A 144,179-nucleotide genomic window follows, 5' to 3' on the forward strand; every position below is an offset into this window, starting at 1 on the left:
CAAACTTGTTTCGTATTTCTTAGGAAGGATTTGGAGCTCTTTGGACTGGCCTTGGGCCCAATGTAGCACGAAACGCAATTATAAATGCTGCTGAACTAGCCAGCTACGATCAAATGAAGCAAGTGAGTTAAATAAACAAAAACTCATTGCAGATAGACTTTTTCCTGTCTTTTGATATAAAACTATTTGTGATGTTCCTAACTAACAAATCTTATATAATTTAATGTAGACCATTCTTAAAATTCCAGGGTTCACAGATAACATTCTCACTCATCTCCTTTCTGGTCTGGGGGCAGGGCTTTTTGCTGTCTGTATTGGCTCCCCAGTTGATGTGGTACTTTATCTACCATAGATGCACAGTTTTTGACTTTTTGTATATTAGTGCATGGTTTTTTTGTCTCAACTTGCTAAAAAAAAACTAGCTACATGGCGCTTTGCCTACAATCTCCTTATGATCAACTTTTTTATTTTTTATTTTTATATTGTGGTGCCTGTAGTTTATGTAGTTTATATTATGATCTCATCCTGTATGGAGAATTAAATGATCTTGTTGAATGAAGATCAGACTATGGCAGTCTGTACATTGTTGCATGAGAATCCCTTCGTATTGTCAAAGACAAAGTAGTATGTCGACAGTGATTCCATGCTGGCCCATACTTTTGATGTTGCCATTGTTACCATAGCTATATGATGATTTAAAACTTATGTTCAAGCTGTGATTATAGAAGTTGTAAATTAGTATTGGCATCTACATAGGAGGTCGGTAAGATGGTCCATTCTGCCCAGGGTTATAGTATGTTTGGATCAAGAGATGCAAGACTTGATTCTCACTTATTTTAGGGGGCCATTGGTTTCTTGCCTGTTTGCTTGTCGCCTTATTCTGTACCATGGTTCCTCTTTCTCATTTGTTTCCTTCTCTTTTTGTTGGAGCAAGGGAGTTTCTTCCTCCTATTGACGTTTTAATTAAGACCAATCTAATTCCTTTAACACTTATTCTGTTGGCAGGTTAAGTCCAGAATGAGGGGAGATTCTGCTTACAAAAGCACTCTTGACTGTTTTCTCAGAACTTTGAAGAACGATGTATGTTCATCTTACAACTCTATTTGAAACTCGGTAGCGTATATCTTTTTGTTGGTATGGGCGTATCTGGGGGGTTTTAACATTTGTCGACTTTGATGTGCAAGATGGTCTAGTTGAATGATTTCTAACACATTCTAATTGTACATTGATTTAAGATGTGATATCTGTTTATTCATGATGATATTGCATTCTCGAATCTTAAATATTTGTATTCTCTGATTACATTGTGCCTTTACTTTTTATTTATTTACGTTAATAGTATGAAAATAAAAGAAAATATCTCCTCTATTCCCCCTTTCCCTTCTGTTTTAATGAACTGTAGCATGCATTGAAGTTTAAAGGTCTATGAGTTATGTTGTCTTTCTCAGCAAGATCATTCTTCACTACTGAGAGATTTTGACACCTTAGTTACATATGGTTTTAATTTAGTTGTATCTTAATTTCTGGAGTCTTCATTACTCTAGAAATTACTGTGTACATCAGAGGGCCCCAATAATATAAATTCACATTTAAACTCACAGCATTTAGCATTATTCAGGGACCTTTGGCCTTTTACAAGGGCTTCATCCCAAATTTTGGACGTCTGGGATCGTGGAATCACAAAACAATCGTCGATTTTGTTACTCTCATTCCCTCCCTTTTGAGTTTCTGGCCTTCTCTTGCATTTGTTCTGTACCCCAGTTTTCAGCTTGCACTTCTATAGCGAGATAGTACGTTTTATGCTAGGATCAGAAAACCCATATCAGCAATTGGGGGATGAGATTGAGATTCTTTCATATTGCATAGAATAATCTGAGGCCACTAAAAGACCTGCTGCTCTAGCCTAACTGCTGCCCCCTGGATCAAGTGGGAACTAAAAGACCTCCATGAAAGCCTGGTCATCTTTTTTTGTGTTTTTTTGTTTTTCTCCACCTTGACAGGTGAAGAAGTTTGTCAAAAGTATAGAATCATCTTGAGAACAACCAAATACACTCAAAGATAGAGTGCTGGATCTCGCAAGTGAATTGGATCAGCAGCCAGTTGAAGTTGTCTAGAAAATAATGAAGTTCTCACTGTTCACTTTCTTCTTATTTTGCAATTTGAGATGGGAGGATTCAGCAAGAGGAACAGTCCTGAGGATATCATTTTTTCGTGGAGAACATGTTGCTTCCGTGTCATTCCCATTGATGAGCATTGTAATCGTTGAGTCACCTTTTTATTGCTTTCTATGCCTCCTGCTTCCTTTCCAATTTATCCCTAAGCTGCCATCCAACTCAGACTCGAGTTAACATAAGCTCTATAGGTATGAGAAACAAGGGAAGAGCAGGTGTTCCTGAAAAGAGAAATTATAGTTACAATCGTGAGGGTGCAAGTACTGCGCAATCATTTTGAAAAAAATGAATAAATATGGGATCCATATGAGAAAAATTAATTTTTTAATAGTGGATCACACTTTTTTTTAAAGTGACTACATGACGCTTGTGCACAGCACAACTATACATAGCATTACTGGGTGGGTGAATGATGTTCTGAACTTGTTCAAAAACTGTTAATCTGGAAAAATATTTTGAGTTAATAGAAAGCTGTAGTTATGGGAAGGTCTGTCGACTTGTTGATTCCCTTACCTCTACTGGAACACAGTTATCTGATAAGGAGATGCTCACCTACTTACTCAATGGACTTGGTCCATCCTATGAATCTTTCGCTACCTCAATCACTACTCGGGCTGATCCTATTTCATCTCATGAACTCTATCAACTACTTCTCATTCATGAAACCCGCATGACTCATAATAATCGTTCTACTTTTTCTGTTGAGCCATCTGTGCATTTTAGCTCTGCAAGCAAGAATCAACGTGGACGCAATCCTTTTCGAAGGGGACGTCAAAGCCGTAGTCGAGGTCGTTTTAATCCAAATAACCGTGGTGGATGCACTTCCTCTCCTTCAAACTTTTCGCAGCAATACAACTCACAGCGTCCTACTTGTCAAGTGTGCCAAAAGGTAGGGCACGTTGCACTCCAGTATCGACATCACTTCAATCACTCTTACCAACATAAAGCTCCAAGCTCCTTCTCAGCAAACTATATTGCCCATAGCCCATCTTCTGAATTGGTTTGGTACCCCGATTCCGCAGCAACTCACCATCTTACGAATAATATGTCTAACTTGAATTTATCTTCTAAGCCTTATGCAGATGGTGAGACCATTAGAGTGGGAGATAGGGCTGGTATTTCTGTAGAGAATTTCGGTAACTCTTCTATACACTACAACTCTTCTTCTTCTCTTCTTCATAACTTGCTTCGTGTTCCTTCAATAACCAAAAATCTTGTCTTTGTTTTGAAGTTTTGTACTGATAACAACTGCTACTTTGAATTTCACTCCACAGATTTTTCTGTGAAGGATAGGAGACACAGAAGATCCTCCTCACAGGGCCAACCCGTGACAGTCTCTACACTTTTCCCACCAATATGTCTTCATCACCTTCTTCATCTGCTCACATTGGTGAACACACTTCTTTTCATTAGTGGCATAGAAGACTTGGGCATCCTTTGTTGGCTTTAAGTATCGTTTGGATTCGAAGATGAGTTGAGATGGGTTGTGAATAATAGTGAGATGAGTTGTGAATAGTAATGAGATGAGTTGTGAATAGTAGTGAGATTTGTGAGTTAAAGTTGATGAATAATAATGAATAGTAGTAAGATGAGTCGAGATAAGTTGAAATAAGTTGAGATGACTTGCGAATACAAACCAGGCCTTAGTCTCTCATAAGTTGAGATGACTTGCGAATACAAACCAGGCCTTAGTCTCTCATGTACTGCACTCTAAGTGTAACAGAGTCGATTTTTCAGTGTTCTTCATGTCTCCTTGCAAAATGTCATCAACTTCCCTTTCCTACTAGTCAAGCCCATTATACTAGGCCTATAGAATTAATGTGTGCTGATGTATGGACCCAACCTATTATGTTTCCCACAATGGTTATAAATATTACATTTCCTTTGTTGATTATTATACTCGTTTCACTTAGCTTTTTCCAATTAAACTCAAATCTGATGTACATCAAATTTTCTCCTCATTTTTACCATTTGTAGAACGATTGTTTAATACCAAGTTAATCACGCTTCAAACTAATGGCGGCAGTGAGTTTAAACCACTCACAACTATATGCAAACAACTTGGTATAACTCATCGTTTCTCGTGTCCTCATACACATCAACAAAATGGGCTAGTAGAATGCAAGCACCGTCACATTGTTGAGACTGGACTTGCCCTTCTAGCCCGTTCTTCCCTTCCTTTTTCTTATTGGGCCGAAGCCTTTGAACAGCAGTTTATCTAATAAATTTACTCCCTACTCCAACACTTAAAAATAAATCTCCTTACTCCATGGTCTACAATTCAGAACCGGATTACAAATTCTTAAAAGTTTTTTACTGTGAATACTGACCCAATTTAAGGCCCTATATTCACCATAAACTCAACTTTCAGTCCACATCGTGTGTCTTCTTGGGGTACAACTTATCTCACAAGAGATATAAAGGCATGGATTTTCAAACAAAAAGAATCTATATCTCCCGTGATGTACTCTTCAATGAAAACTCATTTCTCTTCTCAAAATCACAACCCATAAAGATCTCTTCCAAATATGACCCTGCCCAAACCCAACTACCCATTCTCTACCCTTCGGTACTGAAACCAACTACACTTCCAAGCTCAACTGATTCATCACTCAGCCCATCCATCCTTGGCCCAGGTCCATCACCCCTATCACAGAACCCATCCACTTCTTCCACTCATTCTTCTTTTTCGTCTTCAAGTTTACCCAGCGCCGAAAACCTCTCTATCCTAAATTCTCCCTCACCGCTATTCCAACATCTTTTCCTTCATTTCCTACAACTCTAGTCCCACCAAGATCACCCATAATTACACGAGCCCAAACCAATTCTTCACGTCCCCGAAAATTCACCGATGGAACTATCCCTATCCAACTTGACATTATCTCACTATTTCTGCACAAGTTCCAGATGAACCTTCAAGTTTCTCTCAAGCTTCAAAGTTCTCTAAATGGAAACAAGCCATGAAGCAGGAGTATGATGCGCTTCTTCAAAATGGCACGTGGACTCTTATACCCCTGCCTCTCAAACAAATGTTCTTGGCTGCCGATGGATATTTCGCACCAAGACCCACGCTGATGGTTCATTTGAGAGGAGAAAGACTCGTTTGGTTGCTAAAGGGTATCATCAACAACCTGGTATAGATTTTCATGATACTTTCAGCTCGGTGGTTAAGCCCTTCACAATTCGTCTTGTGCTTTCAATTGATGTTTCCCGTGGGTGGCCCTTGGGCCAAATTGATATCCAAAATGCTTTTTTGCATGGATTATTGACTGATGATGTTTACATGCAGCAACCTCAAGGTTTTGTTGATTCCACTCGGCCACATCATGTTTGTAAGCTTCAAAAAGCTATATATGACCTCAAGCAAGCTCCACGAGCTTGGTTCGCTCAGTTAAGTACTTGGTTACTAGATTATGGTTTGTTGCCTCTAGAGCTGATCCATCCCTCTTTATTCTTACACATCATGATACTCAGATTTATTTGCTAGTATATGTGGATGACATAGTCATCACATCCTCAAAACAATCTGTTATTACATCATTGATTCATGATTTGGGTCGTGTATTTCCTGTAAAAGACCTTGGCAGACTTGCATTTTTCCTAGGCATAGAGGTTGATTATACTCATGAAGGCATTATGCTATCTCAGCGCAAATACCTCAAAAATTTGCTTACCCGAAGTAAAATGATGCAAGTAAAACCTATGTCTTCACCCATGGCTGCATCTCTTAAATTGTCTAGACATGATACACCTGATTTTGAGAATGCCACCTTATATAGAAGTATTGTGGGTGGTTTACAATATCTATCCATCACAAGACCTGACATCTCTCTTGCAGTAAACAAAGTCTGTCAGTTCTTGCATACACCTAAACTTTCCCACTAGAGTGTAGTCAAACGGATTTTAAGATATTTAAAATCCACAATCAATCATGGTTTATTTTTTGTATCAAGATCTAGTCTCACACTCCAAGCTTACTCTGATGCCAATTGGGGTGGATGTCCCGATGATCGTAGATCAACTGGGGGTTATTGCATATTCTTAGAAAAACACTTGATATCATGGAGCTCTAAGAAACAATCTACTGTGGCTAGATCTTCCACCGAGACAGAGTATAAATCAGTTGCATCATCTGCTGTTGAACTTATTTGGTTACAAACTGTTATATGTGAACTTGGCATCCATTTATCTCAAGCTCCAATCCTATGGTGTGATAACCTTGGTGTCACCTACTTCTCAGTAAATCCAGTGTATCATTCAAGGACAAAACATATGGATATTGACTATCACTTTGTAAGAGATAGAGTGGCTGCCAACACCTTAAAAGTCTCCTACATCAGTTCACAAGATCAAGTTGTTGATGTGCTTACAAAGCCGCTTGTAGCTGATAAGTTTCTTCGTTTCAAGTCGAGCCTCAATGTTGTAGACACATCCTTGAACTTGAAGGGGCATATTAGAATAAATATCATTGATGTACCATGAGCTGAGCAATACCTCAAACAGTTGATAGTCCTTTTCTGCATTTCCCTGTAAATACCGTAGGGACTTTAGGTTGTTGTTGTCTACGATTACATGTAACAAATTATATTCCTTTATTATCTTTTATTCCCTTTTCACAATGTATAAATACACACACAATAGTACACATCAATACAAGATGACAATCACATTCTATGAAATGCTTTCTCTCATCTCTATACTCTAACAGAGATAACAAAGGAAGATTGGTTGCTCTGTCGTTACTCAACCTTTAGGTAAATTTGTGGCGATTTAGGTTAGATTCGGGGCTCGTTTAAATTCAAAAATCACCTCACCTCAACTCATCTCATCTTATCATTATAATTTTCTCAAATTTTCATACAAAATATAATAAACAATTCAACTTTTTCAAATCTCAAAACAACTTTCCCAAATTCTCATCAAAATATAATAAACAATTCAACTTTTATTCTGTTATTCACAAACCATCTCAATTCATCTCTGCATCCAAACCACTCCGTTGAAATGAGATGAGTTGAGATGAAAGTTGAATAAAATATTGTTAGAATATTATTTTTTAATATTATGTTTTGAGATTTGAAAAAATTGAATTATTTATTATATTTTTTGTATAAGAATTTGTGAAAGTTATAATGATAAGATGAGATAAGATGGATTAAAATCACCTCTCAACCCAAACCGAGCCTTAATTAGTCCATATATGTGGCATGAATCTCAGAATCAATCAATATCAGAAAGGCAAACTTCTGGGATCTCTCCTCGTGAATTCATCCCCAAGACATACGGTGCTGTGGATAAATGTGAGAACCAACGCGCATTTGGCAAAGTCAAAATAAATAGTTGGAATTTTGTCCTGTCTGGGGGACGAGAGGATCAAAGTCACCCACCCAATATGGTTATGATGAGTTACGATTCAAAAAGATCATTTTCACATTGATGCATGCATTAGAAAATGGCAGAAAGTGGCCTTTTTTTCTTGCTGTGATCGAGAAAAACTTGACTTCATGCAGAAAAAGAGGAATAGACCATCAATACAGCTAGCCTGTGCCACCGTCCCAAAATCAGCTATATATATTCTCCTACTTAATGAGGAACCCCCCAACACACCTCGTTAATTCAGCACAAGGTAGGTAGCAATGATCAAGGCTCACTCGTATATGCTTGTTGCAGTGTTTCTCCTCGAAATTGTTCTACTTCCTTTTGCTCCAGCTTGCCATGGCAGGGAGATTTTCGTGCATTTTGTTGAATCAAAGCAAGCAAGAATGGATTTGCATGTTGTGTCACACGAGTCACGACAAAATGGTTGGGTTAAACCTAAACTGCCTAGACCTGGCAAGAATTTTTAGGGTCATTAATCATCCATATATTTATATACACACATATATATATATATGCATGTATGTATGTTCATATGAACCTCTTCAAGGTAGGACTCTTTGGACTTATCCTTGTAGAGTAAACTCAAGTCTTGTGCACCTCATCTTCAGAAGTTTTCTTACACGGAACTAGTTAAATCGTTGATTTTTCATCGAAAGGTGTGATCCTAAATGATTGTTTGCACCCATGAGATATTGAATTTTGGACCTAGAAGAGAGTGATACATCAAGACTAAAACCTTCACCACTTGGGCCAACCCCTTGAAGTTATCATCCATATATATAAGAACTCTCCCACAAAAGCGCTTGTGCAAGAGAGGGTGCCTCTCTCAATATAAAGCCACTAGCAGGATCACTACTAGCCGATGTGGGACTAGCCCGTCACGCACCACCTGACACCCTTGCCAGGAGCGGCCCTGCATGCCACACGGGCATCGGTTCTGGCTCTGATACCAATTAAGGTAGAACTCTCCCACAAAAGCGCTTGTGCAAGAGAGGGTGCCTCTCTCAATATAAAGCCACTAGCAGGATCACTACTAGCCGATGTGGGACTAGCCCGTCACGCACCACCCGACCCTCCCCTCGGGGGTCCTAGCAGCGGCCCACTCGCCTTCCTTCTAGAACCCTTGCCAGGAGCGGCCCTGCATGCCACACGGGCATCGGTTCTGGCTCTGATACCAATTAAGGTAGAACTCTCCCACAAAAGCGCTTGTGCAAGAGAGGGTGCCTCTCTCAATATAAAGCCACTAGCAGGATCACTACTAGCCGATGTGGGACTAGCCCGTCACGCACCACCCGACCCTCCCCTCGGGGTCCTAGCAGCGGCCCACTCGCCTTCCTTCTAGAACCCTTGCCAGGAGCGGCCCTGCATGCCACACGGGCATCGGTTCTGGCTCTGATACCAATTAAGGTAGAACTCTCCCACAAAAGCGCTTGTGCAAGAGAGGGTGCCTCTCTCAATATATATATATATATATATATATATATATATATATATATATATTGCTGTCAAATAAGTTGAATTATGGGAAATTTAATTGTTCGTCTTGATCCATACAAATAAATTCTAATGATGTTTGTTTTTCCTGTTTTATTTTCTTAATGTTTTTTTGGGTATGTACTGTCGAAAGATGCTGCTTGAAGAGAGAGAGAGAGAGAGAGGGGATGCTGATTTTCCTCTCTATTAAGTTCTTTTTCTCTTTTGAACTCATTGAATGGATCAAACTACTCATAGTTCTATTATTTGTTGTAAGGGCGAGTCATTCTACTTGCAAACCAGCATGGGAGATAATATCATTAACGGAGTAAGATTTAATTTATAAGATTTAAATTTTTAAAATTTTCTTGCAAATTAAATCATGACATGTGCGTAAAAAATGTATCATTCACATTGACTTTCAAATATGATTTTTCATTCTTGTGCAAGTGTAATATACACGAAAATAGTTAGTATGAACGTCCGTCATTGGCCTTACAACCCGATGGCAGTTGCCCTCCTCCTCTCTCTTATATTTTGAGACTAAATTCATTTTTCTAAATTTTCACATATTTTGAGACATTCCTTGAACAGCTGGAGGCCTAAAGCCCATAAAACAAAAGAAAAGCTGGAGGTATTTAGAGGAATTCACTCCTCGAAGAAAGAAAAGTAAACACATGATAGCATTAATGAGATATTAGAGGGAAAAAGAAATGAGGGAACAAATTGGAAGATATTAGAGAGGAGAGAATACAAATAATTAATAAAAAGATGTAGCATGATCAAGTACTTTGGGCATTTTTCCAGTGGAGAAAGAGCATCATGACTAGCTTGAACAAGAAACAACTCTGAAGTCTGAACTACTGATGTTGCCCAAATTACCCTAACTTTACTCTAAAAGGTACCTCCATAACTGAATGAGAATGCAGATAGATGAGGTTTACCTTATATTTGAGCACGATAGAATTTTTATTTGGGTTTGTATAAAATAATTTTCGGTTTTTATTGGTTTGATGCTTGGGTTTGGTGCTTTTGTCTATATGTAGCCCTCAAGTGTTTGGTTTGTTACCATGGTTTTCCTCCGCCACAAGTAAGAGACTTTTTAATAAAATTGTAATACTGTCCTCTTCTCTACAAAAAAAAAAAAAAAAACTGAATGAGAATGCAGATATTACAGAGCACCTTTTGTGCAAGGCTAATCACTAATCCATAGAGCCCTGCATAAATTGTTTCATAATGGTTAGGACTATGCACAAATGTTGCATAAAATGTTTCTCAAAGATAAGACTGCATAATGTAACGTTCTTGCAAATTCAAGAACACTACCACACTTCCTTTCCCCTCTAGCAATACAATTTCACTCAGTCACACAACTAAAGAAGAAGATAGAATGACACACAAAATGATCATCAAATGCCAGATTCCATAGTGAATCTTGACAAGGAATTTTCGAGGAATTCCCAACCTTCCTAATTCAAAACTGTATTAATCCAAGATGATTTACATGTGAGTCTCATATGCTTTTATAGATGCAGAATGAAAAGAAGACTAAAATGCAAACTTTACATCATAAAACGCAATGCAATTCTTAACAGCTCAAAACTCACCGTTTCATTAAACGACTTCTAACACTACAAAACATAAAACGCACCGTATTACTAACTCTATTTATCAAAACTCCCCGTATCGATAACTACCCCCGATTCCTTCTGTTATTTCAGTTTCCTTCTTGCTGTTAATGCAGTTACTTCTTCCTTCAACTTCCTTCTTTACTCTTCTTGCTTCGCTTACAACCTTGCCCCCAACACCCGTGACACATAACTTGTGAGAGTTAAATAGGTCTAGCAGGAAATGAATATGCAGTAAGATGATATTTTCCTCCTCTGAAGAAAGTTTTACTCTGTAAATTTAACTATACTCGCAAAAAGAAATAGCAACTGTATGGAAAACCATAATTACTTCAAAATTATGGAAACAACACAATTTGCCATGACCCTTCCAAATAAAGTTACCAAGAAAATGGGAAAAAAGGATGAAAAAATAATCGCTACATAAACCCGAGCATAACGGCGAAAACGCTATTGCTTTACAAAATGAAAAATACCCCAATGGCAAAGTATTCCTAATATATATAGTGCACAGTTCAATAATCTCATGCCATGGATTTTAATTGCACCGTCTACCCCTACATGGATTATTGCACTCAACACCTGAATATTAGTCTGAAAGTGTATTTCTTCTTATTGAATTTCTGCTTTCCTATTCTGATTTTCATTTTCTGCAAGGCCGGTTTCAGAACTGGCTGTGGCTGGGAAAGAATCAACCAAGCTAGCAGCTATTGCTGCTTTCAAGTCCTCATCTTCAATTTCTAAAATCATTTCTGCCTCCCTAGATGGAAGAGCCTGATCTGAATGTTCTTGACTCAGAGTGATCCTCTCAGGAGCCAGTGTTGGGTTGCAGGATTTGATTATCCTCTCAGCATCTTCATGTGACAGCCACTACCCATATCCATTTGAAGACTCTGAGGATGAGATGGGAAATTCTTTAGGGAAGTTTCCTCTCACCAGAAAAATGCTCCAGCCGCAGCCCTTTAGCGAGTCCAGATAGGCTGAAAGGTAAAATTTGGAAAGGTGCTACGGTGCTGCATAGAGACTGTCAAAGTTATACCATTCTCCATTCACTTTCCTGATACAGAACCAGTGATCCTGCAAGTGATAGATAAATGCACTTTCCAACTCAGGGTCAACCTGGGCATGCTCGGCAACTGGAGAATCAAGGGGTATGACTTGCAAATCCCACACCTCTAAAGCATTTTGTAACACCTGCAAGAATGACTTTCTAATCAGTCAAGTCAATAACTATTGGTTATCAGCCAAAAATAAGCTTAATAATATAGATCTCGGCCTAAGACTAACTAATTCGATCAAGAATTATTTCCAGCCCAACTGTAAGAGAGGACACCAATCTTTTTGTTATCACTTCAGATGGACACCTGGAGGCCTTTCTGAGGATTCCTAAATTAGACCAACTAATTTCTTGTACATTTTCCCTAGATTTCTAGTCCTTTCTTTTTCCCCAAAATGAAATGTATTTTCAGCAGTCCGTTTTCTTATTGATTTTCATATAAATAAAAAGAAACTATCTCTGTCAGATATATTCCAATGCTTTCCAAAGATTTAAAAATAAGACCAAAAATAAAAATAAAATAAACCTGCATGACAATGTTACACTCGTTTAAGTGGTCTAGAGACTATAGGTAGAGATAACTAAAATTTGAATTTAGTAAAATATTTTTTAACATTAAAAACCCGATAATGCTAGTTGGTGTAGCTCCAATCACCATCGCTTTCGCCCAAAAACTGAAAAATGCTGAAATAGGCTTAATTTGAATGGCTAATATTGAACACACATTTTGTACAGAGTCAAAACACAGATGGTCTCAATCTAGCTTTTGCTCAACTCATACCCCAAACCCAACCCTAGAACAATGGAACCTTTTGTAATTGCAAGTCCATTACCAAAGCACAGTTTTTCACCCTCTGGCATATGACATCAAAACCGAATATGTACAGCAAAGATTTAGTTCTACAGACAGAATATCGAAAGAAGTAAATGAGTAATTAGGTTTGTCTAGAACCTCCAAATGCATCCAAGAAATGAGCTAAGTCAGGGCAAGGGACCTACGGCTTAGTGTCTTACGACCCAACCATCTTCCCTCTCTTTTTTTCATGACTCAACCGTCCTCTGTTGTCATCATAATATGAATTCGTGAAGTACCTTATGGCAACCATTTTTCAAAAAAATATCATATTGGTAAACACCCCCCCCCCCCCCCCGGGCTTTTTCTCTTCCCCCTGAAAAAAGGGAAAAAACCCATTTGGTGACCGATTCTCCTTAGAGTTACTCCTTTGTTCTCTCTTCATGAAAAACTTAGAAAAGTTAATAATTTTACTTCCCTTCCCTATAACCACTTCATCAAGCTAGGTCTAAACCACTGAAAAAAACAAGCTAGGTCTAAAGCATATAGTATACACATGGTTTTTCTTAAAGAATATAGTTTAAATGATTAACTTCACATTTTCCTATAAGCTATTTAAGAAGTATACTTTACTTACCAAAAAAAAGGTATTTAAGAACTATACTTCTACCACTGAAACCAATAAAGGTGACACATCAGAATTTCAAACCCCATTTTAACACTTTTTAGCTTCATCCTGCTAATAAATATTAGCGGTTCATTTAGTGTCTCAAGGGATGATGATAATTCCTTATAATCCAGTTTTCGTTATCATCTATCTGGAATTACTTTAAACTAGTTTCAACAACATCCGCTCTTGTCTGTAGTTGTCACACCCTAAATTCATTTTTTTTTTTTTTTTTGGCACGGGTGTTCGGAAAAAATTTCCTAACTAATCCAGGAGTGCATAGGCCCTCGGCAAGGAGTTTCCAGCAACTGTACCTTGGGTAATTCAAGGAAAAATCCTCCAGTCCAATGGCCCCTAGAGATTGTTTGCACCTAAGGGGATTTGAACGTTAGACCTAAGGGAACATACGCCCAAGCCCAAGGCCTTTACCACTTGAGCCAACCCCTAGGGGTTGTCACACACTAAATTCTAGAGTTTCTATTTTAGAAAACTAGGGTTTCCTTTTAAATCTAAATCTAGGTATTTTTTATATGGATCCCAAAAGATTCATTGTAACTTGTTTGTTAATTTTCATACAAATCTTTTGTGTTGGAAAAATAAAGGATGTTGGTTTAAAAGGGATTAAAGACTACCTAAAGGAAGTATAAAGAAAACAGAAATTCTTTGATAGATAATACCAGTCTACTTAGGGAAGAATTGAGCCTCTCCTATGGCTCTTAGCTGTTAGGAGTCCTAGAGTCCTATTTCTTAAGCAGTTAGGAAGCTAGGTATCACAACATACCAATTTTCAAGCACCCTTTTTGTCCAGACTTGAAAAAAAAAAGGACCGTAGGACCTGAAAAAATTCGAACTGCCAAAATAGTCCTCAAAGCTTTGGCAACAAAACCTACGCTAGTTTCTTCAAGAAAATCAAACCTTAGCCTCTCCAGAAACCTTACACTCTCTCTACCAGATCTGCCACCCTACAGCATCCTATTTCTCCAAGCTTTTACCCGAAAATGAAGCCAAAGATTTACTTAAAGTGCTGCCAAGCCTGATGTCCCTCTCAAGCATCAAAACCCTAAGCCAAAACACAAGTGACGTCAATTCCAGATCTGTCATGCCTCTAAGGTAAGAGATTCCATGGTTTTTCCATAACTTGTACTCTCCAAATCTCTTGAAAACAAATCTCTAAGGCCACTTTTATATTCTGTCCAGATTTCCTTCAAGCCCTAACTCTAAGGAGGAATTCTTGTTCTTCTACTTGCTGCCCCACTTGAACGGTAAGTTGTTTTCAAGATCTACTTGAAGAAATTACTCAACAATAAAAAATCCAAAGTTCTAGTTTGACTTGAATTATTTTTCAATTCTCTAGACACACCAAACAGCCGACATCAAACCCTAGAAGAGATCCCTAAAGGCTGCAAGTTGCTTTGCATATTCTAAACCAAGCAAAGGTCCAAGAACTTGATCCATACACTGAAGTGAAAAATGAACTTGATACATTGACCACCCTTGAATTTGGGCCAGAAATGTACAGAGGTTGAATTGGTTTCCATTTCATTTGAAAATAAACCACGTTTTTCAACAGGAATTCAAGAAAAAAATGACCACAGCACTCCTAGTGCTATCTTTTAATTACCCTTTACAGATTCAAGAAGCTTCAAATGATCCTCTAAATGCCAAAAGTTTGGGCTTTTAAATATGCATACCAATAAGATCAATCTGTAGCGAAAAGATTAGGAAATGGGAAAACCGTACTAAAAGTCTTTTCAAAGGGATAGCGTTAAATTGATACCGTGAATAGACTCTCAAGAAAAAGATCCAAAGTTTTTAGCATCAAATTTATTCATTTACTACAGCATAATAAAATGCTAAAAGGTGGGACCGTATTCACCACACCCACTAAAGTGGAACTGGCATTGGTTAATCATCCTCGAGGACCATAACTGAAATATCCACTAAATGTTAACATGATGCATGTACGCTAATTTTTAGCTAAGATTAGTTTTTCTCTAGACCGATGCATAAAGCTTAAATTTGTAGAATCTAAGGAACACCGAACGTCTAAATTTATCTCCTCCACTGTCCACTCTAGATCAAAGAATTCTGTAACATAGAGTTAATAAATCGCAAGCAGATCCTTATCATAAAATGCTAATTTTCTTTCTTTTTTTTATTAAAGTAGAAAAGAAAACTTACTTCCTTTTCTTCTTCCCAAAACTTTTCGCAGCAAAACATGCAGATTTCAGTACTTTTTCCATAAACAGAATAAACTTAAACGTACATCCTGCAACACGTACACTAAACCAATGTTTTGAATACTATACCGGACATCGTCCTAATCAAAATATTGGAATGAAATATTTCGATACTGGTACCGTTTTAAGATAGCGTTTCAGGATAACGTTTCGGAATAGTTGATATATGAATAAATTACATATATAAATATATATATATAAATTATATTCTAGAATAATAATCTATATATAAATAAATTATATATAAATACATATATATATATAAATTATAAATATTCTAATCTGAATTGAGGATTAAAAAATAAGCTTGTAGTTTGAAAAAAAAAAAAAATCAAAATATCGATCGGTACTGGCTGAAATTCAAGCCGGTACGACTAGTACGACCGGTATTTTAACTGATACGAAACAGGTATAGTATCTGTACTGGCCGGACGGCCGAAACGAAAAATTTCAGCCGTACCGGCCAGTACCATACAAAATTTAAAACACTAAACCCAATGCACCTACTCGAACTAGCCTTGTGTCGTTCTTCTAAAACCAAGAAAAGCACAAATATCCGCACTTCGATTTTTTCACAATATAGTCTTCGTCGGTTTCACAGGAAGCAAAAAAGGGATAAGGAAAGAAAAAGTCATTTTCGTCAAGAGAAACAAAGAAGTGGAACCTGGATACTGAAATCACCGTCCAAGGAGACATTGTGAGACTCGGCGGAGAGGAAATCTCCGGAGGCGGAACCTCCTCCAAGCATCATCTGGCGCTCCTTGCGATCAAGATCGGAGGCCAGTGCGGCCAAATCGAATTCCGAGAAGAAAGGTCCCTGCAGCACCGCGTTCACGCAATGCACCGCGCACAGCTTCGCCTCCTGTACCTCATGGTACAACATCCCTCCATTGCTCGCTCCCTCCATACATATATATATGTATGTATATCAATCTCTAACTCAGAGACAAAAGCAGGAAAAATACAAGAAGAAACGGAAACTCTAAAATTAAAAGCAAAATCTGAGCATCTCTCCGTTCCCCGTGTCTTTGTGTTGGGATGTCAGAGAAGCCGACGAGGGGCAAAGAGCAGGATGGTGATATACCGGTTATAGTTTACTCAGTTCGCGGCTCGGACGTTATGACTCATCACTTGCAAACAAACATCTGCCAGGTATCAAAAGGAAAATAGCTACAAACGACATGCCGTTTTCTTACAGAATTGTAGCCATTGAACGACATTTAAACATGAGTTCTGTTATTTACAAACTGGCATGCTTACGCTATTATCAAGATTCAAAAGCACATGTATAACCCTTTTTACAATTTTTTTATATAATCATATTTTAACTTAAAGATATTTATATAAAGTGATATTATTCTCATAAGTTACTTACAAAATGTCTTTAATTTAAAATATGATTGTATAAAAGGTTATAAAAAGGATTATCTCTATCATTTTCTTGGAAAAATTATACTCAGCAGTCCTACACTACACATATATTAAGAAAAAATAAATAAAAGATAAAAAATAAAAATTTACATCAATAAATATGTGATATAAGACTATTAAGTAGAAGAATTATTATCAATGACTCATGAGTGACAATTTAGCTACAAACTAGTTTTATTTTTTTATAAGTAAAAAATAATAATTTTATAAAAACCAAATTATTAATTAATGAGACTTGATGTGATATATTAAATTATAAAATTACTTTTATTATAAAATATATCAAACAGATTACATAAAATCACGTCAATTTATAAATTTATTCTTATAAAATTTATTTGTAGTTGTAATACATCTTATTACCAATTACTATAGTCTTATTATAATTATGAAAATATTAAACTTTATATTTTTAAACTAGCTGATATGATAGGGGTTTCCGCCACACTATTTTATTTAGATTAACAACAACTAAACTTCTAAATAGATTTTCTAAAAAACTAAAAAAAGGGAGTACTGTAGAGGCCGAGTGGAAGCTAGCAAACCCATGTTTGAGCTGCTCAAGAATACAATTTTTATAATATATTTTATGAAAATAAATTATATTAACTTCCAAGTATGAAACTTAAAATCATATTAATTTTTGTGAACAATGTGACCAACAGTGAAAGAATAAAATAAAGTTGTGCATCAACCCAAAAATAAATAATATATATATATATAAGAGCAATGAGTTGTACAAGTATTGCACGCTTTTTTTTTTAAAAAAAATTCTTATTAAAAATTTATTTTTTCTATGTGAATATCATATTTAATCATTTATTTTAAAAGAAAAACGCTACTCACAATCGCCTTACGTAAATGGCTCGCAAATGGCTGCTGATGTGGAAAATTAAAACCGATGTCGTTTAAATAAATAAATCTAATAAGGCTACTATAATAATGTCACTACATTCCCTCTAAAATGTAAGTAAAACCCACAACGGTTCCAAAAAAGCAAAGCTGCTGCTGCGAATACTCTGACGCCCAGAGTGTAACACCCCGTATTTTAGTATATTTTTATTGAAGTATTATTTTTATTTTATTCAAAAATTATTCTCTTGTTTTAAAATTATTGGATTTTAATTGGATTATTTTTAGGATTTTTTTTAATTGGTGAAAATTAATTTTTATGTGCTTTCTTAATATTTATTTATTGTTGTGTATTTAAATTGTTTTTCATATTTAATTAATTACTGTGGGATTTAATTATTTCAATTTGACTTTACCATTACGTTTAAATTATTTTATTTAACTTGAGGTTTTGAAATCATTTCCGTTGGATCATTTTTGTGACCCAAGTTATGAGGATTGGACCTCATTTCTTTTCCCTCCATTTTTCTTTCCTCTCCTTTTCTTTTCTTTCTTTTCTTTTTCTTCCTTATTTCCCCTTCTCTCCCGCGCGAAGTCCAGCCCGCTCTCCCTCTCTCCCGTGCGTCCGTCTCCCATACCCAACCCGTCGTCGTCCCGCCGCCGTGACCATCACCGCCCACCCCATTTAGTTCCCCAGCCGCCGGCGACCTTACCCCACCAACCTCACCTCCATTCGCGCCGCCGTTAACCACCAGTAGCCCTTCAAAGCCGCGGCGTCACTTTCGTTCCAGCGCCGCCGTCGCACCACCATTGGCCACCATCTTCACACCACTTCATCCTCGACCTCTTAGCAACCCATTGGACCCAACCCCACCTCTGATCCGCCATCGGTGAAGTTCCACCATCCACTTTTCCGATTTGGGTATTTTGGTCTTCTACCGCCCATTGCGCCGCCACCCACGGCCAACCTTCACCACCACTAGCTTCACCGACCTCCCTAGGCCCTACCCTATCATTTTTGGGTCTTCGTTTGTCTCCGTTGAAAAGTGGGTATCTGTGACCCACGGCCAGTGTATTTTACACTGTTCTGTAGCTGTTTTTCCACTTCTTGTAGCTTCGTGATCCTTCGAAAATTGCTTTATAGCGCTGTAAGTATTTCTTCAAAGAATTCTTGTGAATTTAATATATTTTTACACTAACACATTTCACTATATTTGAACTGTTGATTGGTTTTGCCGGACTGAGTCCGAGGAGTACGGGGGTCGGATGGATTGGTGATTGGAGTTGTTTGGTTGGATTTGATTGGATTGGTAATTGTTGGTTTGAATATTGTGTTGGTTCATGTACATTGCATTTAGCACGCATGATCATGTTTGTAAAGGAAAACTGGATTTTCGTGTATTGCATTCATGTTCATGTGTTTATGAAAACTGGGTTTTCATGTGAGTATGGAATTTGGGTGCGTGTGTATCACGACCCCAAGCAGAGATGAGGCATTATCTCGGTGGAGCTCCTCTGGTTACTCGGGAGCAGAATATACTGAGTAACGTCTCTTAGATTGTCGCCGGGCGACAATGGGATCGGACGAGAGATTCGTGCCGACTCCGTGGTCCTTCTGCTAGCGGGGACTAGAGGATGTTTGGCCACGTACGCGCTGGGCGCGGAACTGGGCATCGCTCGTTGCGTAGTGTGGGTGCTTGGCCATGTACGCGCCGGGCGCGGAACTAAGCACCGCTACGAAGCCAGGACGTGCGGATGGTCCATAGGGGAGGCCATGGTTCATAGGATAATAACGGATTAATTGGCTATTTTCTGGGAAAATAGTGTGTTGGATTTTGTGTAAATCATTTTCTGGGAACATGTTTTATGGATTATTTTTGGGCCAAATGGGATTTGGCGTGTGTTAGAGAAATTATCATTTTCGGGGAAAATGATGTTTTGAGGAAAATGCATATTTCATCATATGCATGCATGTTGGTTGCATTAAATGCATTTTATTTCCTGAGAATTATTTGGGTTATACTTACCTGCGATACCATTTTGTGGTAACGCAGATTTTGATACAGATGAGGAGGAGGAGGGCGAGCCTGAGGAGACGGCTCCGCCCGAGGAGTGATCTGGGATCACTCGTTTGTTTATTTGAAAACTATTGTAATATATTTTTATGGATGACTGTATAACTGCTATTTAAATTTTTACTGATGTTTGATTGTAAATAAATTCTGGTACTTAGTTGACTATCCGCTGCGTTATTTTATTTGTACATTGTTGCATGTAGACACACTGGCACTTCGTTGGGATGTGTGACCGTGTTGTCAGCATCCTGGTGTCTCGATCCCTGTGTATTTATATAAGGGGGATTGAGGGCGCCACACAGAGATCCAGTGAACTCGACTCTGCTCAAAACCGCACTGTTCTCCGCTGACTCGCTAAAGGAGCTTCCAAAGGTGTAGTAGCAATTGATGCAAGAGGGCTTGCCGAAGCCTCAGGAGAAACAGGGGAAGGCGATGGCGGAAAAGTCACCATTATTAGGGGGAGCACTCATCGGCAAAGTCTTCATAGGAGACGGCGCAGATGTGGGAGTCGTAGCTGCCAGAGACTACACAGGAGCAGGGATTTTTGTTGGTGGACTCGCTAGTGGAGATTTTGAGGGAGACGGCGCCGGATGCTGTGCCATGGTGGAGGCCACAAAAAATGCTACCAACATTGCCATTAATGAAGGAAAGCTTAAGCAAGCCATTATAAAAATTTGAGAGTGAGATGACTGACTATAAGAGTGTGAGTGAGAAGAGAACGAGTGCATATATATATATATATATATATATATATAACGCTACTTATAGTCGCCTTACATAAACAGGAAATGAAATGAGTTTAGTCTCTATTTTTGGATGGACGGTGAAATCTCGCGCAACTAAAAATGTTTTGGTCTTAGAAGCAGAAACAAAATGGGTTTGGTTTCTCTATTTTTGTATTGGTTTTTTTTTTTTTTTTCCAGCTACCGTGGCATCATGCCACGTCAGTCGATTGCACAGCATTTACATGAGACTAGTGTGCATAGAAGAACTGATTTTAAAAAGAATACGCTTAGGCAATGCAAATATTATTTCTGGAGGGTAGTTAGTATTTATGAGCAGACCACCAAACTTAACCTAACCTTACCAACAAATTCCCACGTACACAGACAAGTCTCCTGTCCGATACGAGACTCCAGACAGCACGCCAGCCAAATTCTAGATTCACATTCTCGGCATTTTTTGTCCCATTTTGGGAGAGATAAAAATAGCCTTTGAATGGTCTGTACTTGATGGACCAAACATTTTCCTAATTAAGGAGAGGTTTGTATTCGTAATTCATCTAAATTTATTTCAATTCATCTCAACTCATCTTACTACTATTTGTTACTATTTATTAATTTTAACTCACAAATATTACTACTATTCACAATCCATCTCAACTCATTTTCGAATCCAAACGATACCTAAACCCATTTTGATGGTAAGTACTATAAAGAGTAGAGTAGTACTGTTATTTAAAAGTCTTTATATTATACATTATTTATATATAATTTAATATATAAGATTTAAATTTTAAAGTTTATTGTCTTAATCAAATTGTGCCACGTGAATTAAATTGTGCCACGTGGATGATGTATTTGGTAAAAATATTTAAATAGAATAGAACAAAACTTAATTAAACAAGCAGTTAAAAGAGCCACCTACATTAACTAAACACTCGAGAGCCTCCATCTTAATTTGTAAGGCCAAAAAATAATGTATTTGACACAATAATAAATAAGTTTTTTAATTATTTAAGAAATTTTTTCTCTAATCAAAATATTATAAAAATAAGTTTATAAATTAATATGACTTATTAAATATATCATTTTTTTTAAGAAGAAGACGATATCCCGCATAGTTAAATACATTAGAATTGATATATATATATATATATATATATGATATTAAACCATGTCAATTTAAAAATTTACTCCTATAAGATATGCATATATTTATATGTATGTATGTATATGTATAAATGTATCACTTCTTATAAAATTTTCATAAAGATAGTGGTGCATTATCAATCCTCAAGCAACTTTTATATAGAACTGAATTTTTAAATGAATAATATTTTTTTGATATATTGGAGAGGCGGGTCGAACTTATGATATCTCTATTTTGAGGATGTGGGTCTTGTGCCATCAGGACACATGCCATTGGCCAAACAGATAATATTAAATATTAGTTATTGGTTATATTTATACGTGGAATTCAAACGTACAATTTTACAACAAGTCTTACATCATGCACATTCATTTAATTAATAAGTAATTTTTTATTTTTATTTTTCTATTTAAATACATATATTAAATATTAAAAATTAGTTAACATTTATATTTATACGCAGAATTCAGACAGACAGAGAAAATTAAAAAGAAATTACATCTGAGTTCGACGAGTAATACTACTTATACTCGTAGAATGTGTAAACGTCATGCAATCTTTTTGAAAAAGGGTGAAGTTTATTATTAAAAAATTAATTTTTTTTATATAAATCTCATATTTATTTATTTATTTTAAAATTATTATGTAATATTTATGTACTCATGACGGTAACTATTATTTTCAGTGTCTAATAGACAGGCACGTGTGAAGGCAAGAGCAGACACATGCCGAGCAAGCGTAGAAGAGACCGCCTGTTAACGGCCAAACCGAAAAAAGCTGGTCCCTCCCTCCCTCGGCTTCGCATAGGAAGTATCGCCACCCACACACACTCCCTCTCACGCACACAGAAGAAAAGAAATCCCCCAAAACACAAAAGGCAGAATATATTTCTCAGTTTGACGATCTTTACGATGCTCCTCCCCCTCGGGCCTCTCTCTCATTGCTTAATAATCTCCGTTCACCCCAACATTCCTCCCAACCACTTTGAAGCTTAGCCTTCTTCATTTTCCCTCTCTTACAGATCCTCTGCAGACTTTCCCGGTAAAATTTCTTTTTTGTTTCTTGTGATCTGCTCTTTTGGTTTCTCTTTGTGCCGATCCTGAACTTGGGTTCGGTGCATGTTGAATCCGTGGTTAGGATTGTCTTATTCTTAGTTGCCGAGAAAATGATGGAAGGAACATCGAGAAAATGAAAATAATTTTGTGATCCTGAGCTTTTATTTGTTTGGCTTCAGTGCTTTCTACAATTGCGGAAGCTCCGCTTAGCTAAATGGATGCCGCATATTTAAATTAGGAGTAGTTGATTGGAAACTTTTGTGAGAAATCCATTATCGAGTGCTTTCTTTTTGTTTCTCCGTTCTCTTTGTTATCCGCTTTCTTCTGTTTCCCTGTTTTGTCTAGAGCAACCAAATTTGGCACTTCCATACGTTCTTTTTAATGTCGAATAAAGCGTTACTGTGTTTTCTCTGAGATATTTTGTTCTTTTTCGACATTTATGATTTCTATAGCTGTATTTGGAATTAGGAGATCTAGTTGGGGGATTCGGCTGAGTGAGTTCGAACAAGTCGACGTTCTGATTCGGAGAATGGCTTCCATAACTCATTCTCCGGCTGCATTCTTCGGAGCTTCGGCTTCGGATCTTCTGCGGAGCTCGAGCAACGGCGTCAGTGGCGTTCCTCTTAGAACCCTAGGAAGGGGGCAATTTGGCACGAGGAGGAGAGATTTCGCGGTCGTTGCAAAGATTAGGAAGGTGAAGAAGCATGAGCATCCGTGGCCGGATAATGCGGATCCCAATGTTAAAGGTGGGGTCCTTAGCCATCTCTCGCATTTTAAGCCGTTGAAAGAGAAGCCCAAGCCCGTAACTTTGGAGTTCGAGAGACCTCTTCTTGATCTAGAGAAGAAAATCATTGATGTAAATCCCATTTACAGTTGTTATAGCTTCTTCGTTGAGCTGAAACTTTTCCAAGGTTTGGTTTAATGGTTGGCTCTCATAATTGAGTGCAGGTCCGGAAAATGGCTAACGAAACTGGTCTGGACTTCAGTGATCAGATTATTTCATTAGAGAATAAATATCAGCAGGTTTGATGAACTATATGTTGATGAGACTTGCATTCATTAGTTTCAATAAATGACCTAACAACTTTTCTTTGACTATTTTAATACAAAGCAGTGTATGGTGATAAAAAAGTGATTATGTATTAAGACCTTGGATAACCGGCGTATGTTATTTTCCCAAGCATTGATTTACAAGTATGTCAAAAATTAATTAGGTTTATGAATTCTTCGTCTTTGCAATAGAGGTTGGCTTTACAGATCCTATTTTTTGGAAGTGCCATTGGGAGTTATTGAGAATTTTATTTCTATAATGGAATTGCGCACGTTCTTTACTTATTCTGTAAACCCTAAAAAATCATTTAAGTGTGCCAGGATAAGAAGCTTGGCTCTCCTAGGAGTCTAAGGTTTAAGCCTTAATATGTTTAACCTTATAATGGATTTGTGGAAAATCTGAACACAAATTCCTGTTGATAGCCACCTATTGATACTTATGATGATGGACCTACCTCTTGCAATCTGCTTAACAAATATTCTGGGAAGTCACTTACAAAAAAATGTTTTGGGAAGTCAATGCTATACTGCAGATGATGGAATCTTATCAAAATAGTTAGTGGTTCCGAAATGCTCTCACTACTCTCCATTTTTCTTTTCAGGCATTAAAGGATTTATATACGCATCTCACTCCTATACAGCGTGTTAATATTGCACGACATCCTAACAGACCAACTTTTCTTGATCATGTGTTTAGCATTACTGAAAAGGTCTGGTACTCATATTCTCATTTGCTTTTAAAGTTTTCTTCTTTCTTAATAGTTTACTAGATTTTGCCTTTGGGCTTGTGGATGCTCAATTAGTTATATCTTAAATGTTTTTTTGGATTACCCCTTATTTACAGTTTGTGGAGCTTCATGGAGATCGGGCTGGGTACGATGATCCGGCTGTTGTTACTGGTATAGGAACCGTAGATGGTAGGAGGTACATGTTCATGGGCCACCAAAAGGGTAGAAATACAAAAGAGAACATTCAACGGAACTTTGGGATGCCTACTCCCCATGGGTGTGTGGAATGATAAAGACATGTTTTTTTTTATTAATTAGCTTTGACATGGAAGAGAATCCTTTGTTTCAACCTATTTGCCAAGTTCTTGATTACTCAACTTGTTAGTATCAGACCTTAACAGAAAATTTATTATCATACAGTTACCGGAAAGCTCTACGTATGATGTATTATGCAGATCACCATGGGTTTCCTATAGTTACTTTCATAGACACCCCCGGGGCATATGCAGACCTTAAATCCGAAGAACTAGGCCAAGTATGTGGACAACTGTAACATGAAATTTACACGATTGTCTTTTAGTGCGGGCTATTAATACTTATGTCTTATGTGCATGCAGGGTGAAGCCATTGCGCACAATTTAAGGACCATGTTTGGTTTGAAGGTACCCATTGTTTCTATTGTCATTGGGGAAGGTGGCTCTGGTGGTGCTCTTGCCATTGGCTGTGCTAACAAATTGCTCATGCTTGAAAATGCAGTTTTCTATGTTGCCAGGTGATTTGAGCTTGGATTTCTTCTCATTGCAACTCCTAAAGATAGTACAATATTCTGTCGGATATGTGCCTTCTTTTCTACCGCATATTTATAGACCTTATATGGGTGGTATGTTAGCATTATGGGTTATCAATCCAAATCATCAACGACTTGGAAGGGAGGGGTGGATTTTACCATATTTCTGGAATAATTGCATTGTCTTGATGATAATTCAGAAGTTTGTAAAGTCCTGTGTTAGAATGGATTACTAGTTGCCAATTGCCAACCGGCACCTTGTGTTTCCTGTCTACCCTCTTTGTCCATTTGATAATAAGTCACAGAAGTCTGTAATAATTGCTTGTGAGGCTGCTCGAATATTCTTTTTGATATTAATGATATATGCTGTCATTTTTAAAATGAGTCGAATCTCCTTTTAGGTGTTAGATGCTACAGCATAGTACCTGAAAAAAGAAAAGAGGGAAGTTTTTGTCTGGTTATGCAAAACCCCCTGTACTCTAATGGCACTTGGTGCCTGCCTAAGGGCATTGCCTCACATAACATACTTTTCTCTTTAGCTTTGTATGGCCACACCCTGGGCACACACACCCCACAAGCTTTTGATATGAATATTGCTATTACCATCGGGCCACCCAAAGTCATAGTCCTACCCATGAATGAATTATATGGTGTAGATTTCTTATTTCTTTCCCATTATGGATATATGTCCGTCTGGATTAGTTAATGTAAATTGTTTTGCTTTCATATCTGTATGTGCTGATTTTTCTTCTTTGGTTTGGGCTTTATTATTGTCACGGGTCAGTCCAGAAGCATGTGCAGCAATCTTGTGGAAAAGTGCCAAAGCGGCTCCTAAGGTTTTACAACTTTCACTCTTTGGCTTGTCTATCAGTGTTATTTATTGTTTTAACTATAATCAATAACAAGTTTCTTCTTTGCAGGCTGCTGAGAGGCTAAAGATTACTGCGACAGAGTTGTGCAGACTGCAGATTGCAGATGGCATTATCCCTGTAAGCATCCTTTCTTATATGTTCTATTCAGCTGTCTGTCTTCCATTCTCTTAAATGACTTCTACCGATGCTATCCATGACAATCAGCACCTTATCCAAACGGTAAATGTAGATGACACATGGGTGTTTGCATGCATACTTGACGAGATTTATCTACTGCTGTATGGGGCAAAAGAGAGCTTCTTAGAACCAACATTTTTTCCTGTTTTTCTTTTTTCTTTTATCCTTTCTCTGGATATTTCCTGTGACTAAAACATCTGTAGGTGTGATCTAGATGTGTGAATTAGGCAATCTATTTAACTATCAAAAAGTTATTTAGGCAATCTATTTCTGTGTGGTACTTGAGTAGATATCAATATTTTAAGAGTAATGGTAGAAACTTTCAAACTACCTATCAAAACAAGAGTAATGATAGACACGCAACCCTTTTTACAACTCTTTTTGCAAAATTTTGTTTTCCTTTAGGAGGGCATTTATTTAAAATTTTAAATTCAAATCAAATGAAAAATTCTAAAAGTTTGATATTTTTGATGAAGTGGCACAGTCATATTGTTTGGTTGTGAAATGGATTGTAAAATGGTTGTCCATATCATTATTCATGTTCATATTTTAATTATTTTTTCAATCGTCTTAACCTCAATAACAACTGCTATTCCAATTTGATGATCCCTTCTACATTTAACCTTTAACAGGAACCACTTGGTGGTGCACACGCAGATCCATCCTGGTCCTCAAAACAGATAAAAAAGGCAATTAATGAATCAATGGATGTAAGTGCCTTTCTCATGGGAATCTTAAAAATGATTGAAGGCATCCCGTATTAGTCTCATTTAAGATCTGTCATTTCTTTAGGAACTCATGAAGATGGACACACAAGATCTTCTGAAGCATCGCATGCTTAAGTTCCGCAAAATCGGTGGTTTTCAGGAAGGACTTCCAGTAGATCCTAAGAAGAAGGTCAACATGAAAAAGAAAGATGAGCCCATCAGGAAGACTTCCAATCAAAACATAGAGGATGAGGTCAAAAAACTCATGCAGCGCAGATTGGATGCGAAGGAGCCCTCTGTCACACCTCCACAGTTGGGTCTGACTGAGATGATGGAAAAACTGAGAAGAGAGGTTGATCGTGAATTTTCTGAGGTTGTCAAAACCATTGGGCTGAAGGACAGGCTTGCGATGTTACGTGAGGAATTCTCAAAAGTAAATTCACAGGATCAACTTGTGCATCCAGCCCTGAAGGAAAAGATCGAAAAGCTTCGGGATGAGTTGAACCAGGGCCTGTCTGTGGCTCCTAATTATGAAAGGTTGAAGCATAAGCTAGACATGTTGAAGGAATTATCTAAAACCAAAAGTCTTGCTGAAAAGAATAATAAGGCTGCCGCATTAAAGCAGGAGATCAATAGAAAATTTACAGAAGTCACGAATCGGTCTGATATAAAGGAGAAATTCAGGGCACTGAAGGCTGAAATTGAAAGATCTGGGGCATCGACAGTCATGGATTTGGACTATGGGCTAAGGGAGAAAGTTATGAAGGTGAAGAGAGATATAGAGTTAGAGTTGGTTGATGCTTTCAAAGCCTTGGATTTGGATGTTGAGGTTGTTAAGTCGAAAGCGAAGGAGCTCAGTGAACAAGAGACTTCATTCTCAGATGTCAAAGTCAAGATAGAAGAGTTGAATGAAGAAATCAAGGAAGGAATTGAAAACGTAATCAAGTCATCGGATCTAAAGGATAAAATCGAGTTACTGAAGTTGGAGGTTGCAAAGGCAGGAAAGACACCTGGTCCAGCGTCCAAAAATAGAATTGCAGCTTTGGAGCAACAGATTAAACAGAGCCTTGCAGGGGCCTTAGATTCTTCAAACTTAAAAGAGAAACATGAGAAACTCAAGGCAGAGATTTCTAAAACCATTGAATCTTCTGGAGGACTAGATGGAAGTCTGAATGGACAATATCTGAGAGAAGATGGTTCTACATATGCTGAACCAAGAGTAGAGATCGGTGCAAATAGCACCTTTGCTTGATGTGAGTTCATCTGCTTTCGTTGTGTCAAATTCGTTTTCTTTTCCCACTCTTGTCCACCTCTCTTATCGACCAGATAAGTCTTTAACTTTTTGGTCGGAATAATTGGGGGGTTATGATTTTTTATATTATTTTTTAGAAAATTGGCCAATAACTACTTATCAAAAAACAAATTGGCCAATAACCTCTTTACTTTGTCTTGATTGAGATTCTTCCTGTTTTTAGGCATTCTATAAGTGTGACATGTTGAAAATTCTTTTTGTTTTGTTTTTTGTTTTTTTTTTTTGTTTTTTTTAATTTAAAGATATACTCAAATTTGGAAAAATGTTTATCTAAATTTGAGTATAATTTTGAATTTAAAAAAAAAAATTTGAATTTCCTTGTGTCAGTTATACAGATTACTACATGTTTTCCGTTACGTCAGATGGATGGAATTAGTAACAGATGAGTCAATTTTCAAATTGGCATAACACATGGGGCTATTCTTCCAAAAACAAAATTGCACAGGGGCGAGTCTTAATCGAAGCAAAGTACATGGGGAAACTGGCCAAATTTTCCTTATGTTTTTTAAATAAGAAAACATTGGTATTTTGTTTTCAAGACTTCAGAGAATAAAATCTCAGATTACTTCTTCCTGACTCAATGATCCGGGTAAAAAGGGTTGCACCCGGAACTTTGGACAATCATATCTTATTTTCTTAACCATCCATTTGGAACTTTGGACAATCATGCTCATTAATTTATGGCATTGTGCGGTTTGATATCAGTATTTTGCTGGTTTCTTGTTAATGAAGGAGGTTTAGATAAAATTGTGGTGATTGACGAGACAATTGAAGCTGTGCGGATTCCTGGAAGAACATCAACCTTGAGCTGTCTTCACTGCCACCTGCATGCATTGCTTATATCTGGCTCCAATCCATGAGGTTTTGCATCTATAGAAACATAAAGGGACACAGCATAACTGCATATTTTCCAACCAGAATGGGGAAATTTATATAAAGTTGTTACAGCCTAGCAGCTATCCACTTCCTTTTATTTGTTATTCTCGATTGCCTAGAACATATTCCTCTCTATTTAGACACGGAAAACTTTGTATAGATTGCCGAGTGTCAATTGAGGCTATTAAAGCTTCCCAAGATTTGAAATAACGTGTTTTGGTTTATTATTCATGTCTTCTGTTTGGCACATTGTTGCCATTATTGTAACGCTCCATTCTCAGAGGTCTGGAGAGTTAGCTCTTAATACTTAAAATTAACTTAAATAACATAACTATAAACTCCAGAAAAAAATCCCATAAAATATTAATACACTTAATCAAACCAAAAATCTAAGTTCCTCCATGGTGACAATAAAGAAATCACCAATAACATAAATCAGAAATTCTCCAAAAACTCGAACACATCCTCAACTCATTAAATCAAATACTCGAACAATAAATCAGCTTACTAACTACGACTCTCAAATAAGCATTTGTACCCTCAGGCACTTATTCCACTACGATCATCACACGTTGCTAAACTTTCTACTCTTGCTCCCCAGCTGAACCATCAAAATTATCTGAAAAATATATGGAGATAAAGGGTGAGTTATCAACAACTCAGTAAGTAGAGAACATATACCAGTGTATAAACATGAGCATTTATAGAAATCAGAATGCAGAACAAAACATTTTCATTTTCAGAGTACGGAAGCAGAACATGTTATCAAAATATAAGAGCGAAGATTTAGAAATAATTTCATTCAAAATATTCTTTGGCATAATATAAAAGATCATCATCATCATCGGAACATCATATCAGAACAAAGGCCATGTATAATCCCCGTGGTAGGGTTGTGCATCTGCAGATAGCCAAGCAGAACATAAAACACTCTGTCACCAAGGTGTGCACTCAAAACAGAGACCACTACTATAACTCGTGGCAGGGCCGTATCCACTATTATTACCCGTGGTTGGGTCGTATCCACTATTATAACCCGTGGTTGGGCCGTATCCACTATTATTACCCGTGGTTGGGCCGTAACCACTATTGTAACCCGTGGTTGGGCCGTATCCACTATTATTACCCGTGGTTGGGCCGTAACCACTATTGTAACCCGTGGTTGGGCCGTATGCCACTATTATCACCCGTGGCAGGGCCGTAACTGAACAGAACGGAAACAGAATCAAATTCAGAATCAGAGAGTCATGCCAAAGGTTTTCAGAAATCACGTTTTTTCCAAACAGTGTACTGAACAAAAATCTTCGGAACAGAACAAAATCATATCACAACATAATTTATGCACAAATTTCATATTCGCTCTCATTTTCAAAGTTCAGAAATAAAATGTCAAAAATAAGCTCATGTCTATACCAATCATGACAGAAAATATTTTACTCTTAAACAGAATCTCATGAGTAATGCAGAACAAATAACTGAGGTAGTTCAAATTTCTTTTCATAGCAAAACATGCACATTTTCCAAAAATGACCTCAGCTCATTTTATTTTAATGCAAAGTCTAGCATAGGAACCCCGCTTACCTGGACTTCTTAGCTTTTCAGAATTTTCTTCAAAATGTTGAACAATTAACAATCGTCACCTATCAAATAATCAAGTAATTCCCGTAAATTTCCAATCAACCACTTATTTCGATATTTAATCCTAAATTTCTAAAATAACCTTCTTAATTCTTCAAAACCTAAAATTTCATAACCTTAAAATTTATCATCTTTTTCTAAAATCGCCACTGTCCAATTGATAACTTTGACTAAAAACATTTAAAAAATCTAACTTATTTATTAATGAAAACAACTTATAAAGTTCAATACTAGATAATATAATTATCCCAAAATATTTTAAAGTAAACCATAACTATTATTAAATAGACTAAAGCATATCTAAAAGGTAAAAACAACATTACTCCAATATTGTTTACTCTTAACATAAATCTTTACTTAATAACATAATAAAATAATTTTCTGTAATCATAATTAAATAACAGTATACTAATACATAATAAAATATAAAAGCCCATTAATATAACCTGCAGTGAAGGGCATTACAGTAATTCAATTAGCTCCTTGAAATCTAACCAAAACAAAACCTACGTAACTGAATAACATGCACGGCGGAAACTACCCAAGGAAACCGAGGCACGCGTTGAGGGTGAGGCGCGACGGGGCTGACTGGAGGGACTGCGGTGGCGCGGCAGAAGAGCAGGCGAAGCTTCCGTCGAGCAGCGCTGGGCACTAGAGAAGGAGAGGGAAAAGTGAGCGAGAGAGGGCGGAGAGAAAGGAGGGAGTAACCGAAGGAGGTACTCACTGCGAGGGACAAGGCGAGACTGAGGCGGCTCGAGGCTGACGGAAAAGTGACAACCGGCGGATTCTGTGGCTGGTCCGATAGTTTCCCCGACGTACGGTGGTGACTAACCGTATAAGTGGTGCTGCTCTGTTTTTTAGAGGAGAAACAGAGGATTTTAATTCGGTAAAAGCATGGGTTGCTGTTTCCCGTGGCTGTCGAAAGTGTTTTCCGAGGGTTGTTCTGTCGTCGGTTTTACGTGGAGATGGAGGTTGGGGGAGGACAAACCGGGCAGCAGTGGTGACGAACGTGTTTGGGCTTCCGTGAGGGTGTTGGACGGCAACGGGGATGGCTGAAAGGTGCAGAGATCGGGTTGCCGTTTGCGTGGGGAGGAGTTTCTAGCGGCGGCAGTGTTGGGTAAAATCTCAGTGCTTGGGAAAAACATAATCATCTATATATATGTGAGGTGAAACCTAGAGAGTCGAGAGAGACATGTGTGTGCATGCATGCCGTGAACGAAAGCATGTGTGTATGCATGCTGTGCGACGGAAAAAGAAAAAAAAACCGTGCAAAAAAAAAAAATATAGACGGGAAGAGAAGGAAACGAAAAAAAAATAAAACAATCGGGGAGAATAAAAATAAAAAAAAAATAACTAAATAAATAAACGGCATAGATCTCCAAATAAATAAAAAAATCCACAGTCCAACTATACCAATCTTGGATCCGGGTGTTATAATTATGGTGTGTGGGGGGAACTGTAGTGAGTAAACACTAACAGGACATGATGGTATGATGGTAAGATGCAGTTTAGATAATCAACTGACCAAGTTAAAGATAATGATAGTATGTTTGAAGATGAAAGCAGCTTTAGATTAGGGTACCTTTGGGTCTAGAATGTTGTCTTTTATGTTCTTTTTTAATTCTGTAATTTTGGTGAACCGCAAGTCTGCATGGCAAGTTTAATACCAAATAGTGGTAAAACATGTCTGGGTTTCGCTTGCTGGTTACAGAACGTGTGGGCGGTGGCCGCGGGTTTTTATGGCGATGATATTATAGGTAGCAGTGTCAAATGCAGAATAGTTTGTGGCTAAATGAATCTCTAAGAATATCGCCTCCTTCATATTACGAATAATCAAGTCGGCCGGGCTAAATAAACCTCGGCGAAACCCTGCTTTTTATGAGAAACCATTTGATGTGTAAAATTAAAATAGTCTAAAGCCTACAACTTCAACTCGAACAAGGAAAGCGGCACAGAAATTGCATACAGACCCAAGCGTGTCTGAAGGCAACCAGATATCGATCATGTACTGTCATATTCTATAGGAGCAGCACTAGTTTAAATTTTATGTCCTCGAGATAGGCTCACAAAGAAACTAGACACATGAACAAAAGCAAGAACCTTGAAGTTAATCAATTTAACTTGCGCGATATATATATAAATATATATCAACTGCTCTTCAAGTTCAAATGCTGGAAAAAGGTAAAGTGTGGCTATTAGACATCCAAAGCCTAAAAAAAGAACCCCCTAGATATACATTACAAAATGACCCATTTAGCTTTCTCACAAAGATTTATATGATCAAGCACTATATGTCTACGCCCTAGGGGTGGGCGGTGGGGTACCACCCCCCACCCCACCCCACCCCACCCCACCCTGTATCCACCGCCTTGGCCTCATTTGGGCTGCGCAGGCAACCCTGCCTGCAGGGAAAAAAAGGGTGTGGGGGTAGGGGACAGGTTGTGCCTAGACCCATTCCCCTCCGCACCCCGGGCTGGGCTTAATCCCAGCCCAAAATATATATTTATATATATATATATATAATATTAGTTACCAAACGACTTCATTTTGGTAACGAATATTTTAAAAAAAAAAAAAAAACCAAAACTGCATTGTTGCAGGGGGTAAGTTAACCCTAATTCCCCTTTCCCCTCCACCACCGCAATCTCCTCTCTCTCTCTCTCTCTCTCTCTCTCTCTCTCTATGCTGCTGCCCTCTTGCAATTGTCGCGGCGGCACGACCCGCGTCTTCTTCTTCTTCTCATCCTCCTACTCTCCCCTTCTTCTAATTTTCTCAGACCCTCTCTCCCTTTCTCCTTCTATCTTTTCGATGGACAAATTTGTTGTTTGCAATTTGTTGTGGATTTTTTTGTTGTGGATTGTTGTGGAATGTGGATTTGTATTTTGTTGTAGATTTTTTGTGAATTTGTGATTTTTTTTTTTGTTTTTTCCAGTTGTGTCACAATCGTGGGTGAGTGGTGCCACGATGGAGGGGGAGGACGGACCAGTGGTCCACCCCCACCCCTGGTGTGCGAGGGGCAAACCCCACCCTCCGCCCATGCAAGGGCAAGGTGCTGGAAGGGGGCAACCCCGCCCTGTAGGGTGCGTATAGCACCCCTACTATGCCCTACGATGTTAGGGAGAATGAATTCACTATGTAAAATATACATTTCTAAAGACCCATTTGGCTCTCTCTATTATAAGATAGATAGGAGGAAGAAGAGTATAGATGATGAAGACAAATGTTTCACGAGTTCCCTGTTTTCTTTTGGCTTCACCTCTATTTTATTCTCTTGGATTTCCCTTTGTCTTATAATTATTGCTCCTTTTTCTTTGTTGGCCTGTGTGCTATATTTCCTTTGTTGGTGTGACAATTGGTAGGCACAAGTCTAAGTGTGCACTGTAAGGTGGCTATGTTTTTTTAAACCAAACCTGTTTGTAAAAGTCTTTCAAAATCCAAACATCAATGTGAGCATCGAAAGGAAGTAACATGTTTCTTGAGCCAAGATTTGGAAGGTAAGTTTGACTCCTTTTTCATGACTCACGCCCATATATAACATCTTTAATGCAAAGTCTGCTCATATATTGATGCTTCACAATTCATTTAGCAAAAAATGGATTTATAACATCTCTCTCTCTCTCTAATATATATATATATATATATTAGTAAAGCGTGCATGTGTAAGGCATGTGCTTGATTCCTCGATATCGTATAGATTAAAAATTTTAAATGAAAAATGAAAACGTCAATTCAATAAGAATAATACTATGAAATCATGTACACGTGCATCATGCTTAATTCCTCGTTAAGCATGCACTTGGAACACTCATTTATGGATTGATGTTCACCTGGGCATTCTGCCTTTACATGATGGTAGCCAAGGGGTTAAGCATTGTTGTTATCTGTAGTGCTAGCCTAGGGACAGGAACTTGTGCCTTTCAGTGGTGCTAACCTAGGTGTGAGCGCTTTTGCCTTTTAAGTGGTGTTCGCCTAAGGGAGAGCACTTTAGCCCTCCTAGATGCTCTCCAAACTCTACAAGCAGTTTTGTTATTCACGGTGCTCACTCGGGGGGTGAGAATTTTTTACCTTTAGGTGGTGCTAGCTAAGGCGAGAATTTTTGCTCTCCATGATGCTTAGTTAGGGCGAGCACTCTTGGTCTTGCAAACACTCACCTAGGGCGAGCACTTTGCCTTCCAGTGATGTTCGGCAAGTGGCAAGCACTTTGCTCTCCCCTGAAGCTCCGCTGGGGGGGGGGGGGGGAGGGGAGGGGCGAGAACTCTTACTCTCCACCATGCTCACAAGGGTGTGAGCATTTTTGCTCTCCTTGGTGCTCTCTTGGGCCTAGCACTATGCTTTTCCAGTATGATTATCGCAGGGCGATCACTCTTGCTCTCCTTATTGCTCGCACATTAACACGAGCATTTTTCCACCATTGCGTGTTCTCAAGATGCTCACTGGGTGACGAGCACTTTGCCTTTGAGTGGGTAAACTGATCTATTTTTAAGAATATGAAAACAATTGAGAAAAATGAAACCAAATTGAACATAGGAAGCTTGAGAAAGATAACAAGCATGCCTCGATAGTGACAGAAATGATGTATTGCAAGCTTACAACAAGGTTGAGGTAGGATAAGGCAGAGACCACGGAAACGAGGTGGAAGAGAAGAAGTCCATGTGTCTAGACCGAACTAAAGAAATGAAAGAACTGTTAGACAAAATGAGTCCAATGCAAACAAAAAGGAGAATGTCATGGTGAAGATTATGTGATACTATAATCTCTTTGGAACTATGCAAGATGAGATAGGACCTGCAAGAGGGGACAAGACCAGCATGAGGGAAAGAAAAGGAAGCTCAGTTTTTCTCAACCCACAAGTTAAAGGGCAATTTGTAGCTCTATACCAACCAGAAGATGGAGAGCATTCTTGTCTGATCAAGTGACGAGAATTTTCTCCAAACTCTCTCTTTATCTATAGAGAATAGATACACACATATAGTATACTAAAAAAAACACTACATTGGAGCTTTCTTTTGTATTTAAGGACCTCTTTAGATAAAAAATATTGGTCAAATGCAAACTCGATTCCTGAATTTTTAAATTTTTATAAATTTAGATCACTGATTCCAAATTTTGCAACAATAATATTTGTGAATAAGAAAAATTCACAACCTTTTATTAAGGATTATTGCAAGGAGGCTTTTGTACCCAATCGGGTTAGGCCCGGCCCTGCCCACTTTGTCGTAACTAGGAGCCCATGACTTGAAGAGCCAAGAAGTGAAAGGAATGAGTCATGGGTCGACCCATGGAGAGATAGGCAAGCAAGATACACTCAGAAGCGCCGCATTAATGAGGGAACGGTCGATTGGGATACTATTCCTGACAAGATCAACCACATTTAATGTGACGTTGAATGGCCCGCACTAGGGGTTGAGGTCCTGTCCCTGACAAGAATGACTCCATTAAATACGACGCCATGCCGTCCGAAATAGAGAGATCATTACGGAGGCAGGGAATTTGGAGACCTTTCCAAAGAAGGGGGTATAAGGAAGAGAATGCTGGTTAGGGAAAAGGTTAATCACTATTACAAAACTCTTAGCTCTCTCTCTTTTCATATGGAAAAATATTTTTTGACTTGGACATCGGAGGTGTCACAGACAAACCAGACCACCTTATTTTACTCTTTTGCAAGCGTTTGACAATGTTCGGAGCTGGTGGTTGCAAAACACTTCTTAACAGTTGGAGTTGTCTGCGGGATCGATAGTTGTTTCAGTCCAATATCATCAGCATGCTTTTCGTATGCCAGCCATGACGCATTTCCAAGCAACCCTTGAGCATGAAGTTACATCGACAAACATGAAGGGAAGATTTGTAAAAATGGAAGAACACAAGAAGAAAATGGCCTCGGATAGAGGCCCTTCAACAGGAGAACGAGACGCTGAAAATGAGAAATGTCAAGTTTGGAGAAGGCGCCAAACCAAGTCGGACTGAACAAATGGAGAAGGAGTCACAAAATGTTGGTAGGGAGTCAAGGGAATCAAGATCTTCCCGATCGGGCATCAATGCGCCCAGATCCAATGCCCCAGGATTGTCTTGGGGATTCGCCACCATATTTCCCCTCATCTTCTCCAACCCTCGAATGTACCCGCGACTCCAGGCCTGAGTACGAAGCCACTTGGCCGCCGCTAACTGAGAAGAGAGCTTGGTAATTTTCCCATTGGCAACGACAAACTCAACCCCTTGCTCCTTCGCTCTCTCCTCACAGGACCTCAGCTCTTTCTTGAGCCACAAGTGGGATTCGCCCAACTCTACATACAGATCCTCTGCTTTGTCCTTGTCCCTTTGGAGTGCAGCGTTCTTCACTACGAACGTCTTTATCTCGAACTGAAGCTCGCCGATATGTTTCTCCAAGTTTGGCTTCTGCTAGTGAGGCAACATAGCCCAAGCAACGCTCCTAGGCCTCCTTCAACTCCTCCTCCAACTATAGTGCCTGCCTATACTTCAAGTTCATCTTCTCTTCGGCAACCCTAACTTCGGACTTGTGGCAAGATGCTTCGCACCTCAACTCCTCCATGCCCTTTCAAAGGTTGGACGCTTCCAACAGAGGTGACCAATGATCTCCAGCAAGGATGCGTTGCAGACCTCGACTTCGACAAAGGCCTTCTCAACATGCTCCTTCACAGCCTGAAGCCTGAACATTTGGAGGAAAGCCCGCTCACCGAGACTATACAAGGTATGGGCCTCGTTGTCCACCTTAGCCCAACCATCCACAACCTAAGCTACCAGAAAATCAAATCCTTACCAAATGAATCTAGTTAGAAAAAGCTACTACTATAGATCAAATAGGAAACAAAATCCCTACCAGAGAAAGAATGCTCTTGAGCTAATCGACCACCTCCTATATGACCTCACCTTTACTCCATCGGCCCCTGGCCCCGATGGGTGAGACGTGGAAGGGCCCTACCCACCCTGAGGCTCCATGGTGTGTTATTGTTGATTTTAGTGAGGTCTTAAACCATATAGAGAAGATAGGGGTAGGCTGCGATCAGAACCTCAAATGGACAAATTCAAGAAGGTCTTAGAGATAATAATCTGTTTGATTTTGGATTTCAAGGAGATATGTTTACTTGGAGCAACAAACATATGGATAGTACCTTTACCAAGAAAATTCTTGATAGGGCAATAGCTAATCCTCTATGGTAAGAACTTTTCAACGAGTTTTGGCTAGAAGGGATGGTAGCCAGATGTTCTGATTATAAGCCTATCATCTTGAATTATAAAAAAATGTGTAATGATTCAGTAAGAAAGAAAAGGATGTTTAGATATAAAGTCAATAGGACTTTAAGTGAAGATTGTGAAAAAATTGTGGAGAAGAAATGGACTCATGGGAATGAAAATCATGATCCTTTGAATAGAGTTCAATATCTACTTATTGACTGTAGTAAAGCTCTAAATAGATGGAGTTCACAAAAGGTCAGGAATATAAGGTCTGATTTAAATGCAAAATCTGATAGACTCAAAATACTACAGAACATAGAAGGGGTTCATAACTTAGAAGAAATAAAAAGTCTTCAAGAAAAGTTAGGATTGCTTCTAGAACAGGAAGATTTGAAGTAGAAACAAGGTGCAAAGAGAAATTGGTATAAATAAGGTGATAGATATACCAAATTTTTCCATGCTTGTGCATCTCAGAGAAAGTACAAAAACTTCATCAAGCATATTAATGGGGACTCTAATATGATTCTAAACAGTACAGAAGAAATAGAGAAGGTATTCAAGATTTACTTTGATATTTGCATACCCTTTTACATAGTATATTGAGTCTTGTTTATCTATTGTGGAAACAAAAGTCACTGATGATATGAACACATGTTTAACGCAAGAGTTTACAAAAGAGGAGATAGAAGCAGCACTAAAGCAGATGGCCCCTTTAAAATCTCCAAGCCTGAATGGATTTGGAGCAAGTTTTTTCCAAAGTCACTGGCATATAGTGGGAGATTATGTGCAAAGCTGTGCTCAAGATTTTGAATGGAGAGGGTTTGAATTCTGACCTAAACTATACTTATATTGCTCTTATTCCTAAAATAAAAAACCCAATACATGTGAGTGATTACAGGCTCATAAGTCTTTGCAATATGCTGCATAAAATTGTGTCTAAGTGCATTTATACCAGGCCCTTTGATTACTAATAATATTATGATAGCTTATGAGGTACTCCATTCTATGAGGACTAGACAATGCGGGAAAGTTGGGAGTATGGCAGTGAAATTAGACATATCCAAGGCCTATGATTGTGTTGAATGGATTTATTTAGAAGCTGTTATGTGGAAGCTTGGATTCAATGAGAAGGGGATAGGGTTGATGATGAATTATGTTACCTCAATTAGTTTTTCAGTTCTTGTTAATGGAAGGGCAAGAGAACAAACTGTGCCAACAAGAGGCTTTAGAAAAGGAGATCCGATATCTCCTTACATTTTTATAATGTGTGTTGAGGGCTTAAGTGCTATGATCAATTCTACAAAAACAAGAAAAGAAATAAAAGATGTCTCTGTAACCAAAGATGGGATAAGGATTAATCATCTCTAATTTGCAAATGATTGTGTGCTTTTTAGTTGAGCAAAGATGGTTGATTGGTCCAAGTGAAAGGAGATTCTATCTATTTATCTATTAAAGGGAATCTAGTCAGGGTTTAAATAAGTAGAATTCATCTATTCTGTTTAGTTCAAGAGAAAATATATTTGCAATCCTGAATTATGCAACCGCTACGTAATTGCTTTTAAAAAAAATGAATAAAACATGGAACCCACATGAAAAAAATTAATTTTTTAATAGTGGACCACACTATTTTTCAAAATGATTACGCGACTTTTATGCACTTCATGGTTGTATGTAGAATTACTCTTAATTCAAATACAAATACTTGTGATAAAAAAAAAAATGAATGATTCAAGTCACTGGAAGGGTGATAGGTGGAAGGTAAGAGATGTATTTGGGTTTGCCTTCAATGTTGGGAAAATGAAGGTATAAAACTTTCATATGTATAAAAGAAAAGATATGGAAGAGAATTAATAACTGGAAGAATACATTTCTATCACAATATGAAAGTGTAACGGCCACGATTTTTAAGTTAAGGATTTTAAATTATTTTTTTTATGTTTATATTATTAATACTATTATTATTACTAATTTTAGTTCTTAATTTATTTCCTTAAAAACCTTCAAATTTTTCAGTCGTTGTTTCTGTTTCCATTCCTCAGACGATCTCTTTGATTTTCAGACGTTACATAGTAAGAACCGAATTCTTCAATTTATATTCTATATTCTTCGTAATTTCAGTAGTGCAACAAATATCATACCTCCTTTATTCTCTATTTCCGTCCTTTTGCATCAAGAAAAATTTTTGTTGATCTCATCCATCGTGCTACAGATAAAAAAAAAATATTTTGTCCGTGCTCAACGTCTTTTTCCTTTGGTGGTAAGCTTTATTGGTTTGCTCTTTTCTCTTCATTTTTTCTAGTTTTTTTCGTCAGTCTAACAAACAAGTATTTTGCTCATCTTAGTTGTGCTCCACTGTGCCTTTGGAAGGGGTAGATCTTTGTCCAGCTGTCGTTACATCACCTGCCTTCCTCTCGCACGAAGTCGCTTTGTACACGGTGAGCCTTCCAGCTTTTCCTTGTCTCGGTTCTTTGAGAATAAAATTCTGTTTGACTTATCTCTTATAGTCAAAGTTATGCACATTTTTTATATTTAGAGAAAGTAAATTTATGTATAACTTATTCTTTCCTACTTACTTTTTCTTCTCTGTCATTAGACAAGATGTGTACGAAAAGGTGTCCATAAGGTATCATATGTACAGAGAGATAGATGGTTTTAAACTGATTTTACAAATTTGCCCTTTAAATAATACATTTTTAATTAACGTTAGAGGTCTTTAGAAGCCTCATGGGCTGACAAAACCTGTTGGTCTGCAAAATTCTTTTATGTTTTCAGCTTTTGAGGGCATATGAAAAATGTGTTTAACTTGTCCTATATACGTGAGTTTGGGCTTTCGACTGGATTTAATTTAAACTTAAGTATTTTATTATTAATTTCAGTATAAGATAATAATAGGTTAAAGCTTAACAAACCATTTTAAATTGTTTAAGTTGATGATTTTTCCACTATTTGTTTTGATAGATTTTAATATAAATTGCTACTGGGTTATGATTTAGAAAAATAGATAATTATTTGAATTTAAAATAATAATAGTATTTGTTTTAGACGTAACAAAATAGTTATTAAAGTTATTATTCACTATAGTGTGAGTTCAATTATTAAATGGAGCGTCAAAATACGATTTCTAGAATTGTTAGTGACATGTAGTATTTCTTATAGGCAATGAGATATGAGGAGATTATTCAGTATCAATGCTTCAGGGTAAATAATTTGATCACAAATTAGGATTAGCATATAGTTAGACTATTACTATTAATGTTAGTTCTTTAATAGCCGCTCTTTTTATGTACCAAGCATGTTACGATCTATATAAGCATATCAGTCATCATAGCATATGATCATGTTAATTTTCCGCATCATGTTCAGGTTCAACATCTTATAGTTATTTATATTAGTAGGAAAATGCTAGGGAGCTCGATTTGGGCTCCCGTTTGCTTTCCCCGTCTGACGTGGGAAGGCTAGTTGGCCTTCTCGTCCTTTTTTTTTTGTTTCTTTTTCTTTTTCTTTTTGTTTGTTGTATTTTTCCCTCCCTCACCCAGATCTCTCTCACGAAGACTCCCCCTGCCCAGTGAAACTCATTCGTCGTCACCCATCTCCCCCGCGTCTCCATCTCCCCTCCCTCGCATCTCCGTCTCCATCTCCCATGCCAACAAAAATATCCGCAAGAAAAATATCAACAAAAATATTAAAATATCCACAAAAATATTTCTCTCTCTCTCTCTCATATATTTTTATACAATTCTTCTCACTCTAGCTGTATTTCTTGCAGGTTAGAAGACTTAAAGCCGCTCTCCACAAAGAAAAGAAGAAACAAATGACAGGCATTGATGGTGATGCCTTGGCCAATACGAAGAGGCAGAGGGACTCTGAAAATGGGGATTCAAGTGTGCCCCGAAAAATCAAAGCCATCGAGGTATGTGCATTTAGCAATTGCGCGAACTAGCTGCTCATCGTGGTGTTTCTGAAACTGGATCCAAGAAAGAAATTCTAGAAAGGCTCTGTGAAGACTCAGACGACCAGGACTTGCAGGAAATTCCTCAAGGTATGCGGATATTTTTGTTGGCAGGGGAGATGGAGATGGAGACGCGAGGGAGATGGGAGACTGCGAATGAGTTTCACTAGGTAGGGGGAGTCTTCGTGAGAGAGATTTGGGTGAGGAAGGGAAAAAGACAAAATAAAAAAGAAAGAAAAAAAAAAGGACGGGAAGGCCAATCGGCCTTCCCACGTCAGACGAGAAAAGCAAACGGGAGCCTAAATCGGACTCCCTAGCATTTTCCATATTAGTATGAATGTTATGCATATCACGTTGTATAAGACACGTAAATTATCTTAATTTCAAGTGTAAGATAAAATAAGATAAGATCAGTTAATAAGATGACCTTTCAATTCAGTATTCAGGGTGGATGTGCAAGCCAAGGACTCAAACGTGATCCACCGTAGTATGTCAGAATACTACTCAGCGGCTCCCCTTGCTGTAGCAGGATGTGGGACCGGTGCACAACTTTGCACACATGATTAAGTGTGTGGGCCAGTCAGATTGGTCATTTAATTCAGATAAGTCAAGACAGTCATGCATAGCATGAGCATGAGCATCAACATGATATGACATGGATTTTATTCAGCATGATATGACAAGAATTTTATTCAATATGAAAATTTTATTAAAGCCTTTTAATTATTATGTTTACGTTGTGGTGAGTTCTTACTGAGTTTTCGACTCATTTTAGTTTTATTTTATTTTTTTTACCACCAGGTGAGGAGAATGAGGAATACGAGTAGGCGGACTAAGTTTAGAAGGAGTAGACTAATGAAACTTAGACTATATTTATGATTTCTTTTAATTTAGTTGGTTTGGAAACTTGGATATGACTATGTTTTTTGGAAAATAGTTTAACTTAAGTTTTCTTTTGGAATGAACAATGTTTGATTTTTTTAAAATTATGCAAGTTTCTTACCTAGCTTTAGTTACGTATGTACGTGACATTTCTTATCCTAGGGAAGGGGATGTTATAGAAAGAGAAATTATAATTAAAGCAGTGCTTTAGGCCATTCCTACTTAGGCAATGAGTGTATTTCAATTGCCTAAAGTTGGAGTAAAATGGGAGATTCAAAAGTAAGAGGTGGTATGGGAATTAGAGATATAGAAGATTTCAACCAAGCAATGTTGTAGAATTTTACATTCTCCAAATTCTCAAGTGGCTTCAATATTTAAGGAAAAATATTTCACAACAGGTCACATTATGGAAGCTAAACTAGGGTGGGCACCATCTTAGATTTGGAGAAATTTGAGAACTGCAATAGATATGGTGAAATGCGGTTCCAAGTGGAGAGTTGGCAATGGCAAGGGTATTAAAATTTGGAGAGATAAGTGGATTCCTAAGCCAACATCATTTAGTGTCCAATCAAAAGTTAAAAATCTGGGAAGTGAGTCTTTTGTTTGTTAACTAATTGATGAGAATTCTAAATGCTGGAAGGAGGATGCTGTTAAAGAAATATTTAATGAAGATGAAGCTGATATAATATGTAACATTCCCATAAGCAAGAGAGGTAGTGAAGATAAAATCATTTGGGTTATAATAAAAGTAGGCAATTTACTGTTAGAAGTGCATATTATGTTCCTTTGATGAGGAAGAGGGCAGCACAGGGTGAGACTTCAAAAAGAAATTGTGTATATGACAGATGGAAGAAGCTGTGGAAGATGAATGTACCTGGTAAGGTGAAAAACTTCATGTGGAAGGTAGGGAATAACACCTTGCCTATAATGAAAAATCTCTGTAGCAGAAAAGTTGTTGAAAATACATTATCCATTTGTTAGCTTGAAGATGAAACAGTTACACATGTTTTGTGGAGCTATTCAACTGCTAATGATGTGTGGGCAAATAAATCTAGTTAGATGGTCTAGCAATATGATGGATTTAATGCAGCTCTAGGAACAGTTACTTACAAATTTGCAAAAAGAAGAGGTGGAAGGTATAACTATCACTATGAGGGGAATTAAATTTGGTTGAAAAGGAATAACTATATGTTCAATGATCAATTTTCAAGCCCCAGTGATTCAATCAGCACAAGTAGAATTATCAGAGTATCATCAAGCCAATAACTCCCAACATCAGAATACAAGAATGGAATTCTGTTAAAGCTAATTGAGATGCATCAATTGATTCTATATCTTTGGAGATGGGGATTGGTTCTATTATCAGAGATAGTGATGGTGGTATTCTTGCTTCTCTATTTGCCTCAAACTTTTAACTCTGAACCAGTATTAGCAGAATGTTTGGCCCTTTGGAGAAACATTACAACTCTTTGCAAATTTGGGCTTTCAGTGTGTTAATTTGGAAGGGGATGCAAAATCTATTATACATGCATATAACAAAGATGAGGAATGTTGGTCTTGGTATGGGCAGATTATAGAGGATATTCGAAGTTTTCTACAATGTGGAAATTATCATTCACATACAGGGAATGCAATCAGGTGGCTCATCATCATCTTGCAAAGCTTGGATTTCACTATGAAGATGAACAGATTATGATAGAAGAATCACCTATTTCAGTTATGGAATATGTAATGAAAGACAAAGTTTGTATTTCATAATCGTTTCTGACTTTCTGTTTCAAAAAGGAGACTTGAGAACAGTTACAACACATGTGGATGTATAAAGTCATTATATTTTGATCCTGGAACTGCAATTTGAGGTCAAGATGAGTAATATATAAACAATGTAAGGTCCAGCGCTAAGGAATGTTCAAGTCAATACAACCAATCCTATCACGTCTGCACATGCAAAGGTATTATTTCTGCTCAGCGGTCAGCAAGCTAAGCGTTTGCGTTCAAACTTTGATTGATTCTGACGGCTGGTTTGATACAAAAAGTGTTTTATTTCATCTTATTTTATCGTTATAATTTTTTAAAATTTTTACACAAAATATAACAAATAATATAATTTTTTTCAAATTCTAAAATAATAATAATATTAAAAAATAAGATTTTATTTAATTTTTAATTTTTATCTTAATTTATTCTATCTTAATTCACTATCCAGTACCTTAATTTAAAGAATTTTGTTATGTACAAGTAAGTTTGTATACTAATCTACGTATTAACGTTATTGTCTTCATATTTTAAATTCAAATTAGCATTATTTTTAATAAAATTTACTTTTTAACTAATCATATTGAATTAATGTACATATTAATATATAGAATCGCTTATAATCAAATTTTTCTTAATTTAAAAACTGTAAAATTTCCTAGGAGTGTGTCCGTGCTGCGCCCCACCAACAGTGAGCATTCTATATATGTACATGTTGTCGAGCCCTATTGCAGAGCAGACAGAAGGCTATAAGCCTATACATGAATTGAAATTGGTATACTGAGCGACGCGCCATGGCAACGATGCCCGCATAGACACAAACGACTCAGCTTCCTCTTACCTTTTTCCGTAGTGACTTCCGTTGGTACTTGGCTTGAGTCGAGCGTCCCTCCCGTACCTTATGCGAGTTCGATTCTCGTGGTGGCCCCAAAGGCCCCCCAATGTTCTCACACGCTTCATTCCAGATTTTACAACTCTATTATTTAAAACGATTCTTTTATATACAGTTAATAGATATAATCGATGTGCAGTCATTCATATCACGTCAGATTTAAAATGAATAATTCTTCCTTTTTCATCAGCTTCAGCAGCTCAGTCTCTCCCTCTCCTCAACTCTCTCATCTCTCTCATTAGCTCGGTCTCTCTCATCAAGTATCTTCACGTCAGCCACATTTACATATATTTATATTAAGCGTTTGCAACAAGCATTTTTCTATTTGAAATATGTTATGATAAAAAGGATTAGTTGCAAAATTATTATCTGAATTTTTACATTTTTTAAATCGACATGTAGGTTTTTTATTTTTTCAAAATTGATATCTAATTTTTAAACAATTTGCAATTAGTTCCTTTGTCAGTTTTTTGTTTAGAAAATTAATGGAAAATTGTAACGTAGTCTTTGAATCTCACATATCAGCCAATCAAAGATTTATACCCGATGTATTATTAGTTTTTTTAATGGACATTGATAAGAGTACCTAATTGTAAGTTGTTTGAAGTTCACCTATTCATTTTGTAAAATTTAAAAACCTAGATCTTAATTCTTAAAATCGTGAAAATTTAGATACTAATTTTGTAATTAACCTAAACATCCTAAACATATTAAATATTTTTGGATTTTGGAGTTGAATTAGGTAACGTGAATGATACCGCTTAGGCTCAGTTTGGATTAACTTATTTCATCTTATCTTATTATTATAATTTTCACAAATTTTCACATAAAATATAATAAATAATTTAATATTTTTAAATTATAAAATAATAATAATGTTAAAAATAATATTCTAATAATATTTTATTTAATTTTTAACTTTAATTTCAATTCATTTTATATCAACTCAATATCCAAACCTAACCTTAGTCACCACTCCTACGAGATGACTAGCAGCATAGTGCTTGGTTTTTTTTAAAAAAATTAATAACGGAAATGATAATGATATACTTATAATTTTTTATAATAATTTTGTAATTTATTTTTAGTTAACCAATACTATTATGCCACTTTATTAAAAATAAATTTTAATTATTAGTTAACCAATACTATTATGCCACTTTATTAAAAATAAATTTTAATATTATAAAATTACCTCTAATTTTATTTAAAATTAAAATTTTTGTAAAAGTTGAGATATAACTTTTAAAAAAGTTATAAGTAATAATCTTCCTAACGGAGAGATGCTAAAGTTATTAAATTTTTTTATCTCAAAACTCTTACAAACTTTACAGCATATCACAGATAATAAATATTACTTATTTTTATTCTAACTTTTGATAAGTGAACGTCAACTTATCACCGATAATAAAGTGAGTTTGATATATAAAATATTTATCCTTTTTTTTTTTTTTTTCTAACCAAAGAAAAATTAAGCTTGATCTTTTTAAACTCTCACCTTTGTTTTAACAATATGATTACTAAATTATCAAAATTTTCATTTAATCTAAAATTTAAACGTAAAGGTAAACAGTTATAATTTTTCAATGAATAATATTAGATTTAATTATAAAATGTGCAAATCTGATACATTTATTTGAAAAAGAACATAATTTACCATTACTTTTTTTATATGAATCTTATATTTATTCACTTCTTTTAAAAAAATATACAAGACTTATACATTGTAGAATTACAAATATCCAAGGTCGGCTCAATGTTAAAGTCATTTAAGTCATTGCCCAATGCCCCCATCCCATGCAAGGTCCCCAAAAATAAACATGAGGTGTTTTTTTAAAATTTTTTTAAAAAATAAAAATCATTTCATTAAATAAAATTTTAAATAATTTTATATTTTTCAATATGTGCAAGGCCCCATAATACTAAATTTAATATTTAATACAATGAATTATTTATATTTTTAAATAACTCTTTAAGATCTTAGTAAGTTGAGGCACATAATTTACATTGAGGCCTCATTTTAAATTGTTGTATTAAACAATGTTTTGAATACTGTATCGGATGTCGTACCGATCTGGATACTGGAACGAAATATTTTGATACCAGTACCATTTCGTGTACCGTTTCGAGATAGTCGATATATGAATAAATTATATATATAAATATATATATATAAAAATTATATTTCAAAATAATAGTCTATATATAAATAAATTATATATAAATATATATATAAATTATAAATAGTCTAATTTGAATTAGAGATAAAAAAATAAGCTTGTAGTTGAAAAAATAAAAAAAATAAAATAAAGGTCGAAATACAGGCCAATACATGCCGAAATATAGGCCGGTACGAAACACCTATGATACCTGTATCGGTCACTGGGCCGGTACAGAAAATTTCGGCCATACTGGCCGGTACGGTACGAAATTAAAAACACTGATATTAAATATAAATTCAAAAAATTGAAAATCTTGAAAATATTCTATTTAATAATTTATATTTTATTATATTATAATTATAAATAATTCACTTAAGTTTGATTTTAGATCTCAATTTATATTGAGCCGGTCTGTAAATATCATTCATCTTTTCAAAATCATATGGTCAGACTCCAAGCATTTTTTGGATTCCCAAAACATTGTAGTTTTTAGAATGTTGCCTCTAATTTCTATAGAATTTCCCTTTGAATTCCTAATAAGTCACTTTTGAAAGTAAAATGCTATCCTTGATAAATAAATTCACAAATTAACTTACTAATAAATTAAATCCATTCTATAATAAAAATAATTTTATAATATAATATATCTAATCAAATTAAGTCAATTTATAAATTTATTTTTATAAATAAATTCACAAATTAATAATAATAAATTAAGTTTATTTTATAATAAAAATAATTATATAATATAATATATTTAATCACAATTTATAAATTTATTTTTATAAAATGTCAAAAGCAGTTCTCCACTTGGCCAGTAAGGGTCCGTTTTGGTTGCCCTACATCGTAAGTTTTTACTCTCTTTCACGATCTCGACGTGGAAGTGATTAATTATAAAGAATACTCCTCTCTCTTAATCCAACTAACTTCCCCAGTCCCCAGCTCTCTCTGTTTCTCTCTCTAGGGTTTGGACGACAACTTTCAGTTGTGAGCGTACTGCGATTGCAGGGTTTTCGCTTTTCCATGCCACAATTGGAGAAGCCGTCTTGGTCCTTTCTGATCGGGGAAGCCTTCCATTTCATCGACAGGCAAGATTTCTCCGAACGAGTAGGATCGTCGTTTCGGCGATAATTGGGTCGTCGATTACATGTCCCCTGCTCAGGTCTGCTGCTATTCTTGATTGTGTTGCCGGTGGTTTTTTTTTTCGTTTGAATTTCTTTACTTAGGGTTGTAAGTGAGTGTCGTTCCGGGCATGTTTGCGGGAAAATACAACAAAGCAAAGACGAAATGTAATTTTGAGATCAATTTTTTCATTGCTTGGAGTTGGGGGAAACTATAAATTTGTTGTCAAAGGGAGCGTATTATATAACTACCGGACTTAATTAACAGCTGTCTGCTTCCTGAGAAATTACTCGAGCCTGGGAAATGAGTGCTCTTTTAGTTTTACTTAGTTATTTTCTAGCCTCTCTGATTAAAATGCCGGCACTCTACTTTGTACCTGGTGCTTCAATTGAATTGAGCTCGTTGCTAAAAATATTACATAAAATTCTTATTTCTGATTAATGTATTAGAAATGTGATTAATGTATTAGAAATGCTTGTTAGTTTTCGTACTTGGGCACATTGGACTAATGCAGAGTTAGTGCTAAAATTATTCCAAAGGAAGTTGAGACTTATTGCCTTTTTGGATTTTACAGTGGCAAATGTTGCTTGGTTAATGTTGAGTGATCGTTGCCATGGATTTAAATGCCTCACCTGTACCCGAAGAAGATGAAGAAAGTTTTGAACGTCACATAGAAGAATTCCCTGCACCAGAAGAACGTATAGAGTCTGCAGTTGATATAGCCCGTCGGGTACACTTTTTGTCCTTTGAAATACCTGACCCTTTTCCTTCTACGAATGTGTTTGTTGCCACTCATGATAATTGGAATCTTCTTACTTTACTTATTCTAGCAATTTATCTGAATCTGGAAAATTTTCTGAAGTTCGATTCATTGTCCCTGGTGTATGAAGTCAATTAAATGGAGGTTTGCATATATAGCTTCAAAATGAGGCATTTTTCAGTGGGGACCAAATTTGTTTCTAGTTACTTTATCGTTACCACAGAAGTTATCGAGCATTGTCATTAGCTATGCTGTAGAAACAATCATTAACTTTGGTGACATTCCTGCTTCTTTTTCTCTTTTGTTTTCTTGTTTATATGTACTACTCATTTAGATAGTCTCCACATGTTATTGGAGGTTCGATTTTTAGGGAATTACACGGATAATCCATCTTTCCTTTTTGGTGAGTAGGGAAACGCTGTCGTTCTATGGTGTTTTTAAAAGTTTCTCTCAGTTGTTTCCTGGAATTTATTACAGTTAATTGCTTGTAACTGTGAAAAGTAGATTAAAAGGCTTGGTTTTGCTATTATATATTTGCATGTTTCATAATGGTATTTTTTTGTAGGTAAAATAAAATTTTATTAATAGAAAAGAAGTCATAGCTCAAGTATACAAGAAGTATACAAAGAGTGGTTGTAACAACTAGGAACTAGAAGCGGATACAAGAAAATTATGAAGACTAGTCCTGTTACAATCAATGATAAAAGCCCAAGATTGTATATGTCCTGTATTCCTGGACTATGCCTAGTTCTCATCGATAAAATTCTTATTTAAGAATAAAAAAGAATGACAGAAGCCTAAGATAATGGAGTGTCGAAAAAGTTTCTTAAGGTCATCTTAGGAATGCTCCTAATCTTCAAAACACCAACCATTGCTCTCCATCCAAAGACACCATATAATACAAAGATGAATAATTTTCCACACAACAACAATATGATTGTTACCCCTAAGACCTCTCTTAACACTAAAAAGATATTCACCACCGTTCTAGGAATAAATAGTATTATTCTTTCTAAACATTCTAGTAAAGTTACTATTCAATCCTAAGGGGTGGCGTAATGGTCTTGGGGCGAGCCATATAAATTAGTTGTCTTGGGTTTGAAACTTTGTATTCACACTCTTGAGGCCATCGGAACGGGGTAATTTTCCCTTGAATTACATGAGGTGCAGTTTTGGGAAACTCCTTACCGAAAGCCTGTGCACTCCCAGGATTAGTCGGGACTTTGTCTTGGACACCCGGTGCCAATGAAAAAAAACTCTTTTTGAGAGTGGAAAGGTTCTTGTGGTTATTACTACATTGAATTAGGACTTGGAGTATTCTATTTGTTATGAGCTTGAGGCTTCTACTTGGTGACTATCGTCAGCACCTCACCTCCTAATTATTTATCAACAGAAAAAAATTAGCTTTCTATCTTTGGCTTTTTGTTATTTTATTTTTAGAATATCAATCTTTCAATTGACTTACATACCTATCTACCTATCGATCCATCCATCCATTCAGCTATCCATATGTATATTCTATCTCTATGTATGTACTTATGTACATAATAGCACATAGATGCTTACTTTATTAGTGTTCACAAGTAGAATGCTTGGACTTTATTATTGAAGCTTGATATGCATGGCTTTTTTTTTTTTCATTTTTAATTTTTTTTATCGGCTTTATGCAAGCCATGGAGTCAACCCTGGGAAAGCTTAGATACAGAGGCCAAACCAGACTCGATTGAGTTGAAATAGGCATGGTTACTTGCTGCAATACAATAAATGGGAACCTTCTAATTTCTTGTCATTTGTATATGGGGACTTAGAATAGCATGCTAGAAGAAAATCTTCTCCCTTTTTTAAGGCATTCATAATAAATGGAAATTTAATATTATTTTATTGTCATAAGCTGTATATATGCATGAAGTTACCCTAAACATAAGTAGTAGGAGGTATACTTCCTTTGTACTTGGTCATTGCCTATTTACGTGGATCAATAAAACTTCTTACTTTTTTTTTATAAGTAAAAATATTGTATATAACAAAAGGGGAAACCAAGTGCACTGAATTATACAAGAAAACATCTTGCCCAAAATGACCCAAAAAGCCCATAAAAAAAAAAACCCAAAATACACCAGACCAGACCAGACCCGACCCCAACCCAACCCCTTGTTTCCCGTAGAACTAAAACTCTACTCGAACACCAACCCCAACACCTTGATTCCTCTAGTTGAGCTACCACCCTTAGCTTCATAGTTGATTGTCGAAAAAAGACGCTATAACTCCATGCTTATCTTGAAATTTGATTTGGTTTCAAGTGCGTGGCTTGCCTCGATTGCAGTAATTAGTTCTTTAAATTGGTCTTCACATCCTCCATGTGAAATTCCCACGAACTGCTGAATCTCGTTAACTTTAGGCAGAATCCAATCCGCTATTGGAGGAAGAGAGACTAGAGGAGTCACAGTATCCCCAGACACAGTATCTAACTGCACTCTCTACTCTAGACATTTCTCTACCCATGGCACTAGCGCCAAACCCATTAGTTCTCCAGTAACTCAATTGGTTCTCTCCAATGGTATCAGGGTCCCCATTGGAGATTCTGGGGTGACAGCAAGTCCTTTCATCTCTGGGGTGAAAGCGGATCCTACATCTCTTTTAGACCTTGGCAGTACGCCCTTTTCCTTCAACTCTGACGAGGGAGCCATAGTTTCTTCGGGGACCAAGGGTGTAATACCTACCATTGGACTATCCTGTGTTACACAAGGTGAATAACATTCCATTACTGATGTCTCTACGCCAATACCCGATGTAGACCCCGCTTCAAATAACCTAGATTTCCTTTTGACCTGCCATACTCTCCTGGATTTGGTTATAGGGACAAGGCCGGATCCGATCTTCCGTTTTCCTTTTTCTAAATTTAAAGGATTCGGGCTTATCTTGTTTCATACCACCCTGTCGCCTCTAGCTGAAAGCCGGTCTATTTTTGTAGACAAGAAAGCTATCGTTGCCTTCAACTCGACAAGTTGGGTTTCCATCTCCTTTAAAGAATTGTGCATCTCGACAAGCTGGTCCTGAGGACCCCCACACTCTGAATCCTTGAAGCATGACCCGTCTTTAGAGCTGCTGCATAGGATCACCTCGCCATCGATGATGTACTTGGGTCCTTATGCACCTCCAAGTTCTCCCTCTCTGCACCACCTTGTCCTTCCAAGCCGTCACTCTCTCTCTTGCCGAAGGAAAAATCATGCAGCACCTCCCCCATCCTTTTCCAGCCATTGCCCCCTTTTTTAGGAATGAAAATAAAATTCCTCCTCCCAACACCACCATACTCCTTCACCTCCATATAACATCCTCGAGCATTTGAGCAGTGATGCGCCGTGCAATTACGTCTACCTTCTCGGACAATGGAGTAAAAATCTTGTTTCACATCCTTAGTGCATGCTTCTTACTTACAAAAAAAAAATCATAAGTAGCAGGAGTATAGTCCTGCTCTTTGTCTCTTCATGTGTCTCTCTCTCTCTCTCACACACACACACACGCACACACAGAGACATACCAAGAAAAGAATGAAGCATTGATATAGATAGTTTTGTTTTGTAGTTAGACTTAATATATTTATGTTTGTGTATGCACAATTTGTTTATGATCACTGATCTCGTGTGCCTCTTATGTTAGGAGCGTGATGAAAGACGAAAGCGATTGAAAATAGAACGCTCAGATGACAGACCAATGCATATATCTCAACCACCTGCATATGATCAGTTTCAAACAAAAAACATTAAGTCTTATGATAAAAGCAAGCTTCCTCCTGGTAATTTTTGCTTTTGTTTTTGTTTTTTTGTTTTTTTTTTCAATTGAACAATTCATGGATCTTGAAATTGCAGCGATCTTTTGCATTCAATGAATGAGGAGTAGTTTTCTTCTTTCTTCCTCTTGAGGAGAAAGAAAAAAGTGGGGGAGGGGGGTTACATAGAGTTTGTTATTAATAGTGTGCATCTTGTTTACAATTTTGTGGAATCATGCATCATACAGGGTTTTTGTTTTTTGGCATTGGTGTTTCTAAGCAATTTCTGTTCTTTCTGTGAATTGGTTGCTATTGTATCAAAGCTTTGAACACCATTTATTCATTGGTATAGTCAATAAGGTGTTTTATTTTGTAGGATATGGGTTCATAATAGCGGACAAAGAATTAGCTATTGGTACTTGTCAATGTTGTCATTGTGACTATTAGATTGTATCAATGTTACTACTTTCTGACATAAATAAGTTCATATAAATGCAAATATCAGGCCAAAAGTAGTGGATTTAATTTACACCCATTGAAAAAGGTGCTCCGATACAGTATTGGAGAGAAGGATTGCCATGTACATCAACCAAAGCTGACCCATAATTCGAGCTTGAATTCCAGTTTTCATGGCATATGTGTGAAAGGGCAAAAAATTTTTATTCTTTGGATGAATCAAAGGGCTTCTTAGTGTTATTTGCTGTTAAAACTGTGTAATGCCCCAATGGAAGGCCCAAACCACATGGTTACTCCAAAAGGATTTGTTAATGATACAATTGGAGCCCTATTAGAACCTTATAAAGAGCAATCACTTTTCATTCCCAAGTAATATGGGATCTTATACAGCATCTACCCTTATCCTTATCATATGGGGTATCACAAATTGGCTCTGATACCATTTGTAACGCTCCAATAGAAGGTCTAAATCACATGATCTACACTCTAAAAAGACTAGTTAATGATACAATTGGAGTCCCATTGGAACATGAGCAAGAACTTCTCCTTCCTAAGTAATGTGAGATCTCATACACCACCTATTCTTATTCTTTTTATATGGGGGGTATCACAAACTGCCAGCATGATTTTTTGTTAATGCATTCACATTAATGAGTTGGACTTGGTAAATAGATATCCATTATTATTAAGCTTAAATGCCATTTTTTGTAATGCATTCACATTAATCAAAGGCTTACTTGTGCACTTCTGCACTATTAATAAGATTGAACCTCTGCACTATTAATAAGACTGACATAAAAAAGGTGCTTGAGTAATGCAGTCAAGCACAGAGTTCATTATATGCAAATATATGGTTAATAATTGTGGATTAAAGGCTTCGTTTATTTTGCTGTAAAATGATTTCAATAAATAGTTTTCATGGATGTTTGATGTTTGGATGCACTTGGAAAATTTGGTCAACAGAAAACAAATTTGATGAATGAAAATCCTAAGCATTCTTTTCTCTAGAAACTGGTTTTGGCTTGCAAACTTCAGAAATTGATTCCCAATCTTGCTGAATTAGATCTCGATTTTCAAATAACGCTCTGCTTTTCCTCTCCCTGATTCTTTCTCTCTTGCATTGCCTTCCTCTCTCTACTCTATCTCCCATCCCAGCCTTTTTTATTTTTGATTTTTATATCTTTTATATTTATTATTTTAAGCGTTTATATTAATATTTTAAAGTTTTTGAAGCTATGTTTTTGAGATTTTTATTCTTTATTTTATTTTTTAATATTTTTTAAGTTTTCTGGCATGTTGCATGTTCTGTGGCATGCCACATCAACATATTTAACATTTTACTAATGGATTTCTAACAAAGAGACTAATTGATTAATCTTAAAATTACAAGGAGTAACTGATAAAAAAAATTGAAGCATAGGGAGTAAAAAAAAGTTTAATTAGAAAGCACTGAGAGCAACTTGACTTGAGAAAAACCATGGATATTTAACTCTATTTTAAAACAAATGGACCCTTTGTTTATATCAATTTGCTTTTGAAGGTCCTAATGTGGAATAAAAAAGAAACATTGATGTTTAAGTGGACTCAACTTCATCCAAAATGAGTGGAGTTATTTTATGACATATTTTGGCATGATTATGAATGATATATTTTTTTGCTTTATATTTATGTAAATTAAATAAGTTATTATTATAATTACTTTATTTTATCAATAACATGTTGTGAAGTTTGTAAATCGAAGCTAGAGTTTTTTAGATGGATGGATTTTATTCTTTAATCATATTAAAAATGAGTGGGAGTTTGAAGATTTCAAGAAGACAAATGATGAACTTTGCTCCTTATTTCAAAAAGCACTTTTTTTGCATGCTTAATAAAAATGTCTTGTAAAAAAAAAATTATGGTCACTTGTATATATCTTGCATACGTGGGTAGTGCCCTTTTGCATGCTTAATAAAAATGACATAAAAAATTATCGTAACTGGAGAGGTATTTTTATATTCGGGAAAAATGGCAAACATTTTTCTCTTCGATGTTCCTCCTTATAGACAATCTTCTAGAACTTAACTGGGCAAAGATAATAAAATTACATTTTCATGCTAAAAAGGATATCTGATTTCTCTTTTAATTTTATGAAAGTCTTTTTTGTCATTTCTTGTATATTGTCATTTTTCAGACACTTTGTTCTTTATGTGCAGGTTGGTTGGACTGCCCTGCATTTGGTCAGGAAATATTTGGCATGATTCCTTCCAAGGTTCCACTTAGTGAATACTACAATGACTTTGTTGCTCCGGGTAAAAGATACTCATTTAAGCAAGTGATCCATCAACAGAGAGTTTTAGGAAGAAAAGTAATTAATCTGAACTTTTGAATTTTTTCCCCTTCTTTCTATGATTGGCTAGGAAAACTTATTTGATCGAGCACTCCCAATGGATGTTCTATAATACAATTTTCTTTAAAATATGAAGAAATTTGTTAAAAAATGACCTACAATGGATGTTGTATTTCATCTTCATTTGCCATTTTGCTACAGTGATCCCGCTACATCTAGAGGGAACTGATCATCCATGTAAAACATTTTTAATTCATTTCTCTTTCCTTCATCTGATTTTTCCCATCTCTTTAAAATCTTTTATCTTCATTTCAGACCACCCCTCTCTCTCTTTCCCACGCTTTCATCTTTGTTTAGCGTCAAAGAGTCTGGGTCTCTCAAATAACAACTCTAGGCACCAAATTTTGCTCAAATAATGATTTTTAGCTTCTCGGTTCCTTTCAAATAACAATTCCGTATCTTCAAGTGAACTGACAAAATATCTTCTTATTTTTTAAATTAATTTATATTTAGATTTAGCTTATAAATTTGGATTAATTTAAAATAGAACATAATTATATGATATTGTATAGGAGATATTGTAAATATCAAAAGATATGAGGATATCATTGGTAGTTAGAGAAAATATTTGAAATGAATAAAAAATATTAAAAAGTATAATATTTAAATGATATGAAGAAAAAATAGATAAGCTGATGTATGGTATATTGTAAAAGTCAATATGTAAAATAGAAAAAGTGGGTTTTGGTAATGTATTTTAAAGGATAAGATAAAGAATCCATTGAGAGTGCTCTAAGAAGAGTATAATATGTGGTTCATGTTTTGAACCTGGAATTTCTAGTTGAACCATCTTATATCTTTGTGTCATAACATGCAAGAAGAAATAAAACATGCACTTCTCTAATGTAAAATAGCTTAAAGAAATTAGATTTGTTTCCTGGATTCATTGTTTGAATGATGGATTGATTTTGTTCTCTGATTTTCAGCTTGGTTTAGTGATCGATTTGACGAATACGTCTCGATACTATCCAGTATCAGATTTAAAGAAAGAGGGTATCAAGCATGTTAAGGTATTAGAGGATTCCGATATAGTTTTATTTCCTAGTTATGGTTTTTTGATTGTGGTAATTGTATTTACTTTTGAAATTTTGTTTTCCTTGTTACCTGATTTGAATCGTTTTATGATTGAATTCTTCTAATTTTCTTCTTCAAATTTTATTTTGTGGTGTAGATTCAATGCAGGGGGAGGGATGCTGTACCTGATAATGCATCTGTAAATAACTTTGTCTTTGAGGTTTGTTTTCTTGTCATGTGCCTGGCCCCAGTATCTGTCTGCTGTTTAGTAGTTTAACTTATTATCTAGAGTTTTATTATCTATGACTTCTATTTTTTTTTTTCTTGTATCATGTAAGGAGTTGAACCACAGCAAGCATTTGTATTTCTTATATAGTGCAGCAATGAGGAACCATAAATTTTCCTATGTTCCATTTGAGCATATGAGCATTATGTTTTCATCCCAAGCATTTATCATTTGATTGGGCAGTTGATGCTTCCCAACTGAATTGAACTGTGGAAAATTAGCATGTGCTTTCTCTCGAGTTATGAATGTATCGACTATTCTTTATTATGGTATATGAATTGCTTGTGAAACCTTATATAGATTTTTTACCTGTAAATACTTAATTCTTTTCAGGTCTCTCAATTCCTATTTCGTCAGAAACAGGCAAAGAAGCACATCCTTGTCCATTGTACACATGGGCATAATCGCACAGGATATATGATAGTTCATTATATTATGCGCTCGCATCAAACTTCTGTTACTCAGGTTGTTTTTTGTTAATAAATGTGGGGATTGGATTTTTGAATGAACATTCCTAAATGTGTGTTTTTTTTTTTGCTTTGCCAATTGCAGGCAATAAAAATGTTTGCTGAAGCACGCCCTCCAGGAATCTACAAACCAGACTATATTGATGCGTTGTATACATTTTATCATGAAAAAAGCCCGAGATGGTTGTTTACCCCTCTACTCCGGAGTGGAAAAGATCTTCTGGTCTTGATCTCAATGGTGAAGCAGTGCCAGATGATGATGATGATGGGGATGCGGCTGCGGCTGCGGCTGCTCCTTTGAATGTATGCTTGCTCTTGAAAGTTTAATTTGCTTTATAGTTTCTGAGATTGGTTTCTGCTATTTGAACGGTGTGTTAACAAAGGAAGCTGCTGCTGGAAGAGAGGTTTTGCACGTTTGTTGCTTTATTGACCTAGAGAATTAATTGTTCTACAGAAGAATTGCTTTAAATGGAAAAAAATTTTCATCTGAGTTGGTAAATGATCATTTTCAGCTTGAGTCATTGGCCTATTTTTTTTTTTTTTTTTTATCGGTAAAGAAAATTTTATTGAGCATAAAATAGAGTCATCGGCCCATTATTGGTTATTGGTTGCCCAACCTGGTTTGTACTTGAATGTTAGCTGTACGCTATCATTGGCTGATTTAGATTTTTCTTCTCAAGTTTGTTACAAAGCCTAATAATTATCTAGGTTTTTTACCCCACCCACACCTTAAGTATGTGCTTATTAGCTAGTTTCTCTTTTCTTGTCTAATTAAGAAAAAAATTATTGGGTTGCTTCTTATCCCATGAATGAGCTAAACAGACATCCCAGAAACTAGTGCAGTTATACTGTATGATCTGGTTGTCTTTCAAAATGAAATACCACTGGAAAATCATGAATGGAAGATTGAATTATTCTGTGAAAATTCCTAGGAGCAAATTATTCCAAGTTAGAATATATTACTCATATTATGTCTATGACACTGGTGGAAAGTTTGTTGCCTAGTTCATGTACATGACTGTATGGTTATCTGAGCGGACAGATTTGGTGGCTAGCTACTCTTTGAATATTTCATAGAATCAATGACAGTTTGCTTTTTCTAATCATTTGTTGTACGTTTTTTTTGGCCTTACATATTTGCTTTATTTCCTGATTTTAACATATCTCTATTTATTTCAGGAAAATCCTGATATAGATGTAGTGATGACCAATGATGATGTATTAGGGGATGAGATACCTAGGGACCAGCAAGATGTACTGCGGCATTTCTGCTATCAAACGCTTAAGTTGGGTTTTGGGGTAGGCTCTTCAAATACCTCTATTTTTTTTTTTTTTTTGGTTTACATTTTTTCTTGTATAGAATTGAGGAGTCTGGCATTTGGATACTGGATGTCTTCTCTGTTTCTCTAATGTTTATGTTGTATTGTCCTCTGCCACTTCGCTTATGTCTGCTCGAGCTTCTTTAGTTCAATGGTTGGCTGCTATTGTACTAAAGGGAGGGAATGTTCATGAGTTCTTGTTTTCTTTTCAGCTTTCTAGAATGTAATTAGGAGTCTCTTTTGTATACTTCCTGTGTACATGGGTGTTGCCTAGTTTCATTCAATCAATAAAATTTCTTACTTATAAAAAAAAAAAAAAGAAAATTATTTTAGTAGTACTTTCAGACCATTAAGAAAATTCTCTTGTACTTGCTTCCCTGTTGTGTTGTGTTGTGTTTTCTCCCCCCATTTCACGTACTCCATATGCTTCATAGCTGTTCTGACAGGTTTCTCCTTTAATTTCAGCCAAGAGCAAACACACAATTTCCAGGGTCTCACCCAGTTTCTCTTAACAGGTTCGGTTTATCTGAATCTTTATTGGAAGTTACTATTGCGTAGTTATTTTATTTTAACTGAGCAAAATACAAGTAGCAGTGCTACTTATGTGCAGCTGTCACACTTTCCCAGTCAAAAATTCGTATTGAGAAGAATGGACTATTGTTTTTGATCTATTAGTCATGCATGTAGGCATGCAAGAGTACTGTTATACATGGGAGAAAACTTACTACCAATGCAGCTTGTAATATTGCCAAATGTCAAAATGATAGCTGACAACAGTGGCCCTTAGCAGGGTTACTGCTGTTGCCTGCCATTTCTTTACACAAACAGATGATTTATTCTCTTTAAAATAATTTTCTTTTTTAAAATCAGAGATATGAAATTTAATCAGTAATATGAACCTAGATTTTATTGTATATTTTACGATGAAATTTAGATGCTGCAGTGTAGAAGTCGAACTTTCATCTGGATATTTATTCCTATACTTTTGCCTCCTAATGCATGGTAGTTATTTAATGCAACCCTAATTGCCTGGAGTTTTAAGGTTCCTTGATACCTACTCCTTTCTACCTGTGCACACTAATATGCTTTTGTTTTATCAACAGAAAAAAAGTAATTGGTTTCATATTTGCTAGCACTTGGATGAATTTGTCATTTAGTACTTACAACATATCCAAAAGTTTTGGTAATTGGCATTTTAAGTTTTAATTCTCATTCCAATAGAGGTTGCAATCTTGTGGGTTCACCCTTCTAATTTCTTTGGAGCTTGGTGAAGGCAGAATATCTGCTATGATTTCCATTCCAGTCTGATAAGTATAGTTTTTAAAAAACCAAGTGCATGGATTAATCAGCCCAGAGATGTCCTAAAGATGGCTAAACAAGGAACAAATTGGTATAAACTGTGTTTGTCTCAGTTAAATAGCAGACGTTGTCTAGAATTATCTGCTTTTATGTCCAACTGAATCAATCAATTGATGGTGTATTTAAATTCCTTTCCTCAAGTCCTGCCTGTGATATAGGGTGGCAGATATTTATCCCTTTTTGTTGGGGGTGGAGATGCGGGAGGGAGAGGTTCTTGAACTTAAGTTTAATGTGACTGTTAGTGTTACTTCACTATTATTGCAATCTACGTAGAGAAGACACAGGAGAAGGACAAAAAAAAATAGAGAATAAGAAAGAAAAAGAACTGGGAGCTGAATTTATTTTAAACAAGGGTTAAATACTAAATAGTTCTTATAGTTTGGCCTTCAAACAGGTTACTTCCTCACTCTTAAAAATGAACTTTTTCATCCTTATACTCTCAACTTCAGTTTTTTTTATCCTTTCAATACAGTTCCATTATACTCACCAATGGAATCCCCACCACGTGGCTCATAAGCCACATCACCACCAATAAAAATGCCCCTTGAGTCACAATAATTAAGAAATCAAAAGAACAAATATTTCAAAAAAAAAAAAAAAGTCAATTTAAAAAAATATGAAGATTGGCTCGTAAGTCAATTTAATAATTTTGTTTTTTTATATATGTTTTGTTTTTCATTTTTCATTTTTTATTATTGTGACACGTGGATGTACACATGGCTAAATAGGACATGTGGCACATTTTAATTGGTGGTGATGTGGCTTATGAGCCATGTGGCAGGGGTTCTGTTAGTGGTTTTGATAGATTTGTAATAGAAGGATGAAAATGACCAAAGTTGAGAGTATAAGGATAAAAAAGTTCATTTTTAAAAGTCGGAATAAACTGTTTAAAGGCCAAAGCACAGGGATTATTTCAGTATACAAACAAAATAGAACAAATCAAATCTTCAATTTGTTCAAGTACAATTGACATATGTAGGTACCGTTGGTGCCTTTGTTATACTTTTTTTTTTTTATAAGTAAAAAATTTTATTCATCAAAATAGTAATAGGCGAAGCCCATGTACACATGAAGTATACGAAAGAAATACCTAGTTACATCCTATAGCTAAAAAAGCGATGAAAAAAAACTCATTGACATCCCCTCCATTGTTGCCTTTGTTATACTACCAGTATTAGGAATCTCCGTCTTGCAACTTTGTATTTTGAACTATGGAACAAAAACATTCTTAATTTGGTATACTCTTATGTATACCTCTAGTGTACTTGGGCTATGCCTATCTTTATCAATACAATTACTTCTTACTTATATAAAAAAAAAAAACTATGGAACAAAAACAAGCCTTAGGGGATACTCCTTGCAAGACATTTTCTAAGCTTATGGTAACACCACTAGTAGTATTAACTTATAAAAAAACCACCACTAATAATATTAAGATAAATTTTGCACAAAAGTTGGGAAAGTTACAATTCTTTTACTGTGTATAGATGTCCATCGCTACTGCAATAATTACATATTTAACCAAAGACTCCTTTTAGCATGGCATCTGGCACAATGTGGCCCTCATTGTTGCAGGTGTCCTACGCATTAAAATTTCCAAAGTTCATAAAATTAGAAATTACTATAAGAACAGCTGTCACTTCCATTTTCCATGCTGCCATCACTTTGCTTCACCATGGGATAGTTATTTTTAAAAGCAGACCAATCAGACACTAATGAAGTGCATTCATGTAATACAGGCAATTGAGTCTATGTTTTCGACCTTAAGGCTAAATGGAATATGATCATTTAACACCCCAATGGAAGGTCAAAAGGACTAGTCAATGATATAATTGGAGTCCCATTAGAACATTATAAAGCGCAAGAACTTTTCATTCCCAAGCAATGTGAGATCCCATAAACCACCTACCTTATCCTCTTATCATATGGGGTATCACAATCTCACCCCTTTAAATTCCCAACGTCCTAGTCGGGCCCATCCGTTGTAGGTGGCATGACTCAAGTCCCATATTTTTGGTTGGAATAAGTTCTGATTCCTTTTGTAACGCCCTAATGAAAGGCCCAAAACACTTGGTCTATACTTCAAAAGGACTAGTCAATGATACAATTGGAGTCCCATTGGAACATTATAGAGAGCAAGAACTTCTTATTCCCAAGCAATGTGGGATCTTATACACTACCTACCTTATCCTCTTATCATATGGGGTATCACAGATCAGATTTAATAGTGGCTCTTGTTTTCTTTCACGACATTGTAAAAATCAAAAAGGAAGTTTTTATCACAGTTGATTGTGGAAGTTATTTTCTGTTCAGTGTTCCTTGTTATGGCACAAATTCTGGCATGAGGAGACGAATGAGACGAACAATATTTTTTGTGTGGTATGCAGGGACAATTTACAACTGTTAAGGCAGCGTTATTATTATGCCACATGGAAAGCTGATGGAACACGGTATATGATGCTAATAACCATAGATGGGTGTTACTTGATTGATAGGAGTTATAATTTCCGACGGGTGCAGATGAGGTTTCCTTGCAGAAACACAAATGATGTACGCATACATATATGTTTGCTTTTTTAAGCTCCTTATATTGAGTGTTTTGCACAGTCATCTTTTTTATCAATGAGATCCAACCTGACATTCTCCTTTGTTTGGCTTGTAAGGGTTTAACCACCGACAAGACTCATCACTTTACATTACTTGATGGGGAGATGATAATCGATACTGTGCCAGACTCACAGAAGAAAGAGAGAAGATACCTTATCTATGATCTTATGGCAATAAATCTAGTGCCTGTAATAGAGGTTTGGTTTACAACTAATGTGAAAAAAAAAAAAGTCATGCTGATTGTCTCATTCTTGCTGGTTCTTATGTCTATGGTTTATGTTGCAGGACCACCTTTATATAGAAGAATAGCTTTTAACTATATGTGATATGGTGTTTGCCTAAATGCCAAATCTAGCTACTTCTTTCAGACTGTATTTTCACCCTTTGATTCATGTGCCCAAGTCCTTTTACCACAGGTCCACAAGCATAGCAATATATGCATCTTCATCCGATGTGTCATTGGGAAACAATTTCATTATTTATTAATACTTCATCTAGTATCATCTACCAAAAACATGTGGAATATTAATCCCTTGGCTTATTTAATTGTGGACAATGTTCAGTCACCCGAAATGGGGCAGTTTTTATCTCAAGTAGTTGGGTCTGTTATATGGATTCTTTCCCTTAGTTTTGTATAGAGAAATATTTGCTATTATATACCCTTTGCAGTCGTGACCTGTATCACAGCCTCAAACTATATCCTGTTTACCGTCTTCTTGAATTACATCACGCTTTGGTACTAAGAGTTTCTTTTGTGTTCACCTTGCTGTTGTCTTGTCCTCTACTGGTCCTGATTTCAGCATATTACAGATTTACTTTTTTTTTTGAATGTTAATTATATTGGCACTCATGCATGTTACCATTCTTCATTTGGATATAGCCTATACTCATTTTTCAGATTTTTTTTTTCTTATGTTACTTAACCTTCAATAAAAGGATATTTGGTGTTTGAAAGATTGAGTTCACAATGCTCTTTGGCTATTGTCATATAACCTTCTATAAGAGTAGTCAGTGTCATAAAATTGGAGTTGCCAATGCCATTTGGCTCTTGGCATCCACCTTGTCCTCCTTTTTTTTCCCTAGTTCTGAAAGACCATGTATTCGTCTCTCCTTAAATTCTTAGATTATAATTTTTTTCCCTTGGTATTTACTGATGTTTTATCCCCTTTGTTCCTCTTGAAATAACCCTGCCAAAATTAATACCTTTCCAATGGATATTATACGATTACTTTTTTTTTAAACAAACAATTGTGTTTATTTCTGCTCATTATGACTGTATGACGCGTTTTATTATCAAGTGGTTTTTTGGCTGTTTGGCTTAGATATTGGAATAAGTAACGCGCACACACCCACCCACCCACACATATATATATGTTGTGGAATAAGTAATGTTGCTCCATGGAAGAGTTGCTTGTAATCGGGCTAACAGAATATTCAAAATTCTTATTGAAGTAGCATACTCAGTCACAAAACAGCTTAAAAACTATCTTTATCCTATCTAGACTTATGGTTTTGTGAAATCTGGTTCTAAGATAGCACAGTTTTAAACGGTATGGTTCAGTCAGGTGTTGAGAAACAAATGGAAATTTCTACACTAGAAGCAAATGCTTTATTTTTTAGTGTCAATTTTGTGGGGTTTTTGGCTGTACGACACCACTAAAGGAGAGAACCCTGCTCTCTTGAATTTATTACCTTTGATTATTGCATTGTTTTAGTTGCATTCTCCCTTTGAAATCCCAGATTTTCTTCAGACATTGGTGTGGTCTATTAGAATGGCCATATCGATATGCCTGAAGTGTCCCTGATCTGCATTATTTACTTCTTTAAATGTGTGCTTTTTCTATCTTTGTTTTTTTGTATAATTTATAGATATATGGTATGCTAATTTAATAGTGGTGCAGCGGCCTTTCTACGAGCGGTGGAAGATGCTTGAGAAAGAAGTGATTGAACCTCGAAATTTTGAACGCCACAATATTTACCAGTGTAGGAATCCGTATTATAGATATGACCTTGAACCATTCAGGGTATGCATTATCTGACTACCAACATTTTATTCCATCTCGTGGTGTTTCTTTCTGCTGGATTTTTTTTGTTGATCTGGTTTAAATGTTTATCAGGTGAGGAGGAAAGACTTTTGGTTGCTCTCTACTGTTACCAAGCTTTTAAAGGAATTCATTCCAAGACTCTCACATGATGCAGATGGTCTTATTTTTCAGGTGGTTTGATGATTGGAAACTGTGAACAAACGTTGGAATTCAAATATTTTTTTATAGTTGTCTGACTTGTGTCTAACTTTCCTTCAAAGTATTAGTTGAGGGAGAATTTATTCATTCAACTCGTCTGTTTCAGGGCCATAAAGTTCACCTTTCAATTGCTAGTAGTATGTTGTTATTAGATTATTAGAAGGACCTTTAGCGACGCTACCATGTATACTCAGAAGTTCTCATGTTCTGAGTCTACATGCCTTATCCAGTGTTATTTTGGGAAAGAACACCATGGTCTACATGGTCAAGTTGAGTTATACTTATTTTAAGGTTTTAGAAAAATGGTACTGATAATCATTTTTGTTTGCAGGGTTGGGATGATCCTTATGTCCCTCGCACACATGAAGGCCTCTTGAAGTGGAAATACCCTGAAATGAATTCAGTTGACTTTCTATTCGAGGTTGTACTATTTTATATTCTATTTTAGTTTCAGCTGTTAGTTTGGGCCTCTTTTATTTCTCTCTATATTGGCTCCTTGTTCATAGAGATGCTGGCCTTCTAATATTTATTGGTGGACAGATAGACAATGATGATCGTCAGCTACTTTTTCTGTATGAACGGGGAAGAAGAAACTGATGGAAGGGAAAGGGAGTAGGGTTGCCTTCAGAGGTCAATTTTTTTTTTCCCCTCATTTTATCATGCACCTTGCTTCTTTGTTGATGCTATTATCTGGCTCTCATGAATCAATGTTTAAGCGAAAATCTCAGATTAGCTTTAGGACTCGTTTGGATAGTGAGATGAGATGAGATGGTTTTAGATGAGTTGAATAAATATTGTTAGAATATTATTTTTTAATTTTATTATTGTTTTGGGATTTAAAAAAGTTGAATTGTTTATTATATTTTGTGTGAAAATTTGAAAAAGTTGTAATGATGAGATGAGATGAGGTGAGTTGGTTTCTGTATCCAAACGAGCCCGTTTCAATTGACAAAAGCACTTGGGAGTGTTTGTAAACTATTGGCACAAAACATTACTAGGGTTTCAGCTATGAGATTCATATGAACTTTTTGTGGAAACAGATGTTAGTTAAAGTTTAAATTCCTAGATAAGTGATATAAATTTGTATGGTAATAATTTTTGGCTTAAATACTTAAATTGTTTTATTAGTGCTTCGAAAGGAAATAGTTTTTAGCATAAACAATCTTTTAACTAGGCATGACAATTTTTATTTTTTTTTTCAGTAACAAGGCATTTTAATTGCGGGGTCCTTACAGTGGACATGCCTGTTTCCAACTGTAGTGTACATAACTTTGCTTTGAGGTTTATATTTTTGATGGCCTGTCTATTTCATTTGAAGTTAGGGTCACATGCTTATTGATCCCTCCGTATAACATTATATACATTGAGGTGGTGGCTGAATTTTGCCTTCAAGGACAAAAGCATCTAATGCTAGTTTCTGAGCTTGCCATGTTGCAGAAAACAAGAACATCAACTTAAGACGATTTTAGAGATACTGTAAATAGAAGTTTACATTGTATACCATGTGTGCAGCATGAGTGATTGGAGGTTCTATGTCATATGGCATGATGTTTCATCATCTTTCATTCCCGTCTCTTTTTTCACCTTTCAATTTCCCTATTTTATGGATGACGGGGGATAAATGATGATGTATTGTTGAGATCGTCAATTTTGGATCTTCAGTTGAGACAAGCAATTTCTAGCCCCACCCACCCCTACAACAAAAAAAAAAAAAAAAAAAAGCTGCAATTTAATTGGGATTGCATTTATTTTTATGGATGCTTTTGTGCTGCATCTGTCTTCACTGACTTGCATACTTCTGTTATATGCGCTTTTATTCTAAAGTTTAATTTATTTTTGTTATTCTCATTTAGATATAAATATATGTAATGTATTGTCTTGATTCTGATTTCTCACCAAAGTTAAAAAAAAAATTGCAGATGGTTCAGACCCCTCCTCGTATTCCGGAAAAATTATTGAGTGTTCGTTCGATTTTGAAGAAGAGGAATGGGTCTGCATGCGGATCAGAGTAGATAAATCAACTCCAAATGATTTCAATACTTACAAGAAGGTCAGTCTCACCACTGAATTATCTATAATTTGTTAATCTGTTACCCGTATCATTTGGAACCAGGTGCACATGACGAAGCCGGGTGGTTGTTTTAAATTACAGGTCATGCGGAGTATAAGGGACAATATCACTGAGGAAGTCTTGTTGAATGAAATTAAAGAGATCATTCGCTTGCCCATGTATGCTGATAGGATACGGAATGATAGTAAACCCCACCAGCATTCGAATTCAGCACGGCGGAGGTGATGGATGGAGGGTTGAGCAATAGATGCCCACAATACCGTTGAAGTCTATTAGTGATCGGAGACAGATATACCCCTCCGATATCCGCATGCACAGGTCACATTGCAAGTTCTATATATACCAGATTTTGGTAGGTGCTTTGCATGGTCGGATGGTTGGTGAGATTCTGTGTAATTAGCTATTTTTAGCTATAATCTTGTAACGTGTGCTGTGCTGGTACGTAGTACGATCCAGTTGGTACACTTGGTGGTCCTCAACATCAGGCCTGAAAGTAATTTTTCATTTAGTTGTTCAGATCAAGAGTTAGGATTAGGGTCTCCATGTATATTATTATCGATTATCATTATTATTATAATTAATTTTTTATTGTTATATGTAGTGAATGCTAATTTTTCTATGATGTAGAAAAGGGCTTTTATTTTTTTGTTTTTATTTATATATATATATATATATATTGACGGATAATTGTCGTAGTTGTTGATTAACTACTGGATTTGTATGGTTTTAGCTCCCCATGGCTGGCTTTCAACTTTTTATTGCATATGGACAATTGCTTGTCATATTAAAGCATCAATAACCCAAGCAATTTTTTTGGGATTCGGTCTAAAATTGAGTGCCAATGAAATACACCCCCCAATCAGAGCCAAGACGAACCAGGCTGTAACACGTGGCTGAAGAATATTCCCACGGGAGCCTTCCCTCTTAGAGCACTATTAGTTAAAGTTAAAAGATATTTTTAATAAATATAAGAGAAATTTAATTTTTGACTATTCTATTTACATCAATTTTTGAAAGTTATTTTTTCATTATATAACAATAAAATAATATAAGATGAATTAAATTTTAGTTATTCATATCAAATTTCTACATTAGATTATATATTTATTTATTATATAGTAATGAATAACTAATAATTTTAAAAATATTTATTTTTTTAATTATTAATTTATTTTATTTTATCATATTTTACTACTCTACTTATTATATATTAATTAATAATTATATTTTTATTAAATTAATATATCACTAATTCAAATTAATATACTAATTGTGATCAAATTTGTGATAGAAAGAAAGAAATAATTAATAAAAATATATATTTGATGTATGTACAATAGCCTTTAAATTTGATAAAAATTACTATAATTAAATTTTAAATATTTGAAATTTAATTAATCTATTATAAATATATTTTATTTTTAATAGCTAAATACTCAATAGATTTAATTTTTAACTAATCCAATAAAAATGTCCTAAAAAGGAAAGAGACAACAAATTCAAGTACCTAATCTCAATTCTAGAGAAGGATGGATTTCTTATCTGCTTCCATTTCTCTTCCTTTTGACTTGATTTTGAAAGGCTCCCCTATCAGAGAACACCACCTGGACACCTCGTCCCTCTTGTTACTTTCACGAAGCACATCTCTATGTGAGGCTGTGAGCTCAATGATGTTCATTATCTGATCTCAGCTAGGAGATCCAACGGCTCTATCACACTTCATGTTCCAATTTAATACAGATGCAGGAGTTACTAAAGGCTATAGCTGAGTTCTGATAAAGAAACATTGAACTGTGACATGACAAAACATGTTCGGCTACTTACTCCTCCACATAATCAATATTTTTGCTATACCTGCAAGATTGACAGCCTGTGGTTGCAGTACTTCGCTATCAAGAATTTATATTCCCAGACATCATGTCCCAGATGAAATCCAGAGTATCCAAGGAAGATGAAATCGCAATCCATGTTGCTCTCTAATTTAGCTTTCAAAACTCATTCAACTTAACTCAACTCATCTCATTATTATAATTTTTTTAAATTTCTACACAAAATCTAATAAATAATTTAACTTTTTTAAATTCTAAAATACTAATAATATTAAAAATAATATTTTAATAATATTTTATTCAATTCATCTAAAATCATTTCGACTTATCTCCGAATTCAAATGAACCTAATGTTGCTTTTCCAAGCTTTGGCAATATATGAAACGAGGTCATGAGCATATCTCCTCTATGCTTTAACCTCAGCTTAACCCATCAACCCGTGATTTTATCTACTTCGGGTTTTTGTGTGTCCTAACTCCATAGTCCGAACAATGCTTTTTCGGTTTGAGCGAAACTGGAGTAGTTTTGACTATATCCATTGGGAGACATCAGTTGAAGGATATTGGTTATTTTTCCTCAAAGCAGGCACACTGGTGAATCATATAAATCTCCAGTCTGTGACAGTTACAGCAACCATCTACTATTTGGTTACATAAAATTTCTGTTTTGACCAAACTTTCATAAGAAAACCACGTAATGTGCAAACTGACATTCTAATCACATAAGAATATCCATGTAATATGCATTCATAGTTGTAAGAAATTATAGGACAGCATGTCCATCCTTCAACTCAGCGTTACCACAAACTTATGCATCAACCAAATAATCCAGGCATCCTACGAGCAAAATTTCCCAACCCAAATTTATTGAGGCCAAGAATATAACATAAATGTCAATAAACAATTACATAAACGGGAACAAAACACAGACTCAAACAAAATCAACAACTAGAGTTCAAATAGAATTGCTTAATTTCAGATGCAAGTATGTTTTTGAAGAACATATAAACACTTACTATTAAAAGACCTGCAACACAGGCCTCTTTCCAAGCCTCTTGATCTCCTTATCCATTTTCCCTGTAAGCATCAATCCAAACATCTTGAAATCACATATAAAAGACCAAAACGGATGCCCGAACGTGGCCGGAACGTTCCCTTCGACAAAGAAATGGCTGTACCAGGCCAATCCATACCCAAAGAATGGCACGAGGAACAAAAACCACCAGCTAAAGACCACCGAGCAAAGCGAGAAGAAAATACCAGTAAGCATGCCCACAAAATGCCAGCGCCGTGTGGATGGTTTTGAGTGTTGGTTCACATAGAAAGCCCAAAACTCGTCTAAGCTCCTAAAATTCATGTCCTCCACAGAAACAAAATGAGCCCGATTCAAAAATATAATTTTATTCCCCAACCCTTTCTTGCTTTCCTCATAAAGATATAACCAAATCAGAAATTTGATTCTTGGGTGCTCCTAATATAGTAAATCGGCAATCAATCCAAAGATGCAATATAGTTTTGGTCGAATTTGAAATGAATTGAGAGGTTTTGAGCCTAGTTAGCTTCTGGGTATACTTCAAATCATCATCACGAACAAAACCCAGAAAGATCTTCTCGTTTTTGGGCGAAATTCTTTCGCTTAAGACAGATTTTCTGATCTTTACACCTTCTCTGTGAGTGGTGGGGATGCCAGCTCGATGATGTGCTCGAGAATTTAAATATGGGGATATCAGAAACTGAGTGGTTCGGTCTGAACGTTGGACTGTATCTCTCTCTCAGTCAAGAATACAAAGTAGGTTCACGGTCTCGTCGAGCAACAATCAGTCAGAGTTTCATCATTGATTTTCTCCTTTTTCTCATTCACAAAACTTGGCATTTGGGTACCGACAAGAAAATAAGGCTCGTCTGGAAGTCATCTCCTCTTAAAATCTTATCATAATTTTCTTTGCCAACATTATTTAAAGTAAATACTTTTTAATTTTTAATTTAGTATTTAATTTTTAATTTAATTATTATAATTTTTATAAACTTTTAAATAACATATAAAAAAACTATTTTATCAAATATGAAAATAAAAATAATATCCCTTAAAAAAAGCAAATAATATTAAAAAAATTATATTATCACAATATTTTTAATTTATAATACTTTTATTCAATATTTTTTTCTCTACTTTTTCAAAATTCAATAAAATATTTTAACTCAAATCATTTCACTACTATTTATATAATTACATTCGCATCTCATTATCTAAATGTCATATATATATTTGGAATGCCTTCTGAATCATGACCAAATATGTTACTGTATGAAGCTTCTGAGGATGCTTCTGAATTATCGTTTTCAGAATTATCGCTCGTGGATTTAGACAGTTGTTGCTCAAGTAATTTTATTAAATCTTTTTTGTCAAGTCTGTTTAGGATATTATCTTTGGCAGACTTAGAAGATTTCTTTGAGGATGAGCTGGTGACTTTGTATGTGTATATATATATATATATATAAAAATCATTATTATTTTTCTCCCTTAGCTAGCTACTAATCTTCATTAATGGAAAAGCAGTCTGATACAAACATAAAGTCCATAATATACAACAAAATATTAAACATGGGGATTTTTTCCATTATGGAAGTCTAATAAGCATTAAGGAATCTTAATCGGTGGATGTTTTCGTACAAATTATTGGAATTTGCCTGTTGCATGATGAAATGCGATTCAATAATTATATTTTTGAGATGTTGGGAATGAGCTTCCTGGACTCCTATAAATGCTACTTGTGTAGCTGGTTCTGCAAATCTTAAAGAGCCATCATGTGATCTATATTGCTGCTGCAGTGCTACCATTTGATCTAACTACTACATCAAAGGTGATTGAATACTAATCCTTGCTATTAAAATGGTCTTTATACACTCGGAGGACTCTAGAGATAAATTGTTCAATGGTAAAGTTGGAGGACTCATGAATAATCTTATTTCTAGTGAACCAAAGGATTTCCATAGCAAGAAAACAAACAATTAGAATTGATGAGTTTCTTTAGCTGAAAGATTTAGGTCCTGTTTGGATAGTGAAATGAGATGAGATAGTTTTAGATAAAAGTTAAAAATTGAATAAAATATTGTTAGAATATTATTTTTTAATATTATTATTATTTTGAGATTTGAAAAAATTGAATTGTTTATTATATTTTATGTGAAAATTTAGAAAAGTTATAAATTATAATGATGAGATGAGATGAGATGAGATGAAATAATTTCATTATCCATATGGGGCCTTAGAGTATTTGCAGGGCTAAGAACCAGCTTTATCCAATTGGTAATGTCTTGACCAGCGAAGGATGAGATATCTAAAGGCCAAGGTGATTTTCTCCACATGATTCAAGAGAAAGGACACTTCAAAAAAAGATAAGAGGTATTCTCTTCTTCCATGCGATAATGGGGCAAAGGATCTGTTCTTAAGTGAAAGGGATGCAAATTTTTAAGAGAGACCTCGTTGGCAAGATATTGTTTAATACTTTTTAAAGAAAACTTTTTAAGCAATCTTGCATTTTTAAAGCCCATAGTCTTTTCTAAGTTGGAGAAGGATGAGAGGAATTAAGATCATTGGGTTGGATAGAAATTGCAGCATAATTTATACGATTTGCTTGTACCAATGAGTTTTTTAATTATTACATTATCCCATTTTGATTAGGTTTGGAAACTGTTAATGTTGACGATGTGTTTCACATTCCAAATACAGGACTTAGTTACTTGCAACACAGAGAATATGAGAGGCTCGGGGTTGAAGGGTTACTCTGATGCCTAAGTTAATTTTTATCCCATAGAGAGAATTCTAATAAGCAAGAGAACGTAAGTCTTGAATTCTAACTTGGTGTCCAACTTCTATATTGCTTGTTGAAAGGGTACTTCGCATCCCATTTCAGAGGCCCTAGTAAGCCTTTCGTGCACTCTGCCAGTGACAAGAGGTTTTGCTGTGATCTCTGTCCATGTCCCATACCAGATCCTTAATTGGGGTTGATGTGCTTCTGTAGTGTTGTATCAAGGTAGGTGGCATCCTATCTTTCTACATTAGTTGGTTTCTTGCTTAGGCCCTGGGCCTCCTTTACCTGTACGAAATTCATGGGCCAACTACACTACTGAACACTGGGCCTCCAGGTTAAATTTGGCCTGGCCCGGGAGGGATGTAAATATCCCTCCCAGTTAGGCCTAGCCTGATAGGGGATGCAAATATCCCTTCTAGTTATCCCATAAATTCCTATTGTACGTATAATGAGAATTTTTGTCTTCTTTTCTTACTTTCATTTTTTTTTGCGCATGACGACTTGTGACATTTGATGCGGGAGATGCTTGTCACACATGTCACATTCCCACGTTTAGGGTTGTGTCTAACGGCTTGATCCGACCTTCCCTAGTGCAGCGGGTATTGTGGGACTTGTCACTCTGTCGTTTCATTCCTGATGACACATTTCACTTTCCTGTCTAGGCAGCCCGATCGCCACAGTTGTCTATATAAACCCAAGCCCCATGCTGCCTTTACCTTCTTGCTTTCTTATCTCTCTCACTCCCGTTGTGACCCTCGTTTGTTTCCTCTTTTCAGTTTTTCTCAGTTCACTTATTTCCTGTTCACCTTCAAACCCTTTCTTTCACCCTCTCATTCCTCCTTCAATGTCGCCTAAGAATACCTCCCATTTTGCTTCTCGGGGTTCTCATTCTACCTGTCCTGAGGGACCTTCTAGGGTTCTTGGGGGTCTAGATCATCTCAAGGTCTGTGATGAATCTTAGTTCTTCAAGAGGTATCTTTGGGCCTTGGTGGTCACTTCTGCGGACTTGAGTTCATTCAGATCTTTCTACAAAGTGCTTGACTCCACCAACCTTGAGGCTCCGACGAATCACCAAGAGGCCGTCGACTCGGATGGTTTTACCACGAAGGTGACATTGTACCCCTCGATGTTCACGAATGGACTGCAACTGCCTTTCTTCCGCCCGGTTCGAGAAATCTTAGACTTTCTCCAATTGACTCCGTCGCAACTTCACCCTAATGCGTGGAGGATTTTACTATGCTGCTCCGTCGTTTGGCGCATGGTCCTAGGACCCGTAGGCCAAGGTTACCAGGACCTGACTGCCCAAGAGTTCTTATTCACGCACGGGGTGCTATGTTTGGGCTGTAATCTATGTAGCTTCCGCTCTTGTCCAAGATACAAAGTTGTTCGCTTAGAGTCTCATTTCTCCTGTGTTGAAGATTGGTTCAGATGGTTTTTCTTTGTGACGGGAGAAGGGTGGGAGTTTCCCATCGAGGAGGATGCCCGCCACGAGTTCCTTGTTTGTGCTATTTAGGGAGTCGTGCTGGATGATAAGGAAATTAGCTTGGACCTGACCGGGTAGGAGAAAGTTCAACTGAAGGTAGTTTATGCTTGGGTGGAGGTGTACCCAGAGGAAGTCTATTCTAACGCTTTGCTTACCAGGACCAACATAGGCTTGTTCTTGGTGTCGCCAAATTGATTTTGCTTCATCGGGAGATGCCTCCGAAGAGGTCAATTAGCTTCTCGGTGGCGGAAGAGGCCTCCCAGTCCTCCACTGGAGGGAAAGGGGAAAAAAGCCTCACACTGAGGTAAAAGAGTCCCAGGAGTCGTCAGGGTCGGGTAGCAGCGGCAGTAGCTCTGAATCACAAAGGCAGCCTTTAGTGGGCCAGTCTTCTTGGGCTCCATCCACATCGAAGGCTGCGGAGCCAGTTCGAGAACAAGTGCATTCCTCGGGTGGTGTTGGGGCTTTTAGGGTCGAACAACACCTAGTCTCATCGCCGCCGGTGTTCTAGTCTTCTATCCCCGAGCAAAGCAGAACTAGCAAAAATCCTCAGCCGAGGAGAGGAAGAGCTGGAGATGGCCTTCATCTTGGCATTCCTTGACCCCCCTAAGGGATTCTCGCGTCTTTGTCTTGGCTCCTGAGGTCCCCCTTAAGACGATTCCCTCCCCCATTGTTGATGATGCGACGGTTAATGTTGAGGTCATAGAGTGCTCGGGCAATATCGAGGCGGTTGCTTCTCCGTGCCTCGATTTTCCCATGGGGTCGTCTCTAGGCCACCCAAAGCTATTGATCTTGATGAGGAAAGGGTCTCAATCCCTGAGACTCCCTCCTGTGTGTCCCTCGAACCTGAGGCTGTTTCATCGGTGGCTTTAGAAGAATTCGCTAAGGTGGCTCTTCCCTTAGCAGTGTCGGGAGAGCACCGGGTTGGTGGCGTCGTCTCGACCACCCAATCCGACCAAGGAGTTGGCAACGAACTGTGGCCAGTGACTGAGGTAGACTCCCTGAAGGATACTATTAGTAGCCATGAGGCCGTGGGGCGTTCAAGTGGGTAACCACTGCTGAACGTGAAGCTGGGCAAATGACCCAGCTAGAGGTCACTACTAGGCATGAGGCCAAGGGGACGTCCGAGCAGGAGAGTGTGGTTGGTCGTCCATGAGGCTGAGGGGATGCATGTGTTGGAGGTGTTCGAGCACGAGATGGTCGCTGGTCACAAGGCTGAATGAATGTTTGTGCTGGAGACCACGACTTGCCATGAGGCCAAGGGAATAACTAAGTTGGGGCTGGTAGAAGGCCTTGATGCCACGGGAACATACGGGTTGTGGGTTGTCTTTAGGATACCGCTCGTGGGGGGTGAAAATGCTTTTCCCCATATACCTTTCTCGCCCTTTTGGCAGATGGGGCCTGGGGGAAGACCTCCAGAGTTGGGGGAAGTGAAGCCCCAAGGGCTAGCTCGGGCTTTGATTGAGCTCGAGCCGAGGCAGTTAGTCGAGAAGCCGACAAATTAAAGGCTTTATTCTCCTTGGTAAAGCATTTCCCTTGATGCGTGTTTACGGTTTCTTGGCTTCTTCTTTCTTAGCTTGTTCTTTACTTTGTTTGTATTCCTTTGTCTTCCCAGGGAGTCGATCAGTTGGCCACCCTGATCGTGGATAAGAGGGGGAGTTGGAAGAAGAGGTTCGAGCACTGCCGTCTCTTGCCTCCCTAGCCCGCATAAAGATCCTTCAGGAGAATAAGGAAAGAGAAGAAGCCGATGAGGCTTTTGCCTAGGTGTTTGCTAGCAGGAAGAAGAAGAAAAAGATCGCCAAGTTTTTTCCGGAGAAGGCTATCCTTCGAGATGACTTGGCCAAGTCCTGTGAGTAGGCTGATTAATGCCTTCTCAAGGTTAGGCTATTGGAGGAAGAGTGAGACAACCTGCACGATGCAATAGATCATCGCAAGGCATTACTAGAAGAACTTCGGGCATCGTGTCACCATCTCTAGGCTGAGAAGAACAAGTTGGTTAAGCAGCATGACACATATATGAGGTCGTATAACTAGCTGGAGAAGACTTATATTGACCTCACGTTGACGTGGAAGCGCAAGTCACCCCTCCTTGATGCTTGGGTCAAAGAGGTTAGGAACCTAGAGGCCAAGTTGGCCATAATCAAGGTTGAGCTTCGGGCATGAGACTAGTGGGTGAAAACTCTAGAATTCGAGTTAGCCGCTTCACAAAGTCAACTGCTTGTTCAAGACTTAGAGATTGAATCCCTACAGTTCGAGCTAACAAATGCCTAAGGGGTCGTTGCTAGTCTTTTTGCACAAATGCTGGAGCTGAAAAAGATTTGTGATCGGGCCTAGGGTTGCGGTTACAAGGAGGGCTTGGATAGGCTGAGGGATCACTTACTGGAGAATCCCTAGTCCGACTTGAGGACCTTCAACCTGATATCTCTCTAGTAGGACGATGTGGCTCTTCACTTTGCCAACACTATAGGCAGGAAACAGATGCCCTATGCTTTCCCAGAGCCTTGAGAGTCGCCCGTCTCACTTGTCTTGTATTTATTTTTATTCATTCATAATTTTTTTATGTAAGTAAGGAAAATTTTCTTCAATATATATATAGAAACATTTTTACCTGGCTTATTTGCCTTGTCCCTTTCCGTCATTATCTTATGCATATGAGTCATTTGTCTCCATCTTTTCACGAGTGAGAGATGTAGGGTAGTCATTGAGCTTCTTTTCAGTGAACTTCTTCTTCAGTATCTCGAGTAGTGTCTTCTTGGTCACTTTAACTTGTCCGTTGGCCTGCGAATGGGGAGGAGTACTTGAAATTAATTCTCAATTCCTTGCACCAGTCATGATAGCGGTTTGAGTCAAACTGTAGCCCATTGTCTAAGATTATGCTACGGGCCATTCTGAACTTGCAAACCATAGCCTTCCATCGGAATCAAGTGATGTTGTTCGCCGTGATTGTTGCCAAGATTTTTGCTTCTGCTCACTTGGTGAAGTAATCCACGACGATGACTACAAACCTCAATCCCCCATTGCGCAAATGGCCAAGGTGACACGATCGACGTCAATTCCTCTGGTGGTCAATACGGTATTGGGGGCATATAGCTGGCACTTTGGGCACTTCCGGACAAATTCTTCCGTGTCTTTGAGGGCGTGTGACCAGTATTACCCTGCCCTTATCATCTTTCTGGCTAATACCCTCCCACCAGAATGGTTCCCACATACCCCCTCATGTATCTCGGCCAGTATGTATCATTCTTCTTCCAATAAGACGCACCTCAGGCGTGGTGTCGAGTAGCCTCACCTATATAGAACCCCGTCTGCCATGTGAAGCAAGCTGCTCGATTTTTAACCTTTAGCACTTCCCACTTCTTGTCAGGGAGTTCATTCACGTCAAGGTATTTTATTACCTCCATCGCTCATTCTGGTGCCCCTGGCCTTACTTTTGAGACTTTGATTCCCATGTTAGGCATATCTACCATTTTGATGACCGTTTGTTCTGGCAGAAGAGAGTCTTCCTGCCCCGAGGTAGCCTGTGATAACTTGTTGGTTCTCTCCTTTTCGCACTTGTTTAATATGGAAATACCAGAAATGGTTACATTTTTCCCATACCAACAATAGATATTTCTTCAATTTCGTCTTGGTTGAAAACTACTTGGGAGTTAGCTCTTACTTCCACCTCGGTAGTCCCCAGTGTCTTGGTGACTGTTAGCTCGGCCAGTAATGCTTCATATTCTGCTTCGTTATTGGTGGTCTTGAACGCCAACTTGATCGAGTAGTGGTGCTCTTTAGTAGTATCCGTGATAATATGTACTCCTACTCTCCTGCCAGCCCGGAAGGGCGAGCCATCAACGAAGACTTGCCAGGACTTTGCTGCAGCTACATCTTGGATCTCTTCAGGGAGGTCGGTGAATTCTGCGACAAAGTTGGCCAGTACCTATCCCTTTGCTGTGTTTCGAGGGAGATAGTCAATGTCAAATTCGCTCAATTCGATCGCCTAGTTCATCAAATGGCCTGAGACGTCTGGCCGTTGTAAAATCTTCTTCAAATGGGCCTCTGTCTGAAATTTGATTGGGTGGGCTTGGAAATATGGCCTCAGTTGTCGAGCTTTCATCACCAGTGCGAAGGCCAACGTGTCCATTCGGGGTTACCTCGCCTATGCTCCCCGAAGAGCCTGACTAGTAGAGTACATCGGCTTCTGAGAGCCCTTCATGTCCTTTACCAAGGCCGCAAAGACGGCGTGTGGGCTGGTAAGACACTCCTTGAGCTTCTCGAATGCCTGGTCGCACTCGCCGACCCAGGTCTGAGCTTTCCATAACACTTTGAAGACGGTAGGCACTTATTCGTTGACTGGGGAACGAACTGGTTGAAGGCTACTACCCGCTTGGCTAGTCTCTGCACTTCGTTTACATTCCGGGGAGGGGACATGTCCATTATGGCTTTCACCTTCTCAGGTTTCACTTCTATTCCCTTCTCCGACACCGTGAAACCCACAAAACTTCCTTGACTCGGCGTCGAAAGCACACTTGGCTAGATTGAGCTTTATTTGATACTGTCGTAGCACCGCGAAGGCCTCACGTAAGTTTGCCAAATGCTGTTCAGGCACTTTACTCTTGACGAGTAGATCATCTACATAGGCTTCCATATTGCTCCCTATTTGGCTCTTGAACATATGATTGGCCAACCTCTGGTTGATTATACATCGAGTAAGCATCCATGAAACTTAGCATGCGATGAACTGTAGTGGAGTCCATGATCAAGTCAATGCAAGGCAATGAGAGGTTGTCTTTCGGGCACACCTTATTCAGGTCAGTGAAATCGACGCACATCCTCCACTTCTCATTCGACTTCTTCATATTACATTGGATAGCCATTTTGGGTAGTGTGCTTCTTGGACGAACCCCCGCGGCCAAGAGGCAGCCGACTTTGTTGGCTATAGTAGAGGTGGTGCTCAATTTTCGCGTTGTCTATCTCCGACATGTCTCCGTGGCTCCAGGCAAACACATATCGGTGTTTAGTCAGAAGTTGCTTCATCGCTGCCCTATTTCTGGTTCCATCTTGGTCCCCAATCTAACTGTGTCCTCGGGGTGGTTTGGGTCTAGGGTGACTAGCTCTAGTGACTCATTCGGCTATGCCTGCCTGAGGGTTTGCTCATCCCCCACTTCTTCTTCTTTGTTGGTGAACTCTGGACGGGGTGGTGGTTCTGTTTTGTAGGTCGGGCATTCGAACGTGCGAAGCTCCTCGGTCTTAAGTTCCTGTACATAGCACTCCCGTGTAAGCACTTGCTCGCCCTAGACCTCCCCCATTCCAGTCGCCGTTTGGAACTTCATCTTTAGGTGGTAAGTTGACATTACCGCGTTTAGATTATTTAGGGTTAGTCGACCCAATATGTCATTGTAAGATTATGGGGCTTTCACCTCCAAGAAGTTGGCCATTATCACAACCGTGTTAGGGGTCTTGCCGGTCAAGACCGACAAGGTGATGGTTCCCATTGGCTGGACCATGTCTCCCAAGAACCTTTTGAGAAGCATGGGCGCTGGTAGCATGCGGTTAGGATCGAATCCCTAATAGAGAGGAATAATTAATCACAAAAATGAAAATGGCAAGTAACCAAAAGAGACAATAAATGATTACAAGATCAAGTTACTTGTCACCTTTAAATGATTCATGCCAAGAATTATCATTCAACCTAACTTTATGATAATGGAAGAATACTAAAATTGTTTGATTTTTAATCTAGAAGACTTGCAAGCTCTCATGTAGAAAATATGTTCAAATATATATATATATATATATATATATCTATTCTATTATAATAAGTGATTATCTAAAAGTGAATAGTAACTTTTGTTTTTTTTTTCAATTAACTTTTCTTATTTTTCCTTTAAGTCCGTAAAAAGGCTCTTAAAACCTTTGATCATTTGACATGTATATCCTTTGTAGAATTTAAAGAAGGATCGTATTTTACCAAAAAGTCCTTAAGACCCTTGACCATTTGACGTGTAGCTCTTTTGTAGAATTTAATGAAGGATCATGTTTTACCAAAAAGTCCTTAATAGCCCCGTGGCGCACATGAATTGACGTATCTTTTTTATATCCTTTTTGTTCTGACAGTATACTTATTTTCTTTTCTTTTTGTTTCAATTTTTTTTAAATAAAAAAAATCCAATATGGATGCAGACCAATACTCATACTATATTGAAGTTTTGATTTTTTGTTTTTCTTTAACTTTTTATTTTCTTTTCCCAGACAAATAAGCTACTAACTTTTTTATTTATTTAAATCATTATATCAGGTGCACTCCGGGGCTAACGCGCCCTGGGCCAACGCACCCGGGGCCGTTTCCTAGTGTGTTTGTGTGTATATATATATATATATATTGACTGTAAACTGTTGAAAACACTATTCCATGATGAGATGCCTATATTGGGAGAAGCCAAATGATGATCTAATTAAGCTCTTAGGCATGTGTTACTGTGCAAAGTCTCCAGAGGTTTGTAGATACATCCCTTAATATATATGGTCACTTCGGGTCTGATCTACATGAGCAGTTGGCCCTGTCAAACAAACCTGGAAATCGACAATCTTTATCATAAATCAATCATACTTGGCAACATATATATGGTAAATGGATCCACAACGGCTTTAATTTGGAGATTTCTTTCATATCATGATGTTGTATTGTGGGAAGAGAGATAGCAACACAAAATGAAGAGAAGTGATCGATATTGCTTTAAAAATTATATATATAGGTAATTATATATAGATAAGAGCAACAAAGAAATGGAGAAAAGTGATGATCAAAGGGAAAATGGAAAAGAAAGACTGGAAGGTGAAGACAGGGAATGTAAAGAGAAAGAAAGAAGTGCTAATTAGTTGTCCACGACTGTCGAAACCATGTATTTGGAACTTATGCAACTTACTGCACTTTCTAAAATCAACTAGCTGCCGAAATCAATTGATATGAGAAAAAGGTTAAAAATTAAGGTTGCAATTTCTAATAATGAGTTAAAATGCAAAAAGAAACAAGTTACTTATATGCCACCATATTTGGCTTAGATCTAACTACAAAAAGGGTGGTCATCATATGTAGGGCACATCGTTAGCCACTTTGTGTCCACCACAGGTTAACCTTGTGGTAGCGGCCTTGGCATGCATGCTGGCCGATGGTGCTGGCTGCAACGGGACACCTGATTGATAGTTTATCTTTTCTTTTAAAAGAACTAAAGTAAATAATATGATTTCTTCTACAAATATTTCTAGAAAAGTTTGATTATCAAAACGTATATGTAAGGGGTTTTCCCCTCCTCTGTCTTAGCGGGTCTAAGAAGGACAACTAAGGGAATAAGGAACAAAGGCCTAGCCTAGAATGAATAGACTCTTCAGCCCGATTCACGGGTAGGCCCTCTTGGACGCAACCTCCATAAGAGAGCGTACTGTAGGAGGATGGGACTCACTGTCCTGGAGACTCCTCGAACATCATCCAGCCCTTGAGTACTTGTCCGCATAATAGGCGGGAAGTATGAGGGACCCTCGATCCTCTGACAATGAGACAACGACTGACCACCAAGGACACCAGCATGGTAAGACAAATCGAAGAATTACGCCGCATTAATGACACCACTACCTGAACTACACGGCACATCAATGACGTCGTTGCAGAGGCACGCTGTATTAAAGGATTTTGACAAAAGGAACAATAAAAGGATACGAACTCCATGGGGACAAACAAGATCTGTCCCCCTAGACTCCTGGTATAATTAGCAACTTCCAGGTACAAGAAACTCTCTCTGATCCCTAGACTCTCTCATTATTTACAAACTTCCAAGATACTTACTAACTTTGGCATCAAAGACTCTCTAGCCCCAAGGCCGTCCTCTCCTAGCTGCTTTCTACTTCGTTTTGGTAGGCCCAGTTTGAAAGACTTGAGTTGCTGGAACCTGGCTCAAAGGCGTACAAAACACGACATTAACAGTATATTTAGTAGGACTTACAAATTCCCAAAATAATCCATAAGTTCTCATTTTTCAGAAATTATTGAACCTTTTCTCACTTCTCAACCTCCACTTAAATCTACAATCTAATGGGACATTTCTATATATTCAATGCACAATTAAAAAAAAAAAAAGCATTTTCTTTTTGTCAATTTCTGATGTAGCATCATGAACTAGCACATTCAAAGTATGTGTTACCATCAAGCTGGTTTTAAATATATTCATCCTTTTTTCTTTGAAGAGATTATTATTAAATTTTTTATTTATGAAAATGACCATTGCGATCGAGTTCTTCACAAAAACCTTTAGGTCAAAGAAACGTGGGGACGGGGGAAGAAAGAAAGAAAGAAAGAAAGAAAGAAACTTGCAAAGAGGGTGTATTTTAAAGATAAATCACATTGTTTTAAAGATAAATAACATCTTTTGGTACCATACTCAATAGCTTTGGGAGGGTGGGGGTGGAAATTAAGAGGATATGTAATAAAGAATTAAAAAGCAAAGGAAAGAGAAGGAGGCGGCCAGGAGGAGGGAAGAGGCCGGATGCTGGCCAGCCGGATGATGAGTCGTTGGTACTTACCCACCGTTAGTTTAATCTTGGCTTTCAAACAAATCATAATGCCTTATTTGTTGACTGACCTGATCCTCGTGTGTATATATATCTTATACATCACTTGAAAGCCATTTCTCAACCGTTATTAATTAATGATAATCAAGCAGTACCCGTACGTACCAAGCATGCATCAACTGATATTAGTTCCATGACGTGTACCCCCCATGAAAATTACACAACTGAATATATATCACGCTCAACTTGCGACCTGCAGGGTCATGAAAACTACAAGAAGGAGGCTTTTTATAAAATTCTTTTTGCTTATTAACTACTTCAACTTCTAAATCAAAATGAGCAAGACTTTAGTTACAAAGAGATCTAATAAAAATAAATTCACAAACTGACGTATTATTATAAAATTATTTTTATTGTAAAGTAAATCTAACGTATTATATGAAACCATGTCAATTTGTGGGTTTATTTTTATGGGATCATTTTGTGATTTTAGCACTTCTCAATCAAAATTGCATGCATATATAGACACCCAAAAAAATATATATAATAAATTAGATTTTGGAAAGTCCATTAATCCCAGTAGTATAATTATACGCATGTAGAACAGTAGAAGTATAGGTCATGAAATTGTAGAAGATTGTACAACTCAATTATATTTCCATGAGATATATAGCTAGTAGCTACTAGATGATTGGACAATAAATAAATAAATAGTTTGACTAGGTTTTAAGCTAATTATATGTGAATACCAACCTTAGGCCTGTATGTCATGCTATTGTCCAATATTTTATGCTGATTAATTGATTAAAGGTTAGGCACGTCAAGTAAGTTCATCAAGCAATGATTATTAAGTACCAGCTCCTTGCAATGCAGCCTGGATTAATCCAATAATTTGCCTCTAGCTAGCTAACTAGCTAGGTAGGGCGTGTGAGGAGTATAATTAACAAAGTACGATTAAAGTAACATATATAGAACAAATTAAGATACAAAGGAGATCATGATCTCAATTAATTATTTATCTAAAAGCTGGATTCATTAGAAAATGGCACTTTATATATATATATATATATATATATATTTATACACACACTAGGGAATGTTCTGAGATGTACTTGACATAATGATTTAAATAAAAAAAAAAATAAAAAAGTCAGTAACTTATTTGTCTGAGAAAAAAAAATACAAGGTTAAGAAAATCAAGATTAAAAAAAAAATCTAAACTTCAACAAAATATATATTACGGGGCTATTAAGGGCCTTTTGGTAAAACATGATTCTTTATTAAATTCTACAAATGAGCTACACGTCAAATGATCAAAGATTTTAAAGGCCTTTTGATAAAACACCACTTGTTAAGACTTAACGGAAAAATAAGAAAAGTTAACAGAAAAATAACATAGATTACTATTCACAGTTAGATAGTTATTTATTATAATAGAGTAGATTTATAAAGCGAGCTTAACAAACTAGCTAGCGTATATATTCCAAAGTAGAACTTAATGTAACATTCACGACATGATCAGAGGAAGCCCCCCGGTCTTATTGTCTGTCTTGTTAATCAAGAATTCCTTGGTTCACCTAACCAAGGAAAAACGACGTTGGAGCAGAGCAATGCAGCCTCTTCTCCCACTTTATAAGGGAGCGTCGTTGGCCTGTCTTTCCATGACTGCAACAAGCTGGAAAGAAAGAACTAGAACCAAAAATAAGCTGAGTTATCAGACATTGAGAGGCCGGACAAAGTACTACCGTACTGAGAAATGGATTCTTGGGTTCGGTTTTTAGCTCTTTTGGTGTGCCTTTTTCCTGCTTTGATCGAGTGCAGGGTTCGCCATTACAAGTTTGATGTAAGTTCATGTATTAATTGTTGATCCTTCATTCACTCTAAATAAGATTGGCATGCATTGGTTTTGGTGCCGTGGAGTTAGTTGTACGTGTTGCAGCTCAGCCATGATTGAACTACGTAGATAGGTTTCCCGGCCATCATGAATGTGGTCGGATAAAACTACTATATATCTATTGAGAGTGTTCCTCTGCATGAATTCATTATTCATTAATCTTTCTTCTTTCTTCACCTGTCTTGATCACTTTCTCTTGAAATCATGTTTCCAAAGCATTTTGTTTTGAATAAAAATACTCTAGAAAGCTAAGGTCTTTCATCATTTAGGCAATCCAGCTACTTGAAAGTAAAAATGAAATACTTTTAGAAGCTGAAGTCTTAAATCATGCACTTCCCTTTTATTTAGAATTGAGTCTAATTAAAGAGTTTATTTTCTTTCCTTGTGGGTAATGTGTGAAGGTGGTAATGAGGAAGACCACCAGACTATGTTCAACCAAGCCCATTGTCACCGTCAATGGCCAGTTCCCAGGACCTACACTCTATGCCAGGGAAGACGACAATGTGCTTGTGAAAGTTGTCAACCATGTCAAATACAATGTTACCATCCACTGGTTAGCTACCTAGCTAAATATCCCTAGATCTTCATCAGTTGTAATCAAATATATATATATATATATATATATATATGCTTAACCACATTCAAATTTTCTAATTGTAATTTGGCAGGCATGGTGTTAGGCAAATCCGAACAGGTTGGTCTGATGGGCCAGCATACATTACCCAATGCCCAATCCAGCCAGGACAAAGCTATGTGTACAACTTCACTCTCACCGGCCAGCGGGGCACACTTCTTTGGCATGCACACATTCTTTGGCTAAGGGCGACGGTCCATGGTGGCTTGGTCATCTTGCCTAAGCGTGGCGTGCCATATCCCTTCCCAAAACCCCACAAAGAAGTTGTCGTTGTATTAGGTGAGGTCAAAAAAATACACCCATTTTGTCGATCTACTAAATATGTGTTTGATTTGGAAGTATATATAGTTCGTACAATAACTCTTTATTGCCTTTGGATTTTTGTTTTGTTTTGTCTTTTACATATATAAATCGCAGCTGAATGGTGGAAGTCAGACACTGAAGCTGTGATCAACAAAGCTATTCAGGGTGGAATAGCGCCAAACGTCTCAGATGCTCATACCATTAACGGCCATCCAGGGCCGATTTCCAATTGTTCCACACAAGGTATTTAACAAAGAGAAAAATGATAACTTTACAACTTTCTTTCAAATAAATTATAAGATGCATTTTAAGAGTGATTTTGTAACTTGTCTTAATCATGTCCAGCTGGGTTCACATTGCCAGTCCAAAGTGGCAAGACTTACTTGCTACGCATAATCAATGCTGCGCTCAATGAGGAGCTGTTCTTCAAGATTGCAGGACACCAGCTTACCATAGTGGAAGTGGATGCTACCTATGTGAAACCGGTAAAGCTTGACACCATCGTGATAGCCCCTGGCCAAACAACTAATGCCCTTATAACAGCTGATCAAAACTCTGGAAAGTACTTGGTAGCTGCCTCTCCATTCATGGACTCTCCCATTGCTGTCGATAACCTCACTGCAACAGCCACTCTACACTATTCTGGCACGCTTTCCAGTGCTCCTACAACTCTTACCAGCCCACCTCCACAAAATGCCACTGCAGTTGCAAACAAATTCATAAAATCCCTACGAAGCCTTAATTCGAAAACATATCCTGCGCAAGTCCCATTGAAAGTTGATCACAAACTTTACTTCACTGTTGGGCTAGGAATCAACCCATGTCCGACTTGCAAAGCTGGGAATGGAAGCCGAGTGGTGGCCAGTATAAACAATGTCACATTTGTTATGCCTACCACTGCCTTACTTCAAGCACATTACTTCAACATGGGTGGAGTGTTCACCACTGATTTTCCCGGTAACCCACCACATGTATTCAACTATACAGGAACCCCACCATCAAGTTTACAGACGAATAGTGGTACAAAGGTTTATAGATTATCTTACAACTCTACGGTTGAACTTGTATTGCAAGACACTGGAATCATTGCCCCTGAGAACCATCCAGTCCATCTTCACGGGTTTAATTTCTTTGCCGTTGGTAGGGGACTAGGTAATTATAACCCAAACAAGGATCCAAAAAACTTTAATCTTATCGATCCTGTTGAGAGAAACACAATTGGTGTGCCATCTGGTGGGTGGGTAGCAATCAGATTTCGTGCAGATAATCCAGGTAACACATTTATTCGATCGACTTCTATCTTGATATATACTTTGATATAATCTATTCATGATCTCTTGCATATACATTAATTGTGTAGGAGTTTGGTTTATGCATTGCCATTTGGAGGTGCACACAACATGGGGGCTTAAGATGGCATTCTTGGTGGACAATGGCAAAGGATCTAATCAATCACTTCTACCACCCCCTAGTGATCTTCCAAAATGTTAAATCAACCAAGATCATGCATGTTTATTAGATAACGAGTACTACTATACAGAACTGATCTCCGACACGAAAAAAAGATGTGGGAGACGACTCGACAGAGTTAACAAGACGAAGAAGAGGAAGAACTATATCAAGCGATCGATGATTTATGAACAAACGAGATCTAAGATTCAATTTTTTGTTTTTTTTGTTTTTAGAGTAAATGAAAAAATTACATAAGCATATTTGAATAAACTTGTGCAAGAATTTCATTTATTAAAATATAATCTGTTTTTTTTTTTTTTTTTTGTTTGGATATCTAAGATTCAATAGTATGCATGAAAGCTTTTCGTTATATTTAAGGTCCAAATTAAAGTTTTTTTCAAGTTAATTACATTCTAATTACCATTTGATTAATATATTATATATATATATATATATATATATGGTCGTACGACATCCGGAGTCAAAGATCATATCAATTATGCCTCAAGTGCCCAGTAATGGAAATCGATCGGCGCATAATACATGCAGAGTAGTGCTATATAGTATTTACTGTAGTGGTGCACACAATACACACACTACAATCCATTAACTTCTTCTCTCTAGATAGATGGCTGGAATAATGCCATATAGAATGTGTAAAGTGGCTGCTACCAAACAGTAGCTTCTCCCAATATTATTTCATACATGCATGATATTTGAGAACCCAATTCGCGCAATAGGAATTGAAAGGTGGATGGCCCAATTGGAAGATGTTCCTCACCTAATATATTCCAAGATACATGGATGAGGATTGATTCATGAGAAAAGTAACACTGGTTCATTTTCTATCAAATTAATAATACAATAAACACGAACGTACGGTAGTCTCTAAGAAACTATTTGAAAAAATAATTTATGCATCTATTTTTTTAGGACAAAAGAAAAGCATCGTAGCTGTTTTTCATTTTTTTGGAGACTTCGGTATTTTATAAACAACTTTTTATTTTTAAATTTGAAAAAAATTATTATCACTTAGACCTCGTTTGTTTATACATATAAGATGAAAAATCTATAAATAATAGTAAAAAGTTAATTAATTTATAAATAATAATAAACTGTTTATAAATAATATTAAAGTGATATGAGACTACATCACTAACGGAACACAGCCTTAGAGTTAGTGATAGATCCATCATCAAAAATTGATTTTTATTTTTTATTTTTTATTGTGGGTCTCAAGTTATCTACACGCACCATGCAACGGACTCCTAGAAAGATAGGAATTTCCTCTGGGTCTGAGGCTCTGATCAGAGGCTTGATTGACTTTGAACTTTCTGAAGCACCAAGGATACCCCCGATAACAACAAAATGAACAGCAATAAGAATTTGGAAAATGTTAGTGGAGGTATTCAAAGTTACAGTTCGAATATTTTATTTATTTATTATTTAATAGTTAAAGAAATAATTATTAATAAAATTATGTATTTTTTTTCTTAATGATTAAAAATATTAAAAGAATATTGAAAAGTAAATGAAGATTTTTTTTTTTTTTAAAAATGTACTAACGATACACCCAACAGTAAATGTTGGCTGGCCGACTAGGACTATCCGAACCACAAAACCCAACTCCATAACCTGTGCATTGTATTGGTTTATACGAAGTCAAGTTTTTTTTTAACAAAATTATTGCAGAAATAAATCAACTATTTTGGAATTATTGAAATTAATCAATTTGGGAAAAAGTTATCGCTGGAAATTTTCAAAATAAATATATTAAAAAATATTCATCAATCATTAAATATACTTTCCAATTATTGATGGGACCGATCTAATTTCTCTTCTCCATAAAAAATTAAAATTATCTCATCTCACATTTACATTCAAACATATCGTACCCACAAGCTTTTACAAAACCAACTCAAACATTTTAACTCAAATCATCTTTATACTATTCATAGAAATCTTATAATTTCTTATCTCATCTCACTTCTTAAAAAATAATTTAAAATTTAACTCCTTAGCTTAAACTTGTCTATTTAAGCAGTGATTTAATACGATATGAGAGCAAAGGAATCCTAACTTCCCAATTTATTTCATTTAGTTAAAAGTTCTATGTATTCAATCATCTAAAAAACTTGACCCAAACATAATGGGTAGTCTTAGTGCAAAAATTGCATAACAGGTTGGAACGGACGAAAGAGTTATTTCAAACCCACGATGTACGATTTTGACCTCAACGATGTGGTTGGAGCCCACAATGGTGGTTTAGGGTGTCGGTACGGTGCCCATATGTACATCCAAAGCTGATATGAACCCGATTCCCATCAAAAGCAGTAAATAGAATAATAATACAGGAAATGTAAATAGATAATGAGACACGGATTTAAGTAGTTCGGCATAAGGTTTACGTCCACTGGTCGTTTGGAGGGTAAAGTCACTATAATAAGAGTATTCTACAGTCTCTCATGACCTATCGCTTCTCTCTGTGCAATGGAGGTCTGATACCTCTTTAGCTTGAAGAAGATAATATCTCTCTGGAGTTCTCATCGTGAGGTTGAAGATGATCCCTTCTTCCAGGTGAACTCCCTTATTTCATCCGATTAGATCCCTTTTATTAAGGCCCTGTTAGTGGTTGGTGAGAAGTTCAACTTTATCTCACTTCCTTCTTTACGTGTCTGACTTGCTTTACTCCCTCAACTTTTGCTTTTTAGACCTGTCACTTCCTTTTTTTTTCTCTCTTGCTTCCTGATGGAGCTTTATGATGGACTAGGCTTGGTGCATCTTGGGCTTGATACAATTACCCCCAATAGGTCCTAATCCGGTTTGGTAATGCATTATCCTCCTTTGCTCTTTCTGTTATGCCTGGTAAGTCTCTCTCTTGGCTTATGGATTCTGTCCATCACAATCATATGACACCCTCATCATCTTTGTTCTCCAAAATGCATTCTGCACATCCACCACTTGCTATACACATTGCCAATGGATCCATTATGCTTCCTCCTAGTATAGGCTCTATCTCTACATCCAACATTTCTATTTCTGAAGTGTTTCATAATCCTAAACTCTCTTATAACTTGATGTTTGTGGGGCAATTGGCTCAACTTGGCTATTGTGTTATTTTTTAATACTCTAGTTGTACTATGCAGGATCCACGGACGGGATAGGCCCTAGAGTGGAGCGTATGTTTCCAATGAGCACTTTGTATCTTCTCTCAATTCCTCCTAGTCCATCCATTGGTGTTTCTGCTATCACATATGTTTCTCCTTTCTTCACCCTCTGGCAGTCTCAACTTGGTCATGCATCCTCTTCCTGAATATAACAGTTAGTTTCTCGAGGTCTTTTAGGTTGTGTCCCAATATACATTTGATTGTGTTTCTTGTCAGTTAGGCAAACAACCTACTTTGCCTTTTCATAGTAGTGAATCGTTGGCTTCTAGTATTTTTGATTTAATACACTTTGATGTTTGAGGACCTACCCCTGTAACTAGTATCGGTGGATTTCGTTACTTTGTTATATTTATTGATGATTTCACTCGTTACAGTTTGGTTTATCTCATGCACTCTCATTCTGAAGTATTGCATATTTATTGTAACTTTGTAAAAATGATTGAAACCCAATTTTCTAAATGTATCAAAATTTTTCGATCTGACAATTCACTTGAATACAAACAATCTGCTTTTCAAAGTATCTTACAAACATATGGCACTATCCATCAAACCTCCTGTGCAGGCACCTCTTAGCAGAATGGACGAGCCAAACAAAAGCTTTGTTATATCCTTGACATAGTTCAGACTTTTCTCTCTATGCTAAAGTCCTTACCCCATTCTGGGATGAAGCTACCCTTACTGCAGTTCATACCATTAACCACCTCTCAAGTCTACTCATCTCAAATTAGTCTCCATGTGAGTGTCTGTTTGGATCTCCCTTGACTATCAACACCTTCGTTTCTTTGGTTCTGCTTGCTTTGTCCTTCTTCAGTCTCATGAACATACAAAGTTGGAGCAACGTTCTTGCCTTTGTTGCTTTCTTGGTTACAACAAGACTCAGAAAGGCTATTGGTATTATGATCTCATTGCTCATCACTTCCGCATTTCCCATCATGTTGTGTTTTGGGAACATCACCTATTTACTGAGATATCTACTTTTAGTCCTTCTATTTCTCAATCCTTTGCCTTAGAGCTTTTTCCAGATGAGCAATCCAATCATTCTTCGATTCTGTCCATACCCAATGTTCTATGCATTCCACCTACTCACTCTTTGGACACTCCTAGGTCAGGATCTCTCTCTCTTGAGCTGCCTTCCTCTTCGGCTGCAATCCCTGAACCTGCACCGCCTGCGGATCACACACCTGACCTTTCCCTTCGCCGTTCTTCTCGGGGTAAGATCTCTTCCTACTCATCTATATGATTTCCATTATTACACTACTCTTGCTAATTTGCACAAGCCTCACTCCTATCATGAGGCATCCACTAATCCTTAATGGCAGGATATAATGACTGATGAACTTGATACATTATCTAAGAGCCATACATGGGATCTGGTTGATTTGCCTCCTGGAAAGTCTGTGATTGGTTGTAAGTGGGTCTATAAGATCAAGACTCGCTCAAATGGTTTTATTGAGAGGTATAAAGCTCGCCTTGTTGCCAAAGATTTCACACAGAAATATGGTATTGACTATGAAGATTTGCCCCAGTTGCCTGTCTCTCCTCTTTTCGCACTCTTGGTTGTTGCGGCCTCTTGTCAGTGGAAGCTCTTTCAGTTGGATATAAAAAATGCCTTCTTGAATGGCGATTTGAGTGAAGAGGTCTATATGCAGCCTCTGTCTGGTCTCTTTTATCCACCAGCCAAGGTCTGCTGCCTCCGCCGTGATCTCTATGGCCTTAAGCAAGCCTCTCGCGCATGGTTTATGAAATTCACCTCTACAGTTTCTTGCTTGGGCTACTCCCTTAGTTCTTATAACTTGGCCCTCTTCATTTGCCATTCTGACAGAAGTCTCATTATGCTACTCCTATATGTGGATGACATGATTATTACTGGTGATTATCTTAATAGCATTCAAGAATTTAAGGACTTCCTCAATTAGCAATTTGAGATAAAAGATCTTGGTCACCTTGGTTATTTTCTCTGCTTGGAGATCAGTTCCTCAGCAGATGAATTCTAACTAACCCAAGCCAAGTATGTCTCTGATCGTTTGTCTCGAGTTGGCCTTACAGACAGCAAGGTTGTTGATACACCCATCGAGCTTCATGCACATCTGACACCCTCGAGTGGAGAATTATTATCTGACTTCACACTTTATCGCCAATTGGTTGGCAGCTTGGTTTACCCTACCGTCACTCATCTAGAAATTTCTTATGTTGTACATAAGGTAACCCAGTTAATGTCTGCCTCTCAAATAGCCCACTATGCTATCCTACACATTCTTCGATATATTAAGGGCACTCTCTTCCATGGTCTGCACTTCTCTGCTTAGTCTCCACTAGTTCTTCGAACATACTCTAATGCTAAATGGGTAGGTGATCCCATTGATCGCCATTTCACCACATGTTACTATTGCCTTCTTGGTTCCTCATTGATCTCTTGGCATAGCAAGAAACAGGCTGTTGTCTCTTGCACCGAGACCGAGTATCGTGCCCTGGTAGACACCACAACTGAACTCCTTTAGCTCCGATGGTTACTGCAGGATTTATGTGTACCTCTCACCTCTGCCACTTCTCTTTATTGTGACAATCATAGCACAATCTAGATTGCTCATAATAATGTGTTTCATGAGCGGATCAAGCATATTGAAATTGATTGTCATCTCGTTCTTCATCAATTGCTACAGAGTTTTCTTCAGTTACTCTCTGACTCCTCTCAAGATCAACTTGCCGACATCTTTACCAAGTCTCATTCTACGGCTAGGTTTCGTTATTTGGTTGACAACCTCAATGTGTTTTTTCATCCACCTTGCCTTGAGTTTGAGGGAGGTTGTTAGTGTATGTGTTTTGTGAGTCCCACATTAGTTTATAAATGCTCTTGTATAGTCTTTAGCCTCCTATATATAGGCCACCGCCTTGTATAGCACAATAAACATATGTACAGAATTGAGAATAAATATATATATATATATATAATCAAAAGAAAAAAACGATTCAGTCATATAAATACCTCTTATGAGTTTCTGCTGTTTGGTTTGTTCACATTTTTCTCTGTAATTCCATTAGTCCAACAATTTATTCCAGAAAAATACGTACCCAACATTTCAAATATCGGCCTTGCACATTCTACGAATTCTGTACTTTTTCCATTCATTGGATTGATTTGTCCACTGTCATTATGATCCCTACTATTTTTTCATCCAGTTGCTGTGATGGTATGTATATATAATAATGAAAAATGCTATACATACGTCAATATACAATTTTTACACACAATTTATGATTAAAATTTTAATTTATTTTAAAGTTATTTGAAAGATCAGGACGATGGCGGAGAAATTATTATATTTCACGAGCGAGGATATTGATGTTAGCTAGAGAAATAATGGCGGTGGTGCCATTACAAAAAATAAAAAATAAAAAATATTTATGACGGATTATTTGCGACGAGAATAACTATTTATGATAAAAATATACTAATTTTAACATAAAATAATTATTTTTACAAGAAATAACTTGTCACAAATAAATAATTTTTTTTGTAATATGCATGCATCTCGTCTCCTCATCACAAGGAAAAAACATATGAACATTCAAATTAACCATGCACGAACAAAGACTGTTGCCAACACAGAGAAAGACTATCACATTCAAAGCATGATCACGTTCTCGACATTTTTTTAATTTAAAAAAAAACATTTCTTTTTAATTTTATCTTACCTTCTTTTAATTTCTCTTTATAAAATGGTGGATAATTCACTTTCTTAATACCTTATAATATTAATCAATCAGAGAAATTTATAAAAACATGAGACAGGCCGGATCCACATGCAAGAACCAAATTAGCAACAGAAAAAATTTGGGTGAAGAAGCAGTTGCTGGTTGGGCCGGTTCGATGGCTCTATTATCGTCCTTCTTGAGAGAAACATGACTTTTTGCATGTTCGTTAGACGTAAATTTAAGGAGAAAAAAGAATGAATCTAGCTAATAAATATATATATATATATATATTTATATAATATTTATATGAATAATTCTTCTCATCAATTACTATTTATTACTGACTCACAATACTCCACACCCGACCCTATGATAACAAAAAAATAAAATTGTCAGGTATAAAGTTTATGTGAGGGTCATAATTAATAACTGATGTATAGCAAAACACATATATTATATATGTATTTTTCCAGGGGCCAACGTTTACGTTCTATCACATTAAAGATAATATTAAATAATAAAAATATATATGATTTGTCATCTTTTGGTTATAATATCTTTTTCTGTATATATAATTGGAAAAGTACTATATATGTGTTATTTTCACCAATATATCAATCTAGCTAAACGTACTTAAACGGGTACTGGATTATTTAATGAAAAACTTTCTAGTTCACTAAATCGACTACATGCCGTTTTGAGTTGATCATGTAATTCAGGGAAAAATAATGGTTTGTACTTCATGGGTTTTTTTCAATATTATCTGCGATTGAGAATGCAACTACTGTGCGTAGTTTGGCACGCACATATACATCATTGATGATGTACGTATCAAAGACTTCAGGCTCTCTCTCTCTCTCTCTCTCTCTATATATATATATATATATATATATAAAAGAACGAAGGCGTGCGTGCTCAAAATGCATGAGTTGTGCAGAATTCTAAAAACTCCTCTTTATATTTGTAAAACTCATGTTCTCAAAGAAGCGCTAGCTGTGACTTTAATCATCCAAAGTAGTTCCAACTAGTAAGTCTGATCTTCATTTTTCAGTTCTAAATTAAAGTATTTCCTCAAATCTCATTATCCTTTAATTGGCTTGTTTTCTTATGCTATATTTGTATTTGATATCCTTTTGCAATCACTAATGATAAAATATCATGTGAACAGTGATCTGAACAGTAACATATTTACTTATCACATATAATTAATTATTTTTTAAAGAATAAATCTTCACAACTTCCTCATACTCTACACTCCACATTTTTTTTTAATTTTTATTATTTTTTTCTTTTATTAAATATTTATTATATGAATAATGAATAGAAAATTTGAAATAATTTAAAAAGAATAAACTCAAAAAAAAATATTAAAAAATTAAAAAAATGTGGGGTGTGGAGTGTGGATCGTGGTGGAGGTTGTGTAGCAAAACTCTTTTTTAAATTATAAAATAAAGCTCTAAGACCAGGTTAGTATTCTTTTTTTTTTTTAATTTTTAATTTATTTATTTGTTCATTTAGATGAGTTTTATGGGATCCCAATTCCATTTTGCTTGGATATTTAGATAAGTGTTGAGAAGTAGTTGGAAATGTGTACTAATTAATTTTGGTTATGGGCATCAATCTTCAAATTGATTTTGTTGCTGATCTACTTTTGAATACAAAATGGGTTGCTATAAGTTTGTTTGTGTTAATTCAACATAATAATGTTTTTTTAGGCACATGCATGCTTATTTTATAAAACAAGTTATACTGGTAATTACGGCACATCATCTATTTAATATAATGAAAAGGTTGAGTATTCACGTGTTATCTATATATACACAGTACACTCATACAAATTAAACTCTAGTAAACAAAAATCCAACCCAATATTAATAGACCCAAACAAAATATTTCAAAGTTAATTTGAATAATATTACAATTTTTTTTTATTTTTTTGGTAGGGTTGAATAATATTACAATATTACATTGTAAAGGTAGTCCAGGTTCCGAGAATTTGTAGAAAGTTGTAAAGAAAATAAGAAAACAAATTGGGAGAGAGATTCAAATTTGGTATTAAATGGACGATTCAAGGTAGCCCAAACCACCACAAACTATTTAAAGGTTATGTTTGGTTGCAAGATTTAACTAAGTTCAGCTGAATTCAGTCTAATTTTAAACTGAGTCTAACATTTAAACACTCAATTTTCAAATTACTAAACTCATTTCAACTCAAAATCTCCTTACACATAGGACCCACAACATTTTTCAACTTAACACATTTTTTTACGTGGGACCCAAGCCTTTTTTAATTTCTCATAAAAAGTATTAAACTCATCTTAACTTAATTTAGATGGGTCCTACATAACTCTCTCCACTACTCAACTCACTACTATTCATATGGAACTGAGCTCATCTCAATATCCAAACACAGTATCTAACACTTCTATCCTCTATGACAAAATATTTATATATGCTCAACTTCTACCGATAAGTCTCGTTCTATCTTCTTCCTTGCCTTCCGGGCCATGCTTCCACCAACACACATAACATACATATTCTTAATTTTGACCTTCTTTTTTTACGTCGCCTAACACTTGAATGCAGCTTCTGCGATGGGATGGTGGAGGTCCTATGCTAGCGACGAGAGATTACCTAACTCAACTCTCACTGTTTCGATCGGTATATTTGCAATGTTATGGTTGCTATGGGCTGTCAAGAAACAAAGAAAGACTACAATACCTCCATTGCCACCAGGTCCCCGTGGCTTGCCAATAGTCAGGTACCTTCCATTTATAGGTACAGAACTTCATACGAAATTTGAGCAATTAGGTGGGATCTATGGCCCTATCTATAAAGTTTGGCTTGCAAATAAATTGTGCATTGTGATTAGCTCACCCTCGCTAGTTAAAGAAGTTGTTCGTGACCAAGACGCAATATTTTCTAACTGTGATGCAAACATAGCTACACTTGCTGTCACATATGGTGGAGCCGATATTGCTTTTTCCCCCCTGACTAGAAAATGTTGCGGAAGATGTGTGTGAGAGAGATGCTAAGTCCAGCAAATCTTGATACTACCTTCGCTTTACGAAAAGAAGAGGTAAGGAACACCATTAGAAATGTGTATGACAAAAAAGGCACCCCCATAGATTTAGGGGAAGTAGCGTTTGTAACGGTGATAAATGCCATCATGAACATGTTGTGGGGTGGCACGTTACGTGGAGAGGAAGGGGCTAAGTTTGGAGCAGAGTTTAAGCATATCTTTGCAGAATTATTGATCCTTCTAGGAAAACCAAATGTTTCAGACCTTTTTCCGGCTTTAGCAAGTTTTGATTTACAAGGGATCAAAAGGAAAGCAAAGAGGATTTCCCAAACCATTGACGAAGTACTTGAATATGCCATTGACAAACATATAAAGAGTTTGACCAAGTCCAAAGAAGAGGGAACGACTCAGACAAGACAAAAGGACTTTTTGCAAGTCCTCTTGGAACTAAGGGAGCGAAACGATGGTGCACCATCAATGAGTATGACCCAACTCAAGGCCGTGCTTTTGGTATGTACATATAGAGTAATTCTACATACAATCGTGAAGTGTGTAAATGTCGCGTAATCACTTTGAAAGTGAGTGAGATCCACTATTAAAAAATTAATTTTTTTTACGTTAGTCCCATGTTTTATTTATTTTTTTCAAAGCGATTACGCGGCGGTTGCACAATTTATATAGACATCCAAAGTTTCTTTTGGTTTTGCTTTTTTCCAATTTTTAATTCAGCTAATGAACATACCCATGTTCAAATAGGACATAGTGGTGGCTGCAACCGATACCATAATGATCATGTCGGAATGGGTGATGACAAGACTGATGAAGCATCTAGAGATAATGAGAAAAGTCAATGAAGAATTAATAGAAATTGTGGGGTTTGACAACTTAGTGGAAGAATCTCATTTGCTCAAATTACATTATTTAGATGTTGTGATTAATGAGACGTTGCGTTTGCACCCGCCAGTTCCTTTTCTAGTACCTCGTACTCCAAGCGAATCTAGTATCGTTGGAGGGTACCATGTACCCAAAGGTTCTAAGATCTTGCTGCATGTTTGGGCTATACAAAGGGACCCAAAGTATTGGGACAATCCATTGGAATTTAAACCTGAGAGGTTTCTAAATGATCCTTGTGGTAGATTTGATTTTTCAGGCAACAATTTTAAGTATTTTCCATTTGGGTCAGGGTGAAGAATGTGTGCGGGGCTTACACTAGGGGATAGAACACTTAAATATATGCTGGCTTCATTTTTTCATTCATTGGAGTGGAAATTGCCGCAGGGTTTAGAGATGGATTTTACAGAAACTTTCGATCTTTCTGTCAAGAAGAAGAATCCAGTCATTGCCATTCCAACACCAAGGTTATCCAAATCTGAGTTCTAGACAAAATAGTACAATGCGAGAAATATACAGCTTTACATTGTATGAAGCATTTTTATGCACAATAACTAAGGAGGTTTTGATGCTTTTCAATTTCTATAGTATAGAAATTAATGATGGTTTCCAATGCCAGTTTGCTTGTCTTCCAACTAATGCCGCTCCATATGGTAAGAACAATGTCATTTTTAAAAATTCTAGAGAACCGGTGTACTGCTACTAAACTTTTTTTAAAAATATTTTCTTTTATTTTAATGGAAGCATTAAGTACAAAAGATTCTATACAATAAATAAAATCATTCTTTATAAAAAAAGAATATACTGAAAATATAAAAGTTTATGCAGAAGATTTATTAAAAATTTCTTGAATTATGTATTAAAAACATAACTTAAAATCTTTGTACATGATCTAGGTCTCTGTCACGCTTCCCTGAGCCAAGTCCCATTCTGCATCTTTATTTTCATAAATATTTTGACTTGGGGTTGTTTAAAGACATAAATAACAAAAATGAGTCGATGACTCAGTAAGAAGCTCATCATAACATAAACATACTTAACATAAAGTTTTTCATAAAATATTTCATGTTGAGAACGTAAAATCATGATTGTTCATACGTATGCTATGACATGCATAACTTGTCTGAATTAACTGACTTGTCTAGTTGATCTGAATTATCTGATTGTTCAGACTTATCTGACTGTTCTGATTGGCCAACACACTTAATCATGTGTGCAAGGTTGTGCACTGGTCTCACATCCTATGCCACAAGGGGAACTGCTGATCTGATCTAATAAAATACTATGATGGACCATGCTTGAGTTCATGGCTTTCACATCCACCCTGATTGCATTGGTATCAATTATGCATCTGAATGGCCATCTGATTAATATGATCTTTATCTTACACTTGATCTTGTAAAAACTTTTGTTTCTTATGCAATGCAAGATGCATAATATACACATAACTATAACATGTGTAATGAAACATGATAATGAATTATGATGAATGATGAATGATGTGCTTGCAGATATCATGAGATGAATGGTACATAAACACTTGCTTCCAAATAACTAGCTTGAATAATAATATATAACTAGCTAACATATATTAATCCTAATTTATGATCAAACTACTTACCTCGTAGTGCTAATCTAATAGTTCTGAAGTGAAGCTGATTTCCTGTATATTGAATAGGCAAGTAATGCCCGTAAAGAATTTAAACGCAATCTCCTTTGAAATTCGGTTCTGTACAAAGTAAACGGTATTATCATGAGTCAAGCCTTTATGGTATTGTGGTACAAGAATTTAAATAATTGGGGTTGGTGTCTAGAGAACAAATATGCACTTGAGGAAATAAAAAGGTCTGTAATGTAATTGCACAAAAACTCTTCCAATGGAAAAGGGTAAAGTAAAACAATTGGAATTTGGAAAGGAACAGTAGCAATTGGAAGCTAATGGAGTTGAAAGTGGCATGTCCAAGCTTAGAAATAAAACACTTGAATTTAGTACTATTCGGCGAGATAGAAAGAGCAAGAGCAATCGAGAGAGAGGGCAGATCAGAGAGCTTACACAGAGAAAATTTCTGACTTGTTAGGCGTATGGTTGACAATGAAGAGAAACGAAAATCACTGGAGGGCAACATTGTATGACAGGGACTTATCGAGAAGGTGCGACAGTGAAGGCGTCAGCCAATAACTCGATGGGAACGGACTAAGATGGCTCAACAATGTCTTCAAAAGGGACCACGACACAAAAACCCCTTTTCAGGGCAGGGTTAAGAAAGGCCTCAAATAAATCCGACCTCACCTTCGTCCAGTTCATCCCCGAGAGCAGCTGGTGGGGTAGAAACCTGGGTAGTTGCTTGAGTCGCTAGTGCTTGAGCGGTTGGTGGGGTGGGAATAGAAGTAGCCACGCTTGTCCAGAGGACGAGCCCTCCACAGTCCTACTACTTGTTGCCTTTGGGCGTGAGACTGGGATCTTGTGCCATTAAGCCTCATTCTAGGCCCTCGAAGACACCCTGACAACATTGCAGTCGACACGGGGTCTGCTCCCCCAACCACCAGCCGCAAGGGGACTAGAAGGCCTCTTTTGGCCTGGGGAAGCGAGGGGCTCTCTAAGGAAATGCCGACCCAAAATGAAGGAGCGGTTTGGGGCTGAAAAATGGCGAAGAATGTTAGTGTCGGTTAGCATAGCGTCTGACATCAAGTCGTTGGGATGGACCTCGACCCAGGATAGGATGACCTCCAACCTGACCTCCTCCTGTTTGGATAGGGCGATGAAAATGGACTTTTAGTCCAGCACGACCCCCAAATAGCCCGAACCGGGAAGTCTTGATGAATAGGATCTCCCTTTGGATATTCCCAGCTTGTGCTTGACACGAAGAAGAATCGCTTGGTCCATTCCTTAATATGGGAAAAGCACTTCTCCAGGCTGGCAATCCACTTTCGGCCACGCACCTTGAAACTATATAGGTGCCTGTCAAGGCTCAGCAACCTGTACACAGAAAGAAACTCCAATGTGATCAAATCGGGATATTTCTCGATCCCGGAGCTCAGCACCATATTGTAAATCACATAGCTCACGAACAAGAGCTGTCACACATTCAGATGGAGCTGAGCAGGCGCCAAGTGAAGATAGTCCCAAACATCACGAATAGGATGATGGAATGATAGCAGTAGCCCGTTTGTGAACATTAGGGGGAAAAGGGCCACCTTCGTAGCCAAGCCCTCGTCGTCGACGGTCGCGGCATGGTGGCCTGGGACTTCCAAAAATACCGAACCGGGAATGCCAAACGTTCCCATTAGCGCATGAAGGTCAGTGAGAGAGGCTATCGACTCCCAGTTCTGACCCTCAAAGAATGGCGGCTTCTTTCCTGCGACGGGTTTAGCCACCCCTTTAGGGCACCAAAGGTCCCCTTGAAATGCATGAAGTGGTCTTTCTTGGGCCAGGGTGAGGGATGTTCTTGGAAGCCATCTGAGGTGGGCAAAAGGAGGAAGCTGGAAACGACTGAAGCCAAGGAAGGAAGGAACACGAAGGGGAAGGCAAGGATAGCAAGAGCACACAAGGAAAGGGCACACAAAAAAGAAATAGTGGGGAAGTGACAACGACGAGGGGATTTGGTTTAAATAGAGGCATGCATCGATTGAGTTACCTGACGCATGAAGTGACAGGAGCCGTCAAAGAAGAAGCATTAGGAGCAAATCCCAAGATCCTTGCTGTGTGTAATGATGGGGAAAATAAACCATCGTGCAAGCCTCGAGCACCAAGGAGAAAGAATCGTGCCCGTGGAGGACACAGACCAATTGGTAATTGGGTGGATGACAAACCCCCTCCTCATGCATGGCAACGATAATTGACGCCGGCAACATGGGCATAACTCGTAATGGTTAAACGACACACATCGACCATGAAGAATGACTTTTGAATTCTCACCGCATGCATGTAGTGAGAATTCGCGAGGTACTGAGAGGGGGTTTATTTCCCACCTTAGGCCGCGTAGGGTTTATTCCCCTTGGGGCCCAAGTCGGCAATGGGTAACCCTAGCATAGAAGTTGTAAAGGAAGGAGGGCCAGACTGGGCTTAAGAAGGCCCGTCAGATATGGTGACTAGTTGCGTCACATGTTCGAACCACAACCCATACCACCGGATAACTGACAAGCTGCATTAAATGGCTAGAGGGACCAGCAAGCAACATTAGAGCCAGACGTCCACCCACTCTTGTAAGCGTGATAGTCTATTCACCTCCCTCTCACCTGCCACAAGTGATGAATGGAGAAAAAAAAAAAACAACCCACATACGATACAACAAGGCGACGACTGGCATGATAGAGGGGAACCCTGCCACCAATACAACGCTTAGTAAGCCCTTACAATCCTACTAGCAGTGGGTGGGAACCACCACGAGTAGGTATATAAGCATGTCCCGGGTTTAGGTAAATGGATCTGAAACTTTGATCTTGGCTCATACTCACTCTCTTGAATACTTTCTTCTACGCATTCCTCACAAAAAGATTATTCTAATTTAGACAACGGATGTGTCTCTCACCACCTCGAGCCCTCACCTTAGTGGATTTTGCAAGTCATCAAGAGGAACTGTTGAGTTGCCCAGGATACAAAATACGACTTCAACAAGGATTATTTTCAATGACAACATATAGTCAAAGCATGGTAAGAAAGATTTTCATAATTTATTAGCAATGCTTAAAAATGATTCTTCCAAACTTCTCAGGTGCAATAAGTTCATTAGAATTCATGTTGATATCCAATCAATTAACAATACAACTCTGGTTTAACAAAGTGAGAGAATCTATTCTGTGATTGTTGTGAAAATGTGGATAAAATAGATATATGTGCATACGCTTTGTAAACTAGAGAATAAAATAAAATAATATGAACACTTTAGAATGAAAGAACCCGGTGTTGAGACACGTTATGATGGACGAATTCTTTGAAGTAGATTTTGTCACCAAATCTTAACATATACTGGTTTCTTAACAGTCTACTCCTAAGATACAATAACGTCGTTAATCTTATTTTCAGTGCATACAAAAGAAGATCCTCGAACCCGATATAAAATAACCAAAGCCTAAAGAAAGAATGATATAAAATGAACGAGGAAGTGTTTCCTTAATTTTCTAGAGAATGTGGTGTGATTAAATTTGTTGGTTGGATTTCCTATTTATAGAGAAGGCATGAAATGACACTTCTAAAAAGTCAACTTTTCTATTTGCAATGAACACGTTCAAAAAGGTTTCTAAGTCACCAAAAAGCACAATTTCTCATGATTTGGTAGCCAAACAGTTAAGGCTCGTATCTCCAAGAGATATGTTTGGTTCAAGTTAAATTTAGCTATCAAATCTTGGAGAAGGGAAGGCCCAATAATATGTAATTCGATGGTTGGTCTAGAGATCAAAGGCTAACGATCGATCTGGGGCATCCTTTACTTCTACTACTGCCTCGCTTAACAATATGGCCGGGGGACATTGTTTTGGAATAGCTGAAGTGAGTACTCTTATTGCACCCGGACATAAAGGTCCTGTAAAGGAAACATATACTTGGTCTCATCAAAATTATCGTTCGAGTATTTTAATGTTTTTTTAATAATTAATGATTATTAGTACAGTTATGTATTTTTTTCTTAATAGTTAAAGATATTAAAACAATATATCTAAAAGAAAATGGAAAAAATAAATCTAATGCACTAGGGACATGCCCACGAGACCCTAGCATTGTCCATATATAAAGCTTAACTTTTTAATGACTATTTTTTTTAATTAGTTGCAAATTAAAAGCAGCACTAATCTATAGCTAGCTGCTTATTCCAAGCACCCCGAGTTTTTCTTTGTCCCGTGCTGCATGATGTTGGCACTTTGTATCTAATAATTAGTGAGCCTAAAGGAAAAGATCAATTAATTAAGAAAATAGAGAATAATCAGGGCGAATATATAAGCTTGATAAAATAAAGAGGTCGAAACTTGCATAATATGTGCATATATATATATATATAATACTAGGGAATGACCCTGGGTGCGGGTGCACTTGACATAATGATTTAAATAAATAAAAAAAGTGAAAAAGTCAGTAGTTTATTTATCTGAGAAATAAAAATATAAGATTAAAGAAAGACATAAAATCAAGATAAAAAAAAAATCTAAACTTCAAAAAAAGTATAAGCATTGGTTCACATCCATATTGGATTATCTATTTACTCTCTATATAATAATAAAATATTATTAATTTTTTATTTAAAAAAATTGAAACAAAAAGAAAGGAAAATAAGTAAACTGTTAGAACAAAAAAGACATGAAAAATAGACGTCAATTCATGTACGTTGCAGGGCTATTAAGGACATTTTGTTAAAATATGATCTTTCATTAAATTCTATAAGGGAGTTATACGTCAAATAGTCAAGAGTCTCTTTTGATAAAATATGATCTTTCATTAAATTCTATAAGGGAGTTACACATCAAATGATTAAAAATTTTAAAGACATTTTGATAAAACAAAACTTGAAAGACTTAACAGAAAAATAAGAAACATTAGCAGAAAATAACAAAAGTTATCATTTATAACTAGATAGCCTCTTATTATAATATAATAGATATATATATATATATATTAATATGAAATTGTAGGTAGTGTAATTTCTCCAATTTCATTTATTTATTAATTAATTTTTATGTAAAGACCTCCTGTGGACATTAATGTTGACATGGAAAAAGACATTTGTCAGAACGAACATTCATGTACGCTAATTAAGTACTATATGCATACTTGAATTATTGAGGGTCGGTTTGGGTACATAGAGGAGATGATGTCATTTCATTTAATTTCAATAAATCATCTTATTAGTATTTATAAATCATTTCAATTTATCTCACTTATTAATATTTTATTGATAATTAAATTAAATTTTGGTTGTAGTTTTCTATTAACGGAGAATTAGTAGTAATTGCAAATATGATTTATAAGGAAAAAAAAAAGGAAGCATTCAAAATTTACCTCAATTCATCTCATTTCATCATTATAATTTTTTTAAATTTCTATATAAAATATAATAAACAATTTAACTTTTTTAAATTTTAAAATAAATTTTTTAAATTTTCATTCAAAATATAATAAATAATTTAATTTTTATTATACTATTTACAAACTATCTCAATTTATCTTAACTTATTTTCGAATCTAAACCACGTATCCCACGTTTATATTAATATTTATAATATTATATGGAGTCAAAAGAGTTGGGCTCGTCGGAACTATCTTGGCAATGGGGGCTAAGCCTAGAACTAGTAAAGTTAGTAGGATTATTGGTAGAATAGTACCGGCCTTTCCCAGAAGCAGCTGGATTTTATATATAGCACATGTAGCAATTGAAAACTGGCCTTTGCAACTTGCTAGCTAGTGGGATTACTATGAACAAAAATGATTAACACGCAATCACCTTTTATAATATATTACGTAATTATATTTTAAATTAAAGGATAGATTAATAAAATATTTTATAAAAATAACATCACTTTATAAAAACATTTTTATTTTAAAATATATGTTATAAAATATGTTGTGAAATATGTTTTGTAAGTTTCACTACTCTACTATTAATTATTAATTAAAATTCTATTGAGTAAAATACTATTCATTATTTCAATTATCATTATCCTCGTGATGAGAAAAAACATAACCAATAAATTTACACTTCTGCATTTGGTTGGTCAAAAATATTAAGTTCAGGTTGACTTTCCAAAACTGCCCATGTAAAATAGCAAATTGCAGAGACATAAACGTAATTACTAGAATCAGAAATATAATGCTGATCTTGCTCCCCTTAGCATGCTACGAAAGCACGTAGCAGCTTCAGTTTCAGTGCATGAATCCGGAACTCAATTTCTCATGATCTTTCCTTGATCGATCCTCTATTTAAACCCTAACTGATTCGTATGCGTATTCTCACCCCCAATAAACTCACACAACACCCACCAAAGCCAAAATTCCTAATACAAACTACTCAAATTAAGATGCCTTCTTCTTCGTCTTCGGTAGTCAATGTTGTTGCCAAATCCACCATTTTTCCAGAACGGAAATCAGACCTGAAACCCCTAAAGCTATCAGTCTCCGACCTGCCCATGCTCTCATGTCAGTACATCCAAAAGGGTATCCTCCTGTCCCGCCCACCGTACTCCATCGACCATCTCCTCTGCTTTCTCAAACGCTCTTTGTCTCTCACTCTCACCCACTTCCCCGCCCTCGCTGGCCGTCTCTCCACCGACCCTGATGGCCACATCCACATCGTCTGCAACGATGAGGGCGTCGACTTCATCCACGCCAAAGCCAAACATCTCTCCGTTCACTACCTTCTCTCTCCAGATTACGTCCCTGACTGTTTCAAAGAGTTCTTTCCCTTTGACAGAACAATCAGCTACTCCGGCCACTTCAAGCCCTTAGCTGCCGTTCAGGTCACCGAGCTAAACGATGCCCTTTTCATCAGCTGCACCGTCAACCACGCCGTCACGGACGGTACCTCCTTCTGGCACTTCTTCAACACATTCGCCGAGATTTGCAGAGGAGCGAAGAGGATATCCAAAGCACCATGCTTTTGTCGAAACACCATGTTCAATTCGCCGGCGGTGCTGAAATTCCCGCCCGGAGGCCCGAAGGTGACCTTCTCTGGTGACGTGGCGTTACGTGAGAGAATCTTTCACTTCAGCAGGGAAGCGATTCTGAAGCTAAAACTTAGAGCTAATGACTATAACCAATTGCAGACTGTGGTGGATAAGAGTGTTGTCGATCAGTCCGCGATGGAGTTACTTGGGAAGCAATGTAATGACGTTTGGCAAACCGTTATTCAGGATACCGATGCATCTAACGGTAAAATAACATCTGTCCTCGAGGGTTGGCTGAGGAACAACGTCTCGAACCGAACGACGGCGATATCGTCGTTCCAGTCGCTTTGTGCTCAGCTTTGGCGTTCGGTGACACGTGCGAGGAAGTTGACGGCCAGCAAAACGACGACATTCCGGATGGCCGTGAACTGTCGCCACCGGCTCGAGCCACTGCTGGACCCATTCTATTTCGGCAACACCATACAGAGCATCCCCACCGTAGCTACGGCTGGGGAGCTTCTTTCAAGGGATCTAAGATGGTGCGCCGATCTCCTGCACCGGAACGTGGTTGCGCATGACGACGCCACGGTGCGCCGGGGCATAGCGAATTGGGAGAGGGAGCCAAGTGTGTTCCCGCTCGGGAACTTCGACGGTGCATCGATGACCATGGGGAGCTCGCCGAGATTCCCGATGTATGACAATGACTTCGGGTGGTGCCGACCATTGGCGGTGCGGAGTGGGGCGGCGAACAAATTCGACGGCAAAATATCGGCGTTTCCTGGGAGAGAAGGCAACGGAAGCGTGGATCTGGAGGTGGTTTTGGAGGCCGGAACGATGGAAGGGCTTGAGAACGATATGGAGTTCATGCAATACGTATCGAGCAGTAGGACCAGCGTGTGATTAATTCGTACGTGGGGTTTTTGACGTTGGGAAGGTCAAGTCGTAGACTCGCAAGGCCGCTGGCCATGACAGATGGTTTATAAGGTGACTGTATAACTGCTTCTTCAAGAAGTTCCATGTCACGATCACAAACATCTCGTAAAAGTAAACGAGGAATCCTATTTGCAAATTTTAAAGGGATAAGTTTTCTAGAGGTCTTTTGTAAAAGAATATACTGACAAAAAAATAAAGATTTTTTTTTTTTACACTTTTTCAATACGAGATCTATTTTTTTATAAAGTATTGTACGAGATTTGTCTATTTAGAGTTTATACAGATCATTTTTCAAAAGTAAATATATAAATTAACATAACTTTGTATAATACGTTCATGTTAAGAATGTGTTTTACTGCTATATACTCTCGATCTCTTGCAATCAAAGAGTTAGACGACTTGAAGGGTTTAATGGGGCATCTCCGATACCTAAGTTAGTAATGATAAGAATCTTCGTAGAGCCAAATTATTCGAGAGAGTTCATTAGCGTACCTGAATTCTTTAAATAAAGCTTTTGACTTTTCTTAGGATCATTCGGACTAATTGTTTCACCCACTATTTGAAATTTGAATCTCGGAACATTCGGATTATCTACTCACTTTGAATGAGTGAATATCTCAGTTATCCCAAGATAAGCGGGCGGGCATTCATGTCCTTAACAAACTGGCATGAGCCCTATTGGGCTAAAGGGGTTTGAGCCTTAAGTGTAGTGATTCGTCGAGCCACCATTACCCAGGCTCATGGTAGAACTCCGCGAGCCCTTATGGTGATATTAAAGCCCTTCTAGTTACTCTGCGAAATCTCATCATGCATTGTGTGATGGGACTTTTACACTAAATGTCATTAGGCCCTTCCGGTAAAATTGAAGCCCCTCCAATTACCCCGCAAAGCCCCATTGTGCGTTGTGCAATGGAGATTTTATGCAAAGAGATGTTGCATCTTTCGGATTGGGCCAGAGCCTTCCAAGTTACCCTCGCGAGTCCTCGTCACACGCTGTGTGATGAGACTCATACTTGGGGCAACGTTTGGGTTCTGCTCGTTATTCCTCCTACATCTATCAAAGTCGTTTCACCCTCACGTCTATACGCATGCCCCTTCATCAATCGTCGCAAGTATTTATTGCTCCCTGACATTTTATTTTTCCCCCTCACTTCTTATCTTCTTGCACAAGTTTCGTTTTCATTTCATTCTCTTGCTTCGCGTCCAAAACCTTTTGTGCTTTTTGCGTTGCAAACCCTATCATCCTTCTTCTTGCATTTTCTCTACTTTCAGCGTACCCATGGCTGTTGGAAGAAATCAAGGTTCGAGCCCCTCTCATGGTGGTGGTTCTTCGCGAACTCGCGATCCCCTGTCAATCATGAAGACGCTACGGCTAACCCTAGCGTCGAAGGAGATGTTCCCCGTTCAATCTTTGAAGGTCATCGATGGGTTTCCACCTCTTCACGTTGAGAACCAGACGCTGCGAGGGACCACTTTAACATTCCCGATTTGTGGGGTTGTCGCTGCTAGGCCAGCGACGTGGGGTCGTTGATGTCAAAGGTATGGCAGTTTTTGTTACCCACTATTTAGCCATGTTTACAATGGGGCTTTGTCTGCCCTTTGTGCGGCTTGTTTGTGACATCTTAGACGTCTTAGGTCTTGCGCTTTCCTAATTGGTGCCTAATGCTTGGCATATTTTAATGGCCTACTGCATTTTGTTTCGTCTTGGAGCCCACTGGTGATGACCATTCTGACCTTACAGCTCTGAGTTCCTTTCTCTTCATGGGTTTAGGTGTTTAGATGGGAACCTTTGTAGCTTTAGGCCCTGCAGCAAATTGGTCCAGCTAGAGTGGAAGTATTCCCATGCCAAGTACTGGTCGAAGAACTTTTTCTTTCTTTTGGGTAGGGGTGGGAATTTTCGACAGATAAGGCCTCATATCGAGAATTCCTTGTCAGAGCTTCTCGGTCACTCGTTCCCGACGAGCGTGGCCTTGAGATTTTGCTGTCTTCTTGAGAGAAAGCTCGTATTCACCTAGTTCAATCTTCGGCGATAGCTAACATTAAATCCACCTGGTCTAACGCCCTTTTGACACCCACCAACATCGATAGGTTATTGACGGTACCTAGCCGGGCCCATGTGCTCGGTCATGAAATTCTGGGCACCCCATTGCCGGTGTGAAACTTAAAAAAAGGATCACTCATGGAGGCAGGGGTAAAAGGAAGAAAGCCCACCTTGGGGCCAAGCCCTCGGACGCGTCTAGCTCTTCCAGAGGTGTCTCTTCGCCTCCTGCGATAGGTGGTGGAGAGGACTCGGGTAACCCTGAAGTGCTCAAGACAAGTTTGTTAGATGATATCATGGACCAAGCAAACGCTAAATCGGAATTCATATTGGAGGATAAAGCGGGCTCTAGGTCAGAGGCTCCCTCTGGAAAGGCGGCCTAGACTTCTGGGCAGACAATCAACCTCGAAGGTGACCCTCATCTAGAGAAGGGTGATTTTGTCTCTATTCTGGACCTAGACTTCTTTAATGCACCTCCCACGAGCGGCCTTCCTTCCTCACTGGACGACTTTGGTGACTCGTTTCATCTTGAAGATGTTGGCGAGCCCTCTCCTACTACCTCGACGTCCTCGGGTGGGAATACTCCTGAGTTGTCCTTTATCTTCCCAAACTTATCTTCGGCCAGTGGGAGTAGTAGGGGTGGCAATATGTGACACGACCCGTTAACCCAATACGAACACGACACGATAAAAGTAGGTTAGGATTTAGCTTTAACGGGTTCGGGCCAAAACGGTTGACCCGTTAAGACACGATTACTTAACGGGTCACTAACGGGTCAACCCGTTATAGCCCGTTATGACTCGTTAAGAAAATTAAATTTACCTTTATACCTTTAGACCTAAAGGGCAAGGAGGACGCTCCACTTCCTTCTTCAAGTTCTAAATTTGTTTAGATCTGTGTTTTTAATTTTTTATTATATTTGGGATTGTAACATTAATATATTTACATTGTATGTTTTGTTTATTATATTTGGAATGTAATTTTAATAATGAATATTATTACAAATTATCTGAATTATATTTGTTTGGATTGTAATTTTAGACGTATAGTTAGTTTTTTATTTTTATGGATATTATTTATATTTAAATATTTATATAAAATCAATCAAGTTAAACGGGTCGGGTCGTGTCGTGTCGTATCGTGTATGTTCAACCCATTAACTTAAACGGGTTGAAACGGAACGAGTCGTGTCATGTCGTGTCGTGTCAATTTATTTCTTATTCATTAACGGATCATAACGGGTCATGTCGTGTCAACCAGTTATCTTACCGTGTCGTGTTCGGGTTTGAAATTTTGACACGAAATCCTTAACGGATCGTGTTCGTGTTCCTTAACACGATTTGACACCCCTAGGGAGTAGGGTGTCAATCCCTTCCTCGCCCTTCAATACTTCTCCGAGGGGGGGTGAGGAACCTTCTCCAATTTTCCTACGGGTGATTTTCAAACTGGCTCTCCCAGAAGATCTCCATTTTAGGAGGAAGTTGCCATGGCTCAATTTGATCAAACAGCTGGGACATCAACCCAGGTGACTGGTGGCACGTCGCCTCAGACTACTTGGGAGCCGTTTACCTCAGAGGGTGCTACTAGGGTCTCCTCCCGGATTCTAAGTGCTCACCACGATGCTTCCTAGTCTCGCCCTAGCGACTTTTTTCAGGCCACCAGGTCACGTCACAATGAGGCTTTTCATGCCACTATCCTCAACCTTCGTAGTATCCTTTCATCGGTGAGTTTTATTTATCTTTGGTTTAACTTTTTGTTGGGTTGTTACCTTTTTGTCCTGATTGGGTTTTTGCAGGGAGTTGACAAGTTGGCTACTGTGCTGGTGGAAGACTGTATGGGACTCGAGGAGGAAAATGACTCCATGTGCACGTTCATTGGCAAAGCCCACAAGGCTGTTGTCTTTGCTCGAGTGGAGAGAGAAAAGCTGGCTGAGGAGATCTTCTGAGTCGAAGCCACCTTTCGGGACCAGATTGCCTCTTTCCGATTTGAATTAGCAAGCGCGTTGGAAGAAACTGTGCTGCACAAGGCTAAAGCGGGTGATAGGGATGTTGAACAAGATAATTTGGCCACTCGACTGAATGAGTGGAAAAGGAGGTGGAAGGAATGCAGAAGGCGAAGGCTGACTAAATTAGCCGCCTAACTGCCTCAAAGGAAGAACGTAGGGAATCCATTATCCAACTAAGTATAGCTTAAGGTGAGAAAATTAATGCAGAGCAAGATTTGGCCAAGGCTAAGAGTGCTTTTAGGGAGCACGATCACCATTATTTGGCGTTAAATCAGAGCTTGGAGACTTGCAAGAAGAACTTGGTTGCTTCAGAATTGAAGATATTCGTACTGAATAGGGAGATGGGCCACTCGCAAGAACAAATCAGTTGCCTCTTTCCCCAAGTTAATTCCACCCACGCAATTTGAGATCGTGGTTTTGGCCTTGGCTTCAAGCTCAGGATTAAGCAGTTGCGGGAGATTCTGCTTGCACATCCCGAGACAGTTATTCGCAACTCGAAGTGGACAGAGATAAGAGTCAGTCCTGCCGCCTACCATTACTTTGACTCTATCGGGTGAGACATCATGTCGGACGCCTTCCCTCCTCCTCCTCGCCCTTGATGTTTTCTTTTTGTACTTTTGTTTTGTTGAACTTTGGGCAATTGACCTTTAGTAGTTGTATATTTTGAACTGTGGCTTTTATATTGTGTAAAATAAAAATTTGCCAATGAGGGATTACTACCTTTGTTTTCTTCCAATTATGGAGAATGAAAAGAAGGGTTTTTGATGATTTGCAGAATATGAATGTAGTTAGTTCTTGTCTCAATTATGTAGAATCAAGTTTAAGAAAAAAAAAACCTAAGGATATAGTTAACTTAACCGAAATTGAGCCGTGTGGCCTTTGGTGAGAAATGTAATGGGAAAGTCCCTCAACCGCATAGCTTGGGCGAGTGGAATGTAGCGAGAGAGTTGCTCGACCACATAACTCTGGCAAGTGGCGCAACGGGAGGGTTCCTCGACTGTGAAGCCTTGGCGAGACGGTGTAGCAGGAGAGTCTCTCGACCGCGTAATCCTGGCAAGTGGAGTGTAGTAGGAGAATTGCTCAACTGCGTAACTCTGGCGAGTGGAGTGTAGCGGGAGAGTTGCTCGATCACGTACCCCTGATGAGTGGTGTAAAAGGAGGGTTTCTCGATTGTGTAGCCTTGGCAAGATAGTGTAGCAGGAGAGTCCCTTAATCGAGTAACTCTGGTGAGTGTCGTAACGGGAGGGTTCCTCGACCGTGTAGCCTTGGCGAGAACGTGTAACGGGAGAGTCCCTCGACCACGTAACCTTGGCGAGTGGAGTGTAGCAGGAGACTTGCTTAACCGCGTAATTCTAGCGAGTGGCATAACGAGAGGGTTCCTTGACCTTGTAACCTTGGCGAGAAAGTGTAGCAGGAGAGTCTTTCGACCGCGTAACTCTTGCTACACCTTGGCAAGTGGAGTGTTGCGGGAGAGTTGCTTGACCACATAAATTTGGTGAGTGGAGTGTTCTAAATATGATCATAAAGTGGCAAGATAACATATAAAGAAACAATATAACATGAATAACTAAATTTACTAAAATTCCTTCTGTAAGAATATTTCATTGAAATTGTCTTAATAAAAATTTGGGTTAATTACACTTTGCCCCCTCGAACTTTCACTCAATTCACAATGTGCCTTCGAAACTAATAATTGCATCAAAGTGGACTCTCGAACTTTCAAAACTTTCCAATTCCCCCCTTTCGTCTACCATCAACATTAAATTTAACAAAAATTCATTGAATGTGCTGCTTATGTGCATAACATTCACTGTAAAGATGTAATTTTTATCTAATTTATTATCATTAACCATATAAAATATAAAATATAAAATAATATATGCTATCAATTAATAATAAATCATAAATCATTACATAATTTTTTTTTATTAATTTATATATGGTTAATGAATATTAAATAATTTCATTGTGTACATAGATTATTCATACTTGCTTGCAACTTAGGTATAAAATAATTTTATATATGGTTAATGATTAATGGATTGTTATTAATTGATAGCATATATTATTTTATATTTTATATGGTCAATGATAATAAAGTAGATGAAAATTATATTTTTACAGTAAATTTCCATTAGATTTGATGCTCCTGGTAGATAGAATGGGGGGATTGGGAGATTTTGAAAGTTTGAGGGTCCATTTTGATGTAATATTCAGTTTCAGAGGCACATTGTGAATTGAGTGAAAACTCAAAGGAGCAAAGTATAATTAATCCTAAAAATTTCCTACTAAAATTTTCATAAAAAATAACTTAAACATAAAATTTCCTCAAATGTTTCGCGTTCCATGGGTGAGGCAGTTCACATTTTGCTGCGTCTTTTAGGCGATAGGCTCCCTGGCAACTACTGTCTGTTACTACGTACGACCCTTCCCATCTTGGGCCTAGCTTTCCTTCTTCTGTGATGGTCACTCTCGTTTCTTTTAACACCATGTTGCCAGCCTTGAAAGACCTAAGCCTTACTATCTTGTAGAAGTACTGCTCCATCTTCCTCTTATAGGTGGCCACCCTTGTCTCGGTGCTCACTCTTCTTTCTTTTATTAAGTCGAGATGCTTTACAGCTTCCTTCTATTTTCATTGGTGTCAAAGCTCTGCCTCCTGCGGCTTGGAATCCCCACTTCCATTGGTATCATGGCTTCGGTTCTATATGCCAAGGTGAAAGGAGTCTCACCTGTTGACGTCTTTGGTGTTGTCTTGTACGCCCATAAGATCTCGGGGAGCTCATCTGCCCATGCCCTTTTTTTCTTGCCTACCTTCTTCTTCAATATCCCCACAATGGTCTTGTTAGTTGCTTCGATTTGTCTGTTTGCCTTTGGGTGTCCGGGAGATGAATACTTGACTTTGATCCTGAGTTTTGAACACCACCTACAATAATGCTCTGAATCAAACTGCTTTGCCGTTGTCGGAGATGATGCTTTGCGGTATCCCAAATCTGCATATGATTGCCTTCCATATAAACTTCGTCACACTTTGAGCAATCACCGTCACCATTGCCTCGGCTTCTGCCCACTTGGTGAAGTAGTTGACGACAACAATGATGAATTTGGTTCCTCCTTTGCTCAGGGGTATAGGGCCAACCAAGTCTATCCTCCATTGGGCAAACGACCATGGGGAAGTTATCGACTTCAATTCTTCAGGGGGCATGCTCAGGATTGGCACGTGTAGCTAGCACTGGGCGCACTTTTTTACGAACTTCTTTGAGTCCTGTAGGGCATTGGGCAAATAGTAACCTGCTCTCATGACTTTCGCAGCCAATAACGTTCCTCCTGAATGATTCTCACAAATGCCTTCGTGTATCTCCCTCATCACATACTCGACTTCTTCCTTTGATATGTATCTCAGTAATTGGCTCAAAAGACCCCGCTTGTAAAGTGTTCTGTCTATCAAGGTGAACCGAGCTGCCCTGCTCCTGATTTTTCTTGCCTCTTCCAGGGAAGTGGGTTGCTCCCTAGCTTTCAAGTACCTGATGATGTTATCTGCCCATCCTGGTGAGTTCCCTTCAATCTCAAAAACTTGCTCTCTTATGGCTACCGTGTCTACTGTCTTGAAAATCACCTCCCATGGCAACATTTCTTCCTGCCTTGTCGATGTCGCTCGTGCCAACCTATCAGCCTTCCAGGTTTCCCCTCTGGGGATCCGTTCGATCCGAAAATACTAGAACTGACGGGATCTCTCTTGTACATGGCAGAGGTACCTTATTAGCTTTGGTCCTTTGCTGAATATTCTCCCATGATTTGGCCCACCACCACCTGGGATTCTGCTCTCATTACTACCGTCGTTCCATCTGACATTTCAGCTACAGCCAACCTTGTGAGCACCGCCTCATACTCTACATCATTGTTCGTCACCTTGAAATTCAGTCAGATAGCATGAAATGACTCCATGCTGTAGTCCGCTATCATGTGGACACCCATGCCACCTCTTGTTCGACAAGATGAACCGTCGACCTATACTAGCCACAGTTCCTTCTCAGGTGCCTTTGGTGTCTCCTCGAGAAAGTTCATCAATTCCACAACAAAGTCTGCCAAGATTTATCCCTTGATAGGGGTTTTGGGGATATAACTGATTTCATACTCGCTCAGCTCGATGGACCATTTCACCGGTCGCCCCGAAGTGTCAGGTCTTTAAAGTACTTTTTGCAAGGATGTGGAGGTGATGACCTTTATGGGGTGAGCTTGGAAATAAGGGCACAACCACAGTGCCGACATCATAAGTGCGAAAGTGATCAACTTCATCTTCGAGTATCTCCTCTCGTCCCCTCTTAAAGCTTTGCTGACATAATACACATGCCTTTACTCCTTGCCTTCATCTCTGACTAGAGAGGCTGAAACAAAGTCTGGTTTGCAGCTAGATATAGTGATAAGGGTTCCCTTGCTTGGTTTGACTAAGCAACGGTGGGTGGGTCAGGTATTTTTTCATCTGTGTAAAGGCTTCCCCACACTATGCATCCCATTCTTGGGCCTTCTTCAATACCTGAAAAAAGGGCATGCACTTGTCTGTTGATCGGGACACGAATATGTTGAGGGCGATTATTCTACCTGCCAATTTTTGGACCTCATTAAGAGTCGTGGGTGAACTCATCTCGATGATCACCCTGAGCTTCTTGGGGTTCACCTCGATGCCCTTCTCGAACACTATGAAGCCCAGAAACTTATCCGACTGCACCCTGAATCTCATTTGGTTGGATTGAGCTTTATCTTGTACTTACGTAGCACACCGAAAGCTTCCCTAAGGTTTTCCATGTGCTTCCCAAACTCCATGCTCTTTACTAAAAGGTCATCCACGTATACTTCCATATTCTGGTCTATCTGATTCTTGAACATTTTGTTTGCCAGCCTTTGGTAAGTCGCTCCTGCATTCTTTAGTCTAAAGGGCATGACTGTGTAACAGTACTGGCCCCGATTGGTTATGAAGGTCATCTTATCCTGGTCTGACCGGCCCATCTTGATTTGGTTATACCCGGATTAGGTGTCCATAAAACTGAACACCTTGTGACCCACTGTGGCATCGACTATTAAATCCATCCGGGGGGAGAGGGAAGCTATCTTTTGAGCAAGTCTTGTTGAGGTCCGTGAAGTCTATGCACATTCACCACTTGTCATTGTACTTCTTCACCAACACAACGTTCGAAAACAGTCAAGATATTAAGTTTCCATGATAAATCATGCTGCCAACAATCGATTGACTCCTCTGCCATTGCCTTATACTTCTCTGTGCTAAAATTCCTCTTATTCTGCTTAACAAACCTTGCGTCTGGGTTAACGCTCAATTGGTGCTCTATAACCTCTTTGCTTATCCCTGGCATATCCTATGATTCCATGCAAATATGTCTTTCTACTCAAGGAGCTGGATTAGCCAGGCCCTTTCTTCCTTTGCCATTGTAGTTCTGATCCTCACAAGGTTATCCGGCTCGATCGGATCAAAAGGGACGAGTTCCAATGGCTTGTCGACTTCTTCCTCTCTCAACATTTCCTCATCGCTCGTTTCTGCCTCCATTATGAAGACTTCAAGGGGCAGTGGAAGGAGGGTCTCATTGTCATATTCCCCCTACTCTACCGCTTTCATGTCTTGCTCTCCTTTCCTTAATTCCTGCATGTAACACTCCTGGGCAAGCACCTACTCGCCACGTACATCGCGAACTTAGCCATAAAAGGACTCATTAGCCAAATTCTCCCGAGTAGTGTGGCCAACATGATTTTCTCATCTTGGTCTTCGGCGGTCATTCTTTTCTTATTGAATCGTGCCAAATACACCTTCAAACTCTCGTCCTCCCTCTGCTTTATAGTCAACAAATATGTTGTTGGCCGCCTCAGCCATTGGCCGGCCATAAACTGAGTAATGAACGGTCTTTCCAATTCCTCAAAACTCTCGATGGAGCTTGGCTGCAATGCTCCAAACCAACCCCGGGTTTCTCCTTTCAACGTCAAAAGAAAAGTTCTACATGTAATCTCCCTTGGAAATACATGAGAGTTATGTGGGTTTTAAAAGTTTCCAAGTGCTCCACCGGGTTCTTGGAGCCGTCGCACATGTCTATTAACGGGACCTTGAACTTTAGTGGTAGCAGTACCCGCCATGATCTCCGAGCTGTATGGCAAGTTGGTGCTGGTCAACAGCTGATCAACTGAAGACGAGGTCCCTATCTTCTTGGCCATTTCCTCGTATTTGTCCATCAGGTTGAGCAGATCTTGATGCATCTTCTTTGTCTCCTCGTTCTTATGAGGTGCTTTGCCCGTGCTAGCATTGTGGGTCTCCATTTCCACCCTGTTAGCCTGATTGGGAGTTGTGTCTTCTCCTGATGGCCCGTTCTTTGCCCTAAGAGCCTGATTCTCCTTCTACAACAACTCGACTTCAGTGGTAAGCCTCCTCACTACTTCCTCCATCTCCGCGAGCCTTCCCTCCATGTTTCGTGATGTCTCTTCCTGATCTCTAGTTGCCTTAGATCAAGTTGTGGTGGGCATGTGAAAATCATGCTAATTTCATGATAGAACGAATCTCACAGATGGCACCAACTGTTAAGGACGTGTTTCACTAATATGCACTCTCGATCTCCTGCAACCAAAGAGTAAGGTGGCTTAGGGGGTTTGATGGGGTGCCTTCAATGTCTAAGTCAGTAATGATAGGAATCTTCATAGAGCCAAATTATTCGAGAGAGTTCATTAGCGTACCTGAATTTTTTACATAGAGCATTTGACTTCTTAGGATCACTCGGACCAACTGTTTCGCCTAATATTTAAAATTTGAACTCCAGAATATTCGGGCTATCTACTCACTTTGAACGAGTGAATATCCCAACTATCCCAAGATAAGCGGGCGGGCGTTCATGTACTTAACAAACTAGCATGAGCCCTATCGGGCCAGAAGGGTTTGAGCCTTGAGTGAAGTGATTCATCGGGTCACCATTACCCAGGCCCATAGTAGCACCCCACAAGTCCTTATGGTGATATTAAAGCTCTTCCAATTACCCCCACGAAGTCTCATCATGCATTGTGTGATTGGACTTTTACAGTAGATGCCATTGGGCCTTTCTGATAGAATTGAAGCCCCTCCACGTTAGATTTATTTTTTAATAAAAATAATTTTACAATCTAAGATATTACATTAAGTTGTATCAGTTTATAAATTTATTTTTGTGAAATCTCTTTATAGCTCAAGCATTTATCGTACTTTTAAAGGTACACTATGTAACATATTTATTTTACAATAAAAGTAACTTTATAATCTAAGGTATTGAATCAAGTTGAGTCAGTTTGTAAATTTACTTTTTAAGTAATGTGCAAGACTTGTATACCTCATAATTGTATTTAACATTACTCCTATGACTGTATGAATACTTTTTGTTCTATACCATATATTATCAATTAAGTACTTAAAATTATTTAAAAGATAATACGGATTAAGAAAAAAATAAATATGTATCCGATTAATTATTGTGGTGAATTTTATTACAAATAAAAATATTCAGAAATTTTTGTCGAATTTTAAGACTTATTATATGCGTGAGATATACAAATAAAACGATTTTCAATGTAATTCTCATATATATTTCAGAAATTAAATATTCAATAAATATTATGAGATTTAGGTCTGGTTTGGATACAAAAATCTTCCAACTCATATAATCTAATTATTACAATTTTTAAATTTTCACACAAAATATAATAAACAATTCAAATTTTAAAATAATAATAATATTAAAAAAATAATATTCTAATAATATTTTATTCAACTTTTAACTTTCAATTTTAAAAAATCTCAACTCAACTATTTAGACCTCTACGTAATTAATATATATTTCTCCAATATTTAAGATTTTGGAGTTGAAAGAAAACTATAAAGAAACTGGATGTTCACAAATTTCACACCGTGGGAGATGCAAAATCCGGTGTTCTTCACGCTAACCGGCCCTGAGATGAATTCATTGAATATAGTCTAAAGGCTTGCTGTATTTGAAAGATGAAATCATCGTAACTCATCTCAAACTAATCATTGATAGAATGTAATATTTTTTCGATTTTTCATAAAAGGTTAAAATACATCTCAATATACTTTACACATTCAAATACATATCTCAACTTATTTACATCCAAATACATCTCAATGAAACCTATAAAATATTATTATTTACAGATTAACTCCGATCATCTGAAATCATCACAACATCCAAACGCAGCCTTACAGCTCAATTTTTAACTCCACGGCAGATGAAGGCATTCCACTGAAGAAATCTGATGTAAAACGTAGAAAATGTTACATAATTATTTGGTTGAATGCCTCAACCCTCAAGGAGTTGAGAACAACCGCAACCATACAAAGCCAGTGCCGCAGATGATTTAGGGCCGGGATGTACCGAAATAGTGACCTTGGTGCCCACGCCTGGACTATATATTCTGCGCCAGGACGGCAACTTCTGCCGGGAAGAAAACTTTATTTTCAACTAGAGGTTCTGATAAATCCAGGCTTATATAGTCTTTGAGAAACTCCTATATGCAATCAGAATGAATATATACATCTGAATGTATATATAGTTTCTTAAAAACATGTATAAGAAGCCATTCTTGTGGAAGAACGAAAACTACAGAGATGAAGGCCACACGTATGGAACACTAGCTTCAAAACTTGCCAATGTTATTACATTAAACCGACAGCTTATGCCACAAAATACAGCACATCTGACCAAATTATGGTCATTATGTACAACAGATGAATGCATGGCAATCAATCACACGTACATCCCACAAGGGTTCCCTTGAAGTCCAGAGCAAAGGTGGCAAAAAGCAGTAATGAAAACCCCAAGACAATTTCCCATCACTTATATAACTTCTGGGGATGGGAAAAGGCGTTTTGCCAGCCATTGAAGAGGTCTGAGTAGTTGTGCTCTGTTCTTGCGCCAGAACCAGATGGCAGCATTGTACTGTTCGTTGCGTATCTTTTTGGTTGCTGCCTTCCAATCATACTTCTCCATGTCTTCACGTGCGGCTTTCCCCATGGCTTCTCTCAATTCTCGGTTGTGCAACAAAGCCTTCAATTTGCTCACGCAATCATCAAGATCACCAGGGTTATAAAGAAAACCAGTTTTTCCCTCCTGCTCTGGAGAGATTATTTCTGGGATTCCCCCAGCACGAACTCCCACCACAGGAATTCCTGAAGACATGGCCTCCAAAACAACAAGCCCAAGTGTCTCGGATTCTGAAGGCATAACAAATACATCCCCACTGGCGTATGCCTGTGAAAGCTCTTCACCTCCTAGCATCCCTGTAAATACTGCAGGCATGCCGGCAAACAATTTTTCCAGCTCCTCTCTGTCAAGAAAGAATGTATATTTTGTAAAATGAAGTGCAGGCCAACTAAATTAACATCTCATATTCTGTAGGCTACATGAGCTCAGTTCACAATAATGATATGCTGGAGCTGGTTAGGACAGACTACATAATTCAATGTTTTGGAACCTCTTCCTGATTGTTGTGATATCTCCATCCCCATCCAAGAGATGGGCTATAGACATGATAGAATCTGACATAAGACGACTGACATTGTCTTGGGGGTGACCTTCAACACCATTAAGAAATAAAGCACTACATGATGGGTCAGAGGATATATTACCTATATGGCCCATCTCCGATAAAAGCAATTCGTGCTTCTGGAAGACTATCCATAACCCTGTTAGAACATGTTTTCCAAATGCCAAAAATTGCAGAGGGAGCGGAGAAAACCATGTCAAACATTACAAAAAGAACAGACAGGCACAAATACAAGAAATGATAAGCCCATCCCTCCCTGAGCTATATATGAACTTAAGGTTTGGTGCCTAGAGAACTACCTCTTCAGGAAATCCAAACTCTTCTCCACTCCAAGTCGTCCAACATGAACTATCAATGGTTTCTCAGGTTCACCATTGCTGCATAGGACAAAAAGTAAAGCAGTAAAGTGAAACTCCTAGTATGTGCAAATGAGAAGACGGAATGAAAAAAAAAAAAACTAGAGAATTGACCTACCTTAGTCTTACTCGCATCTCATGTGACTTAAAATGGGGGTGGAAGCTTTCAGAATCAACGCCCTTATTCCAAAGACGGATTTTGTTAGCTGAAAACAAGCAACGTAAAAAAGCAAGTCAGCTTAATCTACAGTGGCCTGGCATGATACAAATTTCTTAGTCTATACTAGCACAAAGGGCACTTTCAGGGAGAAAATAAAATCTTAAAAAATAGAAAGATTAGGAAAACGATTGGGAGCATAACTGTATATACCATAGAGGCAATAATTAAGGTCCAATACATATTGCCATTCAACAAGGTACTAGTACGTTCATACTCACCGGCCGTCACCCTAGCTTCTTCAAGATCCCTAGCAATGGCAGCCGAGGGAACGAGTGTAAGGTCAGCTGCTCTGTGTAGAAATTCTGAAATTGAATGACCAAGAGGTTAACATAATATCCTCTCAATAATTAAAAATGGAGGTGAGAAAAAAGGGGGGGCACATACTTATAACTAACCACATGGGTTTCACCAGCCAACTGAAGGTGTATCTTGGAATGTATCTGCCAATGAAAACAAAAATTGGCCTCTGCCTTAAATTTGTGAAAATTTTACACTTGGATTATAATTATATGTGAAGATGCGTATGAATTTTTTGATGTTCCACACATTTAATAATGAGAAGGTAATTGTAATATATGCATTACAAGATTTGGTAAAGCAAAGAATTAAACTCACACCGGTACATGAGTGTGATATGACATCACTATGGGGACACACAGTAGTTTTGCAATAGCCAGAGCTCCAAAAACCTGCAAGTGACGGTCAATAACTGTCACCAAGTAGTGAAAGCAATATTCTTCTCTTTTTAACTTCTGAACCCCCCCCCCCCCCCCCCCCCCCCAAGGAAAAAAAAAAAGGAAAAAGAAAGAAAACCACAAGTTCTATCACAAAATGAAAAAAGAAGCAATAAAAAACTTGCCATTATCCCAGGTGATGAAGCATGTATTATGTCAGGCTTAAATCGGGCAACCTCTGAAATTATTCTAGGACTAAGTGCGAGGGAAAGTGGCACTTTCTGGTACCAGGGGCAGGGAAAGCTGGAGAAGTAATAATAGACAAATGAGAAAACTGGGCAGAGAAACAAAGTTTTCACAGCTAGATCATTATTCAAAACAGAAATCATTGGAGGTTAGTAAGTCAAAAGTCAAACAATATACATAGTTGGCCTGCACAAATAATAAATGTGAAACTGAATGATTGCTTGATGTTAATGGAAATAATGAAACCTTGAACAAGGAACTCAACACATTCAGGTTGCATTTGGATGTTGAGCTGAGCTCAGTTCTTTATAAATAGTAGTAAGTTGAGTAGTGGAAGAAGTTATGTGGGACCCATCTAAACTGAGTTTAAAGTGCATTTAGATATTAAGATGAGTTTAGTACTTTTTATGGAAAGTTGAAAAAGGTTGTGGGTCCTACGTATAAAGATGTGTTAAGTTGGAAAAAGGTTATGAGTCCCACGTGTAAGGAGGTTTTGAGTTGAAATGAGTTTAGTAATTTGAGAGTTGAGTGTTTGGATGTTAGACTCAACTTAAAATTAGACTGAGCTCAACTGAGTCTTGCAACCAAACGCAGCCTTATGGAAAGAAAAGGTAAGCCCTATTGAGAATTAAATGAGGATATTTTAGATGATCAACCATATGAAAATATCTTGGATGCACAGGTATAATGAACGATTTGATCCATGATGAAGGCATGAAAAAGACAAACAAACATTACTTGATACAAGAAATTTGGTTCAGAGAAAATACACGATTGTCAGGAACTTAGTAATGGCCTAGCTGAAAGCATTTGTAAAAAGAAAAAACTTTGGTATCTTTAGATGTGACCTAGGGCTGTTCCAATCAGGGAGTGAGGGGTAAGTAGTGGAAAGCAAACTAGCAAACTGATTAGAAAACAAAATGAGTCAGATTCAATTTGGTTCAGTGAAGGCAACCTCAAAAGTCACTGAATGGGTCGGATGTTTTCTTCAGTTCAACTTTAGTAAAGTTAAGAATTAAAATTAATCTTCACAAACTTTGGAATGTGCAATTCAGGGGAAGGCCACAGCATGGTCAAATAATATATGTAACAAAAGGGTGTCTTTTCACTACTACTTTGTCTCAAGTAAGATAGATTAATTAGGCATGCTGAAGAGGTTTATAAGGAGACTTATCAAAAAAAGGTTTATAAGGAGAAATCATTTCAAATTAGGTATCAAGATCAACCTCCGTGATCCAATCAATTTTGCTCCATAAAACTCCTGCGGCACACCTTCATGCGTGGTCACGACCATCACCTACACCATGCATCAATGAGCCAATGTCACCAGTCATGCAAGGACATTTCAGAACATAAAAAAAAAAAAAAAAAAAAAAAAAAAAAAAAAAGGATGTTAAAATCTTCTTTCGTGTATTAGATCCACCAGTCTAATTATTAATTTGACAAACGCTAAAACATGAATAAGCTTGTGTTCAAAATCAGTCTTGATTGGATGATTTTATTGTTGCACTGCTTGTGAATGCCAAATATATCTGAATTTCTAAGGAATATTATCTCAATATCATCATGAGGAATGAGATTTTAATAAACATGACATCAGTAAAAAGAGGCTAATGCACATTAAGCTTTGAACTTGCAATGAAGCCAGGTTAAGGCTTGGATGGTTTAACATTAAAAGGTTAAGTTGAGGACATCTACAGAACAGCTAAAAGAGTTGTAGAGAAAAAAAAAAAGATTGTACCTCATCCCCCATTTCACGTAGGTACTTGATAAAATTCTGGAACCGGTTCTTATACCCTGACACATATCTGCAAGAGTAACAGAGAACATTTCACTTTCAATGATCATCAACCTTTCATACTGCTACATTTTATCACAACTCACATGTTTCTAGACTATCTGCTAAAGCCTTATTTGTGACCTTCTTGAACTGTACTCATCTCAGAGTACGTAATTGTGTCAAACATTATTGACATCTCAGCCAACATCATAATGCAGATGAAACGTATTTATAATGGTACCTAAAATTTTTGGTATTCATATGTTAAGAATGTTTGAACAGCTTCTTGGGCTTACAACCAGTTTTGTGGCATAGGGATTCTCCTCTTAAAGGGTCCCAGAGAAAAGACATCAAACTGCAATACATGGTTTTTTTTTTTTTTTTTTTTTTTTTTTTTTTTTTTTTTTTTTTTTTTAGGTAAAACTGCAATACATGTACACACACATATAGGCAAGGATGGTCATTGTGATTTCTTGAAGAGCTTCTATCCCTTTCATGACCTCGCCGAAGCATCCCCAGAGTTACTAAGGACCTTTTCTATTAGATTCAAGCTCAGAAAAGAAAACAGAGGGAAGTACATCAGAGTCCAGAGGCAGCAAAAAGAAATCTTCAATAATTTAAGAGTGGCTTCTCCAATCTGGAATGCAGTTGGATATTTTAATAGGAGTAACCAACATATTGACATTGGTTATGGATATATGAGAGGAAACCACCAATAACAATTTCTAGAGTTTGTGCTTGTAGGTTTCAAGGTCTGTCACAAGCGAGGAAAACATAAAAGTAAGGGCCAGTAGGTGCATAGAGATACAAAGGTAATAGCTCATAGCCTCATACCCAATATGGGTATGCAACACGAAAATGAACAATTTTAAAACCGATACACTTGTCGATAAACTGAAGAAGCTATTGGCAAGTTAAAAATGCATGGAATGAACCACAACCAAAGACATGAAATGAAGATGCATCACATGGAAAAATGCACAATGCCCACAGCTGACTTAAAAAATCCACTCATACAACTTGAAGTTTGAGATAACATCATATATTCAGAACTCACGGCACCAATAACCGTAAAAGCTCAATAAGTATAGAATTACAGCAAATTTTGAACAAACTAAATTCATCCAAGAACACATTCTGATCAAATAACATGTACATCAGAAGCAGCTAATGATGAATTGGCACAATCACGCATCTACAAAAAGAAAATACCATTAAAGTGATGCTGCACATAAGAACAACATCCACAAAGTTATAGCTGAGACATTCCGATCATCCAGAAAGGATTCAGTTAGATCTAAACCTCAGCAGACAGTTAGATTGCATAGCAGACTAGACCAATTTCTTTCTAATAAAAGGCAACAAGCACTAATTGTGCCTCATAGACCGTTGACCATGCCACAAAGTAAGGGCAGAGTGCGGCAAAAGATAAGATAATCCGATATCAACTCCATCAAAATCAACAAGCAGCTATAACTAATAGCCAAATGTCATGTAAGCTCCGAAAATAAGAAAAAAATGACCGTCTTTCCGCGCACCATATTCACAGAGGAGCTACCAGATCCGATACTCGATATATATATCCGAACCCGAACAAGAAGAAGTTCAACGGATAATGCAAATAATCGCAAATTCATCACCAAAAGCAAAGTCAAAACCGGGTCAAAACAAAAGCAGCAAAGCATTAGAGGAAACGTATATCTTATTATTGAAAACCCAATCCAAATAAACACCAGGAACTCTGTTTACTCGTAACAAATTAGACAAAGACTCACGCAAAGGGGGAAGGCTCAACGAAGAGCACAATGCGGCGAGGCCTAGAGTCGGTATCCGGGTCAAGCAACGGAGGTCCCTCCTCCTCATCTTCCATGACCTCTCTGATAGTCATATCGCTGGACTTAACCACAACAAGCTCTCTTCTTGGCTTCTCAGCCCGCCGTTTGCAAAACAAGGAAATGGGTTTTGTTGTCTGGGAGCTAAAGCACGAAGCTTTCAGAGAAATCGGAGCGCACAGTGACGAAGCAGAAGAAGAAGGAGAGGTAGAGAAAGAGGGAAGAGAGAGATTTATAGAGAGAGAAGAGGTGGTCATGATGGTGAGGAGAGATGCTGTATATAATTATAGGAGGGTGGGTGTGTGTATTTGAGCTGGCTTCGGGGGACATGATGGATAAAACATTCGGGATGGTGGACTGGGCGAGACTTCCTTTGAAGCGATCTCATAGGCTGACATGGACTCATGGAGTTCTCGTATCGGATGTTCTCTCCATAAACGGCACTGCAGGAGGTATCAAACAAAGGGTCTTTCAGCATATGCTATTGGGTAAACTCTCTTGTACTTTTCCTACTTTTCTCATACGGTTTTTTTTCTCTTTTCCTTTTCAATCAATAGATAAAATTTGTGTTTGAATAATAGAGTGATCTTAAATATTCTGTAAATAATAATAATAAAATAATAATATAATATTAAATAGTAATGAAAAGTATATAAAAAATAATAATAAAATAATAAAACCTTCACTATCCAAACTAGTCCCCAACTATTGTTTGCGGGGTAGGTCTGATAAGTGGATCTTCCGGCTGTATGTAGTTTGTTTGGTTGGAGACAATTTGAGTTTCATAGTATGACAACGAACAAAACTTGAGTTTCATCGTATCATTAATTCATCAAATAAACTAACCAAGGAGTCAGTGACCTTAGGAATATAATTGTCATTCTAAGCCAACAACCACCATTCAGCTAACAAAGAAATAATGAACTGTCAGCAACATTTTTTTTTTTTTTTTTTTTTATCATTTCCATTGTTGTCACCAGGATACGGAGAGCACCATTTTGGATTTATATTTGCACAGTGAATCTGTGAGATTGAATGCCACGCACTCTCACGTGCTCTAAGTTTATAGATTCTTTAGAGTTGGGGTGGGTGTTGCAGCGGGGTTGGGGCTGATAAAATCTGCACAAAGTCACGGATAAGATCTCTTTCTTCGATATTCAATGACTAATCTTATAAAGGGAACTCTAATCAAAACTATGATGGTTTCTGTAAGAAAATGGCACCTATAGTCCTTCTCTTGAGGGTTATAAAGTAGCTCATGAGCCTTAATGGGTCCTTAACGGCCAGCCGGAGGTTACATTTAGAGGGACTATTTACATAACATTTTTCCCATTGTAGATAAGACAATTGCATTACAAACAAGTTCTTTCTCTCAAATAGTTCTCTCTAGTCCCGGCATATAGTCTGTGGAATATGTGAGTATTGCTCTGGTATATTACCACGTAGGACACTCCACCATCACCGGGAGGATTTCGGATGAACAACAACGATGACGAAGAATCTGTGGAACAACTGAACTAGATCTACGATTTTCCAATTAATCAATATTGCTTCTGCTACGTATTCTGATCTAGTATTTCTAACATTGGTATCAGAGCATTATCGGTTGTTCCCAATTTATATTTTGTCATGCCTGTAGTGATTTCTTTTATGGGATATTTTTCTATGATGTGAATTTTTATTCCAATGATTTGTAACCACGAGCTGTCGAGGTTGGTGGTTGCAGTGGTAGCGCCGCTGCACAAGCAATGGTTGTAACCACCCACACAAAGCAACGCAGACCCATGCACGTGGAAGCTCTCCAGATCTCTACACTGCACCATATGAGGCAGTAGCGTGCACTTGAGGGTGCTACAAGCTCCACAAGAGACAACAATGCGCACCGCTTGGGTGCTGCCACCCGGGTGTTTACGGCCTTGGTGTTGCGGCCACCATAGGTGTCGGGACGCAGTTCTACGTTAACATGGCAACCTTCACGCTGCTACAAAGGGCAGCGTTGGCTGTTGAAAGCAGCAGCACCACGTGCGCACAGAGCCACAGAATAGGTCGTGGCAAGCTCTATTGTGAGCAATGCCGCACACCAGGGCGTGAGCTATTGCGTTGAGCGCAGAACTGTGCGCATTTGTCCATAGCGGCCACTGATGCTACTCTGTTGTATGCATGATAGGTGAAACTCTGCCACGAGGCAGTGACGCCCATCAGCATAGTGCATCACATAATGTTGCACACCTCACTACCGTGCGCAGAAAGATATGCTTCACCTAGAGTATCGTGTACTAGCCAGTGCACAGCGCTCTGTCATAGAACAGCACGCACCATGCCGGTACAACGAGCGAACTCTTCCATGGGCAGAGTGACGCCATTGCGTCGTTGCGCAGTGCACAATAAGGGTTGCGGCTCGCGACGTCACTACATTGAGGTACAACGTGCAACTCAATGCGGTGTGGCCACTACTGCTTGCAGAGATGCACACCTAGCTAGTGCGGCAAGCTCTGCTGGGCGTGGAGCCAGCACATGGATGGTGCAGTAATCTCTGTCTTTCGCAAAGTTGCATGCTCCAAATGTGTGCAGCGTAGCCCACGGTGCTTCGCTACGGCCGTTGAGAACCATGGTTGTACAAGTATCATCGCGCCAAGATGGAGGCTGCGACAGGCAGTTACAAGTTTGCGGCCGCAAAGTTTTGTCTTCCATTACATTGACTAGTAACTGATGTGTTGAGGAAGCAGACTAGTGCAAGTTTTTTTTGTTTTTAGTGTTTCAGGATATGGGTGTGGGTTACAAAACTATTGGGTTTGTTTTTTCAACTGAAATAGTTTTGGGCCGATATAGTTAATATTTTTTTTTATCCAACCTATATTTATTCTTGTTTTATTTTATTTTGTTTTGTTATAAAAGAAAAGGCCTAGCTCAATTTTCTTTTAAAGAAAAAGATGTCATTTTGACAGGCGTCCAGAGGCAGCCCAAGAGAATTATGGAATAGACCATTTTGTGGCCCAACCAGGAGCCCACCAACCCAATGCACTGGGCACACATCCCAGCCCATCCAATTTCATTTTTTAGAATCCTTAGAGGAAAAATATATTTGAAGTGTTTTGAACCCAAGACCTCACACATAAGGGTTATAAGCTCAACCATTGGGTTAGAGCTTATTATTAGTTTGTTTACTAATTCTATTTATTAATTCAACATGTAATTGTGGCACAAAATATTTATTTGAAGTTATTTTTTGCATGTGATTTTGGTTATTGAATCCATGCATGCTATAATATTATGAGATAATTTTTATCACATTTGTTAGGTATTTTATTTTACTAAATTATTATTTTTTGTAAATAATAATTATTTGGATGAAATGTGATAATTTTTTTTTTTTTTGTGCATGTACTGTGATTACATGTAATTGTGTGCTTATTTTATCACTTGTATTTGTTAGGCTAATTTTAGAAATTAGTCTTTAAATTTTATTTTAGAATGTGATAAAATAAAGGATAAAGTAGCCCAAGTTTGATTAGTCCATACTTATAATTGGCTCAAATTAATTTCTCTGATTAGGAAGAAATTGTTTTTTGTTTTGCATGTGACTAACTCTGTAGATTGCTTATCCAAGTAGGAGTATGGCTGAAAATTGATTTAGGATTAATCTCTTATATGATATAAATTTACGCAAATATTAAGTTAGAAATTAATAATTAGGTATTGTGGCGCAAGAGATGATTAGGAAGCACATCGATTTTTTAATCTTGTGACGTGTATTAATTATTTCTTATTCTGACTTAGAATAACACAACAAATTTCTTAAATGTGTGCAATTAAATGCGCATAAGTTAGTAACTTTGAGATAACCGAGAAGAAAACCTAGAGATTGTGTATGCAAGTTAATTATCACATTAATCTCCTCCATGAGCAATAGTTGGAAACAAATGAAGATTATTATGAGTATTAGATAGTCTTAGACTATTATTATTGTAAAAACCTCTGAAAAGTCTAGAAAAAAATTGAAAGTCCGCGTGGGACGCATGCACTACTTCATAGAAGTTGAATGGATCAGCTATCAGGTAGAGCTAAACCATTATTTTGCCTTTGACATCTTGTGGGTAATAACAAAAGTTGTGCGTTGTTTTTGTAACACAAAGATTAATTGCTCTTATATTTGAGGTTCGGCATTATAATCTTAAAGCAACTTAGATTAACTCATAGATAAGCACATACCCTCTAACTTGCTAGTATGACTGGCAAGTAAGGACATTAAAATCTGAGTGTACAAGAGTGTTGATGATATACTTAATTGGCACATTCATTTTAAAGGTTTTATCAGTGCACTTATCTGTGGTATTAGCACGGATAATCTTGCTCAAGTTTTCTTTCACTCTAACAAGAATAAATAGGTTCTAACAGATATATAAACCTAGGAGCACAGAGTAATACCAAACACTTTAGAAGTTTGCATGGTAACTGTGGTAAGAAGTCTGAAGAATTAGGTACGACTTAATTAAGTCTAAAAGTCTTACTCGTGATTGCATTGATGTAAGATAGGTTTTAGACTAAGATAATTTCTCTCAAAAATTTATTTTCTCTCCTATGGTGGATTAGAAAATATGAAAATATTAAGTGAGAAATAGGGATATAACTAGTTAGCTGCAAAACATTATATACTGCATTTACTGCACAAGGAGATTTTTTAGTATTTTTAACATGATATTGGCGAAGTCTATACCTAATTTGATTTAAGACTCATGCAAATAGTAGTGTTAGTGAGAATTTCTAGAGGTTTAGGAGTTGGATGGTCACTCATTGACTCAGTGATATTATTTCTCGGGTGGAGAGATAGTATACTAAAATGTGTCGTGGATGCATAAGATGATGGGAGTGAAGTTTGAGAAATTGAAGGTTTTCTCGTTAATGAAATCTCTCTCATTTATTTAGTCGATTCAACTAGAAAAGGTAATATAAGTATTTTCCATGTAAAAGTTCCTATACATGCACACTTAGTACATGGAATAATAAAAATATTGTTTCATCGTATAAATACGATTCTAAATTTTTTTTAAGGAAAATATATTTTTAAGTTAAAATATTTTTCAAAATCGCAATCGTATAAGTTATATGATGAAAACAATTATCTCGCATTTTAACGACTAGCTGAGAATAGAGTTATAAATGAATTATGGCGCAAAGCAGTTGTTACATCACACTTGAGTTGATGTAATATAGGGTTGCAGCCTTGCCATCCTTAGATCAAGTTCGTTTGCCATTAAAAAAGGCTGAATAATTATTTTGTGCAAACATAAATTCAATTAAGATGAAAATCTAAAGGATCTAAGTTTTATCATTTTTTGTTAAGTCAATAAAATTACTCGTATTTTCGGCGAGGGATGGGTATTGTGGATTTTTGTAACACTTATTTTTTGGAAAGAATGTTTCATTACGTTTCATTCCACATTTCCTTAATATTAATATTTTCAAAGATTTTTATAAAAGACTGCCGAAAATAGTGGTAGTATTTCAACAACTAGTATGAGTATACATTTGAGTGATGGTGTACTACTAGTGATAGTGACTCCCAAAAGTTATAGAATATAAAAATCTTCATAAATATCATGGAAGTGATATATCAATATTATCTTTTCGTTTAGAGACTAAAAGATAATATTTGTAATATGGCTCCGCTAAAGATATTGAATTCATATAGTACTCAATATAAAATCTTATATTCACTTCATTTATATAATCTAACCTAAAGTTGTTGATCTGATTGACACAAGAAAAGTGAAGTTGATAGAGGTATAAATCAATCTATTGGCACTAGTTGAGTTACCTTTAAATAACCATTGATCGCACATTTATTTGAACTTTTTCTTAAAAGAGTCACATAGTTGATTCTCGCAAGAGAATTACATGGTTGGCTTTTTGTGATGTTTAGGCACAAAGAACTAGAGCACATGATTGTTGCTTGTACCGTTTTGGTACAAAAAACAAATGAATGTTGATGGTACAATTTTCGTGCGGCCTAAACCAGCCATCTATTCAAAAATAATGTACCTAGTCATTTTTTATTAACGACCTATTCAATAAAATGAAGTTATTTGAAAGCTATTGATAATCTTAGAAAAGTTTTCTCTTAAGAGATGTGACAATCTAGTTGTCTTAGATTATTAATTGTAACCTAATGAGAGGTTTTCCATACTACAAGATGATGAACATGAGTTTATGAAAAATAGTTAAGACTTCACATCTTGTGAGCCTTTGTATAAGAAAAACAGTTTCTATGAGCTCTTGTTCAAAATCCATAGACAATTAATGAGATGAAAAATACTAAAGAATCTAATCTTGTATGTACTATTTGGTGTTTCCATTATGGTTTGCTCATGTGAAATAGAGGTTGAGATTTTGTTAGAATGTAAATATGGCTTATTTGATAAAGTGAGTTTGTGATGTGATTATCGTTAAAAGTAATGATTAGACTATTGTGATTGTCTTTGGGGGCAAAGAGTCTAATTGCTTTACCCTTAATGAAAAACAAAATTTGATTATCTCACATGTTGTTGTTAAGTACAAGAGATTATATGAAACCCTGAAGTCACAAATTAAATTTGTTGAATACTATTTGTGGTCACCTTGTAGATTCTTAAAAGTGGCAGTAGAACTTGCTAACTAGAATCTAAGGTTTATATTGTGAGTTTGACCGTAAATGAGATTCGTGATGAGTCGTTGATTTCATGGTTGTGCAAAGAACTTTTATATATAAAAGTAGAGTCTCTTGGTAGGAGTATGTTTTGGAAAGTTACTACACATTAGATTGTGCATGGAGAGAAATGATCATTAAACACCACTTGAGTGTTGTGGTTTGATTATTTTTAGTTGACCATGTGATTCTTTTTCATCATGGTATTGCTCGTCGTGCACATGACACTAATGTGTTCTATGATCATGTGGCATGACTGGAAGTATTTTTTTGGTAAGTACATACATTCACCATAAATTTAGGAGTTATGATAAAAAATGTATATTGACATGTTTAGATTAGCCCACTCACACGAGCGATCGTCTTTGGCGCTACAAAGGGATAGCGAGCAAATATAAGACAATGTATACTCAGTACTTGGTCAAAGAGAGATAAGTTGTAAGACACAAAAGATATGTCGCCTTAGTGGGAGCTAAGATGAGATCCATCATGTTTAAAGGGACTGTGCATGGTTACCCACAAACCATGTAACTTGTGGTTTAGCCAGATGTGAGATGCTCTTTGACTCTTTGGATAACGAACAAATGGAGGGACTTGGGTTAGGCGTTGAGATAGCGACTAGACTAAGATCTGTACAGTGAATTGAGATTAGATATACGCTCTTTCTTTGTAAAGATAACTCCACCGTAGTATATATTTCATACTATATGTGCTTTTGCAACAAACAATAGAAATAAGTGAATATATCCCTGCTTTCTCACCGTATGATTCCTGTAGGTCATAATTGATGACCTTAATTTATTTATGCCCTTATGAGACTTTTGACTATGTCACGAGGTTGATATATTAGTATCTGCTACTTTGACATATTATCTATAACCATGAATGATACGGTCTAAAGAGACATTATTGGGAAAATGACTGAATTGAAATTAAATGATATGAGGGCGAAGGGAAGATTATTTCATAACACATCGATAACAGTGTGTACTAACTGCTGGAAAGTTATGTTGCTTCTTAGGAGTTGCAACATAGATGTGAGTATATCATGTTTTATAGAGATTGAGCATTGCTTTGAGTTATTCAGACTCGAGAAGGATTAGGGATGCACAGTCTGATGTAACCAAATGAGTCGGGATATAACGAGACAATTTTAGGGATATTGCTATGCTGGTCTTCTCTTAGAGAGATTTGGTATAGTGCTCCCATTTTTTCTTTTACAGTTGTGCTTAGTGGTCACACAACCTATTGCCAGTATGAGTAAGATTGAGAACATATTGAGAGATGCAGACCTGGGTCTTGTCCACTATGTGCGAGTGAGAGATGCAAGAAAGGGGCACCCATAGTGGGCACCCCTTCCCTTTTTCTTGTGGGTTATGAAAATGCTCTTAAAACACTTCATGAGCCTTGATGGTTGGCCTTTAATGGCCAGCTAGGAGTTACACTTAGAGGAGCTATTTACATAGCCCCTCCTCCCTTGTTGATAAGACACTTGCATCACAAACAAGTTCTCTCTCTCAAATGTTTCTCTCTAGTCCCGGCATCTAGGCTGTAGAATATGTAGGTGTTGCTCTGGTATATTACCACGTAACACACTCCACATTACTAGGAGGATTTCTGATGAACAACATCGATGACAAAGAATTTATAGAACGACTATACTAGATGTACGATTAGCCAATTAGATAATATCGTTTCCACTAGGATTCTGATATAGTATTTCTAACAGTTTCCTTTTTCTTTTTCTGGTTTTCCTGTCAAGAAAATATATGAGGTGATGATATCCATACAGCTAACATCTTGTTTGACAATTGGCGTTTGCATGATGTGCTTGCTCCCTTGCCATTTCCATAGATTCTTTGCCTTCAATTATTTGGATATGCACTTCATTCTTAAAATGAAATATGAATCATTAACAACTCTCTTTTCAAGCAAAAGGAGAAAAAAATTGGATTGTGCTGCATGGAGAGCCGGTATTGTCACTCTCTGTTATATTTTTAAAAAGAGAAATGTTAATATGTTGTCTGAAGTAAACTGTTGGAATTACCCAGTTAACGTGTCACCAACCGCTTGATTTATTAAAAATTTAAAAATATAAATATAAAAAGAGGTAAATATATATTTTTGTGTATTTTCAAACTCTATTTTATTTTGAATATATATTTTTTTAATAAATCATATGGCACCAAGTGATGGTGTCCCATCAATGGGACAACTCTAGCAATATACTTCAGGCAGTAGAGTAGCAAGACTTTTTTTAAAATAGGTCATCCTTTTTTTATAAGTAATTCATAGGGTGAGATCTTGGGTTTGGATAGTAAGATGAGATGAGATGATTTTAGATGAGAGTTGAAAATTGAATAAAATATTGTTAGAATATTTTTTTAATATTATTATTATTTTGAGATTAGAAAAAATTGAATTGTTTATTGTATTTTATGTGAGAATTTATGAAAATTATAATGATGAGATGAAATGAGATAGGTTGAGATGATTTTGGTATCCAAACTGAGCCAACTTAACATCAATGAATTCAATCTGATTAGCAATTTATGGTTCCTAAAGTAGTATTAGAGGGAATGTATATTTTCTACCATTAATTGAATTTAAGTGAATTGGCAGTTCTTATGAGTATCAAAACTCTTCTTTTAATTATGATTATTACAAAAGTATGGATCTATGGCTTGTATTTAAAAACACAGTTTTCGTTTCTATCAGGTCCTTACTCCTACCTATGCTTTGGTGGGTGTGTATACACTCTTGCATTGGTGAGACTAAAACCACGTGCAATTCCCATGGAAGTGTTTTGTACTTTTCTTTTATAACTTTTAGTACAACTTGATTGCTCCATTAACTCTAGACAAAACCCATCCCCACAAAATAAATAATGTTCTATGAGGCCTTTGTCACTCGCAATTTCTGTCATTTTGATGTCCTACTCTACCCTTCTATGTCTATATACTTTCCAATAATGCAATAAAGGCACGTTTTCAAATCATGTCTTGCGCTTGGCAAGCCTACGCAGAGTCAAACATTGCACAGTTTCCAGTCAAATCTGATGTGAGTGACGCATTTGCTCTTTTAGAACAATGTCAAATTCTTACCTCAAAAGATATATATTATACCCTCCCTTTCTTACTGTATTTCTCCTGCTCTCTCTAAACTTTCTCCTTTCAATTCACGAAACGGGCCACTGAGTGGGGAAGAAATTTCGCCTCCTCCTCCCTCTTCCTCCCATGCTTAGAAGGTGGTATGGATGTGAATTTCTTGTTAGTTCCTTTTATAATTTAGAACAAAAAATGGCCGATATACTACTGTTCTAGACATCTTTCACATTCTGGCCAACGAGCTCAATGAACTTATAATACAAGAAACGTGAAGGTCCGATAGGTGGGTGACACCACCAACATATAAGTTAGTTTTTTTGTGTAGTGTTTTTATAATAATCCTCCATATCTTCCATGAGGTTTGGCTTTTATATCCACTCTCCTCTGGTAAGACCTCTGCTTCCTTTATGCCTGAGATGTTTGCCCACTGTATTGGGTGTCATGCTATCACATTAAATGCGGCATGGCTTTTGCGAGTCACGCCTCCTATGACAAGTGGTGAAGTGCAGCATTTATCTGGGCGTCCTATCAGGGACAGAGCCTCTCACTGGGATCTCCTACCTACTATCCGCATTGGTTCATTTAATGCAGCGTAACTCTCCAACAAATTATTTTAGCGAAGGCGTGCCAATATGAGTATTGTCCTATCTTCCTATGTTGATCCTCTTCTAGTGCTGACCTTGGACCCTCTCCCCATTTACCATTTGGTGGGCAAGTTATCTTCTGGCCTTTGTGCCTTATCGAGGTGGACTGGCCTAGCCTAGTGGGGAATGAATGTACCCCTCCAACCGCCCTTTGATCACCTTTGAACTACATGCATCGTTATATCAGATTCTCAAGAAACCAATTTATAAGTTGGAAGAACTGGTGTGGCAAAAGGTGGGTGAGTGCGCCTCACAAGTTGCCCAAAGTAGCACATTGGCCTCATATGCCATCCACTGCGAAGCTCAAAATACGACACGCGATACTCCATCCAATTCTTGGATATCAAATCGTTAAAATTTGACCATCCATTCCTCTTTACAGCTAGCGTATGAGCCCTATGTGCCAATACAGTTCCACATACTTCTTGAATAATTGCAAACTTGTGATCGAATAAATCCTCTATTCCCATTTATATTATTACTTTTTTTTAAAACTCAGGACTCGGCATACCCTTCTAAATGATTAAAAATAATAATAATAAATTAAGAAATAAATAATAGGTGACTGTTTTAAAGTCAATTGTTACGTAAGTCGAGGCTATACAAGAATTGTAGTATATTCCGGTGAATATCTTCCTTCTTAAGACCTATTTTCTCCATTAGGCCATGGTCCAACCTCACGTGTTAGCCATTAAATTTATTGTATCAAAACTTCTTTTGTTGCGTAATGGATAGTCTGTGGTGTATTATAATTCAGATTATCGGGTGATACGTGCACTTAAATTGATTGAAAGTAACATATAGTTAGAGTTTTGTTTTTATTTTGTTTCAAGTCTACTTTTCTCACTTGTGGTGAAGAAATTATGATAGCACGAAAATCACATATTTGTTTTATCTCTCTATAATATGCATTAGCCACTATTCACTCTCACACCTCACTCCTATAATTTTTTCATAAGGTGTGAGTATTTTTCATCGAATGTGGAGTGTGAAATGATGAATAGTATCTGATGTCAAGTGTTTATTCTATCTACCCACCCGTGTTACCCCTGCAGCCCGGCAGATTCAACGGACAGGCCAGAGTTGCAAAGACCCCCGTTGGCCAGCCCTCGGTACCATCAATTTATCTCGAGATTTGCTTGTAGGCATCTGGGAAAAGATTTGAGTCTGTCATCAAAAATCCATTTTCAATCTGTGGGACATTTAGAACAGTAGGACGAAGACCAATGATTGTTTAATGAACAACAAAATGTCCAAAGGTTTATTACGATAATTTTTGTCTATCCATTCATCAATTGGTACTTTCCTATAAGAAATTAAGCCATTTTGAGTAGCATACACAGATAAATTTCCAGGATCAAGAATCAAGGGAGAGCTTTTCAAGCTCTTGGATTCCATGACTGGATGCTTTCTTCAATTCAAGAGCTCTCTTATAAGGAGGGGCGATTGGGGGCTGTACAGGATCCAAACTCTTGTAAATTCCATCAGCAACTTTAGGTAATGGATATGACCTGTCAGAATCGTATCCAGAGAGGTCCCCGCAAGCTAGAAATGGGATATACACCTTATTTGGCCCTTCCAACCACCCACTACTGCAATCTGTTATCCAACATTATATCATTACTCCCACCAATAAGACATATTATCATAATAGAATCAAATCAGGACTCCTTATAATTCAACTAAAAGCCCAAAAAGGAACATGAAAGCTAGGAAGTCCCGCTTTGCTTGTTTATTTTCAGTCATTGAGAACATTTACCAAGATTTTTGCCCCTTTTTTTTAAACAGTTTCCAAAACTGGTTTTTTTTTTTTTTTTTTTTAAAAAAAAAAAAAAAAAAAAAAACCCTACAACCCACATGTTAAGAAAAAAAAAAAATAAACAGGAAAGGGCTGCCCTCCTCGCATGCAGCCTTTGGCACTGCCCGCAAGGTGGGGGAGAGATCTCTCCATCTTTTTTATTTTTATTTTTTTTCCCAAAACACTTTTTAAGATGCTACTGTACCACAAAAACTATTCAAGAAAACACTTCAATGGGAAGCCTCAGTTTCCGGATTTGCAATTTTCATTCCAACACGTGACTATTTTTAAATTGTCTAAGTTCAAAACAAAATCCCTCGAGCAAGAATGCAACTCTAACCAAGTGTCTTGTTTGGGATTGCTATAGGTAATAGAGCTTTTTATTGTTGAGCCTTGTTAAAAACTTCTAGTATTTAAAAGTTATTTACTGTTTAATAAACATTCGCTTAAAGTGCTTTTAAAGTTAGTTGTGCTAGTTTTTACATTATCTGCAGGAGCTTGCCAACAAAAGCTTCAATTGGTACTTTTTAAAAAAGTGGATTTTCGACTTTTTTAGGTGCTTAAAGCACTTTTTATAAATTTACCATTAGACTGTTAGAAAGTATTTCCCCCAAGATGGACTACCCACCTGTTAAAAGCACTAAATATAACATATACAAAAGATACAATCGTGTGGAATATCACATTACCTAGATTGTTTGCCCCAGATGGGCTCCCCACCTTTTCTAGCAGGCGGTGGAGGTTTTTTGGATCAAATCCTTCAGGAGGGGAATAATTCTCGCAAACTGCAAATGCCTCTGTATGGAAAGAAGTAAAAAACATTAGTTTGGATTACAAACTATATCAGACAGATAATTATTAATCTAATATCATAGATTTTCCTTAATTTGGTCACAGAATTTTGGTAGTGCCAAGAGCCTATGAGAGAAGGAAAAAAGGAAAAGTCACTAGAGAAAAAAATACGCTGGAATTTTTTCACACTAGAGGAAAAAAGGAAAAGTCGCTTTGGCCTTACCTATGCTGGAATTTCGGCTGCTTTTTGGTTTTGCAAAAGTCACTAGAGGAAAAAATAATTTAAGCTGCAACAGAAGGAACAAAAAGGTAATGAACATTCTGTGTCAGTTTGGTTCCTGTCATACACAAATTAGGCATAAAATAGACAAATATTAATGCCAAAGACAAAAATAAAATAGAAGGAAGAAAGATCTGCAAGCACTTCTAGGTGAAGCCAGAGACGATAACTTGTTTCACTACTCCAGTGTAAACAAGATAATTTCACAATGACTGGGAGCAGATATAGTCATTAAACAAGCAAAAGCTCAACTGAAATCCCTCACAACTCCTATAAGTAGGAACCCACTGATTGAAAGGGTATTCAATGTGCCATTTCCTGATTGGCCTTGATCAGTCTATAAAATCATTGTAAAGTTTTTACTGTGGGAGACAACTGATTTAGGGGCATGAGAGAAACAGTCCCATTCTCCCAATGGCTAAGTTCCAACACAAGCCCCTTGGCTTGGGCAACAAAAGTTCATTATTTCTTGCATTTTGTTCAAAATTCCAGTAAGAATCATCTATCCTATTACTAGCATTAAGTGAAACCTTGCGTCACACCTTAATATACTTTACCAATGAATGATAAATTGAAAGGACAAAAGGATTATATAGGCTTTCCCCTGAACATAATAATATATTATAGACAGCTGTACCATATCTCAAGAAATTGACTTCTCATATCGAGAGCTTCGATAAGCATTTGATTTACCTGACAGTACAGAAGACTTGTATCTTTCCCCCGAAATATTTTTGCTATAAACTTTCCACCTTCTCTAAGTACATGGGCAACAATTGTTAAGCCCTGCAAGAAAGATGGCCCATTCGGTTACAATCTAACACGAACTTCAGCAAAACTTATATATGGTAGAAACCAACTGCATCCCTAAAACAGGAAGAAAGCCACAATACAACCACGGTCCACAAATAGTGGTCAAATGGAAGAACATCTTGCACAATATCAAGGATGAACAGCGGCACTGGTTCAAATTTCAGTTGGAAAAATATTCTAAGATCTTCTTGTTTTCTTTTGCAAGTTGTTGGAAAATATTATAACAATATTTGGGTACTGTATTAGGGTCTCAAATTAAGTCACAAAGAAATTGATTAATAATTTTCTTTCTCACTACTTTTTTTCAATATTTTCAGTTAATCCTAGCCAATAACTCCCTTAATAATACCCACACAAATTTAAGCTACAGGTGGCTCCCTAACTTTTCACATTATTTAATCTAAATTGTTCACATTACGACAAAGTTAACAGAGAGACATAAATGCATTAACCTAGGTACAAATCATCAGAATAACGACATAACAAAATGCAGGTTGCAAAGGACCTACTATAATAATGACAAACTGCATAATAGTCTATATTCCAGTTTTGAACATATAAAATAAATATGATAAAACTGAATAGTAAGGCACAGTAGCTTAATATGTAACTAGCACGTATTTCTGTTTCTTCTGAAAAGTTAACTATCATCCTAAAGTATCCATAATAGTAAATTCTGGATAAGGTAAGTATACCAACAAAGACATTGGAAAGTCTATGAGGAACTAGATTTTACCGCTAGTATGAGCTGGGATTGTACAAATTCATCCATGTCATGAAGACCAGTTACTGGAAACAGAACAGCATAAAGCTACGTTAAAAAAATGCAAAACATCAGTGAAAACGAGTTGGAACCCTAAACAAAGTCAAAGCCATAAATATCATTTTACCATCAGGAGCACCATCGCAAACAACTAGGTCAGCCTTGCAACCGTCAAAATGTCTAATGACCTGAAATGAAAAAAATGGGAGAGCAAGATAAATACTGGGTGATACATCTGGGATTTGCAAGCCATCATGCAACAAGCAATCCCTTGGCAAATATTAAACATCAATTACTGCAGAGAAGCCAAAAATCTCGGATTCCTTTATATCTGTCATCCTTATTCAGTTATTTTTCTAAGCAACTCACGGATATTTGAGATGAAGAAACTACAAAAAATAGGGAAGTTAAAAAAACAGTTTCTGAGCACTGACTGGAATTATTTGGCTATCATGAACTTATACATGTAGATAGAAGTTGAATTAACCATTCTTTTAAGTACTTAAGCTTTATTGAAAATTGAAAAGGATGTTGTCTAGTTACACAGAATATACAGGATATACTTTTTTATAAGTAAAATAACATTTTATTGATAGTGGTAAATAGGCATAGCCCAAGTACACAGAAGGTATACAAATATCATACACCTAATAACAAAATAAGGAGCTAGAAAGTGATACAAGAAAGTCATTTACGCAAGCTCCATTAAGAACACAAGAGGAGGCCCAAAGAAATAAAGTAGGGAAGAAGAAATTTCTAAGCTGATCCAAAGAACGCTCCTTATCTTCAAAGCTTCGACCATTCCTTTAAATCCATAGACACCACATGATACTTTTTTTTTTTTATATATATATATATATATATATATATATATATATATATATATATATATAGGTAAACAAAACTTTACCACATGATAAATAAGGGAATCATACTCCATGCATCAGCAATATGTGAATTGGCCTTACATCTTTGCCAACAACCACCCTATTGGGCATTACCTAAGCAATGCCTGTTCTATTAAAGATCTCCACCCATAACATCCTTGCCACCTCACAATGAAGTAAAAGATGATCCACCGAACTTCCCACTCTTCTTACACATATAACATCAACCCATTGCGACGAGACCCCTCTTTCTCAAATTATCCAAAGTCAAAATTTGCCCAAGAGATGCTGTCCAACCAAATAAAGAAATCTTAGGCGGCACCTTACTTTTCCAAATACACTTCCAAGGGAACGAAGTATAACTTGACTTGAGCAAACCTAGTACAATGATCACATAGTAAACTTCCTACTCCCTGTCTTCATCCAAAGCATCTTGTCCTCCGCATTATTACCAAAATTCAGAGAATACAATAAACTGTAAAAATCAGAAATCACTCCAATTTCCCAATCATTAGTAGCTCTACTAAAACAAACATTCCACTGTGGGGAACCACTAGAACAATCCAACAACTTGGACACCGAAGCCTCCTGATTAAGAGCCAACCAAAAGAGAGAGGGAAACATGGTCTTAAGAGCTGAATCACCATACCAAAGGTCATGCCAAAAACTGACCCTGGATCCATTACCAACCGCGAAACTAATAAAATGAGCATAAGCCTCCCATCCATTTCTAATATTCTTCACAACCCCCTTGCAAACTCCCATACTACAACTCAATAATAATCTTCCATAAAGACTCCCATTCCTATTGGTACCTCCATAACCATTCCACTAGAAAACGGTGTACATACCTTAATCCACTTGACTAAGTGGAACTCAGTCTCCTCTCCAATTCCTCCCCACAAAAAAACTCGGAAAATCTGCTCAATTCGATTAGCTACACTTGCCGGGAATGGAAAAAGAGATTTGAATAATAATAATAATAATAAGTGGGAAGATTGGAAAGTGTACTCTTAATAAGAGTGGTTCTTCCCCCTTTAGACAAGTACAACCTTTTCCATCCAGCCAATCTCCTCTTGAGTCTCAATTTTCTCCATGACCCCATCCCAAATAGCCTTAGCCTTGAAAGAGGCCCTACGTAGAAGGCCCAAGTATTTCATTGGCAATGAAGCTACCTCAAAATTCTAGTCATTTCTTTTTGGCATGACTAGAAAAAGAAAAAGAAAAAAGTATACGGGATCTACACCTAACTAGAAAAAGAAAAAAGTAGTGAAACCTAAAAATTATATTCATTTCTTTTCTTCCATATGAACGCATAACGCAAGGCGGGATTAGCTTCCATAAAGTAGCACTCTAAGGGGATTAGCTTCCAGAATCTGTGGTGGAAATGTTGGCGTGCTGGACCCCCATTCGAGGTGTGCAACAGATCAAAGTGGTTTGGAAAATGATTCCGATTTGTATCATGTGGTGCTCTTGTGGCAGGAACGCAATGAGCGGACATTTGAAGACAAAGAGAGATCTATGGGGGAGCTTAAAGTTTTCTTCTTTAGGACTCTTTGTACTTGGGCAATTGCTATGGACTTTAATGGCATGAACCTTCATGATTTCTTAGTTTCTAATGCGCCTACGTAGATAGGGCATAAGGACCTTTGTAATTGGCAGTTATTGCCCCTTCTTGAATTAATAATACTTGTTTACTTATCAAAAAAAGTAGCACTCTAAGAGCTATGAAACCTGTCTCTGCAATAGGCCAAGAGATCTACCTCTGTCTTTGGCATAACCTAATTGAGCCCAAACAACTCAAAAATAGTGTTCCACAAAGCACTGACTACCTCGCAAAGCAATAGAAGGTCTATCATCTCCCCACTCGTCTTATGCATACAACACTAATCCAAAACTATCATATACCACTTTATT

General features: G+C 37.3%; 7 protein-coding genes and 3 pseudogenes across 15 annotated transcripts in view; 6 read left to right on the top strand and 4 right to left on the bottom strand.

Annotated features, from left to right (window-relative positions):
- LOC121267291 overlaps positions 1 to 2,036 on the top strand; it is a 2,750-nt pseudogene extending 714 nt beyond the window's left edge.
- Positions 2,037 to 11,143: 9,107 nt separating this feature from the next.
- Positions 11,144 to 20,521, bottom strand: LOC121267338 (annotated as a pseudogene).
- Positions 20,522 to 22,436: 1,915 nt separating this feature from the next.
- Positions 22,437 to 29,429, top strand: LOC121267339 (acetyl-coenzyme A carboxylase carboxyl transferase subunit alpha, chloroplastic-like). Of its 7 annotated transcripts, none has more exons than XM_041171195.1 (12): positions 22,437 to 22,679; positions 23,162 to 23,549; positions 23,642 to 23,716; positions 24,346 to 24,453; positions 24,588 to 24,748; positions 24,892 to 25,006; positions 25,089 to 25,243; positions 26,043 to 26,094; positions 26,179 to 26,247; positions 26,940 to 27,017; positions 27,100 to 28,267; positions 29,059 to 29,429. In XM_041171195.1, the coding sequence occupies exons 2-11, from the start codon at positions 23,223 to 23,225 to the stop codon at positions 28,264 to 28,266; spliced, it is 2,307 nt and encodes a 768-aa protein (XP_041027129.1). In that variant the 5' UTR covers positions 22,437 to 22,679; positions 23,162 to 23,222; the 3' UTR covers position 28,267; positions 29,059 to 29,429. The 7 variants fall into 7 exon arrangements, with proteins under 7 accessions (XP_041027129.1, XP_041027130.1, XP_041027132.1 ...); XM_041171196.1 differs by having other exon boundaries at positions 22,448 to 22,679; positions 23,146 to 23,549; XM_041171198.1 differs by having other exon boundaries at positions 22,448 to 22,679; positions 29,021 to 29,429.
- A 19,154-nt stretch (positions 29,430 to 48,583) lies between these two features.
- On the top strand, positions 48,584 to 68,124 carry LOC121267340 (mRNA-capping enzyme-like). Its single transcript, XM_041171202.1, is given in 20 exon segments — positions 48,584 to 48,833; positions 49,368 to 49,523; positions 53,211 to 53,346; positions 55,971 to 56,122; positions 57,091 to 57,174; positions 57,336 to 57,398; positions 57,798 to 57,929; positions 58,017 to 58,098; positions 58,101 to 58,234; positions 59,111 to 59,230; positions 59,716 to 59,765; positions 62,997 to 63,159; positions 63,273 to 63,413; positions 65,118 to 65,240; positions 65,334 to 65,432; positions 65,791 to 65,880; positions 66,000 to 66,036; positions 66,039 to 66,089; positions 67,379 to 67,509; positions 67,612 to 68,124. Coding segments are annotated over 19 exon segments (2,049 nt in total). The 5' UTR covers positions 48,584 to 48,833; positions 49,368 to 49,406; the 3' UTR covers positions 67,756 to 68,124.
- Positions 68,125 to 69,092: 968 nt separating this feature from the next.
- On the bottom strand, positions 69,093 to 71,245 carry LOC121267341. Of its 3 annotated transcripts, none has more exons than XM_041171204.1 (2): positions 70,375 to 71,245; positions 69,093 to 69,247 (listed from the first exon to the last, which is right to left on the bottom strand). In XM_041171204.1, exon 1 carries the CDS (start codon positions 70,713 to 70,715, stop codon positions 70,377 to 70,379), a length of 339 nt encoding a protein of 112 aa, XP_041027138.1. In that variant the 5' UTR covers positions 70,716 to 71,245; the 3' UTR covers positions 69,093 to 69,247; positions 70,375 to 70,376. The 3 variants fall into 3 exon arrangements, with proteins under 3 accessions (XP_041027138.1, XP_041027137.1, XP_041027139.1); XM_041171203.1 differs by having other exon boundaries at positions 69,093 to 69,400; XM_041171205.1 differs by lacking the exon at positions 69,093 to 69,247 and adding an exon at positions 69,718 to 70,195.
- Positions 71,246 to 84,847: 13,602 nt separating this feature from the next.
- Positions 84,848 to 87,769, top strand: LOC121267343 (laccase-4-like). The gene is made up of 6 exons (XM_041171206.1): positions 84,848 to 85,037; positions 85,490 to 85,641; positions 85,757 to 86,001; positions 86,140 to 86,268; positions 86,371 to 87,297; positions 87,386 to 87,769. Exons 1-6 carry the CDS (start codon positions 84,951 to 84,953, stop codon positions 87,514 to 87,516), a joined length of 1,671 nt encoding a protein of 556 aa, XP_041027140.1. The 5' UTR covers positions 84,848 to 84,950; the 3' UTR covers positions 87,517 to 87,769.
- An 8,943-nt stretch (positions 87,770 to 96,712) lies between these two features.
- LOC121267344 lies at positions 96,713 to 98,824 on the top strand (annotated as a pseudogene).
- Positions 98,825 to 106,054: 7,230 nt separating this feature from the next.
- Positions 106,055 to 108,011, top strand: LOC121267345 (BAHD acyltransferase DCR-like). Its single transcript, XM_041171208.1, has 2 exons — positions 106,055 to 107,791; positions 107,882 to 108,011. Exon 1 carries the CDS (start codon positions 106,174 to 106,176, stop codon positions 107,734 to 107,736), a length of 1,563 nt encoding a protein of 520 aa, XP_041027142.1. The 5' UTR covers positions 106,055 to 106,173; the 3' UTR covers positions 107,737 to 107,791; positions 107,882 to 108,011.
- A 12,453-nt stretch (positions 108,012 to 120,464) lies between these two features.
- On the bottom strand, positions 120,465 to 126,898 carry LOC121267346 (sulfoquinovosyl transferase SQD2-like). The gene is made up of 11 exons (XM_041171209.1): positions 126,440 to 126,898; positions 124,626 to 124,692; positions 124,111 to 124,181; positions 122,824 to 122,941; positions 122,580 to 122,653; positions 122,349 to 122,404; positions 122,183 to 122,266; positions 121,863 to 121,950; positions 121,688 to 121,765; positions 121,471 to 121,527; positions 120,465 to 121,169 (listed from the first exon to the last, which is right to left on the bottom strand). The coding sequence occupies exons 1-11, from the start codon at positions 126,751 to 126,753 to the stop codon at positions 120,680 to 120,682; spliced, it is 1,497 nt and encodes a 498-aa protein (XP_041027143.1). The 5' UTR covers positions 126,754 to 126,898; the 3' UTR covers positions 120,465 to 120,679.
- Positions 126,899 to 138,077: 11,179 nt separating this feature from the next.
- LOC121267347 (putative tRNA (cytidine(32)/guanosine(34)-2'-O)-methyltransferase) overlaps positions 138,078 to 144,179 on the bottom strand; it is a 12,420-nt gene continuing 6,318 nt past the window's right edge. The window contains exons 7-12 of the mRNA XM_041171210.1: positions 141,503 to 141,563; positions 141,349 to 141,401; positions 140,493 to 140,585; positions 139,743 to 139,806; positions 139,417 to 139,524; positions 138,078 to 138,528 (exon numbers count right to left, since the gene is read on the bottom strand). Coding sequence (XP_041027144.1) covers positions 138,287 to 138,528; positions 139,417 to 139,524; positions 139,743 to 139,806; positions 140,493 to 140,585; positions 141,349 to 141,401; positions 141,503 to 141,563 — 621 coding nt within the window. The 3' untranslated portion in view covers positions 138,078 to 138,286. The remainder of the gene's footprint in view (positions 138,529 to 139,416; positions 139,525 to 139,742; positions 139,807 to 140,492; positions 140,586 to 141,348; positions 141,402 to 141,502; positions 141,564 to 144,179) is intronic.

The sequence above is a fragment of the Juglans microcarpa x Juglans regia genome, chromosome 5S, assembly GCF_004785595.1.
Source record: "Juglans microcarpa x Juglans regia isolate MS1-56 chromosome 5S, Jm3101_v1.0, whole genome shotgun sequence".
In the NCBI taxonomy this organism is placed as follows: Eukaryota; Viridiplantae; Streptophyta; class Magnoliopsida; order Fagales; family Juglandaceae; genus Juglans; species Juglans microcarpa x Juglans regia.

Coding starts and splice junctions, on each gene's coding strand:
- LOC121267345 (XM_041171208.1), top strand. CDS start 106,174: ATGCGTATTCTCACCCCCAATAAACTCACACAACACCCACCAAAGCCA.
- LOC121267343 (XM_041171206.1), top strand. CDS start 84,951: ATGGATTCTTGGGTTCGGTTTTTAGCTCTTTTGGTGTGCCTTTTTCCT. Junction 85,038..85,489: donor TTCGCCATTACAAGTTTGAT/GTAAGTTCATGT, acceptor TAATGTGTGAAG/GTGGTAATGAGGAAGACCAC. Junction 85,642..85,756: donor TACAATGTTACCATCCACTG/GTTAGCTACCTA, acceptor GTAATTTGGCAG/GCATGGTGTTAGGCAAATCC.
- LOC121267339 (XM_041171195.1), top strand. CDS start 23,223: ATGGCTTCCATAACTCATTCTCCGGCTGCATTCTTCGGAGCTTCGGCT. Junction 26,095..26,178: donor GTGCCAAAGCGGCTCCTAAG/GTTTTACAACTT, acceptor TCTTCTTTGCAG/GCTGCTGAGAGGCTAAAGAT. Junction 27,018..27,099: donor CAATTAATGAATCAATGGAT/GTAAGTGCCTTT, acceptor TCATTTCTTTAG/GAACTCATGAAGATGGACAC.
- LOC121267346 (XM_041171209.1), bottom strand. CDS start 126,753: ATGACCACCTCTTCTCTCTCTATAAATCTCTCTCTTCCCTCTTTCTCT. Junction 124,693..126,439: donor GTTGAGCCTTCCCCCTTTGC/GTGAGTCTTTGT, acceptor TTACTCTTGCAG/ATATGTGTCAGGGTATAAGA. Junction 122,267..122,348: donor ACCCATGTGGTTAGTTATAA/GTATGTGCCCCC, acceptor ATTCAATTTCAG/AATTTCTACACAGAGCAGCT.
- LOC121267341 (XM_041171204.1), bottom strand. CDS start 70,715: ATGAATTTTAGGAGCTTAGACGAGTTTTGGGCTTTCTATGTGAACCAA.